The sequence below is a fragment of the Centroberyx affinis genome, unplaced genomic scaffold (assembly GCF_046629955.1).
Source record: "Centroberyx affinis isolate AG114_WGS23_722 - 3 ecotype Tasmania unplaced genomic scaffold, CSIRO-AGI_Caff_v1 ptg000773l_1, whole genome shotgun sequence".
Lineage (NCBI taxonomy): Eukaryota > Metazoa > Chordata > Actinopteri > Beryciformes > Berycidae > Centroberyx > Centroberyx affinis.
In genome coordinates, this window is record NW_027279381.1 from 144816 (window position 1) to 260452 (window position 115637).

The window sequence follows — 115637 nt, forward strand, 5'->3', positions numbered from 1 at the left end:
TCAGCTTATTCAGGCCTTCCCGGGCCCAGAAATGTGTGGCGCTGCCAATTTCACTGTTCCTCACTCAAATATTACTGTTCTCACTGTATTCAGTTAGTTTGTGAGCCAGCAGCAATTTCGGCTTATTCGGGCCTCACCGGGCCCAGAAATGTGTGGCGCTGCCAATTTCACTGTTCCTCACTCAAATCTCACTGTTCTCACTATATTCAGTTAGTTTGTGAGCCAGCAGCAATTTCGGCTTATTCGGGCCTTCCCAGGCCCAGAAATGTGTGGCGTTGCCAATTTCACTGTTCCTCACTCAAATATCACTTTTCTCACTGTATTCAGTTAGTTTGTGAGCCAGCAGCAATTTCGGCTTATTCGGGCCTCACCGGGCCCAGAAATGTGTGGCGCTGCCAATTTCACTGTTCCTCACTCAAATCTCACTGTTCTCACTATATTCAGTTAGTTTGTGAGCCAGCAGCAATTTCAGCTTATTCGGGCCTTCCCAGGCCCAGAAATGTGTGGCGCTGCCAATTTCACTGTTCCTCACTCAAATCTCACTGTTCTCACTGTATTCAGTTAGTTTGTGAGCCAGCAGCAATTTCAGCTTATTCGGGCCTTCCCGGGCCCAGAAATGTGTGACGCTGCCAATCTCACTGTTCTCACTGTATTCAGTTAGTTTGTGAGCCAGCAGCTAACTGAATACAGTGTGTGTTACACTGACAGTGTAACACACAGTAACACAGTGTAACACAGTGCAACACACACTGGCACAGTGTAACACACAGTAACACAGTGTAACACACTTTAACCCTCTAGACCCCATAGCGCCCGAGAGCGCCCGTTCTATATTTCACTATAGCGCCCAAGAGCGCCCGTCATTTTTAAATCGTTTAAAATGTACCAAAAACTGAAAATCAAGTTATCAGCTTTGTTTTATATATACTTCAAGTTGTCATCGACGAACCGGAACCGGAAAATTTATCTGGTGACACTGAGACGTTTGACTTTCCCCGGGTTTAGTCGTCCTCTACCGGTAGATCTAAAAATAGCTTCGCCGGCTAAGCATTACACTTTTAAAACCTTCTGGAAGCTGTCAGATTGTGCTGTGAGACAGAACCTGACCCGCCGTATGTAGTGGAAAGTTACGAAGACATTGTGAGTTGAAGTCTTTTGATCGAAATCGCTTGCTCTTGCTCGATAAAACAAGACACAAGATCACCTTCACTAAACAGCGGGACCTACCTGGCTCTCACCGCCGTAGACGGACGCTGTTTTCCGGGAGGCGGAGCGCCGAAGAGTCGGTAGGAGGACTGGCCGGGTTGCGGCGACTTTTATCCATATAAGTTTGGTGACTTTTATCCATATTTGTTTGGCGACTATTACTGTCTGATCTTATTACTGTGTGGGCTGAGGCGCTGGAGGTTTTGTATGTATTTTGAAAGCTTATCGTTAGCCAAGATAGGAAGGATCTGTTTTGTTGTCATACTGTGAATGTTGACACTTCAGTAAGGACACGCCCTGAATCGCCTTGCCATGTATTTGGTACCAAATTAAAGGGAAAGTTGTGTTTTTTTAAATGGAAAAACTTGTGATTGTCAATTTCTTTTTATTTTTGAGATATAGCTGTTTGTTTGGAATGAGCAAGAAAATGCTGATTTAAGTGAGAATTCCCAGTGAACTGCAGCAGCATTCTAGAATTCTACTGGGGTCTAGAGGGTTAACACTCAGTTTAACGCAGTGCAACACACACTGACACACTCTAAAACACAGTGTAACAAACTGCAACACAAACTTACAGTGTAACACACAGTAACGCAGTGTAACGCAGTGCGACTCACACTGACACAGTGTAACACAAAGTAATGCAGTGTAACGCAGATTAACGCATTGCAACACACACTGACAGGGTGAAACACACAGTAACACAGTGTAACACGCAATGTAATGCAGTGCAACACACACACAATGTAAAACACAGTAACACAGTGTAACGCAGTGCAACACACACTGACACAGTGTAACACACATTAACGCAGTGTAACACACTGTAACACTCAGTGTAACGCAGTGCAACACACACTGACAGTGTAACACACATTAACGCAGTGTAACACACTGTAACACACAGTGACACACTGTACACACAGTAACGCAGTGTAACAAACTGCAACACACCCTGACAGTGTAACACACAGTTAAGCAGTGTAACGCAGTGTAACACAGTGCAACACACACTGACACAGTGCAACACACAGTAACAAAGTGTAACGCAGTGTAACGCATTGCAACACACAGACACAGTGTAACACATTAACACAGTGTAACACACTGTAACACACACTGACACACTGTACACACAGTAATGCAGTGTAACAAACTGCAACACACACTGACACAGTGTAACACACAGTAACAGTGTAACGCAGTGTAAGGCATTGCAACAGAGACTGACAGTGTAACACACATTAACACAGTGTAACACACTAACACACACTGACACACTGTACACACAGTAACGCAGTGTAACAAACTGCAACACACACTTACAGTGTAACACACAGTAACGCAGTGTAACAAACTGCAACACACACTTACAGTGTAACACACAGTTAAGCAGTGTAACGCAGTGTAACAGTGCAACACACACTTACACACTAAAACACAGTAACGCAGTGTAACGCACTGCAACACACACTGACAGTGTAACACAGTATCGCAGTGTAACGCAGTGTAACACAGTGCAACACACACTGACACAGTGTAACACACAGGAACGCAGTGTAACACACTGTAACACGCAGTGTAACGCAGTGTAACAAACTGCAACACACACTTACAGTGTAACACACAGTTAAGCAGTGTAACGCAGTGTAACAGTGCAACACACACTTACACACTAAAACACAGTAACGCAGTGTAACGCACTGCAACACACACTGACAGTGTAACACAGTATCGCAGTGTAACACAGTGCAACACACACTGACACAGTGTAACACACAGGAACGCAGTGTAACACACTGTAACACGCAGTGTAACACACTGTAACACGCAGTGTAACGCAGTGCAACACACACTGACAGTGTAACACACATTAAAGCAGTGTAGCACACTGTAACACACACTGACACTGTACACACAGTAACGCAGTGTAACACACTGTAACACGCAGTGTAACGCAGTGCAACACACACTGACACACTGTAAAACAGTAACGCAGTGTAACAAACTGCAACACACACTTACAGTGTAACACAGTTAAGCAGTGTAACGCAGTGTAACAGTTCAACACACACTTACACACTAAAACACAGTAACGCAGTGTAACACACTGCAACACACACTGACAGTGTAACACACAGGAACGCAGTGTAACACACTGTAATACGCAGTGTAACGCAGTGCAACACACACTGACACACTGTAAAACAGTAACGCAGTGTAACAAACTGCAAAACACACTTACAGTGTAACACAGTTAAGCAGTGTAACGCAGTGTAACAGTTCAACACACACTTACACACTAAAACACAGTGACGCAGTGTAACACACTGCAACACCCACTGACAGTGTAACACACAGTAACGCAGTGCAACACACACTGACACAGTGTAACACACAGGAACGCAGTGTAACACACTGTAACACGCAGTGTAACACACACTGACACAGTGTAACACACATTAAAGCAGCGTAACACACTGTAACACACACTGACACTGTACATACAGTAACGCAGTGTAACACACTGTAACACGCAGTGTAACGCAGTGCAACACACTGACACACTGTAAAACACAGTAATGCAGTGTAACACACTGCAACACACACTGACAGTGTAACACACAGTAATGCAGTGTAACACACTGTAACACACACTGACACACTTTACACACAGTAACGCAGTGTAACACACAGTAAAGCAGTGTAAAACACAGTAATGCAGTGTAACACAGTAATGCAGTGTAACACACAGTAACGCAGTGTAACACACAGTAACACAGTGTAACGTATTTCAACACACACTGACAGTGTAACACAGTTAAGCAGTGTAACGCAGTGTAACAGTTCAACACACACTTACACACTAAAACACAGTGACGCAGTGTAACACACTGCAACACACACTGACAGTGTAACACACAGTAACGCAGTGCAACACACACTGACACAGTGTAACACACAGGAACGCAGTGTAACACACTGTAACACGCAGTGTAACGCAGTGCAACACACACTGACACAGTGTAACACACATTAAAGCAGCGTAACACACTGTAACACACACTGACACTGTACATACAGTAACGCAGTGTAACACACTGTAACACGCAGTGTAACGCAGTGCAACACACTGACACACTGTAAAACACAGTAACGCAGTGTAACACACTGCAACACACACTGACAGTGTAACACACAGTAATGCAGTGTAACACACTGTAACACACACTGACACACTATACACACAGTAACGCAGTGTAACACACTGTAACACGCAGTGTAACACAGTGCAACACACTGACACACTGTAAAACACAGTAACGCCGTGTAACACACTGCAACACACACTGACAGTGTAACACACAGTAATGCAGTGTAACACACTGTAACACACACTGACACACTGTACACACAGTAACGCAGTGTAACACACAGTAACGCAGTGTAACACACAGTAACGCAGTGTAACACACAGTAACGCAGTGTAACATACTCAGTGTAACGCAGTGTAACGTATGTCAACACATGCTGACACGGTGTAACACACAGTAACAGTGTAACACACAGTAACGCAGTGTAACACACTGTAACACGCAGTGTAACGCAGTGCAACACACACTGACACACTGTAAAACACAGTAACGCAGTGTAACAAACTGCAACACACACTTACAGTGTAACACAGTTAAGCAGTGTAACGCAGTGTAACAGTTCAACACACACTTACACACTAAAACACAGTGACGCAGTGTAACACACTGCAACACACACTGACAGTGTAACACACAGTAACGCAGTGCAACACACACTGACACAGTGTAACACACAGGAACGCAGTGTAACACACTGTAACACGCAGTGTAACGCAGTGCAACACACACTGACACAGTGTAACACACATTAAAGCAGCGTAACACACTGTAACACACACTGACACTGTACATACAGTAACGCAGTGTAACACACTGTAACACGCAGTGTAACGCAGTGCAACACACTGACACACTGTAAAACACAGTAACGCAGTGTAACACACTGCAACACACACTGACAGTGTAACACACAGTAATGCAGTGTAACACACTGTAACACACACTGACACACTGTACACACAGTAACGCAGTGTAACACACTGTAACACGCAGTGTAACGCAGTGCAACACACTGACACACTGTAAAACACAGTGACGCAGTGTAACACACTGCAACACACACTGACAGTGTAACACACAGTAACGCAGTGCAACACACACTGACACAGTGTAACACACAGGAACGCAGTGTAACACACTGTAACACGCAGTGCAACACACACTGACACAGTGTAACACACATTAAAGCAGCGTAACACACTGTAACACACACTGACACTGTACATACAGTAACGCAGTGTAACACACTGTAACACGCAGTGTAACGCAGTGCAACACACTGACTATGTAGTTCTGGCTGTCCACCGAAAACGAGACGTTCCTGATGTCATTGCTGTTGATATTTGTTAGTGTATAACCTAACATAACCTAAATATATAGCCTATTTAAGCATGTGTCCACAAACTACTATATTTTACCAAAATGTTTAGAAATGCTTAAAAGTTCTGTTTTGGCCACTGTCTTATACAAATTAACCATAACTTTCTGTTTTTATTTTATATTATGTTATATAGCCAAACAGTGACAGCCAGTGACACAAAGTAGGCTATGTTAGTGTGATTCAATGAGCAGACGTTCAAATTCAAGTGAACCAGTCATTCTTTAGTGTTTTGCTTTATAGTAGAAACTGTGGACTGTTCGTTATTTACTTTCAGACTCAATTGTAAAGCATCTTGACTGTAAAGCAGGGTGTGATAGCAAAGCCAGCTCACAAACCACTGCGTGTGTTGTGCTACTTGTGCTGTGCTAGAACCGCAGCCCATTAAAAACCGTGTGGATAAAACATTTGTGGCACTTTGACAATATGTTTTCCTTGTGTAAAAGAAAAGGGCTCAAGGATTTCAGAAAGCTTATCATGTTGGCAAAATTTCTGTCAGGAAACCTTGCCTACATGAAGTGAAAGATTTTACCTGAACGGTTTTTAATGGAACGCCTTGGGACTGGCAGTGCCACAACGGAGCTACTGCTGTGCTAGACCCAAACGAGACTAGTAAAACCGAGAGACTGTGTTACTGTCACTCTAGCAAGCTCGCTCGTTATGTTACCCAACAGCGATGTTTATAATTTTTATTACTGACCTGTAAGAAATTGCCTGCCGCAAAACCCGGTCATGAGTGGTTGCTGCCAGCCTGTCCCCAGCTCTGTAGCTGCAGACAGCCTGTAAACTATTATCTGTATCCACCGATTCCGTTAGGTTGCTTTAAAACGGAAAAGCCTAAACCTAATCCATTATGTACCAAGATATATTTGGCATTACAGCCCCAAACACAACCCGATTTCAGCATAATTGCTAATGTTTTGTTTAGTTGACTCATATTTACCGCTGCTTAAAACGAACGATTTCCACTGCTGACAGGTGCGAGTTATCCATCCGGAAATATAGCCAATCTGTTTGTTTACAAAAATTCTGATTTGGCCTATAGTAGTAATGGCACTTTAATACTTACTGCCTTATTCGCTTTTTCTTTGGGATGTCATCTTCGTCTTCTTCCTCTGCTGTTTGAAGATCAGTGTGGGTTTCCACTTGAGGAAGTTTTAGACGAGCAGTTTTGTAGTTTGCTGTAAAAACAAGAGAAATATCATTAGATTATGATTTTTCAAATCAGTGAATCCTAACGGTAAATATATATGATGTGCATACCAGCTGTATATAAAATTCGGACACTAAATGCATCCCACATGTGTCCAGGCTGCTCCTCATTTCGTATGGCCTTTACTAATTCGTCGGGTTTGTAGTGAGCTGGCCATTGACAGATTTCATCTGCAACCCACAGTGCTGGTACTACTTCAACCTCTTGGGTTTCCAGAAACTCAACAATGTGAAACATGGCCTAGAACAGAAAGAGACACAAAGTTACAAGTTTTAAGAGTATAAACACAGTAACCTTTACTTTTTTTTTAACTGCAAACAAATTCACATAATTAGAAGTCTGTTTTTATGATAACCCTAAGTGATTTAAAAGGGGAATGATGGCTTAAAGGCCCAATTTGTAACTTTTCCACATTAAAACGTCTAAAAACAACTAGACCTATGTTATATATTTTGTTGAGTTGTGTACATACATTATCCCAAATGTTTCCAACAATTTTCAAACCCAGACAAACCCGTAATTTTAATCAAGGCAACGGTCCGTTTCATTTGGTCGCCTGTCAATGGCGTCATATCCCCTTTACCCCCTTTACCCTATCCCCTTCCCCTCTACTACGCACAAGCTGATGATCATCTTGTGTGCATGCGTCGGCGTTGTGATTGTCCGGCAGAAGCTCTGTTATAAATTTACTTTTTACCTAGTTTTAAGCCACATTTTTACGATACACTTTCTAGTCGTTTTTAACTATATCTTTTAACTGGATGAAGGATTTTAGTCATCAGACGTCTGGATCTTAAGTTATCCTTAAGTTAAGAAACAAGCTGAGCAAACGTTAGCGGCAGCTCGACTCACAGCCTCTCCGGACGTCCTGTGTCCGCCAAACAGCGTCAGAGAAACACTGAAGGAATCCTAACCGGGAGAAACTGACTGCAGAGTACCATCTATCTGAGAGAAACCGTATGGCAATGGTGGTTGTGTAACAATAAAGACAACAACTCCCATGATCCCACGCTACTTCACAACGTCATCAAACTCAGTCTTTTGTTATTGTTTTGATTGAGAGACCCCTAGCGGCAGAAAATTACATATTGTGCGTTTAAGTGCCTGTAAAAGCGCCCATTAATACATGTTCCAAACCCAAGATATTAGTAGTATAAATATGGGATACTCACCTACAGAGATAAGCGACAGGAGGCTGGACACTGTCACCGCTGTCTACATTCGATGCTGATCTGCACATAAATTATCAATCATTTTCCTCAAGATAAAAAGCTTGGCATATCTAAAATTCAGCAGTCCCAATAACTGTTACCACACCAGATATGTTAAGACTGCAATTTAAGATGGGTCTGCATGAAGAAGTGGAAGAACAACAAAACCAACCTCCAAAGGTAACCGGACACACTTCTGCACATTGGTATCTAACTTGAAACACATCAGATTTGGTGACAGATCTAACACAAAACAAATTCCCAAATCTGTGGAGTCCATGGGATAGTCAAAAAACTTTGCAATGTGTCTATATTCTTTGCAGACAATGTACTGTATTCCTCACCCTCAAAGACAATTATATTCTGAACCAAGAGTATCTTATTGTTCATCTTGATACATCTGTCTCTCTCTGATGAGTTGATGACAAACTCATCTATTGCCAGTACTTTAAACTGGGAGACCGTTCCTGTAAAGCCTTGTGGAACAGGTCCATCTGAGTGCAGCATTTTCAATTTTTTGTGGGTTTTCAAAGTGTCCTCATCTTTTAAACTTGTTGAATGAAGTTCTGAAATTCTGCGTATAACTTGCTGCAGTGGTGAGCTAGGTTTTCTAACCATTCCTTTGATTTTTTTTTAAGTAGTTTTCAAAAGGAAATCCTGATATTAAATCTAAGTGGCCATGCACCTTCACGTCATCACTGAGATGAGTCAAACCATGTATGTTGTAAACTAAAAACCCCTGACCATAGAGTTCCCCAAAATGCTTAACAAATGATCTAAGTAGTGTGTTTGCAAAGTCATTTAACAGCAAACAATATGTTGGACTTGCCAAAATGTATATACTCACAGACAACAGCATAAAATTTTGATAAACCTCAGTAGTCAGCACATCCCTCAAAACTACTGGACCAGTGTAAAGTAAGAAATGCCAAAGTTCTGTTGCCTTCCATCGTAACCTTTCATCAAGGGCCCTTGGCCTTCTAGCAAATTCTGAGGGTATGTAACTTCTGAGAGCAAGCAATTTGCCTGAAATGAAAGAGACTTGCCTGGATGAAATACGGGAATGTAACTTGCCGCAAGTGCCCATCCACAAATCAAGCAGACGACACACCACACCTAAGCACACTAGATGCATATAGTCATGTGGAAATCCACTGACCATAGGAACAGATGTTTCACAAAATGGGGAACGTTTTACGTGGTGGTCTTCATCCTCTGCATTTGAAAAAGATACATCAGTTCTTGCTCTAGCATTAACTTCTGGGAATGTCATGCAATTATTAATGTAAATGCCTGACTGTAGACATTTATCACAGTCACTGTATCCATTGTGTGACTTACTACCCTTAATAAAGGCCCTCGCAGGAGCATCACAGATTACTGAGCACACAGTCAAGAAGAAGGTCTTACCATTAACAACAAATCCACTGCTCATGGATTTCAACTCACAGACCAGATCCTTAAGATATTCTGACAATGACTGAGGCTTTGAGTTCCCACAGAAAAGAGCAATCAGCACAGGTTTTCTACTATACCCCTGGAGCATTCCCAAAATTGGCCAGAACTGTACAGCTGAACTTTTAAAAATTGGAAGACCATCAATGTTTAATTGTAATTTGAAACTGTGATGACTCGGGACAACTGATGCAAGCTTCTGAAATATTCGGCTGAACATATTCTTTATACCAAAATAATGGAATGATCCACCCGCCAAGGAAGCAACACTATGGCAAGTCCGTGTTTTGAGTAATGTTCTTGCATCTTTTGGCAAAGAGGGGTGATGGGCTTTCAGTATAGACAAAAGGGCAGACAAAGCGATCAGTGAAACACCAAAACGTGTTGCCCAGTCTCTCAAACAACTCGCTAAATCATCTTTAGGAAAATCCCCCCTTTCATCAACATGGCTATCCTCGTCACTAGTAAATTCACTTTACCCATTACTCTCTGATCCACAGTTTGGTGGCAAATCAGAGCTTGAAGCGACTGCACCATGTTCAACACTATAGTCCTCTTCAGTATTATCCTCAACACTATTATCCTCATCATTCAAAGATTCAAACAACTGGTTGACTCTTTTAACAGCCCTTTTCCTTAAATTGCTGCGAGTGATATTCCACTTTTCCCTCTCCATGACACAGCAATTACACTAGTAATTACTCTTTGAGAATTAGCCAACCTGTATATGTTGTCAACAGCCAGATACTCTGAAAAAGAAAGAAGAACCAACATTTAACATTTATAGGCCTACTTCATATAGTATAGCAGCAAATGTATTACATGGAAGCAGCTTACCTTAATGGTGATAGTGCACTTGCCACTCTGTAGCCTATTTTATGCCCACCAGCAAATTTCTGTAACATTAGTATGCACACTGACTGTTAAGGTCTAAAACATCATGACACAAAACATTACATGGCAAAAACATTATGTAGGACAAGCAATTTTATAATTCCTAGGGGATAATAAAAATCCAATTTAAAATACACAGAGGAATAAGTCCTGAACCGGTAACAGGATATTTTTGCTATTATGCCGAGTTTCCCCTATATGCTTTCAACGGAGGTGCTAAATGATGACCACCACCCTGAATGATTTCACGTTGTAACCCGACATAGGTTATCGAGGCATGCAAACCACGTGCTCTTGCTCTGCTTCAAGCTAGCTAGCTTCAAGCTTCTTGATGCTAAAGGTAGCTAGCAAGTTTCATTCAGCCAAATTCTCTGCATTTATTTTTGAAACATTTTCCCTGAAATGCCAGGGATGGCAAGAATTCCCCTTAATATAATAATATAATTTCTCTTCAAATAATGTTAGCAAACGAATGTGTTCGCTAGCTAACGATTTGTTGACTCATCATTAGCTAACTCTAATATCACAGCATAACATGCAACGTAGGCTCCAACTGAGAATAGCTAAGTGTACCAATTGCCAGCAGAAAGACATATTTATCATTTCATTTAAAACTTACCGTGACTTTACGTTTGCAGTTTTCCACTGACAATCCCTCCACCTCTGATTTCAGTCTTTTGGGCGCATTTCTTGCACTTGCTTCAAGCAGGATATGCTGCGTTCAAAAGACCCCGGAAATGGGAGAACTCCAACTTGAATTTATGCTTACTCCCACAGATACATAACCGCAAGACAGCAAGAAGATCAAACTACAATCGAGCTAAAGACCCATCGCAGTATTGAAAATATTTGATTTGAACAAAAAAATAAAAGAAATCTGTATCGCTAACAAAGAAGTTGAAGCCTATTCATAAGGATTTTCTAGCTCAAAAGTGGGACTTCCTAATTCCCACTTGTTTGGAATGCCACACAGTGAAAAGATGGGATGAAAAAGTTAATATCAAAATAACATATTAATAACCGTTTTCCCATCGCAGCTAGTGTGCTGATCTGTCATTCATTTACTCACTCAGTCATCCATTCATTTATTATAATTTTTTTCTCATTTATCTTTAAGAAAGGTATTGTTATTCATTATTAATAAAGATGATAGTAGTTGTATAAATGTAAATGACAATATTTAACCAAACTGTAAGACAAATTAAAACTTTTTTTTAATTTATTGGTGTTAGAATGTCACCCTCAGGCATCACGTGGAGCAACCTAGAAGTTAGATCACACATGGCCTGGTAGCACCCAGTTTGGCTTGTTGATACCATATGGCACAGTTTATTGTCCCAAGAAGAAATTTGTCTTGCACTCAAGTTTTGCACATACCACAACTCAAAGTTATCTCAGCTACAGTACACATTCAAAGACCAAGACCATAAAAACAGTGTACTATACTTCACAAGTTTGAACCTAAATGCTTCTCACTCAGACACTTCACTTACACAATATAAAACATAGTAAGTCAACTGACTGTAGCATATGCCAGAGCTGTAGCTAGTGCGTCTGCGTTTGTGCTGTACAGCACACATATAAAAAGTTAGTTAGTTTAATACCTTATGGCTGATGGTTTCCCACTGACCTGGGGTCAAAGATTGCTAGAGTCACACCACACTTAGAATATCTCTGTGTAGTTGCTTACAATGCCAGGGCTCTGTCAGACAACAACTTGTGGCGGGGTGGCGATATAAGCAAACAGAATATAACTAACCCGACAACGCCACCTGGGGAGTTTCACCCCAGGAAGTATACTGAGGAACCTGGACTAATACCTCGGTCATACACAGGCTACACAAGTTCGATAACTAAAGTAAGACAGACGTGATTCCAAAAGAAATGCAAATTTATTGAATTATTAATGACTGGAAGGGTCTGTGGAGAGGATGGGTTAAACACAAATGAAAAAGGAATCAAACCTATGTGAAAGGAAGTAACAAAATATTTATTACAATAATTTAATTAATGTCTAACAAATGCAATTCTTTTACTAAAACATTTCCAGTACTTACGAAGGGGAGCGTGGGCTGAGGCCAGCAATGGAGAGGCAGACTAACTGAGGGCGTGTCCAGGGGTGCAACCACTTACCTACCACACGTGTATTCACTGCAAAACAGCAATCACAGCAAAAAGGTGAAAAACAGTGTCCCAGTGCTCTTTTACCAGTACAAACTTGTGAAGGGAACCGCACCAGGGTGTCGAGCCTCTCCAACCAGCCAGCACTCTGCTCCCCTATAAGGAGATAACAGATATACTAAATTACTCGAACAACATAAAAAGGTCATTAATAACAAACCAGTTGGCTCTCACTAAAAGTACCAGATACAACTGGCAACGAGATAAAACAACCAAGTCAACACACATACACAGTAAATACAAAACTATAGAGGCAAAACAGCAGCTGATAGAGACCTACAATACAAGAGGCACATTAGTAACCGGTCTATAACACTATAATAACCATTACCTCGGGTATTTATCGTACCCTACTTACCCCTAACTACAATGACCAGTACCTTGACGAAATGTGCGCTGGCTACGCAGACTCAGGGTGGTAAGAATCCACAGCACCCAAGGGCAGACAGGAACTATAGCAGATAAGATTGATCAGTTGCAGTACCACTTCACATGTGCTTGGTGCACAAACAGTTGGAAAACCTACCTTAATTCACAAATCTCAGCCAGCAGACACCAGTACGACCAGGTAGACAGGAGACTATTACAAACAAAATAAAACTCAGTCATTGAGTACATAGAAACACCCTTAAACAACCTCATGACTGCATCACCTACCTCAGAGTCACAAAGAGGGGCCAATATGGCAACCAACAGGCAGAGAAAAGGAAAGGCAGCCATGATGCCACAGCTGCCTTAAATACCCTGACAAGCTAATTGGAGGGCTGGACCAGGGAGGAGTCAATCTAGTGCTGTGGGGGGTGTGTCGAGAACTAAGAGGGAGTACTGCATTAATATTGAAACAAGTGTTCCTACTACAATCCACCCCTGCTTTTTGAATCGTCGACCCGACGATTGTTTGCTTATTGCCAAGGCCTAAAGATGGCAGCCATTCCCTCAGCTGCAGGTACCTGGGAGTTTGTAGCCCCTATCGCCCTGCTCCCTGCGGGAGGTGGTGCACATTCGTGTGCTTCCCAGCGGTGGAACGATTGGTTGTCCTTACTGCCCCTTCATTGGCACAAGGTTGGCTCTCACTCAGAAGAACTGGAGGTCTAACCAGGGACTGGCTCCCTGAGGCTGTAGTGGATATGGTAGGAGCCATTTGGGGTTGTGCTGGGGTTGAAGAGGAGTCAGTCTGTGGGCATACAACAGTCACCGGCACATGAGTCTGAGTGATTTCAGGCAATACCACACACAAGTCGCCATCCAATGAATCTCCCTCCCTGACAAGGGGTTCTGCATCTTCCTGGGGATGAGCCCCAGTGACTTCTTCATGGACCACACCTCCAGGATGGCCTTTCAATAGAGAGCGGTGAACATGCCTCACCTTACGGGGATCATCCACTGGAGCAATGGTGTATACAGATCCTCCCTCTTTGGGGGCTTTCAGAACCCTATACACCACCGAGCTCCAAACATCTTGAATTTTGTGGCGGCCCCTCACTCCTACATCCTTGAGATACACCAGCTGTCCTTCCTGCAGGGGAGCATCCTTCACCTTTTGGTCATGATGTGCTTTACGGCGGTTCGCAGCAGCTTGCAGATGCCTTGTGGCTCCTTCAAACGCAACCCGGAGTCTGGTCTGGTGCTCCACAATCCAGTCATGAGTACTGCCTGCTTCTGGGACCGGGATTCTTCCTAGGAGGAAGTCAACAGGTAAGAGAGGATCTTGACCAAACATCAGAAAGAAAGGGGACTCACCCGTAGATTGATGTGCTGTTGTGTTGTATGAAAAGACAACTTGTGGCAGGTAGGATGACCAATCCCTTTTCTTAGTTGTGGGTAATGTACGCAGAAGATTGTGCAGGGTACGATTAAACCGTTCGCATTGGCCATTCCCAGCAGGATGGTAGGGGGTAGTATGAGACTTCTCAACGCCGTACAAACTGCATAGCTGTTGAATCAGAGCACTCTCAAAATTCCTGCCCTGATCAGAGTGGATACGACTGGGCACGCCAAACCTGCAGAACCACTCGTTTACCAGTACTTTAGCCACAGTTGAAGCCCGTTGATCGTGGGTGGGAACTGCCTGGGTGTACTTCGAGAATACATCCGTCATCACAAGCACACTCTCCATACCATTCTTAGATGGCTCCAACAAGGTAAAGTCAACAGCCAGAATTTGGTTTGGGCGTGCAGCAAGAAGGTGGCCCATATAAGTACGGGTTGATGGCTGGGTGTCCTTGGCTACCTGACACCTTTCACACTCTTGACACCAGCGCTTAACATCTTGGCGCATACCAGGCCAGTAACATCTCTGCCACACCAAATTTACTGTCCGTTCCACACCCTGATGGCCATGCTCATGGTGCAGCTGGTGTAAGACCTGGTTCTTTAATGACAAGGGCAGGACCTCATCGCCGTCTGGGGAAAAGACTTTACGATAGAGCACACCATCTTGCTCCACTATGCGATCCCACTGCTTGACCAGCCCAAGAGCTTCCTTGGACATCTGACGCCGTTCGGCTGCATCTGGACCCTTCTTTGTGGTCCAGAACACCAAGAAGTCGTGTATGGTGGAATCTGCTTCCTGTAGGACACGGAGATCAGGGGAAGTGTGACAAGGGAAAGCAGAGATGGCATTTTGCGTTACCTCGAGTGCTGGGCTGACGATGACTTGCTGCACGGACTCAGGAACTGGCGTGCCAGGAACCAGATGATCAGCTGCACACGAGCTGGGTAAGTACTGCCGAGAAAGGGCATCTGCATTGCCATTACTCTTGCCGGGCCTATACTTGATGACATAATCAAAGTTAGCAAGTTCTGAAGCCCAGCGCTGTTCCACAGCACCCAACTTTGCTGTGGAGAGGTGACTGAGAGGGTTATTGTCAGTGTATACCACACATTTCTGCCCTAACAGGTATTCTCTGAACTTTTCTGTCATGGCCCACTTAAGGGCCAAGAACTCCAATTTCATGGAGCTGTAGTTGTTCATATTACGTTCTGATGGCTTAAGGCTCCGACTGGCATATGCTACAGGCCTGATCTTACCATCTTGCTCCTGAGAGAGAACGGCTCCCAGTTCACTGTGGCTGGCATCCACTTCGAGGATGAAGGGCAAGGAGAAGTTGGCATAGGCCAGCACTGGTGCTTCCACAAGCTTGCTCTTCAGGCCTTCAAAGCTCCGCTCACACTCCGTGGTCCATGCCGCCGTCAAATTCTGCTCCGACTTCTTCCGGGTCTTGGTGCCACTCAGTTCAGCAGCCAGCCGGTGCAGAGGGGCTGCCAGCCTAGCAAAGCCGTCCACAAAGCGCCGGTAATAGCTGGCAAAGCCGAGGAATGAGCGTAACTCAGCCACATGGTTAGGACGCTGCCACTTGGATACTGCGTCAATTTTGATGGGATCAGTAGCCACACCCTCTTTGGAGATGACATGCCCCAAGTAGCCAACCTCCTCTTTGAAGAAGAAATACTTCTCCAGCTTGGCCTTGAGGTTCTCCTGCTTCAGCCGCTCCAACACAGCATCCAGGCGCTCCATATGTTGGGCTACAGTGGAAGAAAAAACCACAACGTCATCCAGGTACAACAACAAAGACTGACAATGTTGGGCCCCAAATATCCTCTCCATTAATCTTTGGAAGGTACTTGGGCATTGCAAAGCCCAAAAGGCATCCTGTTCCATTCAAACAGGCCGAAGGGGGTGCAGAAAGCCGTCTTCATTTTGTCCTTCTCCGTGACTGGAACTTGATTGTACCCACTAGCCAGGTCCATAGTGGAAAACCAGTGGGCACCAGAGAGTGCGTCAAGGGACTCTTCAATTCGCGGCAGGGGGAAGGCATCCTTCCGTGTCTTGCCGTTTAGCAGCCTGTAGTCCACGCACAGCCGGAGACTACCGTCTTTCTTTTTGACCAGGACAATGGGCGATGCGAAGGGGCTACTACTTTCCCTGATCACCTGCGCCTCGAGAAGCTGGTGGATATGGGCTTTAACTGCATCATACTCTGAGGGAGGAATGCGTCTATACCTCTGTCGTACCGGTGTCTCATCAAGCAGAGGGATATCATGCGAGATCAGCTTGGTGCAGCCCAAGTCTCCCTCATGAGCTGAAAATACACCACTGTGTTTCTGTAGTAAGGACCTAACACGGCCCTGATCTTGCTTGGACAGGGCAGACAAATCAACTGCATTAATCTTCTCCTGCACTGAGCTAGTGACTGTCTGAGAAGACACTGGCTGAAATATGCTCCTCAACCTCTGTGACCCCTGTGGGTAGACTCACTACATGGGCATGGCTCAAGGTACCTATTACAGTGCGTGGATAGAGCACAACATCATTGACCCCCACATTGACTATAGGGATGTAGACTGTACCTCCTGTCAGTTGGACCAGAGCTGGAGATGCGAGTAGACCAGCAGGTAATCCAGCAGCCAGGGGTTCAAACAAGGCATCATTACCCGAGTGATGCTGGAAACAGGTCGCTGCCACAAGCTTCATGGTACCACCAGGAACTCTGAAAACCCTTCTACCCTTGACTCTTACTCTGCCTGAGCGGTCAGGGGGGGCATTGACCTGGGCCTGGTGACACTGTTGTAGTGCTTGTTGGAATTGGCTGGGGGCCTGTGACACCGAGGGCAAATCAAAAAGAGCAGGGCCATGGCGTACAAATAACTCCCTGTAACATGTTCTGATAATGTTCATACCTAGAATACCTGGGGCAGAAGATGAATGACCAGGGGGGTCTTTTACGACCAACACACCACGCTTTGTAATTACCTTATCGCAAAGCTCAACATCAAGCTCAAGGTAACCAACATAGGGTATGTCCAGTCCATTGGCGGCCTTAAGCCGTAGCCAATGACATGACCGGAGCTTCTCTGCACCCCAGGGTTCAAAGTTCTGGACAAAGAAACTTTCAGTTATGGTGGACACCATTGACCCTGTATCAACCAAACATGGAACCTCAATTCCTCCCATTAATAGGGTTATGTGTGGACAAGCTGACATCAACTCTGATATACAGTCTGGGTTCTCTGAACCTGACTCCGAGCCAACTAGGCCCCCACCTGAACTTTGACTCAGCAGTTCAGGGGGTGAAAGTTTCCCGATTGCTGATTCTGGGAAGGCGACCTATCACTACGAGTCGTAGGAGCAGCACGGGAAGCTGAGCTGAGCTTGTACATGAACTCTCTCACCATCACATTCCCTCGCAAAGTGGCCAGGTTTCTGGCACCTTCTACAAATGACAGACTGTTTCCCATTACTGAAAAGGGGCCTGGGGGCATTCTGGAGTGCAATAAGACTACTATTAAGTTGGTTTAGCTGTTCCTGTTGATGTTTTAACATTTCCTTTAACTCTGCCAACTCAGACCTTGAGTTTAGGTTACCTGACCCTGACTGAGGACCTCCCACCACTGCAAACTGGAAACCTGCAGCAGATGGGACAGAGTGGCTCCTTCCCCTGCTACCCCCTGGCATCCCCTCCCGCTCCCACCTAATAGCTTCGCTACGGACATCGAGCAAGGTGGCGGTGGGATGGCGTCGGACAAACTGCTTTAATTCCCTGCGGAGAGCACAGTCATACACGTGTTCAACAAATTGGTCACGCAGTAATACACTGGAGTTTGGCAGGCCATTAGGAGCATTAGTTACAACCCTGTCCATCAAACACATCAAAGCATGGGAAAATTCCTGCAGTGTTTCACCCTCCTGTTGCTTTCTCGAAAAGAAGTCTTCCTGCAAAGAAACATAGGATTTAGAACACCCATACAACTCCTGCAATACGTCAAGGATTTTGTCTGGATCCTCCCTTTCCTCTCTAGATCGATATTTTATCTCCTCTCTTGCCTCACCTTCCAAATGATCATAAATGAAAAGTGCTTGATCAGCCCAAGACAAGTGGCGGGCACGCATACAAGCTTGAACTTCCTCCACCCACTCTGCAATGCTTAGACCAGTCCTACCTCTAAACATTGGGCATTTTCTGTCTCTCGGGACATAAACCAGTCGCTCAATTACTGGAGCACTAGAGGAGAGGGGCTGAGGAGCAGAGTCACTTGTTGACGCCGCACTAGTACCAGGTGCTGCTTCCCGTTCCCGCAGCAGTCGGTTTTCAGCTTGCAATTGGGCAACCAAGTCTCTTAACTGGTTCGCGTCCTCCATGATGAAGAGGGAGACAGGAGAGGTTAACACAGGCCTGTTGCTTGGAGTTCTAGATGCTTGCAGGACCAGCTGCTGTTTTGCCTATGTCATACACACTAACCACTAAAATATACAAATGCATACACATTCATATACTTAACATAAAATGAACCAACTGGTAGACAAAAACAACAAAAAAAAAAGAACACACGTCTCTGCTTTTACAGTAGATCCTGCCGACAACGCCAGAATGTGGCGGGGTGGCGATATAAGCAAACAGAATATAACTAACCCAACAACGCCACCTGGGGAGTTTCACCCCAGGAAGTATACTGAGGAACCTGGACTAATACCTCGGTCATACACAGGCTACACAAGTTCGATAACTAAAGTAAGACAGAGACGTGATTCAAAAAGAAATGCAAATTTATTGAATAATTAATGACTGGAAGGGTCTGTGGAGAGGATGGGTTAAACACAAATGAAAAAGGAATCAAACCTATGTGAAAGGAAGTAACAAAATATTTATTACAATAATTTAATTAATGTCTAACAAATGCAATTCTTTTACTAAAACACTTCCAGTACTTACGAAGGGGAGCGTGGGCTGAGGCCAGCAATAGAGAGGCAGACTAACTGAGGGCGTGTCCAGGGGTGCAACCACTTACCTACCACACGTGTATTCACTGCAAAACAGCAATCACAGCAAAAAGGTGAAAAACAGTGTCCCAGTGCTCTTTTACCAGTACAAACTTGTGAAGGGAACCGCACCAGGGTGTCGAGCCTCTCCAACCAGCCAGCACTCTGCTCCCCTATAAGGAGATAACAGATATACTAAATTACTCGAACAACATAAAAAGGTCATTAATAACAAACCAGTTGGCTCTCACTAAAAGTACCAGATACAACTGGCAACGAGATAAAACAACCAAGTCAACACACATACACAGTAAATACAAAACTATAGAGGCAAAACAGCAGCTGATAGAGACCTACAATACAAGAGGCACATTAGTAACAGGTCTATAACACTATAATAACCATTACCTCGGGTATTTATCGTACCCTACTTACCCCTAACTACAGTGACCAGTACCTTGACGAAATGTGCGCTGGCTACGCAGACTCAGGGTGGTAAGAATCCACAGCACCCAAGGGCAGACAGGAACTATAGCAGATAAGATTGATCAGTTGCAGTACCACTTCACATGTGCTTGGTGCACAAACAGTTGGAAAACCTACCTTAATTCACAAATCTCAGCCAGCAGACACCAGTACGACCAGGTAGACAGGAGACTATTACAAACAAAATAAAACTCAGTCATTGAGTACATAGAAACACCCTTAAACAACCTCATGACTGCATCACCTACCTCAGAGTCACAAAGACGAGCCAATATGGCAACCAACAGGCAGAGAAAAGGAAAGGCAGCCATGATGCCACAGCTGCCTTAAATACCCTGACAAGCTAATTGGAGGGCTGGACCAGGGAGGAGTCAATCTAGTGCTGTGGGGGGTGTGTCGAGAACTAAGAGGGAGTACTGCATTAATATTGAAACAAGTGTTCCTACTACAAACTCATGACCAACCTGCCTAGGTCATTTTAGCATTAGAAAAAAAAATGAATATGGACACTCCTAGAACTTTGCCCATATCTAATGAATCTATGCATCACAAACTCCTTTTTTCAAAGCAAGATGACAGCACAAAGCATTGAGGACACACGCTTGCACAAGTTATTATCAGCTGGACCTGGTAGTCACATGTTCTGGTCTGAAAAGTATCCTTTTGATTGATTGATTGATTGATTGATTGATTGATTAAATTATTGATTGATTGATTGATTGATTGATTGATTGATTGATTTTATTTATGGATTAGCAGACAAAAAACAAAAAAATCCAAAGGATAACATGTTCAAGTGAAAACACTTATTTCCAACATGGTCCCAAGATGTTAAAAGACAAAGAAAATGCAAAGAAGCACAATACATTGAACATAAAAACTAAACAAACACAATCCTGAAAACCAATAACACATCACCACAATTTACGAGATAAAAAATAACTCCCACATCAGAAAAACAAGGACAGCTAAAGTAACAATGTCATTGCAGATTTCATTATAAATCTGTTACCCTGTTCCATAAAAAAGTCCTAACCTGACTTCTATAAGCCCCTCTCATATTTAAAGACTTGATGTGTAATGGAAGGCTGTTCCACAACATGGCACCAGTGTAAAAAAAAGAACTTCTGGCTACATTATTCACTCGAGGCACTTTACATGACCGCACACTGGCCCTGGTATTATAGTTATGCTGAATATGGACCATTGTTATCTGAGAACACAAGTATTGAGGAGCATACCCACTGATAATATTGTATATATGATGCAGCTTCTGTTGTTCTGTTGTTGTCTACTCTGAGCTGTACCAGCAGCAGTCCTACCCTTCTGAATTCATCACGACCAACATGAGTTCGTGCGGGGATGCATTTAATAAATACCGAATAGTATTATTTTGCATCGCCTGCAGTTTGTTCCTGAGTTTAGTTGTCAAACCACTGTACCAAGCAGAACATGCATAATCGAAATGACACTGTATCAATGATGACACGAGAAGTTACCTTAGTATACTAATTACTAGTATTTTAGGATTCCCAGCACAGCCTGTGATACAGATCATTCGCTTGTAGTTATCTTGGTCAAGCTCAAACCCAAAAGGATACACCATTCAAAACAAATACCTTGCTCTGACATTAGCCAGTATTACAATACATAAAGGCTATAAGGCGTCGAAACACCTTGGCAGATATGTCGGACCCTTTGCTGCATATGTCATCCTCTGCCCTGTATTTCCTGTCTCTCTCCACTGGGCCTGTCTAAAGAAGAAAATCCCAAAAGAATAATACAAAAAAAAAGAACACTGATTGTAACAATTCTCCTTTTAGCATCAGGAAACCTTCACAAGAATTTTCCTGAGTAGACTTCTGATCCCTACAAACCCTAAATAACCCTGTCCTGAATCGTAGGGCAGGCCAATCCACAATTGATGTAGGCTTCTTCAGGCTCACATCCAGATTAGCCAGTGCCAAAAGTGCTGCATCCTTGCCAAAAGTGGCCCAATACTGTTCAAGGATATTTGGGCCATGTTAACTATTTCAAACGTGAGCCTTTTCAGGCTCACATCCAGATTTACCAGTGTCAAAAGTGCTGCATCTATGCCAGAAGTGGCCCACGTCTGTTTTATGAAATATTTGTCATATTTGCCATATCATATGTGGGCCACTTTATGCTCACACCCTGATTAGCCAGTGCTGACTATGCCATATCTTTGCCAAAACTGGCCCAGATATGTTTTAAGATAACCGGGCCACATTTGCTGCATCATATGCAGGCCACTTCAGGCTCACATCCAGATTAGCTAGTACCAATTGTGCCGCATCTTTACCTTAAGTGGCCCAATACTGTTCAACAATATTTGGGCCATATTTATCATTTCAAATGTGGGCCACTTTAGGCTCACACCCTGATTAGCGAGTGCTGACTATGCCGTATATTTGCCAAAAGTGGCCCAAATTGTTGTCAAATATTTGGGCCATATTTGCCATATCATATGTGGGCCACTTTAGGTTCACACCCAGATTAGCCAGTACCAATTGTGCCGCATCTTTACCTTAAGTGGCCCAATACTGTTCAACAATATTTGGGCCATATTTATCATTTCAAATGTGGGCCACTTTAGGCTCACACCCTGATTAGCGAGTGCTGACTGTGCCGTATATTTGCCAAAACTGGCCCAAATATGTTTTAAGATAACCGGGCCACATTTGCTGCATCATATGCAGGCCACTTCAGGCTCACATCCAGATTAGCCAGTACCAATTGTGCCGCATCTTTACCTAAAGTGGCCCAATACTGTTCACCAATATTTGGCCCGTATTTGCCATGTCATATGTGGGCCACTTTAGGTTCACATGTGCCGTATCTTTGCCAAAACTGGCCTAGATATGTTTTAAGATAACCGGGCCACATTTGCTACATCATATGTGGCCCACTTTTGGTTTACACCCAGATTAGCCTTTGTCGATTGTGCCACATCTTTGCCAAAGGTGGCCCACATTTGTTTTGTGATATTTGGGCCATATTTACCATTTACCACATGGGCCACTTTAGGGTCACATCCAGATTACACATTGCCGAGAGCACCGCATCTTTGCCAAAAAAGGCCCACATTTGATTTGGGATATTTGGGCCATATTTGCTATTTTACATGTGGGCCACTTCAGGCTCACATCCATTTTGTCCGGGCCAGAAGAAGGCCAGCAGTGCTGCATCATTGCCTGAAGTGGCCCACATCCGGATGCTATCTGGGCATCAGAGAGGGAGAAATGTGTGGTGATTTTAACTGGATGTGAACTGTAACCCACTGAACAGTACACAACTAGATGAATAATACAAAGCAATGAACTGAAGGAAAATTGATGTAATGCTTTATTTTTCTTCACTCATTGAAAGTGGCTGGCAGGTTATTCTTATATCATCACAGTTACTGATAGATTACACAGCGGCTAGCCTGTGGACAGTCAGTCTGCACTCTGCATCCATCTGTATAGATTATGGTATTCCACATTGAAAATGGTCTCCAGTGAAACTGTAAGCAACTGTCTGTTGGTGAAGTTTCACCTCCACATAGCCATGATACTGTCCATCAGGAGAAGGGAATCCTTCACTAAGGCAGGAAGTACCAGGTGAGTTCCTTGCTCCAGTCTTTCACTGTGGAGGACTGTCCCAGGAAGAGTCTGTATGCAGCTGGTGTTGCCTATAACAACAGGTAAAACAGGAACAAATTAGGTGAACGTGTAATTTCATCATCTGTACACACTGTACATTTTCATGTCTCAGACCCAGACTGGCAAATGTGTACTAAATTAAGTAGTTGAATGCACAAATTTAAGGCCAGCTCTTACTCATTGATGTAGCTTTCTAGAAGCATGAAATGAAGTGATCAGGATGCTGGACAGCAGAATGTTGCTATACTATATGGGCAGTGAATCAAATGCATCGGCTAGCTTTGATGACCCAAAAAGTATGCCAAATGTTATATGATGCACGCTAGCTCAGAGTAATCAGGACGTCAGCGTCTCTCCCTCTCCTCTCACGCCGTGCGCACGCAGGCAGGAGTGAGTGAGTGAGAGTGAGTTACTATGGTTACGGGGACACTCTGTGTCTCTGTCGCTCTGAAACTTTCTCGCGGTTCCCAATAATAGGTTTTTAGGTTAGTATGCCTCTCCAAAATCATGAATGTAAGTACCTCAATGCTGAAATCTAGTAATATAACATAATATAAAAAGCTCATTGAGTCAGTGGAGCACCAGACTAAAAGGAAAGCACCACTTTCTTGTATTTCACGTCATTAAGCGTTTTTTCTTAAAAATTAACCGGTTATATGGGTGTTGGCCTATCGAAAGCAAAATTAACCGAAACTGATATCCCTAGTGGTGATGGTGATTTTTACAGCTGGCAGAGAGCAGCTACACACCATCTTCTAGCACAGCTTTGGGGATCCAGAAAAATGTCTCCAGAAGAGTTTGTATGGGGTTCAAAACCTTGTGATATGAGACACTCCTTTTCTTCACCTGCCATTGAAGACAGCAGAAACGGCATGGGTCCATTCATTACAGAGGATTTAATTATGTAGACAGGAACGTTCGACAGTCGATAGAATCGCTGAGCTTCAGTGGGCGTGGTTTCTGATTGACGTTTAGGTGTGAGGGCGGAAGTAACAATAATTACATACTTGGGGCGGAAGTAACAAATATTACTTGCGGAAAACGATAAATGGGCGGAAGTAACAAAAATGACTCAGGTAAATGATAAATCACTGAGCTATTTAATCCAATCTCCTCTGAATTTATCAAGTTACTTGACAATTTATCACTGTCTTTTTGAGTTCACATGCAAATTCATCACAGTAATTTTCAATTCACATTCATTTTTATCACCTCTAAATTTATTAGTTAATTTTTGTTACTTCAAAATGAATGGATATAATCCTCTAGGGATTGTCTCACCTACTGACCGATTTTGGTGGTAATTGGTCAACTGTGTAGGAGGAGATGTTAAAAATGTGTTTTTCAAAGAATTTAAATATCGCAAACATTTTCCAGGCAAACCTTAAGGGTCCTTATGGCAAATTTATAGAGTATGGTTAGGTGGACATGTGTACCAAATTTCATGTAAATCGGACAAACAGTGTGGGAGATACAGCACTTTAAACTTTTTATTTTTGACCTTTAATTATAGCGCCACCATCAGGCCGATGGGGGGGTCATATTTCTTGTGGGTCTAATTGAAGCCATACTAGACCATGTGCAAAATTTCATGGCTCTAGCATTCACCATCTCACAGGAAATTGAGCCCAAAGAGAAAAACAATAATAATAATAAAAAGTACCAGTACAAAAATGAATGAATGAATTTATTAATAATAATCACAGAAAGTGCAAACTTCATACAAATCTGCATAATTGCCTGAACAATTCTCTTGACAAATGTCAATACAATATAATGCACCATTGGTGAGATATGGGTCCAAATAGCATGGAAATTAATGTAATCAGTTAAATAATAATAGTTATAATAATCATAAACACATCAAAATCAACAGAGTTCTTCCTCTAGGGGTCATCAATGTCCATACCAAATTTGAAAAGATTCTTATAAAAACTGTTCAAGTTATCGCGTTCACACAAAGGATCTGCGGCGGACGCGGCGGCAGACGATATTATGGTGAATCCATAATATCCCCGAAACTCATTTCGGGGATATAAATAATTAAATAAAATAATGCCAATAGTACCTACTAAAATGCAGTACCACTGATGACCACATCTACTGGCATGGTTTTATTCATGAATGTCAATACCAAATTGAAAGCAAAAAATAAATGACTGCCAATACAATAGTTAAAGCTGCACTGGGCAACTTTGCACAGCGAGAGGTAATTTAAACTTAAATACCCAGAAATTCTGTAAGGTTATCACTATCCACAGTTGGTTAAAACCTTCATCTTTGCCTATATCCTTTTAGAAAGTTTTAATCAAGCACTTAGTTCACTCGGTGATTATGAAAATCATTCAGTTATAAGGGTTACAATATTTGAGAGCATGAAGGGACTGCTGATTTAAGGGGGGATGGTGAAAAACAAATTAAATATGCTGTTACTAAAGGGTTAATTATATGAGCCTCAATTCACGGTCAGTTGAAAGGTGAGAGCTTTGGTGAAAATACATAAAAACAGAGAGAAAGTTTGAGAAATTTGCTAAAATCATACCAATACTTGTTGATAAAGTACTCTTCTGTTGGTAACTCAACTACTGCATCATGGGAGACTGTTTTTGTTGTTTTTTGTGTTTCTGGGAAAGGGATATTTCTACTTGAAAAGGTGATGGTATGCACTTTCTTTCTAGCCATGGTTTATGGTTTTATATCTGTTACTGAGTGTTGAGAAAATGAATACAGTTACATATATGAAGGGAAAAATATAAATGGTTCTAATTATCTATTCTGTACTGCTATGTGTAGATTGTGCTGTTGTTGTTTGTTTTTGTTTGTTTTAGTGAATTGATTTAGTGTGGTCCAATCCCATGCTTTGATCTGATAGTGAGCTATCCTAGTGAGCAGCACTCCATAGAGGGAGCGTTTGGAAGCAGCTGTTTCAGATTACATCCTACAGAGTGACTGAACTGAACTATTTCACAGCAGAACTTCAGATAAGGAGCAGGAACAACACACATTTTGTATTTTGCTCCCCGGGTAGATACACACTTTCAAAGATGCACCTTAATGGGTGCTGTTTTATTTTATTTATGCAATGCATAGTGTAAATTATATGAAAAAAAATATTTTTCTACACTCCATGGTTGTATATTTCTATATTCCATGAAGATTGTGTGTGTTGTTTATTTGTCGTAATTAATTGAACTGTCAACTTGTTGAAGATTGGACCAGTAGAGTATATGTTATTTCCTGTGTCTGCATGGTTCATTCTGATGAAGGCTTTAATATGGGAACGCTAACATTTCACTGGCTATGTAAGTGTTAGTTTATTTAAACAAAGAGCCCTATTTTGGGGGGTATTTTCATATTGGACAAGATAACATTGGCTCAATGGTATTGCAAAGTTTGTGTAATAATCTTGCCAGCAGTTTTTGTTTTTGTTTTTTCTATCTCTGAAATTGGGTGAAACTGCAATGTATATGTTAACCATGTACTCATATTAGCGGTGGTACTGTACCATGGTACACGTGATAGTACAGTGGCATGGTTTTTTGGTCACTGCCATGATGGTACTGAGCCATGGTACAGGTATACCATGGTAATGCAGTGGTGTTTTTTTGGTCACTTCCGTATAGCATTGTTTTACCATGGCATTGTACAATCAAGGTAGTGACTAAAAAAACATGGTAATAGCATCATGTTTTTTTTTTATAGTATTACCATTGTACTTTTTTGTTAGGGACGCTGGTGTGTCCAGCTTTCTCTAGAGCAAGTGCTAGCTCACTGCTGTTTAGGAGACAGTTTGTATTTTGCTCTTAAATGATGGTATGTTTCTCTCTTGGAAGAGTAGTGTCCGGCATTTCATTTGGGTGAATAGGGCAAATCGGTCTCAATTAGGGGGAATGGGTCGCTCTTCTCTGCTGCAGCAGAGTTAAAATAGGGGTTCGCTACATAAAAAAAATATTGCCCAGTGCAGCTTTAACCTATTTTATGTTGTCCAGTTTTACATCTATTCATCGCATCTTACCATTAAGGTTCACAGTTAAATGACAGCATGCACTGATTTATCAATTTCCCCAAAATTTAAGCAGCCATTTTACAATAAAAACAAAAATTCACAATTTAAGCTGTCAAAATGGACCACAGGGTGTACACTGTCTCTCCCTAGAAGAGACCCTTCTCTTTCTTCAGATTTTGTTGCTTCCAGACTGGCATGGAGTAGAAGTGATGCCGAGAAACACCCAGAACCAGAGCAAACTCCTCATTAGATAGGTGCTCCTACAAACAGGAGAGAGAAACTAGGTCAACTTTCTGAGTCACAACTGAATACTCATCCTACATACTTCTGGCTCATTTATGAGCACAGAGAGTCCAAGGTAAGGCTGTAAACTATGTAAAATAGTGGAAAATAGGAAAAAACATGCACACTTGCTTTTTGTTACGGGCGCAGGAGGAGGGGGTGGGGTATGCATAATTGGAGTGAGTGAAACTATACTGATGCTAAAAACTCCACCCGTTAACACCAAAGTGCTGTGGTGGCACTCTCTTGTTGTAACCAAGAAAATCATTGAATAAAAGATTTAATTCATTTGTTGACTTGGTTGATGGTTGTTTGACTTCTACCATGTAGTCTGGTGTACGAGTGCACACTGTATTTCCCTTATCCCTTATATAAAGGTCTATATCCTCTCCAGCACGTCTTAAGGTATCTATCTCATACGCTATTCTGTTTGCATGTAATCAGCAACACTGTATGAAAAAACAAAACAAAAACAAAATAAACCTGTGTCACACTGGATGTGAGTAAAGCACATTAATTCCTGGGTCACCTCTTTCCTTGATGGGTCAACTCCATCTGGCAGGTCCTCAGGCAGGTGATTGACCAGCATCTTAGCAGGGAAGGTGGGTAGGGCTGAGGGGGAAAGCATTCCCATTTCTATAGTATTTTGTGCAGAATTCTTTGTCCTATCCTGTAGAAAGATACAGACAAGTAAGATTCAGGAAGTCAAAAGGGAATGGGAAACCTGGGGGTTTGATAACAGAGCATTTGACCCTCACCACAGTGATTTGGATGATATCAGTGGCATCTCCAAGTTCAGACTTCAACTCCTCATAGGATTTCCCTCTCTGGTGAAATAAAAGTCAGATTTACTTAAGTTAACAGCAAAGTCTTGCGGAGAAAATCATTACACTCAATCCCCGGCAATTAAATTGACACTTTTAACAGCAGAGTACATTGCTTAACTGTAGTTAAAAATGTTTTCCATGTATCTTCCAGCTACATACACTCCACTTTTGTTGATCCCAGGCATGGAACCAGCCGGTGAAGGTTGGGGGCTCAAAGCCCTGTTTAACTACCACAATGGGAGTGTCCACATCGCGTCCACCAGGGTGGCAGCGCAGGTACTCTTCTGCTGTTGTAACTGCTGCTTCTTTCTCCACTTGATTGCTACCATTGCCCATCCACAAGAACACCTGAAGGAGATTATGAGTGAGTTGAGTTTTTGAAGTAGCTCTTTTGGCTAGTCAAATGCAGGCTTTATGTAATTCCAGATGTAAATGTACAAACAGATATATTTAAGCCCAAATCCAGCAGTCGGTTTAGCTTCTCTAGGTGCTTTTTAAAGGCATGAAATTGTTGCAAATGGTTATACTGCAGTACATCTCACAAGTAAGTGTTGTACTTCTAAAAACGAATAGCCAAATGATTGTAGATTCAAGGAATTGTTCATCCCAAAATGAAACTTCTGTTATCTACTCACCCCATGTCAGTCAAAACTCCATTCAAGTTCGTAAGACCACCAACAACACAGCGAGTTAGCTCCTGCATAAATTGTCCACCAAATTTCTCCAAACACCTTGTGCAGAATAATCCATGTTTTGTAGCCAAACGATTGCAGTGTGGGTCCAAAAGTCCACTATATACCACATTATCTCAGATTTTTTTCCCTCACTGACAATGCTTTGTTCTAGAGTGCCTACAGTAGCAAGCAGAGTCTATCTCTAGAGCTCTGTAGAGTGCACATGCGACCAGAACATTGTCAGTGAGGAAGATTTAGGAGATAATGAGGTAAACATTGGAGCCACAGTGCAATCATTTGGCGAAACACTTTTATTATGCTGCACAAGCTACTTGAAGAAATTTTGCCTTTTTATGTTGTTTTTTGGAGCTGTAAATAGATGCCTTAGTTGCTAGTAGATACAATAGTTTGCGAGAAGGCTGAGGCTGAGAGTGGTTGGTAGTCCTGCAAACTTCAACTGAGTTGTGACTGACATGGGGATCAGTAGATAATGACTGAATTTTAATTCTGGGTTGAACTATTCCTTTAGATATAAAACAGGTCCTCCTGACCATATCCCAGATATCTAGCAGCATGATATCATCCTCGTCCAGGTCTTCCTGATCAAAGTTGGTGATCTCTGTGGCCAAGAAGCGTCCTGTCTGGTTGGAGCACTCAAACAAACGTGGGGTGATATTGTTATGTCCATCCTGAAGTCTAGAGAGGATTAGAGTGGGGCGGTTAATATGGTATATACCAAAGATTCAAACACTTGAGATTAAAGCTTCAACTTTGTCACAGAGGCACCTCTCTATGAGAAAACAAGATTCAGATATTGGGATGCCACAAATTTGGCCCTTAAGAGACATGAAAAATTAACAGGTCCCATATTATTACTTTTTGTAAAATAATATTCATTGCTTATATGAAAGTTTGTTGCCTCACATGTTGTAGTTATGCAAGTCAGTGATTCTTGCAAAAACACGCAGTCTAGTAGTTACACAACTTTTCCAGGGTCCCCCACTTAATTTGTGGTAGCAACAATCGATGTTAGCACAGTGGGTCCATCATAGTCGTTCAATTTTAATAATAAGGTTTAGGTTAAAGATTTATGTTTTTTTTTTTTAAGAAAAATGAAATGGAGCAAGAAAGTACAAAGTAGGGATGATCCCGAATTTGAATACCAGCAAAGCACATATAATACATTTAAAACAAACAGTTCTTCCTTCCGAATTTTTCAATATTTGTCAGATATTTTATTAACATGCCTATAGTCGTGGAGAAAATACGTCCAACTGAAAACAACTTCACTGGCTTTTCTCATTGCACTCAGAAAATAAGGGGGTGGGATTTTGTGTTCCCCAATCAGTCTGTTTGTGCCTGCGAGAGCGAGAGAGAGAGAGAGAAAGAGACATGCTTGTTCATACGCTCTTTGTTTACTCTATGAATAGTCTAATTATTTTGATTAATAATTTTGCATTAGTGAGGCAAATCTTTCACTTTTTGTTGTCCTGGTTCCTTGGTCTGCTGACAGACTGCGATTCGGAGTTTGTTTAACTGGGAGTGGATTAAGAATTGGGGCACAGTCGCCAAAAAGACATATTCCTAGGAAGCTTTTGATTTTTCCTCATCTTTATTTATACCAGAATATGCACAGTAAAAAAAATGTTTTAAAAAAAGATTGATACAAAAACATGCTATAAACACTCAAAACGTCATACTGCCCTGAAAATGTCCCCTCCTATGTGAAAAAGATCTGATGTTTTTTATGTTTTTGTATAGTGTGAAGAGAAAACGAGCACAGATGTTAAATTCAATTCAGTGCGATGCACTGAAACATCACGAAAGCGACACAGTTATTGGTTAAATTACCTAATTCCACTAATGTTACTTAAGTACCACAAGGTAATAACGTTACCTACTGTTAAGTAATTAAACCCCACCCAAATCTGTGGTGAAACCTGAAACCTAATGGTGAAAAGTAGGGTCTGCTATTGGCTGGTCTTTGACGCCAGGTGCCATGTCACCTTCTATAGAGTACAACAGGTGGTGATATCACATCATTATCACTTGTTATCAAATATGCTTTAAGGGCTGTTCAGAGTTTGAGATAAAAAAAACCCCAACACAAAACAAAACAGTAAGAACCAGGGATGGAATATGATTTTTTCAAATCTTGGAAGGAGCTAAGTCCATTCATATTGTAGATATAATCTAAGTTGAAGATACCACATGAAGACCACTGAGAAAAGTTGAAAGGTGTTGAGCCAGAAAGTTATCTACTTTCTTTGGTGTCATAATAATAATCTTATTGTTATTCCATATGGGGGAATGATTGTGCCAAACCGAAAGAGTGTTAGTGATGATGAATGGATGGATGTAGTCAAAGTATATGTTTTTATTAAGAACTGTAAAACTAATTAAATCTAACTAGTACTAATACTTTGCACAAATTGCATGGAAATCACTACAGAGCATCCTTAGATATGCAAAAATAAAACTATTCTGGGGTTTTTCATTTGATCAAAAATTGAGCCACAGTGGATCAAAATGTTTTACTGTGAATGGTACTGTACACAGCTACTGTATATATCTTTATTTATATACAGTATGTCTATAAAAAAAATCCTGTCTTCATAGATGAAACTTATAAAATTTCAGAATGATAAAAAATGAGAAAAATGGCTTTAAACATTCCACAACATTCCATTCCACCAGTGGCATTCCACCAAGTTAGTCTACAGGAGAGTGTAAGGAAAAACACACCAGCACTGAAAATAAATCCAATATGATTTGTTTTTCTCAACAACATAGTTGGTCATTTCCTTACAGAAATCTGAAATCATAGGATTGTCTTAAGTGTGTCTGTGGATGTCCTTTACACCTATTGTTTTTTTCCAGATAGATTTTTTATTTTCCAGATTTATAATACAACAAAAACAATATACAGAAACACTGACAGGGCAGGATATAACACATTAAAGCTTAAAGTTTACAATAAAACAAAAACATTTTCATATCTTGGGGGGTGGGAAGGAAACCATCAAGCCCCTAGTGTCTTGATCATTACCTCTCACCGCCTGAGTTCAAACTAGGGATATCAAAAAAAAAAACTCTATATAAACACAAATCTATTCAGGGTGCTATACACCAGCATAGGCCTACATAATTGCCATCATGGCCTTGTGGACCAGCAACATACACCATATGTATGCTCATTTGTAAGTACCGCATACATGCATAAGTGAAAGTAAAAACAACCAAAAAAAAAATTAAATAAATAAAAATAAGAGATGAAAACAAAACAGGGACTCCTTGTCTCCACTGGCTGTTATTATTAATGTGCATCCTAATTTATTTAGTCTTTGTTCAAAACTGACATGATTAGACTCAAAGAGCCTGTGTGGCCGCTTGTTCCATGGATACCAAATCCAAAAAATCTTTAAGCCAGCTGTCTATATTGAAACAATTTAATTTCCTCACCTTCCAATTAATAAGTATTGTCCGTTTCACTGAGAGAAAGGCTAATCCAATCAAGTGTTGTAATTCTTTTGAGGTTACTCCGTCTATCTTACTTCCCAGTAGACCCACTGTTGGACATAATGGGAAATTTATCCAGTATTTTGCACAAAAAATCTTTCACATTTACCCAAAATCTTCTTACCTCTGGGCAGTGCCACAGTTGATGCATAAGAGTGCCAGTCATCCCACAGCCATGCCAGCACATATCTGAAACATTACAGCTAATTTTCTTCAGTTTGTGTGGGGTGATATATGACCTAAACAAAATCTTCATTTGTATAACTTTATACCTCACACAATTCAAAAGATAGTTTGAACGACTCAGTATGGCTTCCCACTGATCTGTTGTGAGAGGTACACCCAGATCTTTCTCCCATTGTGCTTTTATGGATGCACTACAGTCAAAAAAGGTATGGCATAATAATCTATACAATTTGGAGACAGTTCCTCTGCCAGTGGCTGCATCTCTTAATTGAATATCAGTAGTTTCATTATTACCAAGAGTAATGTTTTTAAGTGTGTAATTGCGCAAAATAGATTTCAGCTGCAAATATTGGAAGAAGTTTGAAATATTTAAGCCGAAATTTATCTCAAGTTGATGAAAATTTATTATATCTCCATCCTTTAGTAACTGACCCAGCTCAGCAATATTTTTATTTTGCCATATATCATTAGAAAGAGGTTTACCACCAGCTGTGAATAATGGGTTCTTCCATGTGGGACAAGAAGGCATGGATAAACCACTAATTTTAAGACGTTTATGTAATGCTTTAGCCACTTCACACGAAAACAGAATTAAAGGGCTTTTGATGCGCTTATCATATTTAGGGTGATACCAGAAGGAAGCTAGGGAAACATGTTTGTTATTTTCAGACACAATCCTCTGCTCCAGCCATCTCCAGCTACCTGCATCTACAAGATTTGTCTTGTAGGCCCAGGATATTGGATATACACCATTGTAAGCCAAATAATATAAATACACATCTGGTATCCCTAACCCACCTTTGTTCCTAGGAACAGCTAATTTTGTTTTGGCTGATTTTAGGCTTTTTATCTTTCCATAGGAACACTGAAAATACTTTGCTGATCTTGCTGAACCATTTCTGAGGAGATTTTAGTGGGATTGCAGAAAAAAGAAAAGCTAATCTGGGAAGTACATTCATTTTAAGTACTTCTGCCCTTCCCCACAGTGATAACGGTAAATTTGTCCATCTCTTTAAGTCTTCTCTAACAGTTTTCAAAAGCTTGGGGCCGTTCAACTCAAAAATACTATCAATTGGAGATCTGATGTTAACTCAGAGATATTTCATGCCCTGTGACTTCCACACAATAGGGGTTGAGGTCAGGTGTCCAGGGCATGTAAGACGATTTAAAGAGATAGCCTTGCTCTTAGACCAATTGATTTTGTACCCAGAAAACAGGCCAAAATCACTGATAAGTTTAAGAAGATGTGGAACTGAATGATCTGGTCTGGACAATGTCAATAAGATATCATCTGCATAAAGGTTAGCTTTAAAATCATGATTGAAAAGTGTGATGCCGGTTATGTTCTGATTAGCCCTAATAGCACAGGCAAGGGGCTCAAGTGCTAACGTTAAGATAACTGGTGAGGCTGGGCATCCCTGTCTGGTGGATCTGAAAAGCTGGAAAGGAGGAGATATTAAACCATTAGTTTTGACACATGCAACTGGGTTATGGTAGAGGGCCTTAATCCATTGTATGCATATTGGACCAAAACCAAACTTTAGCAGTATGTGAAATAGATAAGACCACTCTATCCTGTCAAATGCTTTTTCAGCATAGAGTGAGATTGCAACAGCTGGGTGTTGGAGAGATGCAGCCTCTGACATTACATGAAAAAGTCTTCTCATATTATGAGCAACATGGCGTCCAGCAATAAAACCCACTTGATCTAAATGAATTAATGAAGAGATAACTTTCTCAAGACGCATCGCAAGAATCTTAGCGAACACTTTATAATCATTATTTAACAAGCTGAGGGGACGGAAATTGTCCATTTGTAAATGGTCTTTACCTGGTTTTGGTAACAGGGAGATAACAGCTGTGTTCATACTACTAGGCATGGACTGAGTGGCAATAATATCCTTGTATAATAAGGTCAGAATTGGAGACAGAACGTCCTGGAAACATTTATAGAATTCTATGCTATAACCATCCTGTCCTGGTGCTTTACCAGCAGTGAGAGCTTTAATGGCTGCCTTGACCTCCATTTCCTGGACATCTGTCTCCAAGTAAGCCTTTTCATTGTCTTTCAGCCGTGGGAGGGGTGCATTATTGAGAAAGTCATCTACCATATTTGGGTTGTGTTTACATTCTGATTCATACAACTTTGAATAGTATTCTTGAAATGCCAAATTTATTTGTTTCTGTTCACATATTAGAGATCCACTGAGATCATGTATGGCAGATATTGAAGAGTTACTCTCCATTTGTTTCAATCTAAGTGCTAGTATTTTGCCAGCTTTATCACCAGATTCAAAATACTTTTTCCTGAGTCTATATAGTGCAGATGAGGTTGTCAAGGTAAACTAAGTCAAGTATCTAGTTTTATCATTTATTCATTATGTTCTGATTTACCTTTCACCTATATTATGGACAAAGAGAGCCTAGTAGAGACATTTAAGTGAAACCAGATGTTGAGGTTCTGTTTTGAAGGTGTCCTGTGACATGACTGCATGTCTGATAAACACATGTGGTAGACGCATGATCAGGGGATGCCCTCTCTCATGGCTTTGTGCCAATTGGTTGAAAGTATTTAAGAAAATATGTATTGACCAACCACAGATCATTTCTTTGTCTCTTAGAAAACTATATAAGATCAAGTATTCTGTTTTTTAGTTGAGACATACTGATGTAAGCTTTGGGTGTGATCTTATGTCTCCTTATTATTGACTCAATAATAATCTCATTAATCTTCAAAATCAGTAAGTGGCTTGTGTCTTTACTTTGTGTATGAGTCCAGTGCTTTTGACAGATTTCCACGACATTTTGGAGGTTCCACCGAGATCCTGAAACCTGTTGGCTGTGTCTGTGGGAGGACGGATTGCCCTTAGCTAGGCGGTTTGTTAGACAGACTGAGGAAACCTCGACCCCAATTATACTGGGTTGTTTTCAGAGATGCCTGCAATCCCTCTCTTCCATAGATTCGGGACACAGTAAGTGGTTTTGATTCTTGGAGGATTTTAGAGTCTTGATTGGCATGCTAATTTTTGTGGAAATTGTAACTGGTCACTTTTCGTATTCTAAATTTGTATAAATATTGTTTATATACACGCACTGATTGGGTTTGAAGATTTTTGATTGTTAATTCTAAGCTTAGAACAGGGAATTCTACTGGGAGGAATTTTCTCCTAGGGAGAATTTGCCTGAAAAAGGGAGAGGAACTTCGGTTGGCTCTCGCCTTAAAGTGCACAAATGAGGGAGAAATGGTTTCTTGCCTCCGGATCCGTTCGGTGAGACCGATAAAGTGCACAATGAGGGAGAAATGGTTTCTTGCCTCCGGATCCGTTCGGTGTGACCGATAAAAGCGCTGGGTGAGAGAGACTCACTCAAATCAAGGCCTTTTTTTTTTCTGTGTGTGTGTGTGTGTGTGTACCGAGTTTGAAGAGCGAACAGACCTATTAGAAAAGGACAGAGGGGTCCTAAGAGAAAGGCCTTAAGAGAAGAAAAGAAAACTTGTAACAAGAAAAAAGAGAAAAAAAAAAAGAAAAATTGTTTGTGATATTCTGTGAGTGAATGGGGATGCCACTGTGATATCAGTGTCCTGTGGGTATTTATCCACACAAAGGGTACGTTGCTCTGAACGAAAGTGTCGTACAAACTACCTGGCTGATATCATGGTACATTCCATTGGCTTTGTGTGAATGCAGTTGTGAAGAGTGATTACTCCTTTAACATAGTCTGTGGGACTATTCTGCTTGTGATGTGTTTCTTTCCATGTCTTGAGTGGGACTGACCTTGCTGGACTTGAACAGTGAGTGTACTTTGGTGGGCGGAGCTATACCTCCCATTTCCCGAATGAGAGGAGTGACTAAAACTATAGTGCCTTCTGATATGTGGTTGTGAGAGGAGTAATGGAGTGAGTGAAGTAGTTGTTAAGGTACCAGAATCTATAGTGTGTATAATAATAATATATGATTATAATAGAGTGTATAGAAGAGACGTCATTTATACACTTATTGTGATATGAAGTGTAAAAGACTTTGATATAGTAATTTGTTATAGGAGATATTATTGTATGGTCCACTCATCAAGTGTGGTAAAAATAAATAAATAAATAAATAAATAAAAGGGCAACCACAACTGAGAGCGAGATGGTAAACACATTAGGAAAATTAGACCAAATTTCTGACCCACTTGCGGGTCCTGTAAAAGTAATGGCAGATAAATGGGGTAAAAGTGTGGTTGAGGATGTTCCACTTTGGCACTACATAACTGAAGGTATTTTCCCCATAAAAGGTATTTTGAGTGTAAACTGTTTAGTTAGATGTAAGATGGTTAGAGGAACGAGAAGAATAGGAGAAGAAAAATGGAAAAAGAAAGTGAATTGAGTGAATTGTTCCAAAAGTGGGAGCGAGAAGTTGAGGTTAAAGCAGCAAAGCTATTGTGATGTTTTCAAAAGGAAGAAAAGAAAAATAGGGACAGAGATAGGGACCTGTTTCTGCGTATGCTCTATCCTATACAACTCCATCCTCAGGAAATGGGTGTGATGTGACTGATGACGATGATGATGTGGCCCTGCAGGCAGTAGCCTCAGTCCCTCCTACATCTCAGGTTCCACCTCCATCAACCACTGGATTCTATCCATTTCTACAGAGAATGGGAGGGTCTGATCTCAAGAAGGAGGAAGACTCATCAGGGCTTTCACCACCTCCTTACTATGCAGACTCCACCTCCTTCCCTTTTGTTTTTCACTGCCCACAGATTCGCAGCATGTCAGCTAAGCAGGAAACAGACACGGTGACCCAGATACCTATGATGATGTTTCTGAATTAGTAACCAGAACCTGCAGATGGAAGTCAAGGCTTCTGGCAGCCGCATGTATTGGTCTACAGGCCATGACAACCTGATGAACTGAAGGAAGTTGCCAAAGAATTGCCAGACCCCCACAAAACTGGAGGTGAGAAGTGGGAGGTTGCAATGAAACAGTTGTTGACAATGTGTCACCCTACATTGGCAGAGGTAGAAGCAGTATACCGTAGGTGTTTTCTGTTAAGACGGCCGAACATCAAGCCAGCCAGCCGGCACACAAACTATGATCCAGATTACCAGGAATACAGAGACTAGATGGATAAGCTCTACTGCTGTGAAAACTGCTTTTTCCCTGCGTACCAGTTGGCCTGAAATCTACAGGACCATGTAGAATGATGGTGAGTCTGCCATTGATTATCGTGCTAGAATGGAATCTGTGTTTGCTGCCCATTCTGGTGTTGACCAGGATGATGATGCCTACGACAACCTGCTGAAGAATGCGTTGATACAAGGTCTCCATTCAACTCTGAAGAGCCAAACTGTGGCTACGTGCATCGTCTGGGAAACAAAACCCCTAAGTGAAGTCTGGGCTTATGTCCTCCACACTGAAAGGAACCAGAGTGACATTGAGTAGAAACACAGTAAGAAACTCCAATCTGCATAGTTAATGTTTTATCAACAGACTGGAAATCGAGGCAATGAAGAAGTAGAGGACGAGGACGTGGAGGTAGAGGCTATGGAAGACAACCACCCACACAGCCTCCTAACCAGCAATGCCTGGAGTGCTGCAATTGTAAAGGGTATGGCCATATGGCTCATGACTGTTCATCAAATCACAGGTCTGGCCTACGAAAACGTGAGAATGCACCTGATGGATCCTGGCCACATGCAATTCTTAGGACTGTCTGTGAATGCTCCAGGATTCCAGATAGATAACCCATAGGAGACAGAGGGAACAGGTCAGAGAGGTGAACAGTATAGCTCAGATGAACAGAAAGACACTGAACTTATAATTTATGGTCAATATATTAAAACACTACCCATAGAGACAGAAAGTAGCTAAATTAAGTTTGAGAGTAGGAAATGAAGTGGTGTTCTTTTTGGTTGATTCTGGTGTAGATGTTTCCGTTGTGCAGTCTAAGTTGCTCCCAAATGCACCCAATCAACAAAACATTTTTTTTTAAAAACAATTGGCTCATCAGGAGTCCTGGTGTTAAAACCGATTTCTGAACCACTTTCTGTCACTTAAGGTGATTACAAAGGAAATCATCCTTTTTTTTTGTTGACAGATTTTTGTCCAGATAATTTGTTGGGACGTGATCTTATGTGTGCTTCGGGAATAAATATGTACTGCAGTCCGGATGGTATTATTTTCTCCTCTAAAACACTAGGTATTTTTATTAAGATAACACATAATGGTTATTTTTGGGATTTCACAGAGCATGTAGATGAGGATGTTTTGTTTTTGTTTTTTTTTACCAAGAGTAAGACACCACTCTCTATTCTTTTCACATGCCTTTAGCAACTGTTATGGGCTACTAGCAAATTTGATTTTGGCTGTATGAAAACAGCAACACCTATAGTGGAAGAACCAAAATCTTTTTTCAGACAATGTAAGAGACAATATCCCCTCAGCCTAGAGGCTGTAGGGGGAATTGCTCCTGTTATTGAGTCACTGAAAAAAAAAAACAAGGTGCCATCGTGGAATGCCCACATTCTCCTTGCAATACCCCTCTTCTGCCTATTAGAAAGCCAAACGGTGGTTGAAGACATGTTCAAGATTTGAGAGCTGTAAATGACACTGTGCAACATCCAGCGTCCACAGTACCAAATGTGGTAACTCTAATGTCTTAGGTCTCATCTGATTCTTGTTGGTTTACTGTGATTGACCTGGCAAATGCTTTTTTCAGCATTTCTGTGCATCCTGACTCCCAGTTCTGGTTAGCCTTCACCTTAAATGGTAAGCGCTACATGTGGACTTGTATGCCTCAGGGTTTCTCAAGCAGCCCTACTTTGTTTGTTCTGGCTGTAGCTGAGAACCTCTCAGGTTGGGAGTCCCCTTGTGGTAGTACATTATGTGGATGATCTTTTGTTGTGTTCCCCTTCTGAGCAGGCCTGCAAAATAGACATTGTCTCCCTTCTCTGTTACTTAGCAGAGAATGGATACAAGGTCTCAAAAGATAAAATCCAGCTGGTTTTATAGTCCGTACGCTACCTAGGACATATTGTCACATCTGACGGTTGTAAACTCGATTCCGAACGCGGAATAGCAATTTTGGAGGTGCCAAAACCTGCAAGCAAATGATGTCGTTTTTGGGTCTTGTAGGCTACGGCCGCCCATGGATACGTGACTATGCAGAGATATCTCTACCACTGTATGACATCACGAACGGTGGTAAACATTTGGCCATGACTGACCCCCTGACTTGGACTATTGAGACTGACGAAGTATTTACTGACTTGAAATAGGCTCTTTCTAGTTCTTCCTATTTAGGACTCCCTGACTATAATAAACCCTTCAATCTGTTCGTCTCTGAACGAGATGGGTTTATGTCAGCTGTTTTGACTCTCATGTCTCATGGTGACAAACAGCGCCCTGTTGGCTATTTCTCTAAACACCTGTCTACGACTGAGAGAGCAATGGTCCTATGCTTTAGGTCTGTTGCTGCAGCTACTGAAGCTGTCTTTATAACTGCTGACAATGTTGTTATGTGTTCTTTAACCGTTTATGTTTCACATGCTGTCCATTTTTTTTCATTCTTCAGGCTAAGACTGCTCACCTAACTCCTATAAAGATGCTGCATTGGTAGAATGTTCTACTTACTAGGCCCTCATTTATCAATCTAGCGTAGAAACCAGCGCAGATTGGCGCGCAGAAATTATCTTACGACAGGGTTCACGCGTGATTCATGAAACGTTCGTAACTCGCCAATTATAGTGTAAGAATGATCGGGCGTTGATAAATGCCGCGACTGAAAACAATCTTCATTTAAATATCACGACTTTAAATATTCTTGGTTTAGGGGCCTCGTCCCTAGAGTTTACGAGATGGAGATGTGTAATACGTCCAAGAAGAGAAACTTCTCCGACCTCCATATAGAAACTCTAACGTCGCAAAGTCCAATTGAATTAATTAGTTCTATTTGGCAGCCTGGAAAGTTATCAAAGGAAGTCGGAAAAATGCAGTATGGAAAGAAATTACTGCTGCGATCAACTGCGTTGCCGTGGACAATTGAACTTCAGCTGACGTTTGAATATTTAATTTATACATCCGTGATATGTATACCATATATAATAATAGCCTAATATAAAGCTTGTATCGCAATTCTTTACATTTAGGTGAAGAAAAATGGTCAGACCTCAAACAAGTAGGCTATCTCAAAATGAAAGAGAAATTAATCTTACACCAGAAAACTGTTAACCCTGTTAACAATTTGAAAATACTTATTCATGTTAGAGATATGACACATAGTCGATGTAGGCCTTTACAAAATAGAATATTTTGCCATAGGTTACATATTTTTAAGTGATGGATATGTGGCTGCATATGCTTAGATGCCAGTCAGAATACTATATGGTCTAATAACAATTTTCCGACTCAGCTAGATTTACTATGCTGCACTGCAAGTCCACGTTGACTCGAAAACTTGCTACACGAGTTGAGACTTGACGTGAGATTTGATCGCAGCCTCCGTTTACGTCCAAATTGATAAATGCTGAGTTTTGCGTGGAAATGACTGTACGCCCAGTTTTCTGTCGTACGTTCATGTCGTAAATGAGGGCCTATGTCACATGTTATTCTGAAGTGCTGTATTGTTTTAACCCTTCCACACTTCTCCCTACAGTGGAAGATGGTGAACCCCACTGCTGCTTACAGGTTGTTGATATTGCTGCCAAACTTTGTGATGCCTTGTTTGATATATCACTGATTAACCCTGACTGTGTTTTCTTTGTAGATGGTGTTCCTTGTGTTGCTTATGCTGTTTGCACTGCATATGATGTTGTTGGGAGTGCTAAGCTTCCAGGACATTTTTCTGCGCAAGCAGCAGAACTCTTTGCCTTAACTCGTGCTTTTATTTTAGGTGCTGGTAAAGACCTTATCCTCTACATATACTATCAATATGCTTTCAATTTGTGTTATCATTTTCATGCTGTTTTTAAATGACAGGCTTACACAGGTGGTGTTGATCCAGTTTCATTGGGAACTGCTGTTGCTGATGCTGTAGCTAAAGCTGCTACGTTTTTTCCCGTTTCTTCCACTTTGCAAAATGCATTTGTCTTCTAGGATGATAGTGACAACGACGAAGCAGCTTTTGAAGAACAAGACGAAACCACTCTGCATCGGATGTGCTAGTAACCTCTCCAGTGTGGTGGCCTTCTACTGAGTGTAAAGCTCATGGGTTGAAGATAACATGCTTTATTGTGTTGTTGTTTTTTACCCTAATTTAATTTGAAGCTTGCTTGTAATTCTCAGAAGTAATGTGAAGTATACATAGGGTAGGATGTATCTAGCTTTCATTTTATTTTCATCTTAGTTGTCACTCTGTGACAAAAGGGAGGAATTAATGTAAGAAATAAAATGAATCAAATTACTATTATTTACCCAGGTATTAGTTAGGATGTTGTTATGCTCATCTAACAGTACCAGTACATTTAATTTGAACAACAAATCAGTGGCAAAATACTTCTTCAACTGAAACAAGTGGCTTGAATGACATTCGTGTTAGGAAGCTTAGACCTCTTATCATAGATCTCGTAGCTACAACAACTTTTGACCGTGATATCCCCTGGTATGAGAAGGTGGTACATTTTTTTAATCCACAGATAAGAGTATCTCATTTAGCTTTACAGCTAGATAACTTGTCTTATACTATGTATGGTTTTGCAAATGCAACTGTGAAAGGTTTTTCATTCATTAAGGAGACTTTGAAGTCCCATAGATTGACTTTGTTAAGACACCAGCAAGTCTTGGATTTTTATTAGCTAAAACTGGAGGTTTATGTGCAACATTCAATTTGACTGGTGGCTCCTGTATTTTACAGATAATTTGACGGATGTTATTTTTGTTTTGAACCGTTTTCGGTCTAGTTTCCAGCCCAGTTCTGCTGATCCTTTCTATAGCTGGTTGACAAATATTTTTGGTTCAGGTATACTGGAGACAATTTTGCCTGTTATAGGAACCATACTGTTGTTATTTTTGATAGTTATGTGTTTTCTGAGTTGTGCTAAAGCTATGATTCATAAGTTCAACACTATCTCACTAACTACCGTAGCAATACAATATGATGATAAATGTTAAGACTTTGATGATAAAAACAACTTTCAACAGCTGAAATTCTACCTGGATCCGGATATACAAAGCACAGGGGTTGATGACCTCTATGTGTAACAATGATAGAATGATTTGGTTGTTCATAATGGATGTTTTGCTCATGTCTCTGGCTTGTGCATATGTGAAGGTTGATGTGTTGGGGTCATGTTGATAAATGATAAAAAGGGGGGAATGTCAAGGTAAACTAAGTCAAGTATCTAGTTTTATCATTTATTCATTATGTTCTGATTTACCTTTCACCTATATTATGGACAAAGAGAGCCTAGTAGAGACATTTAAGTGAAACCAGATGTTGAGGTTCTGTTTTGAAGGTGTCCTGTGACATGACTGCATGTCTGATAAACACATGTGGTAGACGCATGATCAGGGGATGCCCTCTCTCATGGCTTTGTGCCAATTGGTTGAAAGTATTTAAGAAAATATGTATTGACCAACCACAGATCATTTCTTTGTCTCTTAGAAAACTATATAAGATCAAGTATTCTGTTTTTTAGTTGAGACATACTGATGTAAGCTTTGGGTGTGATCTTATGTCTCCTTATTATTGACTCAATAATAATCTCATTAATCTTCAAAATCAGTAAGTGGCTTGTGTCTTTACTTTGTGTATGAGTCCAGTGCTTTTGACAGATTTCCACGACAAGGTTTCTTCATGTAGAATTGCTTGTAACTCCGTTCTAGTGAGTAGCACCGAATCTTTTAATTTCTGATCGCTATGATGTCTCATATGTTGCATTTCTAGGTTTTTCAGTTCCAACATGAGCTTATTTTTCCTTTGGCTTCTTTCTTTTTGCTTTGCAGTGCCGTAACTAATACACCACCCCTCTACATGTGGCTTTGAAAGCCTCCCAGACGGTCTGTATTAATGAAACAGAATTCAAGTTTATCTAAAAAAATTCTGATGTTCTGTCCTTTATCAATGACACAAATTTCTCATCCCGTAGAAGCATGTTAAACTTCCACTGTTTTGTTTAATGTAAATTAAAACAGGGAGAGAATACTACAGATATGGGAGCATGGTCTGATATTAGGATATTATGAATCTCTGAATTGATCACATTCTCAATTAGTGAATTCGACAATAACAAATAATCTAACCTAGAATAGGAGTTATGCACTTTAGAGTAAAAAGTGTATTCACGAGAGAGTGAATTAACACATCGCCACACATCAGTTAATCCCAGCATCTTCTGGAGTTCTTCAAGGGCAGCGGAGAGAGCATTATCTGCTGGAAGGGGACGACTAGAGCGATCTAACAAAGGGTCATTTACCAGATTAAAATCCCGGCCAAGCAGAACAGGATCTCCCATAAACCTTGATAAAAGAACAGTTAAGTTTAATAAGAACTCAACGTGCCCATAGTTGGGGGCATAAATATTCATGAGTGTAAATTTTTTATGTTGAAGAAGTCCAGAGATGAAGATGTACCTTCCATCTTTATCAGCGATTAAGTCTGTAAGCTGAAAAGATATTTTTTTTGATACCAAGATGCTTGTGCCTCTTGATGCTCCATTTCCTGGCGCAGAAAATACCTGGCCAACCCATCTTTGCTTTAATTTTAATGATTCGATTTCATTTAGGTGGGTCTCCTGCAGCATAGCTATATCACATGCACGAGACTTTAAGTGTGAAATTATTTTATAACGTTTGACTTTATTTGAGACCCCATTTACATTCCAACTTATCACCTTTATAGTATTAGAACCCATCCAACTGCTTTGTATTGCCAATGTTTAAATGTACACATGCCATATTAATTTCCACAAGTATTCTGCACCTCAGGAGGAATGACAAAGGGTAAAAAAACAAACACATACACGAAACAAATAACAATGCCATTAGGCAAGACACGAAACAAAAAACAAGAGAAAGAACATCTATCCCTCCTCTATCCATGACCCAACGGGAGCAGGCGTAAAGTCACTCAGAACGTTTCACGGCCAGACGTAGAGCCCATTGTCCGCATTTTTAACTTAAACCTTAAATATCTTGAAGGAAAAACAGTCTAATGGCTGTCTGTTAGTGCGTTTTTCTCATACCTCTAGTTCTTTACCCAAATATAGACGGGAGGCGTGCAGTCAGATCCTTAGAAGCTTCATCAGGAGTTGTGTAAATATATTTCTGTCCATCCACTGTCACAATGAGTCTTGCAGGGAAGAGCAAACCGTAGTGGAGCTCGGCTCCGCGTAGCTTCTTCTATGTCTGCACACTCTGCGCGTCTATGTTGGATCTCAGCCGGGAGGTCTTGGAACACATGAAAGGTTTTACCTTTCCAGACCAGCTTTTTCTTCTTGGATGCAGCCCTCAAAATGAGTTGTCGGTCGCTCCATCTCAACAGCCGAGTAATGTACGGCCTCGGTGGTTCTGACGGGACCGGCCGGGGGCGAAGGGACCTGTGATGCCGGTCCACCTCTGGTGCCGGGTCCGACTCGCTCTGGTCAAGGATATAGCGCAAAATTGCTGCCAGCTCTTAGCCAGGATCACCGTTTTCCAATAAGCCTTCCTCCAGTCCCACGATAAGCAAGTTGTTTCTTCTGCTGTGTGATTCCAGATAGGAGACTTTGGCTTTTAAATTCATTATCTCCTTTGTGAAGTCTTGAATGGCTCCCTGGTGCGTGATATGTTTGTCCTCCAAGGTCCCGATGCGTTTCTCGGCATTCCCCACTCTGTTCACCATGGCCTGAGTATCTTTTTTAAGCTCTTTTATTGAATTGTTCAAGTCATTGAACCTTTGTTGGAAGGAGTCTTTTATGCTGGCAACTTGTGTCAAAAGTTCTTGTGCCCAGGCAGGTGGTTGCTCCTCGGCCATGCTTTGTTTAGTGGTGCGGAACGCAGCCTCTCGCTTTTTCGCCGTTTGTCTCGTTTCTCGAGAGCGTACTAGTCTTGACATACAACCGTCTTTGTGTGGAAAATGAGTTTCCTAGTTTTAATTTCAAAACATCGGGCTATTAGAGGTATTTCTCCGGCCTGTGGACGCCAAACGACTTAACCCGCCATACTCTCTTGTCACGTGATTGTCGCACCCCTTTACACCTATTGGACACTTATCTATATTTGCTTTAGGGTTGAGATGGTAAACAGGAAGAAGACAAAAATAGAATGGAGTAACAAGTGCGGCTATCTATATAGTCAAAGTGAATTTGATTAAATGAAAAGGGATCAGTTATCTCTGCCTTGTAGTAAAGATTTTTATTAGCTTTTGCAATAAGTTGTTAACATCAGTAACTGGGCAATAATGCGAGTGGATGTAGCGATTATCTTTCTGTGGACATGACTCTGTCCTACCGCTTGTTAGCCAACACTCCTAATGAGTAGGTTACTGTCATTTTACCATCTGTTTGGCAGCCTGTGTTTTTTCCTGGACATTAGCTGTAATGTTAAGTTAGTAACGTGAAGTCCCCTCCTCTCATGCATCGGTGTGGATGTGGTCAGCAGTCGGAAAGAACGAGGGACAGACAGTACCGGAACACCGGCTAACTTGTTTTTTTGCTAGCCAACTACCCTTTACAAAACCACAAAAATAAATACTTGCCCTTTTGTATTCCCTTTTGAAAATAATTATTCACCATGATGTAATACAGAGATAAAAGTAACAAAATCACTCACAATCTCAAAATGCCCATAAAACTTGTTTTCAATCTATTTTGGCTCATTGCCAACAATGTGTAAGGGCGACATCTGATGGGTTCTCCCAGACCACCATACATAACATATAAGTGGCACTTTGTACAATTTTAAGGGTTCCTGGCTGGGAAGTGCGTGTAAACAAACATTTTGATATTCAATTCAACTTTATTGTAACACTAACAGTGCAAACAACGCAATAGCACGTATTCCACCATAACTGTGTAGGTCTTCACGCGACTTTCAACAATGAGTAGTCGGTCAGTCAGTCAGTCAGTTAGCTTCTTTCACTCTTCTAGGCCGGTCGCAGAGGCCCGGCAAAAAATATTGAAATTCTGCTCTAATGGAAACCATTGTAGTCAATAGAAAATAGAGCATCTTTAAACATCAGTTTTTCGCTTATGGAGCATTCTAGATAATAGATAATAGATAGATAATAATTCTCATAATTTTATCTTGAAAATGAAATATTTGACACTATTTTGAAATCTGCCTTTGTATGGATGAACAGATCTTATCATGCACCCTGGTGGTTGCGCACATTTAACAACAGAAATTTGCAGATTTTCTGTCTCTTGTGAATGCACACATATAACTACCGCTGTCTTTGAGGAGTACAAATCAAAACACCATTGACTGTATACAAAACTGAGAATAAGCGGCTGCAGTTCTGTCAAGAGAATGTGACCTGCACCTGAACTCGAAAGAATGTATTTTTCCACTATATTTTGATACCAAAAATAAACGTGCAGCCCATATGGCTTGCAGCAACTGTGGTTTGTGCTGCGATTTACATGGATAAAAGACTGAGAAGACATTCAGGTTTCTCAGCTCTGCCATCGCACATGTTGGATCTTATGAGACATGCTTATGCCTAATCATGTATTTTGCTGTGTGATATAGAGACATATATTTTCAAAGATATTTCAATGATAATCTTATCGTAACAGTTTGGTGAAAAAGAATTTCCCCCCGGGGACAATAAACGAACTAACTTTCCTCTATCTGGCCAGCCCCGTCGTAACTGCTAGCAGTTACTAGTTTCTATTTGGAATACTACTTCTGTGTGTGGTTTGATCCTTTTATCACAAATTGCATGATTGTTCAGCTTAAATACCTCAGTACAAAGATGAGGCACAACTCATATATACATACATACATAACTTCAGTTTCATAATTTTTAGCATTTCAGGTTAGATTTAGGATTGATTTTAAATGGAGAGGAGACTTTCTCAGCATCCTCTCTCTGTGTGGTATGTTGGACAAATCCTTGAAGAGTCATGCTTGCTACCTTTTGCAATTGGCATACTGCGTCTTCCCACCCAGATTGACCCAGAAGTGAGCAGGTTCCTGGCCCTCAGCAATGACATGTTTCTCCCTTCTGGATATGATGTCTGCCAAGGATTTACCCATTTCTCGCTCATCGCCACTGCAGCCCTGCAAGGAATCCAGTTATACAGTTAAGATGTTAAAAATCTCCAAACCTGTGAAGATTTGAGGTTTGAACCTTGAACTTGAACAATGAGCATAATGTCTTAAAATGCAAATACATGCTTTGTGCATGAAAAGTGAAAGAAATATGTTTTCCCACCACTAAAGAATTAACATGAAGGAGGCACAACTAAAAACAGGCAGTAGTTTAACACTGAAATAGTTCAGTGGAAAGTAAAGGGCCTCAGATCACATCTCAGTGAGAGAACCAGGCTTTTACACTGTGCTTGCCACGTTGCAAAGCGCAATGTTGTAGCCTCCCCAGCACACAGGGCGGCGCTAAATGAAAATCAATGAAGAATTTGCTTCCACGCAACTATGCAAAGTACACCTCAAGGCACAGTAAGTGAATAACGTGATTGACACCTTTTCAGGTTGATTTTTGTAATATATCATGTAATGTAATTTTTCAGATTTTTTTCTTATAATATGGACTATTAAATTGAGGGAAAGGATTGATTGAGCTTTTCCCTCATTTTTGAAATCATAAAAGACTAAAAAGATGGTGTGACTACAACCACTGTAAAGCCATTGGCCGCACGTTGAAAGGTCACCCCTTTACATAAACCTTTACATAAGGGGAGGCCTTTATATAAACCTAAACCAGCCCTTTATGTCATCAAATAAATAATGATGTCAATAATGATGTCAAGTTTTCTGTAGTCAGACATTTTATGACATGACTTTAGTTCTCTGAGATGGGTCTAGAGGTGGTGAAAGCACCACCTGACAGGTGGTGTTTATTGTTAATGTTAATTCTGAGAACGGAAAGCAGATGGATTTTTGTGTTAAAAACTCTAATCCTAGCCTCACAAGCCAGACGAGTCTCGAGTTGATCACACTCTGTGATCTGGCCTCCCTCCCCAATAGGAGGCTAGGAATAATAATAATAATGATAATGATAATGATAATGATAATGATAATGATAATAATAACTTTATTTGTATAGCACTTTTCTAAAAACAATGTTTACAAAGTGCTTTACATACAATAAAACCCAAGGAGAGAGTGATGTAAAACTACCACAATTAAATAAATAATAGAGCTGAATAATAAAAAACAAGTACAGATCCTGTACAGGCCCATGGCACATGTGTTGAATTCCACCAGCTGCAGTCAAACTATCCGTCGGGAAAAAAACAGAATTATTGACAGACAGATTTCTGTCCATTGGGCTGTTTTGGAATGTCAGCAAGGTGGGAGAAGCAGAAATACAGTAGCCTAGCTTCGCGCATAACTATGGCAGTCCATAGAGGACATACATACATTTTTTTTGCTCTTTTGTTATGTCGAGATAACGACTTAATTATCTCGTTATCACAACAAAAATAATGTTTTCTCGTCATAACGACTTTTATCTTGTTATGACGAGAAAACGAAATCCGTTTTCTCGTCATATGTTATTTTTTCACGTGACTTAACCTGACGGCTGGAACTGCTGCACACTGCCTCCACATCCACACATAGCGTGGCGCCTTTCAGCAGCATGAAGCAGGCCGGTTCTAGACTGCTTTGATTAGGGGCAGTAACAGATGTTGGGGTTAGGGTTGTTAATATGAGTGTTCTTCAGGACTGTAAGCTATATATGCACTGTTTGTTTTTGAATATTCACAATTGAAACCAAAAGGAATATAGAAGATAAATTAATAATAATAAATTTAATACATTTTTCAGAAGGTGACCATGGAGAGATGAGATCACTCACAGCTTTTGTCTGGACTTCTCCAACCAAGTAAAGACGCAGATAGCTCACTATATACTGGAAAAACGCGAGTAAACAGGTTTATGTCACCAAATTGTACAGTAATGTGGAAATAATAATATCACACATATTGGATCATAAATTAGACCTACTCATGTGTGATCAATCAATAAGCTATTATGGCTCACAAGATATAGCTGTGCATAATGGCTGCGCGTAATGATGACTGCTGTGGTGCTGTTAGATTTTTCTGGCCCATGATGATGATTGGTGTTTATATCCAAACCAAGTTAAACAGGTGTGCATGCAATAAACATGGACAATGTCAGACTCGTTCTCTACTTACTATAGAAAACAGTGGAAAGACTGTTCTATCCATTTAAATTCTGTGGTGACAACTGGGTTGGAGGTGGGAGTGTAAGCTAATGGCTGACGAGGAATATAAATCAGGTTATTTACATTGGCAGCTGTTGGTTTTATCACACAGGGAGCTGCTCTGAGTCTATTTCATGTCATTGGTGCCCACATGGATGATGATGTTGTCAATGTTGTTGTAGTTGGACAGGATGTGCGGTAGCCTGCAGTGAATGTCCTGCACTCATGCACCAGGGAAACAGTGGACTTTGTAAGAGCCTGAGGAAGGGGGCAGCTGAACATCCCGGACCATGGAGCTGCCAATCACCAGAGTGGAGAACAGAATCTTGGTTTCTGAATGATGAAGTCAAGTCACATACAAATGGTAAATATTGCTCTAATGTGCTAGGCTGATGACTGTCGTAGCCATCATGAGAATAGATACATTGTAAAGTTTGCCGACGACTCTGTAATTCTTGTAACACCCTCCTTAGTGATGATGAAGTTTGTCATGGGCCTGAAGTTGACGATTTTGTTAGGGGTTGTATGGGCTTGCAGTGAAGACAGAAGTCTTAGCTTTCAGATGCAAAAAGCTAGCTAAGCTATGCTAGCTATTATGGTTTCGATTTTAGAGCCATCTAAACAGCATGATGCAAATGAGGCAGCTTCCGATGCGCCATGCGATGGCCGCACTGACAAGAGCTCCGTGTCAACTCAGCAAACTTGTGTGAATTTACTTTGTATTACTGGTTCTTTTTGCACATACGGTACTTTCACTCATTCAGTATGATCAGCAAACACTTTAGGAGTTACGATTGTCAGCCAGTTCAGACTTTAAGCCAAATTTTGACATCGCGGACCACGTACTCCCCTAGGTCTACCTGCGTACCGACGGAGGAAAACAAAGAGAGGGAAGCGCGCCGGGGCTCTGTGCAGAACCCGACAGAGAAACAACAAACCCCCTCTGCCCAGCATTCTGCTAGCTAATGTTCAGTCCTTGGACAACAAACTCGACGAGCTGCACGCACGGATAAAACACCAACGGAGGAGCTGCTGCTGCGTTCTGGTGTTCACTGAGACTGTGCCGTCATGCCTGAGGGTTTCTCCGTCTATCGGCAAGACAGAATGAAGGACTCAGGCAAGTCGAGGGGAGGGGTGTGTGCTTTATGGTTAACTCTTCGTTGGCCACGGATGTCTGTGTCTTAAATACGCACTGCTCCCCGGTTCTAGAGCTGCTGACCATCAAAGTTAGACCCTTCTACCTCCCCTGGGAGTTCAGCTCAGTTCTCCTCACAGCTGTTTACATCCCCCCTCAGGCTGATAAGTCATTAGCCCTGGACGAGCTGTACACAATTGTAAATGGACCGGAGAACTCACACCCAGAGGCTGCGTCCACTGTTTTGGGTGATTTTAACAAAGCTAACATGAAGAAGATTCTCCCAAAATACTACGAACACATCACTTTTCCCACTAGAGGTAAACAGACTCTAGATCACTGTTACACTGCATTCAGAGACTGCTACAAACCCCTCCCCCGCCTTACTTTTGGAAAGGCAGACCACTGCTCCATTCTACTCCTCCCTGCATATAGGCAGAAACTGAAACAGGAAAAAACGGTTTTCAGGGACATTTACGTATAAATGGAACAAAGAGGCTGAGGGGGTCTTACTTGCTTTGAGACAACTGACTGGGAGATGTTTGAGGATGCAGCTGATGGCAACATCAATGAATACACAGACTCTATCACAGGCTATATTAGTAAGTGCATCGATGACGCTGTTCAAAAAGCCACCGTCTGCATTTACCCCAACCAGAAACTGTGGGTCAGCCGGGAAATCCGCACTAAACTCAGAGCACGGACCACCGCCTTCAACTTAGGGGACCCTGATGCCTACAAAGCAGCCAGATATGACCTCCAGAAGTCCATCAGGGATGCCAAGAGGGACTACAGAGCCAAAGTGGAGTCTAATTATAGCTCTGACCCCAGATGGCATCCCAGGACGGGCTCTCAGGGCGTGCGCTGATCAAGTGGCAGAGATTTTCACTAACATCTTCAACCTCTCCCTGAGTCAGTCTGTGATCCCCACCTCCTTCAAAGCATCCACCATCATTCCTGTCCCCGAGAAGCCAGTGGCCTCCTGTTTAAATGACTACCGCCCTGTTGCACTGACATCACTCATCATGAAGTGCTTCGAGCAGCTAGTCAAAACCCACATCTGCTCCTCCCTTTCTGACACCTTGGACTCTCTTCAGTTTGCATATAGACCAAACAGGGCCACGGATGACGCCATTACCTTGGCAACTCACACTGCGCTCACTCACCTGGACACAGGGAATACATATGTGAGAATGTTTTTCATCGATTACAGCTCGGCATTCAATACCATCATTCCCTCAAAACTCATCACTAAGCTCGTCAATCTGGGACTGGTCACCTCCATCTGTAGCTGGATCTTTGACTTCCTGATGGGCAGGCCCCAGGTGGTGAGAATCGGCAGCCACACCTCCTTCTCGTTGACCCTCAACACAGGCGCACTGCAGGGCTGTGTGCTCAGCCCCCTCCTGTACGCCCTGTTCACCTACGACTGTCTTGTCCAGCACAGTTCAAATGTCATCATTAAGTTTGCTGATGACACGACCATCCTGGGCCTCATCACAGACAACAATGAGACGGCCTACAGAGAGGAAGTGAAGGCACTAACCAGCTGAGATGATTGTGGACTACAGGAGACAGCAGGGAGGTGGACACCTACCCATCCTCATTGGTGATGCCGTGGTTGAAAGCTTCAAGTTCTCGGAGTTCACATCTCTGAGGACCTCTCCTGGACCCTACACACAGACACTGTTGTCAAGAAAGCTCGTCAGCGGCTCTATTTCCTGAGGAGAATGAGGAAATCTGGTATGAACTAGGGGTGGATGGTATAAACGGCATAGAAAGTACACCGGTAGAATTTGCCCTACGGTATGGATTTTAACTATACCGTGCTGACCGGTAGAGCCCTTACAGATCTAAACGTCTAAGATCTAGATCTTAACTGGACGTAACACGTAACGTAATGACGTAACGGCTTCGTCATCTGATGCCTGCGCCAGCGAATCGTAGATACGTAATTGGTGAGGGGGGTCAGAAAAACATAGTCATTTGAAACAGATTTCCTGCATTTCTACTACACCAGCATGATTTTGCATAGGCATACTAACCTAAAAACCTATTATTGGGAATTGCGAGAAAGTTTCAGAGCGACAAAGACACAGAGCGTCCCCGTAACCATAGCAACTCACTCTCACTCCTGCCTGGTGCGCACGGCGCGAGAGGAGAGGGAGAGACGCAGAAGAGCCGCTGACTGAGATTAGTCTGAGCACCATGCATGGGAATAAATTACAATATAATAGATTTGTGTATATTTCTCGCTATTCAGATGGTCTGAATAACTCTCTGTTGCACGGTGCTGCTCTGTCTTCACGCCGCGACATTTATGAATTTGTTTTTCACTGCCTGAGAAAATAGACTTGTGGTGTGAGAGCGTGTGATAAATGTCAACTGCGTGAGTCTCACAGTCAATGCGTGAGAGTTGGCAGCCCTGTGAACTCGCTTGACATTATTATGTATGAAACTGCCAATCAGATTTATTTACTTATTAATCGAAGGTGCCGGAACGCCGTTCCGGATCGTTCTGGCCCACTTTAACCCTTGCCTATTCCTGCAATACTGTAACTGAAGAGCAGCTATTTATTTTGTAATTTTGTATTATGAGTGTTGCATTGTGTATGTTGGTTGGGAAAAAAGTTCCTGTCCTGCTGTACTTGAATTTACTTCTCAATTTGATTATATGCTACTAGATTTTATTGTATTTAAGGGTACAAGCAATGAGTAAACATGCACACTGAGATGCTGCAAAGGGAAGTTATTTTGGACTATGCAGAAGCAATCATGCCAATTCCTGCAATACTGTAACTGAAGAAGAGTTACTTACTTTGAACTAATTTTGCATTTTGAGAGTTTCATTGTGTTTGAGTTGGTTAGGGGAAAGAACTGCTGTACTTGAAGTCAGTTTTTATTTTCACTTTGTGCGGCTTGATTTTATTGTATTTCATGAAAAAGTGTTTTTCAGAGATGGAAGTTACTTGAGAAAAGGCTTTGTATTTTTGTATTATTTATTATTGCAGTTTTGCACAATAAATGTTCTTAAAATACCTCTGTACTATGTGAAATATGTCCTAGTAATACAGTTAACAGTACAGTAATAACTGCTATTCAGTTGCCATACCAGTGCTTTACCCCTTTAGAAGCATTTATATTGAAATTTTAAGAAAAACGAATATACCATGATATATACCGTTACCGTCCGTGCTTCAAATTATACCGTGATATAAATTTTAGGCCATACCGCCCAGCCCTAGTATGAACGCCAGCATCCTCACAAACTTCTACAAGATGCGCCATCGAGAACTTGCAGACCGGCTGCATCACAGTCTGGTACGGAAACAGTCGCAAATCACTACAGAGAGTAGTGAAAGCGGCACAGCACATCACTGGCAACGGACTCCCTGTCATTCAGGACATCTTCCGCCAGCGGTGCCTGCAGAAGGCACACAGTACCATCAAGGACCACAGCCACCCAGCACACAGACTGTTCTCCTTGCTACCATCTGGTAGACGATATAGGGGCATGGCTGCACACACCACCAGACTTAAAAACAGTTTTTACCACCAGGCCATCAGGCTTCTGAACTCATAAAATTAGGTATCCCTCATTGCATTTCTGCTCACCTGCTTGTCTGCACTATTTAGATAAAAAATTGCACTAATCCACGGACTGCTGCTATTCAACCAGGACTGAACCCTCTGTGCAATACACTTGTCACTTTTATGTACATAGATCTCACTTTACATATCTATACTGCTCTATATTCTATTTTATTTTTATTTTTATTTTATTGTTTCTCTTTCTTTTTTTTACTGCTGAGCTGACCTGACTTTTGTCCAGCACTTTTCATTGTATTGTTGACCCTGTGTTAACCTACATATGACTAATAAAACGAAACGAAAAAGGCAGCGGGCGGCCTATCCGAGTTTAAAGGGTTAAAGGGGTTCCATATCGTGTAAAACAGGATTTCCCTTGCCTCTTTGAATATACTATATACAGTATGAGCTGGATGTGCTATCTAAACATCCTGAAAGTATCAAAACGCACAGTAGCCAACTAAATCCACACAATCCATATTAGAAACCGAGCGTCTAAACGAGCCATTTGGACTTTCGTAACTTTGTGGCGTCACAAAGGTACGCTCATTATCATTTTTGTAAGAAATAATAGACTAACAAAGCATTTTTTAAGTAGTTGAGCGGTAGTCATTGTTTATTATGGGAGAGTTTTCCCTACCTCTGCCGTTTCTGTGGTGTCTCACGTTTCACTCTTGAAACGTGAGCCAATGAGAACAGAGGGGTCGTTAATATTAGTAAGCCTTAAAGACAGAGCAACAGAAACAGCCTGTTCTTGGCAAGGCTCAGAGAGATGCTGGAAAATGAACATGTAAAAATGGATTGAGAGTGTTTTTGGTACATGACACCACACAAACAGCTTTGAATGGACCTCAAGAAATAAAATAAAACACTGGAAAGTATAGAATATGGGACCTTTAAAGAGAAATATGCCCTTGCTAAGATTGTGAAAGTGGCCAGTAAGAAAGTAGGAGTACAGTTCAGTAGCCCAAATGACTTATTCAACAAGCAGGTGCTTAAGAAAGAAGGCTGTTCTTTCAGATAGTACTCATCCCTTACATTCTGAGTTTAAGGGGGCTTTCACACCTACCCTGTTTGGCCCGTTTTAATCGAACCATGGTGCGTTTACTCCGTAAGTCTGGTTCGTTTGGAAAGGTGAGAACACGCATTCAAACTCTGGTGTGGACCAAACAAGCGAACCATGGTCCTCCTGAAAAGTCGGGACTCGGTCCGTTTCCAAGTGAACCACGGTTCGGTTCGCTTTAGGTGAGAACATAATTGGACTTAATATAGGACCTAATATAGGAAGCAAACCAAAATACAGTGCATTGTGGGTTGGAAACGGATGTTGACATCCGTTGAAAACGGATGTCGACACGCTGGCCGTTTCCCATAGCAACAACAAATATGGAGAAAGTGAAAGTGCCGGTGGAGAAATAGGACGTTGTAATCAGTGAATTTACGTTACTGTAACAGCGATCATAAAGGCAGTATGGATTATACCGGACATGTATTGGAAATATCTGGTAAGCCTTTGCTTGTTCCACAACATTGTCTGCTAGAAGTGCTAACCAGCTGATTACTGAGCTAGCAGCTGCTCAGCTAACATCAGGTGACGTTATCATTTCTCCTCACAAAAAGCGCTCAATCAAAGCTACTATCGCAATCGCAATACGCTGCTTTTGCTCCATTGTTGTCCGTGACAATGTGATTGACAGGAAGTGATTTTCTCTCTGAAATGTTCTGTCCAATAGATGAACGGCATGTAGGACCGCGTGTCATTTGTTTACAAATGTTGGTTCGCTTAACACAGGACCATGTGAACACTAACCTAATGAAAAATGCAACAAAGTAGCAACTCATCCACTGATTCGGACCAAAGCAAACAGACTATAGGTGTGAAAGCGCCCTAAGTTGCTACCATCTGGCCTACGGTTTAGGTCCCCTGTTGCCATGAAAAATAGGTACAAGAACTCCTTTATCCCTTGCCATTTGAGTCTTAAATGCTGCTGGTAGGAGGAGGTAACTACTAATTATCATTATTATTATTATATATCTTTTACTTTTTATTGCTGTATGGTATGTTATATTGCTAGTAGCGATGTTGCTTGGTGAGGATGACAATGCTCTGGCAGTGAGGTTGATGATGATAATGCACTGATAACATACTCTTGTATGGTTATGTTGATATACTGTATATTATATGTCATATATATAATGTCATTTGATGATGTCACTGAGCTTACTTACTACTCCTGTGATGATGGTGATGATGTCGATGATGCTGTTGACGATGACCTGATTGAACAGTCTCAGACTGTTGTTGATGTATATGATTTTATTGTAAGCCACATGGGCCTGTATGGACACTTATGCCTAGAATGAACTTTGGTGCAGTGATGTGAGTCGCCTTTGTCACTTTTCTTTTAATGTTTCTATGTGATACTATATGTTTTATGTTGTGATATGTGTTTTATACTTGCTGCAGCACAAATCGCCCCTCTGGGCAATAACATTGACATGACTAACAAAAAATAACCATAAGATTACTCCATACAGCTTGTACAGGATAATCTAAGACCTCTGACGCCATATGATCGCTCTGAGTGGTATAGAAAATCCTAAATCCATTATTTACTGCAAATTTCTCCATTGTAATTAGCTTCTGCATCACCAAACCTAGTGAGGCCACCATGGCCATGCAAGGTTTGTGTATGTGACAGTGCACGACCACCATCTCATAAGGTTTTTCAGAAGACTTGGATTATGCTGCACAAGTTGTGTGGAGTAATTTTATGGTTATTTTTTGTTATTTTGGAATAAAGATTGGTCCTCAAAGACTTCAGTTGTTTTGGAGAAGGCTGCTAGGAAGTTGTGCTGGGAAGCTCCGTGAGTCTTATATGGACTAACACCCTTCATCCATGTTTCAACTGGCATGGGGGTGAATAGATAAAGACAGAATTTTCATTTTTGGGTGAACTATCCACTAAGTGTTTCATGTTGGTGAAACAGGTGAAAATGGCGTGTCCAGTTCATGCTATTGTCACATAAGCCAATTTGTGCTGTTGTTGCATAAACCTTTAGTGGTGGAGGAAAACATTATTCACATAATTGGTGTCCCCAACATCTAGTCTGAATTTCAGAGTTCATGCTCATTTCACAAAATTTTGTGTTGATTTTTACCTTTCCATACCACAGATAGCAGCATGTGTCAGTGCTGAGCACAAAAACATCATTGGAATTAAGGGATGAACAACGTGCAGAGACTTCGATGGCTCGGGTGTTGAACTCGTTGGTGCCACGAACATGGAAAAGACGCATAGAGGGATGGTTCTGTGTGGAGCTGGCTCTTGAGCTTCCTTCCTGTCAACGATTACATTTATGTAAAAGCTGAGAACTCATTTTGTTTGTTGAGGTAAGCTTTAGTGAAAACATGATAGATCTGTCTAATTCTCAGCCACATACTTTCAGCCAAATCTACCACAAGAAATCCACTAAAGTTATCTAAAGGAAGGCTCAAGTGGACTTACCTCATAAACAACCATCTTTCCTTTAAATATAGCCATTAGGTGGAGAGGTTCTTTGCCCATGGGTACACGGACCTGGACAAGCTCTCCATTGTACTGTTGATCCAGTTTGACAGCTTGGAAAGCAGAGGCAGTGAGCTCTGTTGTACTTGCATGGCGACCCTACACCAGAAAGGTCACACAAAATGATTTCCTTTAAGGGAATGTAACACTGCAAAACACATTAGTAAGAAAATATGCAACACATGAGTCTATGCTTCTGATTGGAAATACCATCTCTATTTGGATATTTTGGTTTTCCCAAGTCAGTGTCAAGATTTCCTACATCAAAATTACGACAAAAATCGTAGTGTAGTGATTTTGAAAACTACAGCTAGTGTATTATCAGGGTTGCCAACTCTCATGCATTTGGTGTGAGACACGCTTTCATACTCTGTCTCATGCTCTCAAGCTCCCCAAACAAATCTCATGCCACAGTTTAAATGCTAAGACAAAGAAGCCAGCCAAGTCCCATAATACCAAAAGCAGCTAAGGGGGAATGCCATCGGGCCCAGGGCACTTGGATTTTGGCATTGTGGCTAAGGCTTTTTTTGCGTTCTGATAGCGAGATTGCTGGGCCGTTTTTCATAGTATTTTTTACATCCTCTGAAATGTAGAAACTCAGTTTGAGAGGATGTTTGTTGATTATATTCAGATTTCAAGGCCCGTAATTGTTTTTATCTGTCATTGGGTAAAGCAGTTTTTCTGGGCTGATTCTAGCTGAGAGATTTTGGCTTCCAAAAGAGAGGACTGTCTTTATGTTCCTTGTTTAAGTGAGAAAAGAAAGAGATACATATTTCCCTAATACAACATTTCAGTGATTCCCATAGAATATGAGGGGTGATATGTGAGTGCATCTTATGATCCAGAAAATATTTCACACAGTAATTTTGGATATGAAGCCAGTACACTCAAGAAGGGAAATATTGAAACACCATCTTTTAAAACCCATGGAGCCAAGGATAGATTGAAGAGAGATTACAATAGGAGCATGATCAAATAAAAGCATTGGTAGAAAAACAGTGAAATACAAGCAGCTTGTTTTGGAGAGGTAAAAAAAATAATGTGAGAAAATGACTGATGTCGAAGAGTAGCACGTGTCTCGTAGGAGCCCCCCCCTATTTATTCCCATCCTGGGTGTCTACGGACTTCCCTCTGCTCTATCACTGAACCCTGAATACTTCCAACCGCTAAATGGCAACATTCAGTGAAAGATGACTTCACAGAATCACTCGGTCAGAGTAAAAACAAAAGTTACCCTGTGTTCACAATGCAAGCAACATGATGAAAAAGTTACCGGAAGTCCATTAATATCCTATGGAGCTCAACAGCCAGGGAATCTCTGTCGAAGCTCAACAAGCTTGTCAGTCGAGAAAAGTTGGCCACAGCTGTTTTTTGCAGTCATTGGCCATCAACTGCTGATTTGGATGCTTCCTTCTTTCCCTATCCTATGTGATTTTGTTCTGTGAATAATACCTCTGCCTGGCAAGTGCAAAATGAGAAGTTGATTACAGCCATTCAAAGCTTCCCACTTCTCTACAACTTTTATTTGAAAGACGACAGGAATAAAAATCTCAAAAACGATGCTTGGAGAATGGTTGTATCCATCTTTGGGGTCAATGGTAAGCTTCAAAGTATTACGTAATTTCAATCAGGAAGACTACCTAAATCCTTCATTCATTCATTTATTCCAATCAGAGTTGGCAAACACTCTCCCCCTTTTTTCCAGAGAACCAATCAGAGTTAGCTGTCATTTCCCTCTCTTTTTCAGAGAGACAATCTTCAAGTGACGGGAGTATAAACACATCACCTACTATGCTATTGTGCTACTCACAGAACTATGCTGTATGCTGCTATCATTCCAGTCACTGTGCTTTCTTTCATCCCTCCTCCACCCCATCACCACCAATGTCCAGGCTCCAGAGAGGAACTCCCCAGGGGGACATCCTAATTCCTACGTCCACCCTGGATGTACTCCTAACTTCACGAATGGGAGGAGTTTCTCCATGGAGGAACTCCTCCCATTGCTTACGCCATCGTTTCCATCATGTTTCATGTCATGAATAAAGTTTTTCATTTGAGCATTCATCCTAGTCTCTCTTGATTGAATTAGCACTTGCCAGCTAGCTATGTTGTTGACCTTGTGGAATACCTTGCTAGGAACCAGCTCATCACTGCAGGGCTGACAAATTTTGATGATAAAGTGGAGAACTACAGGGCCACTTCCTTTTTCATCCTTTACTAAAGCCATCAAAGGTTAGGACTGAACTGCAGCAGAAGAATCCTCAGAACATGCACGCAGAATCACAAATCTGCCCATATTAAGAACAGAGGCAGGTCTGAAAATGAAATGGAAAGGCTTCAACAATGCTATATATGGAACACCCAAAAGCTATCGAAAGTGCACTCCTTTTCGAGAACTTTCCATAAATATCCGATACCCCCAGAAGCTTGACAACTTGGCAGACTCGCTACTAGAGCTAGAGGTGGCCAAGACTACTTCCTGCCTGGACTTATCAGCCCGAAGAATCCATCCAGTTGTGGGAAAGCTGCCATATAATCTCCAGGACATTTAAAGAAGAGCATAAATGTAGCATTCCCCCCATTTGCTGTTCATTTGCTATTCATCTGCTGGGTTCATTCTCTCACAACCACACCACCTGGTGTACTCCAGTCTCCCCCCTGCCCCTTCCTCCTCTCTCACCTGGGATTAACCCCCAAACCCATCGGCCCGCTGCCAGCCGCCAAACTCATGAAGCATATGCTAGCAATGTTGATATATATTGTAATTTAATGAAATCAAGGCTGGAAAAAGTTGGAAAAAACTGAAAAACTAAAAAATTATCGAATGTGCTCCCTTTCAAGTACTTTGTGTCAAAGATTACATAACTTAAAAATATAAACAGTGCTACACTGTTCTGTTTGTTGCTTGCTTTTGTCTACAAGGTACAGAAGAATACAAATGAGGCCCCTTTTACAGAGAAATCGGCTTTTCTGCCCCTCTGCCGTGCTACATCTCTCGCTGTCAATTTCACGTGTATTTTTACATTGTTAAATTACTAGCCTTTGACATTGTTACATTATCTACTCTGTTTTGCTGCTTATACCATGGTCTGGGTGAATACTCGATTCTGATTGGCTGCAGGGTGTCCATTAATTCCTGATAATGGACACCTGCTAAGTAGTTCGAGTGAAACTGTCTGTTCACCGTTCTAAATTAATGCGCTGGCTACGTAGTATCAGCCTGTATCTAAAATGAGTAACCATAGCATAGTGTCTCATCCTCTGAACACCACAGGATGGCGACTGTAACACACAAGCTACAAGAAGTACACTGCCCCTCTGAACTTACTGATACTTTGTATCACACATGGTAAGCGATCATCTCACATCCCATTCGCTATTCAACTCGCTACTTCAGGCTGCGGCCGACAGTACACATGGCCTATCTCTTTTGTTCGTGAAAATCTTGATATTGATTTGGGGACAATGACATGGCTGGATAGCTAGCTAGTCTTGTTGTTAAACATACTGTCAAATTATATTTACTGTTTGTCAACCGTACGCAATGTTATTGACTTTGAATCATGCTAGCATAACATTAGCTTTCTGGCTCATACCTGAGCCAAAGGGTTCTATGAGCTGAGCGGACTAGAAATATCTCCCGTTGCCAAGTCGTATCTAAGGTTCGTCCTATTTACTGGAGCAGTGAACAATGTTTCCATTGCATAAGAACCTTATGGGATGGTAATGATTGTTCCAGGTATTAGTCAAACCCTCAGGTGTTACCAGGGAAACTGAGTTATGGCTTGTGAAAAACTTTAGATTTTGATTACAATACACATGACAATATAAATTAATGGTCTTAATTTTTTTTTCTTTGGCAATTGACCATGGTATAAGCGGGATAATGCCCTTCGAGGTGTCCATTATCAGGGACGCTGTGCGTCGGATGGTTCTGGCCTCCCCGTCGTCCATTAATTCCTGATAATGGACACCTCGTCGGGCATTATCTCTTAGCAGCTCCCTCTGGTCCAGAATGTTCCTGCTCCTCCTCAGGACAAGTCCTTTTCCCTCTTTGAAAATATTTTTCAGTATTAATCTGGATTGAGGGAGCAAACATTCAGAGTCAGAGTTAAAAAGTTAATATTAACGTTATCATTCCACTCAGTGGATACTGACTAGCAGCTATATACAGCTAATCTGCTAATCTGGGAAATCCATCTGTATTCCGAATAAAATTAATAACTGTTAAACTTAGTTTATTCCTGACACAGTCGCTAGGTCACAAGGTTCGCATGCCACAAATGATGCAGTCGCGAACCTGGCGACAGACCCAAGAGTGAGAGAGAGCGACAGAGAGTGGGCGAGAGACAGAAAAGAGAGCGAGAGAGAGAGAAAGAGAGAGAGCAACAAAGAAAGAGCCAGCGAGAGACAGAAAAGGGAGTGAGCGAGCTAGAGAGAGTGACAGAGGGAGAGCGAGAGAGAGAGAAGGGGAGCGAAAGAGAGAGCGCACGGAGCAAGTAGGAGCTGAGCGAATCATTGCACTACATGCAGCTCTATATAGTGAAAAGAAAATACTAATTTGTGGCGAATTTGTGGCGGGCAGTGCTGATATTGTGGTGGGCTGCCACAAAGTTGTCTATGGGAAACCCTGCTCCACCCAGCCTGGACAATAACTTGGACCCTGGACCCTAGCCCCCTTAGACCCCCCTTCCCATAACTGGCACTAATAAACTCTTGACTATGTTGCACAGAGATATTATGTGAATCTGGAATATATCCATGGACTTATCTGAATCTGCATTTATTATTTGCATTTATTTGTACTGTCTCTATAGTTTTATATTATGTACATTACCTTTATTTTCTTTTATTACCTCTTTTCTTTTATTACCTTCCTGTATTTGACTTCCTTGGCACTGTTCTGCCAGTTGCTGGCAGAACAGCAGCCATTGCTATTTTAACTTTAGCACCCAGATAATTTATTTTCATCTCTGACCTGCCAGATGTACAGCATGTAGTGCCTCCTGTTGCTGACTTCATATTTATAGAGGATGAGATAACAGTCACTGCCATAGAAATGCCCCAGCCACTTCTTGTCCACAGGGACCAGTTCATTGTCCTCTATCCGCCATACCTGTTCCGAGAAAAGAACAGATTCCATGGTAAAAGCATGGTGCATTTATTGTGGAATGTCATGGGTTGAGTCATTGTTCAAAGAATCAGAGATAGGGTCTATACATTGTTTAACATTGTTTTTTTGTTCCTGACCTCTGCTTCACCTGTTCCATCATCCACCATCTTCTGCTGAGCAGCCAGGTCAGGTCTTGCATGCATGGAGGTGGCATCAAACTTGATCTGCTCAACTTTAGCTGCATACAAGAAGATGACACAGGATATCTTGACAGTATTGTTTCAATTTCATTCATTTTGTTTTGATGGACATTTAAATTCATTATTCAGTGGTTAAAATTATTGTCAGATTTCTAATGTTCTCCAAATAGGTCTCACAGCCTCATAGGTTGTTAGACTTAAAGAGTAATTATGAGTTTCTGTCTGCCCACTGTGCAATAGAAGTGTTTGTGGGCATGTGCACACACTCATAGGCTGTGGTAAAAAAAACAGCTGCATCTCCAACAGAACTGCTGCTGCTAATTTTAACCACTGGAGGGTGAACTGACTCAGGCTTAGTGAGATAAATATGGCACCGGCACATGGGCTCAGAGATATGACTGGCAGTGTTGTATTTAACTACATATTACTAAATACCAGTTTTTACAACTCAAAAAAGTGTTTTAGTATAGAGTTAATCTTTAACATTCTGGTTGGAACTTAGGTCTAAAAGACCCTATAATGTTTACTTTGGAGTTAACAAGATCTGCATTAATATCAGTAGGAAATTTTTACTGCATTCCTTTCTGTTAGTTGGCACCAAAATATAGTTAATTCAGTGACCAGAGCTAAAGGAACCAAAAAATGGCTACACTTTATAAACCTTTATTTATCCAGGGAAAATCAATTGAGCTGCATGCTGTTCTCCAATAACGTATTGCTTCATGTTAATATAGTTCCAGTTGGATAATATCAAATCCAGTATAACCGCAGTCTTCTACTTTGAGCCACTGGTAGCTACCTAGTAAAATCACAGTTTTCTACTGTCAGCCACTGGGAGCTGCCCAGTACAGCAACAGTCTTCTACTGTTGACTCAGCAGCTCAATTGGAGCAGTTAGGGATTCAGTAGCTAGCTCAGGGGTACCTCAACAGTAGTTGCTGAGGGAGGGGATAGTGTTGCTCATTGACTTTCCCCACCCACATTTTCCCAGCCAGTGCTTGGATTTGAATTAACAATCTTCCAGTCACACACTGAAGAACAATCACTGGTTCCAAGTTGCATGTCATTTTCTGGGGTAATAAATAATGTAGCAATAAAGCCACAAACGCCAACTGCGGGGGGGGGGGGGGGGGGGGGGGGGGGGGGGGGGGGGGTCTAAGCACAATTTGAAAAGACAGACAGATAGACAAAACATTACAGAAGGTAGACAGACACACAAGTTGTAAAGATCAGACACGCAGTCTATTAGTTATGGCTAATTTTGTTTTAGCCTGTAACTTCTCTCAAGTTTATCATTTCATTGCAGCCACATTGCCCAAACTTTCTATTGGAGAATATGCTCCGTTATGACTTCGGAAGCCTGGATTTGAAACAACAATCTTCTACATGAGAGGCTGATGTATTGATGTATGAAGGCAAAAAAGGGCCATAAAAAATTGAATTTTAGCAGCCACTGAATATTTTGTATTGAAAATTAATCACAGCTGAATTCATAATATTGAAATATTTTACTTTGAAAACCATGTATCTGAATTTATTGGTTCTGAATTCACCTCTTTGAACTTAAAATATTACATTTCTTGATTTGCAATTTCAAAAGCTGAAATTGAAATATATTTTTTTCAATGTTCACAAATTCAGATCCAAAAATTCAAGTTCCAGAATTTCAAAAAGACATATTCAGGTTGCTCATATTTGATTGGTTCAGAAATTCAAGTCGAAAAAATTCAAATGGAACATCATTCAAATTCGACTGGTCAAATTCAGATCCGAAAATTTGAGTCAAAAAAATTCAGTTTGCAACATCCAGGCTATGGGTAAGCTAAAGCAATAGAGTCTGAATGCAATCAAACCGACTTCTGGCATATCAGAGCATGGTCCGTCAGCCACTTGATCCAGGAAAAAGGCTGTCTGCAGCAGCAGGTCCCTGTCACGTGATCCAGGGACCTGCTGCAAGAGGCGACATTGGATTTTGAAATCATATGAATGTGAAGAAAGTAGAAGGAAAGTAGAAATCGACAATATTTAAAATTAATTAATTAATTACCACCGACCAAAACTTCCAGAACACGATCCATGGGGGATATTATATAAGTCTTAATGGAAAAAATAACACAATAGCCCACAAACTGTAATCTGTTATGTTGTCTGTAATGTGGTAGGTTGCACTGTTGCCTGTCTTGGCCAGAATACTATTGAAAAAGAGATTTTAAATCTCAATGAGGCTTTTCCTGGTTAAATAAAGGTTAAATAAATAAATAAAATACACCATAGTCTCATTTCTTGAACTGTGACCAATTTGCGCCCAATTTGTGACCATGTATTCAGATACATGGTTTTCAAAGTAAAATATTTCAATGTTATGAATTCAGCTGTGATTAATTTTCAATATTAAGTATTCAGTGGCTGCTAAAATTCATTTTTTATGGCCCTTATTTGCCTTCATACTGATGCATTACCTACTGAGCTAATCTCCTGTTAAGACCCATGTAGAACACCTCTCTCGCAGGCCGAAAGTTAAAACTGTTTAGAAATAAAACATGCTTTTCAATGCCTAACAGGAAAATTATTGTACTACTATCTACAATCATGTCTGTCTTTGATTATGGAGACAATCTGTATTCACATGCTGCCCCTTCCACGTTAAAACCACTTGATGCAGTGTACCACAGCACCCTCCCCCCCAAAGTGTGATGGTCTTCTTTGACAAAAAGAAGGGACATACATTGTATTTTGTTCATTTATAAGGCTCTGCTAGGAAAATTACCCCATTACCTCTCTTCTCTAATCACAATTAAATCCAGTAATTATGGAACCAGGTCTCAGGATTACCTAATCCAAGATATTCCACATGTAAATACAGAGCTTGGCAAAAACAGTTTTCGATACTATGCGTCTTACAAATAGAATGATTTGCAAAGGTCTTTGAAATTAGAATCCCTTGTTTCTTTAGAAACCGTGATTTTCCTAACGTTGACTGTAACTGTTTCCACTGATTTGTCTTTGTTTGCTGATTGTTTGCTGTGTGGCAATGTATTAATGAACTTGTATGTTGTTGTTTTTTTTATATCTGTACAGTTGTTTGTTAGCAGGTCTCTCTTGAAAAAGATAAATCTCAATGAGACTTCCTGCTTAAATAAAGGAAAAAAAATATTATTAAAAAACAAAATCAATAGATAAGGTTACATTGTGTCCCAGGGCATTAATTATCATTGGAAACGTGAAAACGTTAAATAAATATGACACACAGTGGCTTTGAAATTATTACCGCTCTAATTGCAGTTATTAGTTTCTATCAGTTTCTATCTGATATGATTCAGTTTAAGATGATCATATGCACATCCCGTAAACCTTTTAGGTGCTGGAGTGTAGTAGAGCTAAAGTATTTAATAAAGGCCATATATTTATTTATTGTAAAACATTTTGATAGTCTTCATCAAGTCAGGATCACCACCTATGATCACCTCATCATTTGAGTGACAAGTGACATCATGGCCAATATTGACTGACAACAACATTTGACTTAAAATTGGATGCAAACAACATCAGGCGCAAGACTGCAGCCAAGGGACGGGGACAGGCCAAGGTCCAAACATAAGAAATGCATGGACAGGTGTGAACTCCAGCTGTCCCCTAGACCAAACATGCCGCATCAGACAAACAGCCAGTTCCAGACAATATACTGCTGGATCAATTATGAGGTGCTGAGAACAATGGTAGGAAGCAATCTAAATTATACATTCTTAGAGCACAATTTAGGCTTTCCTATTTGCTCAAGGACTATTGATAGTGTTATTGATAAAGTAATGAAGAAAACTAAAACAATTCTATTAACAAAATCTGTTTTGGATTCTGCAAATGTCCTGGGCTCCAGTATGCCATCCACATTACAGACTGTATTATGTGTTTTCATAAAGTGAATTATTTTTTATAAACTATTAACTTTAAACTTTAACTTCATCTAATTTCCTACTTAAACCCTGGCACAAAGCGCAACAACATTTGTGTGTATTGAAAAAAGAGAGTTCCCAAGCACTCTTTTGTTTTTACCTACAAATGTAAAATAATAGTATACTAATGAATATATAAAGTTGCTTAACTTTTAGTGACAGTTTAGTTTAAGATGAAATCTGTGCATACGCATGGTTCTTGTGTGAGGCCCATTGTCTTTACCGACTTATTCCTATTCAGAGTCACGGGGGGCCGGATAGAAAGACAAGCTGTTTGAACAAAGCTCACCTATTTTTCCCAGGCTGTTCATGGTTCCTAGTCCCACAGTCTGCCCTTTGATGGTCCAGCTCTGAAATAGCTGCTTGAACAGAGCTGACTCAGCCCCATCATTCACTGTCTGCACATACGTCGAGGGAGGATAGCCCTTGGCCTTTATGTATGCCTGCACAACAGACATGAATTAGTTATAGGTCAATATGGATGCCATTATTTTATTTCTTTAGTTCTTGCAATCAGTAACATCATATGTCATGTGTTGTGAGCTTGTTTAGAACGAGTAAGTGGAAACAACTATGGGAAACATGGATGCTGTTGACTTGCTAAGGCATATGATAATGTAGGGCTGGGCGATATTGACAAAATTCAATAACTTGATATTTTTCAGATATATCGCAGTATCACGATATTGCAGATACATTACTTAAAGGTCCCATATTTCCCTTGCCTCTTTGATTATAAAGGAGTTGGATGTGCTATCTAAACATTGTGAAAGTACCAAAACGCGTGGTCGCAAACTAAATCTACACAATCCATATTAGAACACACAACGGTATGCTCATTATCATTTTTGTAAGAAATAATAGGCTAACAAAGCAGTTGAGCGGTTGCCACTGTTAATTTACTGCAGAGTTTTCCCTATCTGTAGCTGCCGGTGCTGTGGTGTCTCACATTTCACTCTTGAAACAGTTACCCAATCAGAATAGAGGATTGTTAATATTAATGAGCCTTAAAGACACAGCAACAAAAACAGCCTGTTCTTGGTAAGCCTCACAGAGATTGAGAGTGTTTTTGATACATGACACCACACAAACAGCTTTTAATGGACCTCAAGACATAAATTAAAACAAGTGTAGAATATGGAACCTTTAACAATCATAAAGGCAATGAAATTGTGCTTCCTGATACTATATCCTGTAGATACTAAATAGAAGGTTATACCAGTTTAATTTGGATGGTTTAGACTGGATACAGTCAGGAACCAAAAAAAACGAAATGTAGGAAATGTATTTTTTTTTTTACTTGTTCCCACGGCGTAGCCGAGGGCATCATGAGGCAATTTCAGGTCAGGCAGTCAGGCAGTCAGTCACACAGGCAGTCAGTCAGTCAGTCAAGTCAGTTAGTCATCTGCACATCATGTCATGTTGGCGATGCACAGACCAGGAGACCAGCAGCATTTTACTCAGTCCAACAGAGCCTCCCGGTGTGAAAACTAAAGTGAAACTCGCCTGTGTTAGCAGCGGGATTTGTAAACAGTAACCTGATAATATCTTCTGCTGCCCTACAAACTTTAACTGTAACGTTTTTACCTTTTGGTATTTAAGTAATGTTGGTGGAATTATTTAACTGATAACTGTGTCGCAGCGCTTCAGTGCATAGAATTGAATTTAATTGAATTAATTTGAACTTAATTGAACTGAATATACATGCCATGGATCTGTACAGGATCTGTGCTTGTTTCAAATGTACTTAAAGTTTTTTACTGCACTCTTCATACTTCTTTGTAAGAGCCATTTTAGAAAAGTACTTATGACTGGGTGATTGGGCTCTGGATTAACTCCGGTGATTTGGATGTTGGATCTTGTTTTGAAGCTGCTACGGATCTTCTTTTAAGGCATTCTGTTCTTCAGATGTGTATAAAGGTTGGTGGTGTTACCACCTTTTGCTACCGCTTGCAGAGTTCAAAAATCAACTCATTTTGGTCTATGTCACTCTGTTTGAATACAAACCAAGACCATATGACCTATTTTGCATTTATTTTTTGTGCTAAAACTTCACAAGCGTTTTGTTCAGCGTTAGCTTCTTCATCCATAGCAGATGATAGATAACTGGGTTTGTTTTGTAGCTACTCTCTAGGTATGTGTGTCCGGTCAGGCCAGAACTTGAGTCACAGTTTATGCAATAATTTGTATTTCATTATTATAGATATAATTACCTACAAATATATACTGGTATAACTGTATGAATGGTTACCGCCCAGCCCTATGATGATGATCTGAGATGGATGCAAACACAAAATGAGCCCGAGAAATGTTTTTAAAAGGGTATTTTCAGTCAATCAGCCAGTAGATGACAGCAAAGTGACATATAGCATAAAAACAATGTTGAGTATGTAATTTTAGTCATGTCAAAGGACGAGGCTTACTTCTGCTTTATCCAGTGACTCGGAGCACTCATTCTTTGAAGCTTTCTTTCCTTTCCAGATGAAAATTTTCATTCCACCTTGGTCCAAAAGGTAGCAGTCCTGAAAAATCAATACGATGACATAATTGACTCAAATAAATAATGTTGATCTTCTAAATAGAGTAATTAAAAAGGAACCTCTGTATTATATGTAGCTGCAATCTGTATTTCATGCTATATTCATACCACAGGAAAGGGAACTGCACTGGGTTTGGTTCCAACTCAAGAGGAAAGGAACTATACAGCCAGGCTGAGGCAGGCACAGTGTAAATCTGATACTTATCAGTACTTACTTAACATTTATCCAGGTAGTTATATCAATTTCCCCTTCCAGAAAAAAAAACATCAGTCAAACTGATCAATGAGGAGTCTTCCACCTTTAAAAGTAAAGCCCTCTTTACTGCTTCTGAGAACTAACCTCATGACTGAGGAGCTCCTGTTTCAGGGGCTTCACTGCCACTTCTTGAACCACTAGGTTCCCCTGGGCATCTGAGATACTACCATCAGAGAACACACAAAGTTAGACAAGATTTAACAAGAAATGTTTGGGATCACACATTTCTGAGTTAGTTGACTGAGGTATAGTTTTAACTGTTAATCAGGAAAGAGAAAGATAAACTAGAGACTTTATAGTAACTTATTTTTTGTTTAACTAATAAGTGAAGAACCCAGAAGTGACTAACTGACTAAGGCACTAACTGGAAGAGTTTGACACTAGTCCTCAGCTTGTTGTCCACCACGTCGTCAGGGATGATAGAATCTCTGATATCCCCTCTATCTCCGAGATGCTGTTTCATCAGTTTCATGGCCTCTTCCGATGACTTCTCATTGTCACCCTCCACCACAGTAACCTGTGCCCTCCCACCCCTCTCTCTGTCACGGATGTCCTTGGCCAGGGCCATACCCTAAAGAGAAAACCAACAGAGTAAATGAAACCATTAGCTATTAGAGTCCAAACTGTAAAATTTAACCCAAATCTTGGGAAACTTACAGTTTTTAACAATTGCTTTGGCCCAGTTTTCACAACAGTTACAGTGGGCAAAACTCTTAATACAAACAGCCAAACTGAGTTGCCAAAATCTTAACTAAAGACCCCAAATGCTCTGCTTCGATACGAAGTGCACAACTCTAAATCACAAGTTCACTTCTCGGAATACACCCATCTTGTAGTAGTGGTAGAATGTTCCAATGCGTATTACTAGACGTACAGTTCACAAAAACAATTCAACATTTATTGTCAATCATGTCTCATTACTTTGAGTGACAGTGCCCTGGGGTGGCTTTCCTGATAATCATGTATCTTGAAAATAACATACTTCAAACACTAGTAAGAAATTTCTTGAAATTTCCATTTGCGTTTCCCAAAGGATATACAGTATATATATGATGACAAATTTTCAAGAACTACTACGAAGAAATACTTCCTAAAATTTCCATCACCGTAAGGCATCACAGCTTGATTAAAGGACTCATCAATTTTCTGAGCTGAAAGCATAACAAGTCAATTGAAGAATGATCAATTTCAAGCAGTGCCGCCCGGGTTCTCACCAAAACACAGAAATCACAGCACATCACCCCAGTCCTCCACCTTTCCGCTTGAGCTGGAAAGTTTTTGAGATATTTTGAATTATTTGAAAAACACATTTTTAACATCTCCTGCTACACCGTTTGACTGATTACCACCAAAATCGGTTAGTAGCATCTATGGTCCTCTTGCTCATAGATTGTTGATACCACTGTACTTTTGAAGATATTAACTCTTAAAGTCAAAATCTGAAGTTTGGTCGTCATTAGTGAAAGTGGGCGTTGCCTATGACATTTATATATATATATATATAACTCAAACAGAATTTCACCAATCGCTATGAAACTTGGCAATCATGTTCCAACCTTTATGAGGAACATGCACACCAATGATCTGATCCATACAGATCTGACCAGATTTTTTCCAATAGCAGCATTTTGAGTGTACAGCTAGACACAGTAAAGCTGTAAAGTTGGATATTGACACCTTCTAACTTGCTATTACATTGTTCAGTATTAGAACTTGATAGCTTGGGGCCTGATGGCTCAACAGCCTAATATGACAAAACTGACAGTAATCTTAATGCAATTTTACACGTTTGCAGCAGCCATCATTGCTAGCAGCTATATTTAATTAGTTAAGTTTATTATTGAGTGTTAACAAAAATAGTTACAGGTACATACCCTGTATTATTGGGGAGACAATCCCTAGAGGATTCATTTTGGAGTGTCTAGGAGTAATAATAATATAATTAATGGGTTAACTTTATTCATTTCTGATATAAAAATAGTTACGGTATGCAGGCTTTATTATTATTAAGATTAGCCCAGAAGGAGAAATTTTATTATTTGGTGAAATGAAAATAGTTGGGACATACAACCAATATAATTGGGAAGATTAACCCTGGAGTCTTAATGTGTGATTATTGAATGGCTTTTTATTACATTTGACTTAATGGGGCTTTCAAGGATTGGGGAATTTCTGGGATATACCCTTGCTGTTGGCCCCGACAGCATCCTAGTTGTTATTTGTCTTTACTGATATTTGTAATAATGTGCAATAAAAAAAAGAATGATAAAAAAAGAAAGTAAATCCAAATACTGAAACAATTGAATTGCATGTAGATTACATGACTCTTAATAATTTTGTTAAATATTGTTTGCTTATTTATTTGTTTGTTTATTTATCTTTTTTCCCATGTAATTAGTCTTTCAGCAGAAAAGCACTTTGAATATATATAGTCTAAATATATTCTCTATGGCTTTAGAACCATGGTATTGGACAATAAGACAGCATGACATGTCCATATTATTTAGTCCAAATAGGCTTACCTTGAGTCTCTCCAAGCGATTGCTCTTGGGCCCATTCCACTGGATAATGAGGTTACCTAGGTCTAACAAGAAGACATCTCCCTTGTTGAAGCTGCTCCAGCTCATGTCCACCTGCAGACAGGCCGAGTTGTTTGGCAATGGAAAGGCAATTACAAATGAATGATGAATACATTTGGTATCAGATGCAGTCTGTAATAAGTTGACACAGGTGCTTATTGCCTGCTATGTGATAGCAGGCAATAAGCACCTATCACTATCAACTATCACACTTTCTATTTCAGTGTCAGACTACTTCCTGTTTCTAGTGCCACCTTCATGTAACCCTTTTGTGGTAGGAACATGCATTTCTCTCACTTTTTGTATAATGAGCACATATTTGCAAATTTAAAAAAAAATTCAGATCAGGTTGAAATGGGAACAGGCAGATTTGGTGGTATAGTGCCTATTCCTAAAGAATTCTCAATTGAATGTCACTTTATACATACATACAAGTTGCTTTTCCTTCATGTGATCTGTGGTAGATGACAGGCAGAACTTCGACGGAGACATTTCATGTACACATATCGATCAAGTGAACACTGTTGTATTTGTTAACACTTGCTCCAAATGGCTGAAATTTGCATTAAGTCCACTTAAGCTCAGCTTTTGGTGCCACCCTCTCACAAGTATGTTTGGAATTTTTCAACGCTCACCTTCCCACAATCCTCCACAAAATGTCCATGCCTGCTCTCATTCAAATGAATAGGAAACATCACCATGCTTTGCAAGTGTTCTCTGTTTAGTGGACATTCTCTGTGAGTGCATATGTTTTGAAATTTTACCTCCAGATGTCTGTGACTGGCATGTGTGGACTGTGACTTGAGGGGTTTCTTTTGCTTATGCTATTGTTGCACTCATTGTAAGTCACCCTGGATAATACAGGGTTAGAGTACACATGTATGTGTTCATAAATCATGCAAAAGACAGTTTACACTTGTACTGTTGTGTTTAAGTTTTCACAAGGCATGAAGCTCGTAATTTAGGCAAATGGCAAAGATATATGAATATTAGCAGAGTGTCCGAGTCATTTTTATTGTTGTGACTCGCTTATGATGCAATCTTTTCATAGTGCATTTGATTTGCATTGTATTGTTTTTAATGCGCCTTGCACAATGAACCTAAATGTAAACAGCAATGTAGAAAATATTCATGCTTCTCAATTTAGGCTTTAGGTTTCTGTGTATTGGACATTAACCATAATGAACATGGCCTTCATATCACGTTTAAAGGCTTTATTAACTGTCAACTAATATTTCAAATTTCAAGTGTTACAATATTGCCCAATATAACCCTTCATTTTACAGGTCCCTAACAACGTATGAACTATTCCTAATTAGATGTTAACAAAAAAAAAAAAAATTACACAGTAACGTGGTTCCGTTATTCGATCTTACATGATGTCTAATGATGTCTTGTCTAACTGGACTATTTAGTTATTGCACTGTTAATTATTAGTAATGAACGCCAGCATTCCAACTCAACAATCAGATACCTTGATTCAAGGATAAGCAAATAAACTTCAGACATTGAACCCCTTAATAGAAGCCCCCATAAAAATTATATAGACAATCAGAAGTATTTGTCGTTGGACTGCCCAACATTTACTTCATAATGATAAGTTAAAGCAAAAAAGTTGTCTATAGGGTCTTTAACATTACTCAAAGATCATCAAGAACGTCGCCGAAGAGTCCACAGGTGGTGATTCAATATTATTTAACGTTAGCCTGACTTGAGTTTCAGAATTTGATGTTGGTGACGTTGTACATGTAATAGTAGATAAAAAGGTTTTGATTTGGGTTTTTGGCTTTGGGAAAGTGTAGATTAGTGGGCAGCATTTTTTTTTCATTTGATATTAATCTGGCGATGTTGAATACTATACTTGTGACACTCCCACTTCCGGTTTAAATACGAATACAGATACGAATACAGAAACAGATAGTGGCACTAAACAGATACACATACAGATACAGATAGTGCCGTTGCGTTACACCCCTATGCTCTGGTGCCTCCCAGAGCCCCTGATGCTAAAGGTGCCTGGTCCAGAAAGCCCTTCAACCCTGCTGCTGCACAGGCCAGTCAACAGGCCAAGGGAATGAAGTTGGATGTTACTGCCCTGACTATTGCTCATACTGTTCTGAGCGTTTGTTCTGAGGTGGAGCAGGCAGGGTGATCCAACACCTGAGTATTGGTGGTCAGTCTTTGAGATAAGCTTGTCTGGCAATACTCCATATCCCATAGTGAGACATCGAAACAAATGCTATTAAAGAGAACTTTAGGGTACTTGCGTAACCCCGGTTTTCTGAGTAGTATGAGTGAGATGTCTCACCAGACTGCCCTTCTTGCTACTGGGGTGAAGGGAGAAGAGGTGTGCCTTCTTGAATGATGAGTGATGCAGTGTCAGCCCTATACCTAGGTGGAGGTTCCTGACGCATGCATCACAACTGCCAGCCACTCAGGGCTGGCGTAGTGGAATAAATGCTTCTGAAGATATGCATAGGGGCGTATCCCATAGTGAGGCATCTCACTACTCAGAGAATCGTGGTTACACAAGTAACCTAACATTTTTGGACTTGGACTCAGACTCAAACCCTTATGTGACTTGGATTTCGACCTGAGCAATGTTTCCCCTTGGTGGTTGACACTGCTACATTTTACACACGAATGTACAACCAAAAAAGGGACAGATTAGTAAATTAGGCCAGTATGTGGAATTTAGCTGAGAATCTGAGATGCAGGTTATTTCCCCTCACCTCTCCTGCCGCTACATTCTTTCGTCCCTTGACATGGAGCAGTCGTTTTATGTTGTAGGTGTTGGTCTCTACATGCTTCATTCCAGAGGCGACACCACCCCTCTTGTAGCTGTGGAAAAATAGCATCAGATGATGACAATGATGACAGTTATAAACCATGGATACTTCATGTATGAGGCATGTATGTGTCAACATTTTGGGAGTGTAGAATTGTGAATTTTACGTTTTTTATGCCGTGGGTGGAATGTTAGATCCTCGTTAGTAATCAAAGGTATAATATAGGTATAATAATAAAGGTCGCGCTAACTTTTCCTGCGTTAATGAGGGGGTTACATAAATCTCATAGTTTGTTCTTTAGAAAATAAGGCTGGTGATAAGATATGCTCCTGTACATTTGAAACTTGCAATGAATGAATTGAATGTGTTAATGTGTTTACAATGCACTTACCAAGGTCTCCATTAGGTTGGTGTAGGAGGACATCCAGTTACTTAGCTTTGTAGGTTTGTTAGCTAGTATGCTCATTCCCTTTGTGCTAGGTTCAGTAGCAGTAGTCTAGTATTTTAATATGAATACAGTGAGTAAATGTAAATGTAGTTGATTAGATATGATTTAATGTGGTGGTTTAATGCAGCATACGTCCTGAGATATGAAGTGAAGTTATCCACTATACATATTGAGATATAAAGTGAAGTTATCCAGTATACATACTGAGGTATAAAGTAATGTTACCGAAAATATATATTGAGATATAAGATGGTTGATTCACTATACACTGGGAAACACTGACATGATGTAATCGGTGTAGAAAGTGAAGTGTGAATTGTGTACCTCATACTATATAATACCTCATACTACCACATACTACTATACAACTGCATACTACCACATACTAGAGGTCTTCACGGGTCCAAAATGACGGACCCGAACCCTAATGGACCCGGGAAATTCGTTCCAAGATCCGATTGGACCCGATAATTTTTAAAAATATATATATACCAACCCATTTTTGCCCGAGATATTACAGACCCGACCCAGTGCATGTCCGAGAGGAGAGAGACCCGAGACCCGTCTATTTTATGGACCCGACAAACCCAGTAATTAAAATTGCTACTAAAAATGCCGTTCAACTGCTAAAAACGTTTATCATGTCGGATACAGCACATTGTAGCCTAATAAAAGGAGATCAAAATAACAGAAAGATTTGCCAAGTTGTGCCGTTCTACAGTTTGTCCAGTAGATGACAGTGAGACTCCACAATGGAATCTAGCAGCTACTTGGCTACGTAGCCTACAATAGGCTAAGTGACAAGGAAATTAAATTGCATGTTAAATGGATGATTAAAACAATAGTTTATAGCTTATTTTTCACCTCAGTGAAGAAGGTATCCATCTTGCGCCTTTCCTCCGCTCCAACACGCTGGCGCTGCTCAATGTTTTTTTCATCGTATTTTTGCTCTTGTAATCTGATCCTAATGGTCAGCCTAATCATCACGCAAGTTACACAGCGCTTCCACGCATTTCTCGTCTCGTCACATGATCAGCGCTGATCACGGGTCTTCTCGGATCTACTCGGGTATTACACATAATAATAAACAGACCCGGGACCCACGGTAATAGAATGGGACCCGACCCGGACCTGATTGACCACAATACAATGTGGAACCGAACCCGTTGGGTTTATTTGGGTTTAAAATGTTTCGAAATGCCCAATTTCAGCTTTAACTTGACTTAAATACATTTCAACCTGGCCATGACTTTCATCTTTATTAGGCCTATATTTATCACTGGATGTAATTGTACATAACAAACCTCCTTAACACTAATCGCAATGTCTCAGAGGATCTGACACTGACTCTGATGTAAGATTCTGCAAGACCCAAAACAACCTCAAAGCATACCACAGACTACCCCAAATGACACTGAACAACCCCAAAACAAACTACAAATTAACTAATTCATGATACAATGTATCATGACAAAGTATCATGAATTTCTTTTTCCAAGATTTAAACGCAAGATGAAAGTTAAGTGACAATGAGTGAACAGCAGCAATGTTGCCGTTGAAACAAGCACGTTTCCAGTTTTCTCACTTAACTCTTGGAAAAAGAAATTCTTTCAAAAACAAACACTGGGTGGCAATCTAAGACCATGACTGATGTGTTGAGGTGTACAAACCAAGTGGCCAAAACCACAGGTGAAGCCAATAAGGAAGCTGCAGTTCCTCCAAATACAGTCAAACTCCATGGAAGTCAATGGGACCACAACCCAACTTCTCACTCAAAATATTAAGTCAATTAATTTTTTAGGTTATGGTCTCAGTAGCTAATTTCACTTCTTCTAATATTTGTCCATATGGCGATTTTCAAAATAATTGCGTCATTAACGGGATATAACGGGGTTGTTTTCCAAGTGATTGACTGGTCGCCGTTTACGGGCCAATAGTTCAGTTCAGTTCTGTTATGTTGGTGAGTGAGCACAGGAGACGGTGAACTCTTGAGTACTTTATTTACTTGTAGCAACCGCTAACACTGATAGCGTACATAACTTAATCTGCTCTCGCTCTACTCTCTTAGTTACACTCTTCTTCCCTGCCTATCATTCTGCAGTCTCCTTCTATTCCATTAGGGAAACACCTACTGGTAAGGGGGCATAGCGACAGTGACAGTGCACAGCATCAACATCCACATTAAGTGTCTATGTGTTTGTAAACACAACAACTCCCCTGTTACCCAAGGAAATTCTCCTTACTCAGTCAAAACTAACTTAGCACAAGCAGTAGTATACATGTCCTTATGCTAACATAACACTACCAGGTAACTTGTGTCTCAAAGCTCAAGAACTTAATCTTCACAGTATACTGGTACCTTCTTAAAACAGTACTAACAGTATTAATGTAACTGGAACCATATTACCCTTTAAGGAACCACACTTAGAAAGTAACAAATACTGTACTTCAGAATAAGGCAATAGGTAGTGCTTTTACTAAGTACTCTCTTATGCAGGACAATAACATTCCTGAGATTTCAAACTTAAATTACCCAACCTATTTAACATTGGTCTTACCAGATAAGTGCATCAGTAGGTGTAACAAAAGTTTCTCTTACCAAACACAAAACACAAACACTGTAGGAAATACTGTAGTAACTGAAATTCACATTTTTTTTGTTTTTTTGGGGGGTTTTTAGGGCAGTGATCCGCCTACACCCCTTACATGTCTTCTTATCTTGGACTCAGACCTACTTCATCACATAGTCTTTAGTCCAAGCTGGTGGTTGTCTCTCTCTTTGACGCACAGCTCCTGTTGAAGTCTCTGCATTCCACCTTTTTCCATCACTGAGGATGAAGGAGCTCAGCCCAGTCTGTCGTTGCACAGACAAGGGGTCACTGTATTGTGTCTCTCCCTTTACCACATGGAAAGGCTTGCGCACTCTGACTGTAGCACCAACAGTGACTTTGGGGGGTCTGGCCTCTCTCTTGGCGTCTGTGTATTGTTTACTCTTGGCCTGCTGTGACGCCCGGGCCACACCGCCTGCATGAGCGGTGCATGACGGCTACCTCGCTGAACTGCTGCGGCTCGCACGCCTGTGGTGTCCACACAGAGAGCGTTGCTGCTGCGGCGTTGCTGCTGCGGCGTTGCTGCTGCGGCGTTGCCTATCTTTCTACACTGAGTTTGCCTTTGATAATGGCCATAGAATGTTTAATTTCATGTCATTATAAATGTCATTTATATGTTGATGAGCGGTCTGAAAAGTCAGTTGTTCCAAGTTGTACCAAGGAAGCAGTCGCGTGGTTTTTGTTTATCCTCTTTCAGAGAGAGAGAGAGAGAGAGAGAGAGAGCGAGCGAGCGAGCACCGGAAAAATACTGCCTATAGCCTACGTGGGGTTTCTGCTATGACTACCGTATTTCCACAATTAAAAGCCGGTACTCCACTAATTTAGCCGTGCAAGTCACTGAATTTTCTACAACACGGTCCTGCAAATATTTATAGAATAGAATAGAAGCCTTGTGTTAACAAATAAAGGGATTCTGTCCACAGAAACGCTAGAAGGCTTTTAATTTGAAACGGAAACAGAACGTGTTGGGTAAAAAATATATATTTTTTTTCAGGTCTGTGACATTCTACAGATATAGACATTGAAACTGTATTGAAAGGTGTAATGTTGCTGGTATGATGTCAATATGACTACCAACAGATCATTTTCCCTGTCTATTTTTGCTGAGAACCGTGCGCGTCACGCTGAAAAAATAGGCGAGACGCCGAATCTCTGGATGAGCCGCAGCCGAGCCGCGCCTGAGCCGCGCTGCTCACGCGGGCTGTGTGGCTGCTCTAACCTGTTAACATGGGCACCGAAATTAAAAGCAACAGGTTCCGCGACGCACACGCGCCGCTCACGCAGGCGGTGTGGCCTGGGCGTAAGACAACTCTGGCTCTGACATGTTCATACTTCCCTCTGCCCTTGGGAGGCGGCAGGACATTCAGCTTTGTCCGCATCGGTCTCCCTCTCAGAAGCTGGAACGGAGATTCACCGGTTGTGGCATGGGCCGTTGCACGGTAGCTGTGAAGCATCGCAGTGACCGCAGGCTTCCAGGGTTGTTGGGTTGCTTGTGCTGCTTGAATACTGCCTTTTAGCACTCTGTTGAAGCGTTCAACACACCCGTTAGCCTGAGGGTGGTACACGCTCGTTCTGACATGCTTGATGCCTCTTTCTCTCAGAAAATCAGCGAAGGCAGAAGACGTGAACTGTGGCCCATTATCCGTTGTAATGGTACAGGGATTGCCTTCCCGTGCAAAGACAGAAGCTAGAAATGTCATGACCGTGGTAGTAGTTGCAGTGGGAGTGAAGGCTACTTCTGGCCATTTACTGAAGTAATCAGTGAGGGTGATGGCAAACCTGCAGTCGTAGGCTCCACATTCAAACGTACCCACAATGTCGACAGCCACGTGTTGCAACGGGCCCCCAGGAAACTCAACAGGTTGCAATGGGGCAGGAGATGTTTTGGCTGTCTTGTCACATGTAGGGATGGACCAACACCATTTTTTTCACTGCCGATCCGATACCAGAATTTTGAGTATCAACCGATACCGAGTACCGAACCGATATTGACCCGTTTTTTTTTTTTCTATAATTACACAGCTGCATACAACATGTAAATACCATGGGAACAATAATTTTATTGTTAAAAAAAGAAAAGCAGCAGGGCAAAATAACTGACCAAAATAGGAATGACAGTTCCTAGGATATATAAAAGACTACTGCAATATAGGGATACAGTGCAAAAAAACTCACAAAAGTGCAAAAGAGCAATAAACTGACCAGTGCATACTGCTACAAAACAATATTGAAACAACCATACAGCCGTTGCTTAAATTTTTTTTCTCTTCTTTAGTGTGAATAACTGACAGAAAAAATACTGCCACACATAGGCTTTTTCTGGTCATAACCTCCAGTGTGTGCCAAGTCTAATCTAGTTTTAATCACTTAAGGACAAGGGGCAGGTTTGTTTGACCAAACAAGCTTTTGTCGAAGTTGATCTGTCCTTAAGACACTGAAGGACGGGTTGCAGGTGCTTATCATGCATTTCCTTGGAGTCTCCGTAGACTATGATGTCATCCAAGTAGTTCTGTACTCTGGACAAATCCTTCAGGATTGTCTGCATCATTTTCTGGAAAGCAGATGCTGCTGAAGCCAGGCCAAAAGGAACTCGAGTGAATAGAAAGAGTCCCTTATGCATATGAGGGAGAGGATGACAGTCCATGATCACACTCTTATTGGGTTCACGGAGGTCAACACAAAGCCTAAGGCCTCCTCTGCGTTTTCGTGCCACCACGAGGGAACTCACCCATTCAGATGCATCCACTTGTTCTATGATGCCTGCTTGGAGTAAGCGGTTGAGCTCCGCTGATACCTCCTTGCATACACTCAGTGGTAGACATCTCAACTTTTGGCGTACAGGTTGCACTGTGGTGTTAACTTGCACCTTGTGAATGAACCCTTTCACACATCCAAGGTGATGAGCTGGAGCAGAACCAATGTTGAACACCATTTTTGGGTGAAGGCAGCAGGTGCGTTTGCATTAACCTCCTTGGTGTAGCTCACTTTGCCATCAATGATACGGATCTTGAGCGCTTTAATCAGATCCAGGCGCAGTAGAGGTGATCCATCTTTGACTATGTAGAAGAAGGCTGGCACTTTGTTGGCTTGATCTGCTAAGACAGCTGCTGCTGGTAGGCAGCTGACAACAGGCAAGTCACCTTTTGCATAAGTGACTAGTTTCACTTTAGGTTCTGTGAGAGGGCAATCTGCAAAATGCTGCCTGTAAATTGTCTCTGGTAGGATAGATACAGAAGCTCCAGTATCTACAATTAGCTCAAGGACCTGAGAATTTCCTTGTGGCGCTTCAACGTTGACATTACAGGTTATCTTATCAAAAGCTGCAGCCACAAGCTTGACATCATCAAAACAGAACACAGCTAACTCTGGGACAACAACTTCTCTCACTTCACTCATTGCTGATTTGCATACCTTGGTGAAATGTCCCATTTTTCCGCAGTTATTGCATTTCACTGTTGCAGCTGGACAGTTTTTATCATTAGCCAAGTGCCTTAGTTAGATCCACATCTGAAGCATTTATGTTGCTGCCGGTTACCATTTGCCTGTTTGCAACGGTCTGGTGGCGGTGCTTTAGCTGGTCGTGCTCCTCTTTTCCCCTGAAAATGTGCGTTTGAAGCACCGACAGTCTGTATTGGTGCGGTCGGGACCGCGCTGGCAGAGGAAAACAGCATGGTATTTTTAACCGCTGCCTCCACTTGGCATGCAATTGTCAGGGCTTTGTCCAGTGTGAGATCTTCTTCCAGTAGCAGCTTTTCCTTTACAGCACTGAGATAAGCATTAGCAATGAGCTGATCTCGTATCATCTCACCTTCCATTTGGCCAAAACCACATGGCGTAGCTAAGGCCCTCAAAGCTGCCACATACTGTCGCGGTTTCATCAGTCCTTTGATGGCACTGTCTGAACGTGTGCCTGCATGCTAACACATTAACTTTAGGGAAGTGCTTTTCAAGCGCAGCCATGGCCTCCGCAAACCTTGGTCCAGTAGAGTGTAGAATAGCTGTTGTCCCTCCGGGCCCAAGCAATGTAGTAAAACCGCACGTTGTCTTGCATCTGGCCATGCGTCTCCCTTAGCATGTATCACAAGCATGTAGTTGCCAAAAATGTTCTGCCATGTTTCAAACAGTAACTGCGGCTCACCAACACGAGGAAGGAAGGGCGGTGGACTCAGTACTGGAGCGCTCATCCTTGTCGCCAATTTGTTATGTTGGTGAGTGAGCACAGGAGACGCCGAACTCTTGAGTACTTTATTTACTCGTAGCAACCGCTAACACTGATAGCGTACATAACTTCATCTGCCTTGCTCTACTCTCTCAGTTACACTCTTCTGCCCTGCCTATCATTCTGCTGTCACCTTCTACTCTATTAGGGAGACACCTACTGGTAATAGAGTGTAGCGACAGTGACAGTGCACAGCATCAACATCCACATTAAGTGTCTATGTGTTTGTAAACACAACCAGTGTTGGGAATAACGCGTTACAAAGTAATTACTGTAATTACACTACTTTTGGCAGTAACTAGTAATGTAACAAATTACTTTTTCAAATTAATAACGCAATTACAATTACTGAAATTTAAATGGGCTCGTTACTCGTTACTGGATTATCCGGTTTATGATCATCCGAGTTTACGTGGCGCAAGTGAATCAAAAGACTACCAACCTCCCTGGAGACTTTATTTCTCAAAAGCGACTAGCGCCATATCTGGAGACTTTTTCTGACCATGGGAAGCAATGTTAATGTGTTGAATCCCAAAGCATTTGGCAATAAATTGGTATGGCTGATGCTGGTTTTCTCTACTTGCTTGTCTAATCCAGAGAGGTCTGATGATCACAGCGCTTCCCACAGCAGGGGCTGTAGGATAGGGTCCACTTGTAATTGTTGCCGGCGTACACCGAAACTGGCCCGGGTGGGCGGAGTCAGCACTTAAATTAAAACGGGCTACTCCGCGGCGTGCATAACAAGTGCAGCATTATATATTGATATGCAAATTATCGTATGACATCATCTGCCAACTTCTAGCGACTATCTGAGCAGCCAATAGCTACTTTCCTTGGAAAAGAGTTGGCAACACTGCTACCGGTCCGGTAACTGAGGCTACAATAAATACGCCTATCAAAACATATCTATTGTGTTTTATTGTTCCACTACTTACTTTTCATCATAGTGATAATGGGTACAATGATAGATAACATTTGACAGTTGTCTTGTCTCACACTGTGCCACAGCAACACTAAAATAATATAGCTATGTGTAATAAGAGAATTGAAGCAGAAATTTAAAAGTAACGCAAAAGTTACTTTCCTTAGTAACTAATTACTTTTATTATGCAGTAATTGGTAAAGTAATTCAATTACTTTTTGAGAGAAGTAACTAGTAACTGTAACTAATTACTAATTTTCAGTAACTTGCCCAACACTGAACACAACACACTGTATTTTGCTAATAGCTAGCAGTGCACTGGCTCAGTAGCTTGTGGTCAAGCGTCCGTGTCAGTCTGTGGGTTTATGTTTTGATATTAGAACTAACAATCGACTCTTAGACTGTTTTATCTATGTGCTATAATAAATTTGTTGCTTTTAACATATCCTCCTTTGGGTGCTTGAACATTGCTCTCCTCCTATAGAACCGTAAAAAGTAGAGAGAAAGTAAGAGCTCCGAGGGCTCTAAAAACTCCTAGGTGGCGTTGTCGTTTATAGAGCCTCGGCCATTGTGACACAAGTGTCTCTCTTAATCAAGAGAACCTAATTTAATGAAATTTGGTACACATGCTCTTGGCGTAAGCATTAGTCAAAATATAAAATTTGATTAGTGATGTAGGCGTGGCCAATGCAAATATGTTTTTAGTGGTACTATTATTGCTTATTTTTATATTCTAGTGGTGTGATCATATTCTAATTCCTTTCCCCTCTGAATCCTACTACTTTTGCTGCTGCAATTTCCCCATTGGGATCAATAAACTCTTATTTTATATCTTAATATGCTGCTTTGGCTCTGTCCATGTTTCATGCCATTGGCCATTTGTTACAAACCCTGCCCCTTTTATGGTGAACAAGCTCAAAGCTGAATTGAAAAATTCTGGGTTGACAGAACAAATTGATAACCATCTTTGTTAGACCACTTAGCCGGGATTGCCATTGTTTGGTTTTGTGAAGCCAGCAATTGCAAAGATACCCTGACTATGTTGAACTTGCTTCAAGAGACAGGTGCCTCATGAACATTATGAATTAGAGGCATGTGTGCATGTGTATTTGCTCACATAAGTCCCTTTTTGAAGTATCCGCGGAAGGTGTCACTCTCATAGCCCTGCACCTCACGGTGCTGGACAGTCATGCCCCCTAAGACTTCATCCATCGCAGTGGTGTAGATAGCTGCGGCCCCCTGTTCATCTTGAGAGGAGCCCCTCCCCAGCCAGTAGTGGATGTCATAGGTGAAAGAGCTGCGCACTTTATTTGTCTACATGACGGCACAATGAAGAGGCCACAGACACAGTCATGTTATGTGACAACAGAATCAGTAATTGTCAAAATTCCTTTTTTATTATTTCTTGCTTGTTAAACAGTTTTCTGTTACTCTAGTAGCAGAATTCTTGTTTGGGAAAAGTAGTATGTTATCTCATGTAATTTTGCCTTTATGCTGGTATGATAAATTCTCTCACAGAATTACATTTTTTTTGATGATGAGGAAAACCTTTGGTACTTACAGAAAGAATAACATAGCTGTCCTCTTCATAAAAATGTCCATATGCCTTAGGGGGAAAGGGCACCATTTCCATCTCCTGACCAAAATTAATCATATGTCAAATGCATTAAACGTTATTTGAACATAATTGTGTCCTATTCTTATATCACAAATGTAGGGTAAAGCAAACTTTGATCTGGCAAACTTGTTCTCACCTCAATTCTCCATATTTGCAGACCAGCCGTGGTTTTATTGAGGACTTCTAAAACTTCAGTTTTGATATGGGTCATGGTTCCAGTTCCAGTTGTGCTGAGATATCTAGGGCCAGAAGGAATGTTTAGAGGGTTGTAGTTAATACAGTCATGATTCAAAGCTTGTGAACCCCTTATGCAATTAGTGCGTTTTTAACCATGAAATCCTTATTTAATATATACTTGCCTTTTCTTAAAGGAACAATCAATAATAATTTACTGGTTCGTTGCACAAAATTACCATAATACATCAGCGGGGGTTTGCAAGTGTTTTTGATCAATGCCAGTCACTCCACTGTTACCTCAACGGATTCCAAGCTGTTTTGGTAGAAATTCTCCACTCCCGCCCCCCCCCCCCCCCCACCCCCCCCACCCCTTGCTTCAGAACTTCTTTTAGTTTCATTTGTTCAAGCATGGAAGAACGTACTGCAACCAAGCCTACAAAGCGCGCTCCAAAACCCGAGTGAACAGTGCTGCAGCATTTCAAAGATGGAGGTAGCTTAGGACTCCGAAAAAGACTGATGCAGAGTTGGCCTTACATTTTTAGCAGCTGCACCAATACTACTTTGTGTGATCCTGACCTAACTCTTGGTAGAGTTTTTGTTTTATTAAAAGCATTCATTAAAAACAGTGAAACCGTGCTCTGTTTCTGGAAACCCTCAACCAGTGACCATTACAATACTCAATAATTGCTTTCAGTGGTTCCACTGTGACACAAAACATTTGTCAAGTGCCTGGTAGAAGAGTGTATTCTGCAAAGCTCACACACCATGCAGGAAGTCCCTTAATAATCAGTGTAAGCTAACATAAACGAAAATGATGTGTTTGCTCTCTGTCTGTCTACCATAACTACACTTAATGTTGAGTATACAATAATAATAATGATAATTACAGTCACAAGTGGCCATTAGTAGGGTCCAACCCATGTGGCAAATGATCTGACAGTGGGCACAAAAAAATTGGTATCGCATATAATTAGTATTGGACAACTGGATTTGTGTGGAGGGGAAAAACATATTCCAGCTGTTACAGTTCAGGAGGTGCTGGCCAGAACTTAGATTTGCTTGTTATAGCACCACCATCTGGCCAATCTGTGTAATTTTTGTTGCCTGAGTAGCAAATTTGGTTTCTTTAGGAGTTTTGATTGTAGGCCTTACGGTTTAAGTGATATATGCCAAAACATAAAGTTGCATGGTATAGCACCACCATCTGGCTGATTGGGTTATTTTTTGTTCCCTTAGTACTGATGGAGATTTGAAACCTATTTACTAAATTTGATTACTCCAAGAAAGCATTCAGGAATTATGCCTTCCTTCCTCTTTGTACGTCTTCACTATCAACGTTATTCATGTGTCAAGGCCAAACATTTATGAATATCAAAAATCTGTGAAAGAGGTATGATGTAAGCAGCTCAATCATGCTGTGTGCAAAATTTGGAGATTGAATCAACTTTGTATTAGACAGTTACTATTGCAAGGTTGGCCTGAAGGTCTGACCAAATGTTTAATCCAGGAAGTCCATACATGCTGGGTGCAAAATTTCATTTAGATTCGATCAACTTTGTGATCCAATCTCCAAGCAAAAAATAGGTTTTGCCTAAAATTCAAAATGGCAAAACAACTGATACTAGACCTTACTGTTCAAGAGTTATTGGCCAAAATGTGAATTTGCTTGTTATAGCACCACCAACTGGCCGATCGGTGTATTTTTTTTTGTTACATGAGTACTGGAGGAGATTTTAAACCTACCCACCAAATTTGGTTGCTCTTTAGGACTTATGGCACAGATCATTTTAGGGCAGAAAAAGATGAAAGATCCTAACAAAAACAATATGGTTCCAGCCCCATGGGTTTGAGCCCCTAATAATAAGCAAATTTAGAGATTCTACAAAGATATTAAAAGATTCACACTCTGCCTCCAAAGGTCTAAGCTAGGACACTGCAATGGGTCTAATAAAAGCACAGAATGAAGTAGGATCAAGTACACAACGAAGGACCTAATGGAAACATAGAACAGAAAAGATTAGTTCACAACAATGGACTCGCATTTAAAGGCATTTATTTAGAAATAATCAAGGGTCAGGAAATCTGAGATTATGATGAGAAGGGTTTATAGCAATATAGCAATACATCCTAATACACAATATGTCATTAGGTATTGTAGTATCATACACCCTCCAATTCTGATGTTAACACAAGCAAACTTTGTATGAATACATTTCTGTTTCCCACTGTATCAGTGACTTCTCCATCGATTAATTGTTGCTCTGAGGTCCAGTGATGAAGTCATACCATTGCAAGTCATTAATAAACTCATCTTTTCCTTTCAATGATTGCATACCACCAAGGTTTGGCTGGGGCTAGCCCAAGTTACTGGTTAGTGAACAATGATAACCCATTGACTGTCCAGTCTGGTTGAGCCTGCCTTAAGTTGGAACTCATTTAATTGTGCAGTTGAGTTCAACAATTAGTCTTATAAGACTTGTCCATGGCCACGTGTTTCTGGTTCTGGTTCTGCCACAATTCAAACAGCAGAGATGATGAAATGGTGTCACAATGTCATAATATGCACAGCTGAGCAGGCATGCCATACTGCCGCATATATAACTATATATATATATATATATATATACATATCGTATATTATTAGTATTTCATACAACAATATAATCCAGAATGCTTTACAAACATGGTTAAAAACGCATAAAAAAGAAAGCCAATAACAGAAACAAGATTGCCAACGTCATAGAGACATAACAAGGAGAGGCACCGTTTAAAATACAGTGTATATTTTAGCCTGTCAAAGTATAAGCCTTTTTCAAAACTAGGTCTACATTTTTATATATATATTATTATTACTCACTGTATTATTACATATTTTTAATTTGTAGTATTAATAAATGCTTAAATGTAGTAATGTGTAATAGTATTCATACACATTATTATTCTTAATTATTATTATTATTATTGTTATTATATGTTTTATTTTATTATTATTATTACACTTACACCAAAGCAGCAGTGAAATAGTGTTTTGTTTTGTCTGTTTTTTCTATTTTCTCCACAATCCTGTCGCTACACTACTGTGGCCATCAAGACAAACTCAGGTCTGACATTTAGGATGAGACACTTAACTCCTGGAGTAGTTTTCAGCACTTAAACAAAATCATTTTCAACAACTTCTTTATGGAAGGAAGTGAGAATTGTATTATTGTGAAAATTTAGCTACACATTTTCACAAATCGTAAATTTGTGAACACAAAATCTAATTTACCTTTGTAAAAAATAAACTGTTTGCATTTAAGTTAAAAAGGTCAGTGTTTCAAACTTGGAAGTTCAATAGTGTTTTTTTCCAGTGTTTTTCACTGATTGTATGTTCCCTCAAAGTACAGTATTGTGCCCACTTATGTATTTCAAGTTTCTGCATCTACGGAGCCCGGGAGTGGCCATCAGGAGAAAACTAATTTATGTCGTGGCCACAATTTACTGTAACGTGTGCACAATATGCAATTCGAGCTCTCGTTTTCTTTTTTTGTGCACACAAGATACAATTCGTTCCCTCGATCTGGTTAAATGAGCCCTCATTTTGGTTTATTCGTGTGCACGAGATACAATTTGTTCCCTTGTTTTCCTCTTTACGTGTGCACGAATTGCCAAAACGCGCCCTCAAAATAGTGATATCATGCTCTCGATATATAACACATGCGCTTTTCACGAGCTTATAAAGAGTCAGTGCACATATTGGTGATTATGTTTAAATGTGCCGCTGTCCTGGGTGTGTTGCAGCCACCTGATTGTGTTTACATGGCCTGAAGGTTAAGTGGCTAAATATGTTGCAATATTTGGGGGATATGCCTATTCAGTGTAAACAGACAATGGATATTAACATACCAAATCCTTACATATCTGCAATACCTAAAAGGTTCCTTTTAAGCTGCATTTTTTCCTAAAATACACAGTTTAACGAAACCGAGGGAACGAATTGTCTCTTGTGCGCACGAATTAACTAAAACGTGCGCACGTTACAGTAAATCGTGGACTCGATATAACTTTTTTCTCTCCCAGTGGCCACTCCCGGGCTCCGTATGCATCAATACAGGCACCACAAAAAAATTTTGTAAAAGCTATTTGCCATTTATCTTTTAAATGTAAGGGACTGCAGAATGGAGCCCACTGAGCATAGTATTATTTTGCTGTATTTGTTGGGAATGAAGACCTGTGACCACACCCAAGTTCTCATAAATCTGCTTGATGGCAAACAGAATTTTCAAATCAGAACTGAATTCCACTTCCACAACACTGAAAATTAAACTACTGGAACAACCACAACAATGGAAATCTTGCTTTTTCACATACAGCATGCTGTATCACAATAGTAGCTCAGAAGTTATAGTAGCATACTGTATGTAACACAATATTGGCACTTAGAATAATAATAATAATTTCCTACCCATCCGATATCTGCTCAGACAATATATATACACACATATCTATATCTATATCTATCTAGCTATATATATATATATGTATATGTATGTATGTATGTATGTATATACAGTATATGCATATATGCAGATATAAGGCTTATAAGGAATTTATGTTTCACCTTTGATATATACCTCTTAGCTGCACTGAGCTTGTCCTTGTCAGCCCCCTTTCTGCTACCCCTGCTCTGTAGAGTGGATACCATAAACCAGCAACACAATATAGACTACACCAGCTGATTTCACTGATTAGCACGCCTTTAAGGAGAGAGGGAGCAAATAGTCAGTGAAATCACCTTGTGTAGTCTTCGGTTGGAGGGAAAACCTGCATACTCTCACATGATTGGACACCACTGCCATAAACTATTGGTTTTAAATATTGAATCAACAGCAATCTGGTGACAAATTTGATGACTTGTACATATCCAGTACATATCCCACCCATATACAATATGTTTTGTGAAGAAGGGTTTTCCATATCACACAGTACCTGTATATTTCCCTATTTGGAAAACATGACAGAAATGTTCACATAAATGAATAAATAAAAATAAAAGCTGTATTTCCCCCATATGCATGCCATTTGGGAGTGGAGTTAGAAAACTCACCTGATGTAACTGGACGAGGAAAAGGAGAGGGTGATGTGTCAGGATCAATGCGAGCCAAACTAGACAACAAGTAGAGCTCACTATCTGCTTTTATGGCACCTGGACTTTGCCTCTAATTCTCTGTCTATGTCTCACTCTCTCTTCCTCTCCCTCTGTCTGTCTCTCTCTCTGCATCCCTCTCTTATACACACACACACACACACACACACAAAAAGGTGCACAGTTTGAGTATCCATTACCTCACTGACCATATATGGAACACAGAGGTGATGATATGCATACAGGTGTGAGTCACCTGTCTAGAGAAGAGCCAGCCTCTCCTCTGTCCTCACTCCGTTGTCTCCACTGCCTGTTTGTCCACTCAGCTGTCTGCCATATACATTCACTGGTTTAGTGCTGTGTATATCCAGCTCTGTCTCTTTGGTAAATCACAGTATTCCTATCCCCTCAGACATCATCACACCTATGTATGTTTTGATGTTTACTATTACCTGGCCTTCATTAATTGTGGGGCATGTTGGTGCTATTGTGTTTCTTTTCTGTGTCAGAGATCAACTTTGTTTTGCTGACTGGTGTGTACTGTCATGTAAATCATCTGCAGTCTATTTTCTGGCAAATGGATGCAGTGGTCACTGACATGTTTGGCTTAACATCATGTCCTGCCTGAAAAGAACAGCCATACAGTACATGCACATACAAGTGGCATTTGCACAAAGTGCCAGTGTCACTGGCTACATTTTTTTTCTTAAATGACACACACAAGGTGCCTTTGATTTGCTGATCCATGTGGTCTATTTTCAAGGACTTCTTTATTGGAAGAAAAACAGTTGGCTTTTGTATCCAAGTGTAAATCCTCAGAGAGCTCTCTGGATAATGGCTGGCCTCAGAAGATTAAAATCTGACCGATTTTCAGATAAAGGAATTTCTCATAACACCCAGGGTCTCCCAACAACAGGCCAAAATCTGTACTGGAATGTTGACCTTTGAAAACATGCCTATAGACTTGGCTATTTGGATTTGGATATTTAAAATTTGGAGAAACCCATTTAGGCTACAAATACAGGTGAAATGACTGACTCAAAACAAAACGGCTCATGATACAAGTCCACTTTAAACCTTATAGTATTTAAAGACATTTAAACACCTTTAAACACATATAGGATAGTATCCTTTAAGTCCAGTGGAAAAACAATGCAAGAGTCATGGTAGAAATGGGAGAGATTTTTTAAAAAGTGGCTACTTAAACTGTCCACTGTCACTGCCTCCACACTGGCTCCTCTGTCTCCCAGATCAGACTCCCAATCTGATGAGCCCGTTTACACCAGAGTTCGCCAAGTTCCGAATGGGTCGGTGCTTCAAGGGAGTTAGGTGGACCGTGGACCATTAAATGTGTGTGTGTGTATGTGAGGAGGGAGGGAGGATCAGGACTTCTGCAAGCTGATTGGTCCTTAATGGGGCTCTGCCAGCGTTTGTTAAACTGAAGTCATGCAGTAACTCAACACGAGCCCCTTCTGAATTGTGTTGATTGCCATGAGATGAGAGCACCATGGGGAAATTCCCAGCAAGGCAGATTGCAGAGAGGTCTACTAACAATGTACAGTATACAGTATTCCTGGAGGAGACTTGTGTACGTACTGGCATACAGAGACATACTGTAGTCATGTCACATAATTCCACAGTGCACTGTAGAGTCCTTATCAGTCAGTGCACACCTGCTTCCAATGCTACTACAGGACAAGTTTGCAGTGGTTGCTAAACTGTAAATCATTGTTCTAAGGAGGGAAATAAGTCTCAGATGATGAGATTAACCACCTTATTATTTGCCTTATTCCAAAGCAGCACAGTGAAGTGCTTTTGACGTTGTTGTGTGGCTTTGGCATTTACTACAAAGGACAGCAGACAAGGACAAGCAGACCAGTACAAAAGGACTACAGCACTCAAAAATTAAATTGTTCTGCACTAAATAAATATTAGCACCTGTGCAGGTTAAATATTGCTTACCTGAGGTGGAGGTGGAATCAGTGCGTCTCCCTTGACAGGAAGGTGTTAGGCTCTATGAACACACACAAAGTGTCTGTCTTTCCACTGTGTCAACCACACCCCCTTCTCCTCAACTCATTAACCAAGCATGTAGAGCAGTGAGAGTGAGAGAGAGCCAGAGAGAGAGCAGGGTCTTTGAGTGGTGTGACTGCCACACCACTCAAAGACCCTGCTCTGGCCCCACTTCCCTTCCCATTCCTCCCTTACTGTACATAATCCAGAGGCTGTATGCTAGTACATTGAATTTGAGTTGATGGGAGTTGACACCATGAGATTTTTCCTGTTGTAAAAGCACTGAGTGACTAGTGTGACAGTCCACTAAAGGCCACAGTATTCTTGCTGTGCAAACAAATTTTGGCAGGTTCATACGGAAAAAGGACACATTTGCGGCAGGGTGGGAAATGAATACTGCCACATGACAAATGCAGGTGATTTTAAGCAGTGGCAGGTAAATTTGTTAGGTCCAACAGCCACTGTGGTGGGTGACCTTCGTTTGGAGGGACCCTTTATGGAGCATGCTCCAACCCGTTTTCATTCCCAACTCGTCCTGTGTTGACTCCTTGTCAAATCCCTTGGTGTCGCTATAACGATGCTAAAGATACCCCACCAGGTGTTCCATAGACTCCATGGTAAAGCCTCTCGCGGCATTATTGGACGCCTGCAACTTACTCTCCTGGACCACAGAACCCACAGTCTGGCGTACATTTTCTGCCCAAATAGGCATTCCGCTTTGATGCATTTCTTTGCTTTGCTCTTTGGTGCTAATATTTTTTTTTTTTTTAAAAGTTGTAGATTAATTTAGAGGCCAAATTAAAAAAATAAAATCGCTTGCATTTACTATTTGATGTCACCTGCTAGATAAATAAATACATTTGGCTCATAATACATTTGGCTCTTTTTTTGAACCGGGAAGCTCTGTCACAGCTCTGTTCGTCCGCCTGAAGCTCTGTCACAAATTGACATTTTTATCCAGTTTTAAGCAAAATTTTTATCAACTTTTTTAGATCCTGGTTGTTTTTACCTATATGTTTTAACACGGTAAAAGATTTTAGTCATCAGACGCCCGGATCGTAAGTTGTAAGTCTCCCGGTCGGGACAGCCTGCCGTGCAAATGGATTCGCTGCTAGCACCGGCTTGTTTTTAGCACAGGAGCTAGCTAGCCAACGGGGACTGCAGATAACATCACTGCTGTTTTTACGCTATCAACATGCCCTGTGAAAACTGTCTGCTGCTTACACGCAATAACAGAGATGTTACTAACCTCAAGGAAGATATCCGTAGGCTCTCTGCGGAGCTGCGAAAGGACTCCATGCTGTCCAGTTATATGGACATGGCAGCCGCTCAGGCTAGGAGGATTTCGGCTATGAACTCCGCCATCTCGGAAAACCTGCATACTCTCACAAAGCTGCGTCGCACACCTCCTCTGCTGTCACTGCCCCTGTGGCAATAACCATTCAGCCGCGCTCTCCGGATCATGGCCAGCAGTGTCCACCTTCGGGCAGTTCTGGAAGGTCCTCCAGTTGTGGTTCTGGTGGTTCTCGTGTCCATAGCTCCTCCCATCCTCCTGGTAGGCCGGGGCCATCCAGCCAGGCAGCACGACAGTCTCCCTCCAAACCCGAGGGGCGCGAAACATGGAAGGGGCCCAGACGTCGCCCTTGTTCCCGGGAGACTCACTATCAACCACCGGCTGCTCAGATCGGACCTCCATCCGTGCTCGTTGTTGGCTCATCCATGGTTCGACACATCACCCTGCCTGCAGCTAAAACCTTCTGCTACCCGGGTGCCCGAGTCCAGGATATAGACTCCAAAGTCCCACAGCTGCTGGATCAAATCCCATCTGCTTCAACCGTTGTCATCCATGTGGGAATTAACGACCTCAGGAATAAACAATCGGAGACACTTAAAGATGACTTCACAAGCCTTATTGACAGCCTGTTACAATCAGACTGCCGGTTCATCATCTCCAGCCCGCTGCCCTGTCCCAGCTTTGGAGACGTCAAATTCAGCCGTGTCCGTCAACTTCATACATGGCTCAAGGGATACTGCTGCTCGCTCAGCGTACCGTTTGTAGACAACTTTATTACCTTCTTGAACCGCCCATACCTCTTCAGACATGATGGAGTACATCCAAATTTTCACGGATCACGTCTTCTCGCCATGAACATGGAACTTGCATTAAACTCCTTTAACACACTACGAAACTGATGTTTGGTGAGTCCAATCCATTATACTAATGACTGTCACTCTGCTATACAAATTCCTGTAATTATAAGCCATAGACACAGACCCCGTAATCTCCCTGTAACATACAGGAATCTAAACAATTTATTACTGGTTTCGGACTCCAATTATCAGTCCCCCACAAAGCCATGCACCTCGAACAATAAAAATGGCTTTATTAAACATCAGGTCGCTAACGAATAAGTCATTTTTAGTTAATGATCTTATAAGTACACATAACCTAGACTTCACCCTACTGACCGAGACCTGGCTGGATAGAAATGGCACAGTAGCGCTCATTGAGACTCCACCTCCTAACTTCAAGTTCATCCATACCACTAGATCTGCTAAGAGAGGTGGTGGAATAGCTGCTGTCTTCTCTGATATCTATAGCTGCAAGGAAATCCCCCTCGGGGAATTCACATCTTTTGAATACCTTACTGTATCTATACACTGTAATGCTACGATTTTAATAATTACTGTCTATCGGCCACTAAAATCTAAATGTGGCTTTCTTTATGAATTCTCTGAGCTACTGTCCAAGGTCTCCACTGACTACGATTGTTTAATTATCTCAGGTGATTTTAATATTCATGTTGACAATCAAACAGACCCCGATGCTAGAAACTTAATTAGCCTACTGGAGGCATTTGACCTCACTCAGCATGTTTCTGGACCCACCCACAATAAGGGGCATACTCTGGACTTGGTCATATCAAAAGGACTTAATATTACACTACACTGTTATACACTGTTGCATATTTTTTGATGTGTCTGCTTTCCCTGTACAACAGAAGAGTACTTGAATAATCAAAAAATGTACCATTGATAATAATGCAATTGAAACCTTTAAGAAAACTGTAAATGAGTTATCGTTGTTCATGGCATCACCAACTGAGGATCTTGTGAACAACTTCAACTCAAAAATACTAAATATCATTGACAACATTGCACCTTTTAAAACTAAAAACATAAAAAAACAAAAAGCCCCCTGGAGAAATGGAGTGGTTGTTTGGCAGTTTAAGAGAAAGTGTCGCCAGGCAGAACGACAGCGGAGAAAGACAAAACTTCAGGTTCACTATGAAATCTACAAGGATAGACTGAATGACTACAACAAAGAAATTACATAGGCCAGACAGTCCTTCTTCTCTAAAATCATTAATGAAAATATCAACAATAGTAAAGTGCTCTTCTCTACTGTTGATCGACTTATTAATCCACCATCTCCAGCCCCATCAGAGATGCTATCCACTGAAAAATGTGAGCAATTTGCCACATTCTTCAATAACAAAATTATTGCCATCAAACAGAACATTAGTGCCTCAAGATAGATCTATAAATGAACCTACCCTCCAGTTCTCCAGGAATATTACTTGTGCCATGGCTCACTTTGACCCTCTAGACCTAAAAAAAACTAACACATTTTTTAAAACTGTTTTTAACTGCTTAGCACCTGAGGTAATAGAAATTATTAACTGCTCTCTTCAGTCAGGTATATTTCCTGCAGCACTTAAAACAGCTGTCATTAAACCACTTCTGAAGAAGAGCAACCTTGATGCAACAGTTATTGCTAACTATAGGCCCATCTCCAACTTACCATTCCTCAGCAAAATACTTGAAAAACAGTTTATTCTCAGCTTAATAACTACTATGGATCCAAGATGGCACCGCGGATGGCAGCCTCAGTACTGCGCTCTCTTGTACTTTTTCTGTTTTTGTTAAGCTTTTAGCCCTCCCTCTCTGATCGCATTCACCAGGGAGGCACTTTTAAACATCCGACAATCCACTGGTCAAACTTTTTCACTGCCTTTCACCCAACCGGAATGCTTTACTGAACTTCTAGTTGGAGGAGCAGCAGCTCTCTATGGGATCTACTGGAGACGCCAGAGGGGGAAGCGAGCCGGAGCACTCGTTAAACTGCGACAGCGGGGATTTCGAACTGCGCTCCCGTCTATACATCTGGCGAATGTCCACTCTCTGGCCAACAAGATGGACGAACTGCTGCTTCTCAACAGAATAAACAAGGACTTCTCCAGATCCGCCGCCCTCTGCTTCACTGAAACCTGGCTTGGTGAGCACATCCCGGACAACACACTCCATCTGCCGGGCTTCCAACTTCTCCGAGCGGACCGTGTAACGGAGCTATCGGGGAAAACGAGGGAAGGCGGCATCTGTTTCTACATAAACGAAGGTTGGTGTACAGATGTCACAGTGTTGAAGAAATCATCCAGCCCTCACCTAGAGACTATCTTCATAGACTGTATACCGTTTTATTCACCGCAGGAGTTCTCCTCCTTTATTCTGGCTGCTGTTTACATCCCACCTCAGGCCTGTGTTAGTGAGGCATTACAACAACTGGCTGACCAGATATCTAGCATGGAGCACAAACATCCAGAATCCCTGCTCATTGTTCTTGGGGACTTCAACAGAGCAAACCTCAGCCACGAACTGCCAAAATACAGACAGCACATTAAGTGTCCCACCAGGGACAAAAACACACTGGACCACTGCTATACTGTATTAAAGGACGCCTATCGCTCTGTCCCCTGTGCAGCTTTGGGACTCTCTGATCACTGTCTGGTTCATCTTCTCCCGACTTACAAGCAGAAATTAAAATCTGCTAAGCCTGTGGTCAAGACTGTGAGGAGATGGACCAACGAGGCAAAGCTGGAGTTACAGGCCTGCTTTGACTGCACTGATTGGAGTGTTTTTGAGGCTGCTGCTACAGAGCTGGACGATCTCACTGACACTGTGACATCTTACATCAGTTTTTGTGAGGACATGTGTGTGCCGACTAAAACCTTCTGCACATACAACAACAACAAACCCTGGTTTACTGCAAAACTCAGGCAGCTTCGCCAGGCCAAGGAGGAGGCCTACAGAAGTGGGGAGAGAATCCTGTACAACCAGGCCAGAAACACACTGACGAAAGAGACCAGAGTAGCAAAGAGGTGCTACACTGAAAAGCTGAAAAACAGGTTTTCAGCCAACGACCCGGCGTCAGTGTGGAGAGGCCTGCAGGAAATCACCAACTACAGGAGACCATCCCCCCACACTGGGGAGAACCTTCAACTGGCCAACGACCTGAATGTGTTTTACTGCAGGTTTGATAAGCCCACATTTACACCCCACACCCACTCCAACCACATCAAACCACCATCTGCACCCCCTGCCACCCCCTCACCCCTCCCCACTGACCCCCCACCTGCACTCAGGATCTGTGAAGAGGATGTGAGTAAGCTCTTTCAGAGACAGAAGACCAGGAAGGCACCAGGCCCAGATGGCGTGTCACCCTCCTGCCTGAAAGTCTGTGCTGACCAGCTAGCCCCCATCTTTACACAGATCTTCAACAGATCACTGGAGCTGTGTGAAGTCCCCTCCTGCTTCAAACGCTCAACAATCATCCCGGTCCCCAAGAAACCCTCCATCATAGGATTAAATGACTACAGGCCTGTCGTCCTGACATCTGTGGTCATGAAATCCTTCGAGAGACTGGTGTTGGCCCACCTGAAAGACATCTCAGGCTGCCTACTGGACCCCCTGCAGTTTGCCTACCGGGCAAACAGGTCAGTGGATGATGCAGTCAACATGGGACTGCACAACATCCTGCAACACCTCGACTCCCCAGGGACATACGCAAGGATCCTGTTTGTGGACTTCAGCTCGGCGTTCAACACCATCATCCCAGAAATCCTCCGCTCCAAACTCACCCAGCTCGCTGTGCCAGCCTCCACCTGTCAGTGGATCACAGACTTCCTGACAGACAGGAGGCAGCAGGTGAGGCTGGGGAAAACCACATCCAGCACCCGGACAATCAGCACTGGCACCCCCTAGGGATGTGTGCTCTCCCCTCTGCTCTTCTCCCTCTAAACAAATGACTGCACCTCAGGAGACCCATCTGTCAGGAACCGGGCAGGAAAGATCACTGCAGACCCATCACACCCTGGACACAACCTGTTCCAACTCCTCCCCTCTGGTAGGTGCTACAGAACACGCCAAAACAACCAGACACAAGAACAGTTTCTTGGCCATCACTCTGATGAACACTTAAATCACTTAAATGACAGAAACTATCCCCGTGCAATAAACCTGTAACACCTACCTCATGTATATAATCCCCCCCCCCCCCCCCCCCAAAAAAAAAAACCCAGGAGTGCTTCTCCTGCTCCTCCCCCATCATCATCATCTGTACAATAACTGATTTGTGTATGTAATATATAATATTTATTCCAGCATTTATTCCAGCATCTTTGCACTCTGCACCATTGCACTACTGTCCTAGTGTTGTTTACATAAGTGTATATATATACATATATATATACTTTCTATACTTTTTTATACTTTTTTAATACTTTTTTATATATATGCATATTTGTACATAGTAGTTAGATGTTTAGGTTTACCTCTGTCCATCTGATGATGTTGGAGGCCCTGCCCTGACATCGGGCCTGGTAGATGTCCTCGACTGCCGGCAGCTGTGTCCCAATGATGTTTTGGGCTGTCTTGATGACCCTCTGCAGAGCTATCTGGTCCTTCCTGGTGCAGCTGGCATACCACGCTGTGATACAGTACGTCAGGATACTCTCCACTGCGCTGTCTTCCTAAAGTCCACTACAGTCTCTTTGGTCTTCTTGTTGTTAAGAATGAGATTGTTGGCAGAGCACCAGGCTATCAGGTTTCGTACCTCGTCCCTGTATGCTGACTCATCGTTGTTAGAGATCAGGCTCATGACTGCTGTGTCGTCTGCAAACTTGATGATGGTGTTTGTTGCATGGACAGGTAGACAGTCATGGGTGAAGAGGGCATACAGCAGAGGGCTCAGCACACATCCCTGTGGAACACCAGTGTTCTGGGTGAGGGTGGAGGATGTATGCTTTCCTAACCTGACATTCTGGGGACGGTTGGTCAGAAAATCCAGAGTCCAGTTACAAATGGTTGTGTCCAGGCCCAGGCTAGTCCATTGGGAATGACAGTGTTGAAGGCTGAACTGAAGTCCAAGAAGAGCATCCTGACGTATGTGTTTGGTCTTTCCAGGTGATCCAGGGCGGTATGGAGGGCAAGTTTGATCGCATCCTCTGTTGATGTATTTGCCCGGTAGGCAAACTGGTGCTGGTCCAAGGTGGCAGGGATGGTACGTTTGATGTGGGCCAAAATCAGCCTCTCGAAGCATTTCACCGGGGTGAGTGCGATCGGGCGATAGTCGTTCAGGCAACTCACATTTTTTTGCTTGGTCATGGGCATGATGGTTGTAGATTTGAGGCACGTCGGAACAACAGCAAAGGTCAGGGAGAGGTTGAAAATGTTGGTGAAGACCTCTGCTAGCTGGTCGGCACATGCCCGAAGCACACGTCCTGGGACGCCATCAGGTCCAGCTGCTTTCCTTGCATTAATGCTGTGCAGTGCCCTTCTAACCTCATTAGTGTTCAGTGTCAGTCCATGGTGATCTGCTGGTAGTCTATCCATTTCCTTACTGTTGTTATCTCTGTTGAAGTGGGCAAAGAACATGTTAAGGTCCTCTGCCAGTGAGAGGTTGCTGCTTACAGGCAGGCTATCTTTCATTTTTTTGCCACATGCGTCGGAGATCATTATTGTTAAAATTGTCCTCGATCCTGAGTTTGTAGTTGTGTTTTGCTGCTTTAATTCCTCCTTTAAGATTAGCTTTTGCTAGACTATAGGCTGCAGTGTCATTAGCTCTGTAAGCAGCATCTCTAAGCCATAGCAGATTCCTGACCTTTTTGTTCATCCAGGGTTTCTAGTTAGGGACCTGGATTTCCTTAACAGTGGTGACATTTTCTGTGCAAAAGTTAATATAGGACAGTACTGATGAGGTGTACTGTTCTAGGTCTAAAACAGAGTTGTTTTCAGCAAAAAGACTCCAGTTGGTGCTCTCAAATCAGTCCTGTAGTTGTGATAATGCTGCCTCAGGCCAGACTCTAACCACACTGCTATTTGGCTTAACTCTGCTAATGAGTGGCTTGTAAGCTGACAACATTAACAAAGAAAGGTGGTCATACTGTCCTAAGTGGGGGCATGGCACAGCCTTGTATGCATTGTCTACATTGGTGTAAACATGGTCTAATGTGTTTTTCCCCCTGGTTGGGCATTTAACATTCTGATCAAATCTGGGGAGAACTGACCTGAGGTTTGTCTGATTGAAATCCCCTGCTACAATGAAGACTCCTTCAGGATGGGAGTTCTGTTGTTTGCTAATAGCTGAGTGTATTAGCTCTAGTGCTAACCCAGCATTAGCATGCGGTGGTATGTAAACCGCCATCACAAAAACAACAGAAAATTCCCTGGGTGTATGGAAGGGCCTGCACTTCACCATGACATGTTCCAGATCGGGTGTACAAAGTCTGTCCGTGACAGTTGTGTCTGTTGTAGTGGTGGTAGGTATTAATGGTGTCTGATATCAATATAATTTAGAGTTAGCTTCAATGAGAATTAAGAACAGGGCACCAGATAACAGACAGCATCAACAGGTCTCATCTGAAGGAGTGAATTCTCGGCATGTTTGAATTTAAACCCACACAATAAGCACATGAGGTGACTTTATGCAAGATAATATATTTATTACTAAACTAAAGCACACTCAGTAATCAGGTAAATACAAGTGAATATAGTACAGTATATACAAGAGGTATACCTATGAATTGAGGAATCAATGGCAATAGGAATAGATGATCATGTGAATATGCAATAATGATAATTAAACCAACATTTCAGCAGACACAATCATGGAAGATGAGCAGTGGAAGACATGAGTCAGCAACGCTATAACCGATAAAGGGCGACAGTATAACTATCTGGAAAACTGACTTAAAGGAATCCCTGGAAAACTGACTTAAAGGAATCCCTGAATAACTGAATGGTTACTATAACTATAGGGAGCCGTAATAAAGTGTGTGATATGTGTGAGATGTGTGAATGTAATGGAATAGCTATGTGTGATGTATGATATGATGCCCAGCGGACAATGATCAGTACATACGACACCAGCGGAGGTCCAGAGGGAGATGAAGCACGCTGAGGCCGGGAGTCTGTGAGGAGTCTCGGCTCAATGAGGTGCTGGAGGATGAAGATCCGACGTCTGTTCAGTTGATCTCAGCAGGCCGCAACAGAGTGAAGCACGCAGGCTGGAACACGCAGGCTGCTGGACAGGGCTGTGGGTCTCTCAAGGCTAACGCCGACCCACTCTGGAGGTTCCGATGATTCTTCAGAGTTAAACTCAGCAGGATAGCTGATAGCGAGGTTGTAGCAGGCAGGACACACAGACACACGTGCTGGTGTGTGTGTGTATTTGTCAGGCAGATAGGCAGGCAGCAAGGCTCTCTTCACTGTTTCGGATGAATCAGGCTTTCTACTTGGCTTGATGATGATGCAGTTGAGTCCGTCTTTAGAGACAAACTTTGGAACAAAGTTGTTGTCAGACTCCGTCAGCACACGTGTCGCGACCACGTAAAGTGAAATCCACATTGGAAATGTGTGTGTTTGGTTTTGTTGTGATCAGCTGAGGGGTGTGTGCGTGGGCTGGCATGTCTAGTGTTACGGCTCATTACATATGCATGAAACCCTACTTTTGGTTCCCAGATCTATCCAATATAATTGACCGTTGTAACATTAACATTATTAAACTCAGCACAAATTCCTGAACATGTTAATATCAAACATGGCTATCTAAGCCCCATGTAAAGATAACGAAATTGAATAATGTAAATAAGCATCCTAGCCTAGCCTAAGCTAACTAGCCTAATGCTAGCTGCATGTGCTTGAACAGACTGGCTTGCACTCATTAGCAGAGCTCAAGGCCTGCTTGCAGTAGCAGTGGTATTATATTAGCCAGTGTTCGCTTGAATAAATTGTGCTCACTAACATCCTGGTTAGCCTTTAGCACAGATATGAATGCCCTCTTCCACTAATTGCATTCACTCAATTGGAGCATCCAATTTAATTTTGAAATCTACTTTAAGTTGGGATCGACGACCCCCCACCTCAACCTTTCATTGCAGCCTTGCAACTATAGCACACTATTCTAACAGTGGCTTGCTGCATTCGCCATCTGTTTAACTGCATGCTTGTTGCCTGCCTGCGTATGCACATGTTCACTATTATTTCTAATTTGTGTTTTGATAAGCAATCTGAGCAGTTGTGACCCACTTAGTAGAGAGTTGAATCAACCAATAAGTGAAGTACACAATGGTACCAAAATTTCCTATCATAGAACAACTTGTGAGGGTTCCAACTGACACACTCAACCCTACGAACATGGAGAAAAGTAAAAATGATACCGACCTGGAGTCAGAACTATTAGAGAAGCAGAATGAAGCTCTAACGAAGGCCACCATGGCCATGACTGACCTCCTAGCCCAGGTTGAGACGAAAGACAAACAAATAGCAGAGCTGACCCATCATAGTGACGAAATCGCAATGCTTAAAGACCAGGTCACTCAACTCACTCGATATCTCAATCAGTTTCACCAGCGAGTCCAAGACAGAAGTGAGAGATGTGAAGTGCAAATATACTGCGGAGAAAGATTCATGCAATAAATACATGAATGAGCTTCAACAACAAAAGGAAGCCTTTCAAGAAACACAAGTCACAACTCAACTGGAGTGTGCCACCACACAAGGTAAGTATGAAGACCTCCTAAAGAAGCATGAGGCAGCTCAACTGGAGCTTGCCATCACTAAAAAGGAGAATGAGTTCATCTTATCTGAGAAGACGAAGCAGCAGGAGATCTTGAAAGATGCCCTCCCTGCTACAATCTTGATGAATGAAGGTCATGAGAGTGGAGCGCCTCCCCATGGCTCGAGTACAGTTGAAATAACGGTGGACAGAGTCACTTCCATCCCAGCTGTGGGAAGAACCTTCTCTCCTCCTCAGACTCCCCAAGTGGATCTTGAAGGTGCATATCAATATCATCAGCCTCCAGCTCCACTGGGCATGTATACAAGAGACCTAGACAAAATCGCTAGGAATATCTCTAAATTTAACCCTGTCCTGGGTGGCTCAAACGACACAGCGACGTAACTCAGACAGTTAGAGTACCACCTGCGAAGACATCCAGAAGCACAAATGGATGACAAGGTGTACCTCTTGAAAGTCACTTCCAGTCGAGAGGTCAACAGCTTCATTGAACATCAAGCCCCTGAAGTCCAAGCTAACTACAACTTGTTGGCTCAGGCCCTGACACGGGAATTTTCAAATGTCAATGATAATGAACCTGACTTAATAACTGCCATGACTGTTAAACAGTCCAAGAATGAATCACCTCATGCCTATTACCACCGCTTGCAAAAGGCATTCTTCGGTAATATGAATGAACGAGGAATGGAAGAAGAAAAGTCATTTAAACAACTCTTCATTCGCAATCAGCATCCAGCGACCAGCCTCCACCTAGGCGTCGCCGCAGATGAAAGCATAATGACTAGTCTCCAATTGTGCGAACTTGCCACTAGGGCGTTCAACAAATTGAAAGTGCTGCAAAGTAAGTCTGCTGAGCACCATGTTGTTGTTAACAATCTCAACTCAAAGGCCGTAGGCCTACAACTTGAAGGTGAAGGCCATGGGCACACTCCACCCATGGCCATTAAGCCATCGTGCTCAGCATACAATAAAGATTCTAAGTTTCGCTCCAAACAAACTGACTTCCAGTCAGGTAAGTCTAGAGCTGGAAACCATCCAATTGGCCAACACGAACGCCAGCCCGCATGTGACCGCCTGTCAACGCGAGACTACGGTAACCATAGGAATTATAAGAGACCAGATGATCACCATCATCGCTATGGATCCCAGAATGAGAGGCGGCACCAGAAGTCATGCCACCACCATCATGACAGATCCCAAGAAGATGATGCACCGCATGGAGAAAGCCAGGATTGTGGTAAGTCATTCAACATGTCAGCTGAGGAAATGAGATCCATGTGTAAAGAATTCATCTGCAAATATTTTGAGAAAATGCTCAGAGGAAAGAATGGTAAGCAGTTATGACTAGCGGCGGTGGACTATGATCCACCAAAGAATGAGTATAAACGCTCCAAGACCGGCTTGCCTACAACAACTGAAACCAAACAGAACACATGTGTAACTCAGTGATTCCTAACATTGGCAACAGCCAAACCCTGGATCCTGGAGAAACATATAATGATTTGTACTTGAGGCCAGACAATGTGCCAATGCCTGCCAAAGCTGAAGTTGCAACATTGAAGAGAAGACCGCCTTTCCGTGTCAAGCTCTGTGTACGACCAGCTGCAGACAGCCTCTTTTTCAAATGGCAGACACCCCGACATAGACCATTGTGATTTCAGTATCACAGGTTTCACGGAAAACGAAACCCACATCGATCGAGTGATGCTTGTTGAGCTGAAAATTGGACCCATGGTCCTCATGCATCCCGTCTACATGTCAGAGATGGACACTTTTCCTCTGATCCTTGGTATGGACCTCCTTGATCGGTTTGAAGCCTTGATCGACCTCAAACGCTTTAAAATCTACGCTCAGGTCAGAGAGCCACTGCCTATTCCTGACAAGTGGTTCCACGAAGACCAGTACGATGCTCTGTGCATGGATATTCTAGCTCAGAGAACCATCCTTGACGACAACCTTCTTGACTCAGCCACAGATGAAACCAGCCAGGCTCGAGAGCCATGGCCCCTTGCTGAGTTCTTCCACAACCAAGACACACTCTTGTGCTCTTTGGGCCCTTCACATTCCGAAGGCCGATGCCCCCTTGTGGTGAATGGCTTTGACTTGCAACACGCTCATGTTGAACATGTGACATTGAGTCTCGGGACAGAAAAGTCTTCCATCAGTCTTGAACGCCAAGTGGGGGACAAGGTCTGCGACACCTTCAGTCAATCAGTGGGGGTCTCCAAGACATTCCTACCCCATTGGTCAGACCCACAGAAGAGCACAGACGAACGCTTCGCAGTGACCTACCAAAGCAAAATCAGTGGGGGTCAGAAGGACCTCACCTTTAAATCGGTTCAAAGGAACCAGAATGAACTGTTCAAAAACCCCATGGGACGCGTAGGGGATTCTCCTGTTGTCAAATAAACAACACATAGGATTTCTTTTAAAGCACCCTGTGTGCTCATTTCCTCTTCTAACTCTTTAATTCATTAGTGCATTAATTAGTTGTGACTATTAGTGTCTGATACATTTAACTGTCCAGTTCACTCGTGATCATTTTAGGAAGAATATTCTTCCCTGACAGATATAACCGACTGGTAGAGTAAGTTGATACTGTGTGCCAGAGCACACCTGCTTCATTGGTGGCGATAGATGCCACAGCATAGTCTAATTGCAGCCCTCAATAATAACTGCTATGATCTACAGTCTACTATCTTCAACTGCACTAATTCCAATTGTTCAAAGCCTTGTTGTGTGCTGTGCTGTCTAACTACTGTGCCTCTTCTAACCATCGTGCATGCCCTCTGTGTCATCCTCACAATGAAGATTTTCTGGGTGCTCGTGTTCCTATTCAGCACTTATGTTGCTGATCAGAGCTGGATCAAAGATCAGTTTAGTGATGCTGAGATTGACATAACTCACAGGTTACACCAGTTTGAGAAGTTCAAGTTCACACAAGCTAAGCTGCATGGCTCACCACGCTCCGAACATTTTCTGGGTGTAGTTGTAACAACTGCCTCCGCTTGTGACGCCCTGTTTTCCATTGGGACCTCCACAGTGAAAGCAGTCAGGTTGTCCACTGTTAAGCAACAGGTTCATGATTTACAGGTAGAACTGCCCAAAATCCATCAACAGACAACAGATCAACCTACACAAACCCAAACAATTGGTAGAAAATTCCAAGGTACTGTTGTAGTTCTCAACACTTTTCACACTGTAAGTCACTTATTAGAAGTGATACAGTATGATTTGGCCCATACTCAAAAGGTTAACATGCTAATGACAAACATGCTCAGAGAAGTCAGTTCCTCCAATGACAGCCTGACCATGAGCCGCATCCTTCCATGTTTGAAGACTTTTAGCCTGGTGAATGACATCCTTTCAAGAACCATAGCTGGTAATGTCATTCCCTTGCAAATGCACCTAGTCTCCAACTTAGGTAATACTCCTCATCTATACATGAGCCCAGAGGCTCAAGAAGTGGCGCTCCTGCTCAGCCTCCCAAGTGTAGACCATAAGAATAGCTACAGGTTGAAGGATATGATGACATGGCATGTGGAAAAGTGACATCCAGGTGAAAATGAACGCTTCTTCTGTTATGGCAAACCATGACAGTAATTTAAAATTGTACGTAATACCTAACCTAATAATGTGCACATTAAGGAAAGACAATCAATTTTTGTGTCCAAGCAGAACCTTTGTGAGGAATGACACCGACCAATCGTGTGGCATTCACCCATTGAGCAACAGCTCGCATTGCAGAGTTACCTCCCGCTCTGTCACAGACACCAAAGAAATGGTTAGGAAATGTTGGCTAGTTAATTCTCTTGCGTCCGTTGCCACTCTCACGCATGGAAGACATGACACGGCTAACAGAATTACTCTACCCAACCACACTATGTGGATTCAATGTCCTAGCCTGGATCCTCTGCCAAAACAAGCCTATAACAGTGATCATTTTGATGGCCTTGGCACTGACTCTGGAGAGCTTCTGAGCCTGTGTGCCGTCCACTCCAGCACTGCCCCAGCTTGTCAATGATTCATGAAGTATGCCTTCAATGATGACCTTAGTTTAGCAATGATATATATGCTAATTTAGCTACCACAAGTTATGGTTAAGATATGAATGTAACAATTAGGTTACACTTAGACTTAGTGCATGTTGTTTGACAAGTTTATTTGTGAATTATTATAGGAGAGACCCTTAAAGCGCCCTATCACACTGAATCCACTTCAAACACACTTCTATTAATTCCACTGTTACATATACACACCTCACTGCCCATGTGTCTGACAATGATCATACTGTGTGCCAGTGATGCTTGTTTGTGTCCTGCAATGATGCTCCAGTTCTTTCCAGGAGACGCACCATCACCGGACAAGTGGGGGAATGTAGTAACTGCACCCATACCGTCATTGTCATCACACATCTGGAAGGGCCTTGCATCCTGTGTGAGCCTCTTCCCTGATAACGGATCAGGAAAGTGGATGGAAAGTGGTTGGATCGTAGAGGAGGCCACGGACCTCTTGGTAAATCACTCCATTTTCACCCTAAGAGCTGGTATCAAGGACCAGACCTGGTAAATAACCATAAAACTCCAACACTCAGCCCTGTCTTTGGTAATCCCCAAAGAGACAGAGAGTCTGAGATGACACCCATTGGAATGTTGCCAAAATCAAGAGAAATCTTTGATACAGACTCATGAAACCTTGGGTATCACATTGTGGTGGACTCTAATGTATATGTCTAATTTTATGTGTAACTGTGATGTTTTATATAATAGTTATTTACATTATTCAATTTTGTTATCTTTACATGGGGCTTAGATAGCCATGTTTGATATTAAAGTGTTCAGGAATTTGTGCTGAGTTTAATAATGTTAATGTTACAACGGTCAATTATATTGGATAGATCTGGGAACCAAAAGTAGGGTTTCGTGCATATGTAATGAGCCGTAACACTAGACATGCCAGCCTACGCACACACCCCTCAACTGATCACAACAAAACCAAACACACACACTTCCAATGCGGATTTCATGCACTTTACGTGGTCGCGACACGTGTGCTAACGGAGTCTGACAACAACTTTGTTCCAAAGTTTGTCTCCAAAGACAGACTCAACTGCATCATCATCACAAGCCAAGACAAGCAGAAAGCCTGTTTCATCCGAAATAGTGAAGATTGCCTTGCTGCCTGCCTGTCTGCCTGACAAATACACACACACACCAGCACGTGTGTCTGTGTGTCCTGCCTGCTACAACCTCGCTATCAGCTATCCTGCTGAGTTTAACTCTGAAGAATCATCGGAACCTCCAGAGTGGGTCGGCGTTAGCCTGGAGAGACCCACAGCCCTGTCCAGCAGCCTGCGTGTTCCAGCCTGCGTGCTTCACTCTGTTGCGGCCTGCTGAGATCAACTGAACAGACGTCGGATCTTCATCCTCCAGCACCTCATTGAGCCGAGACTCCTCACAGACTCCCGGCCTCAGCGTGCTTCATCTCCCTCCGGACCTCCGCTGGTGTCGTATGTACTGATCATTGTCCGCTGGGCATCATATCATACATCACACATAGCTGCTGCTTGTCTACCAGCCGCTGGAAGGTAGCAGGAGCATTACGCAGGCCAAAAGGCATGACTGTATACTGACAGAAACCATCAGGGGTAACAAAGGCAGAAATTTCACCAGCTCGCCGAGTAAGTGGAACTTGCCAATACCGTTTTAGAAGATCAAGCTGCCTTACAAAGGCAGGTGACCCTACATTGTCGACACAATCATCAATGCGTGGTAGAGGGTAGGAGTCAGGCTTAGTGTTACAACACAGCGTTCACCTTACTAAGATCACTACAAAAGTGAGGGGTTTTACTAAGATCAGTACAAAAGTGAGTGGTTTTATCAGGCTTAAGTATAAGCACGCAAGGAGAGCTCCAAGAACTTACTAGGCACAGCTAAACCATTCTCCAGTAGATAGGCAACAGGAGGTTGCTTAACTGGATTCACTGCTCTCTGCTGCATCCACAGAATGCTATTGGAACGTACAGGACAGATATGAAAGATGGGAGTCCAAGTCAAATTAGCAGCGACACACTGAAGCAGCAACCAATTGCAGATAGGGATTTGATTTTCTCTTGCTGTAACATCTCGCTATGTACTGAAGTTCATATCAGATATTTGTTCAATACTGACAAGGAGGAGAAACTGATTGTTGCTGCCTCTAGTCTGCTCTAGTCTACTACTAATCAGAGGCGTCCAATGTGACTCGCCGCCTCTCGAAACTTGTGTACAAACTTTTAAACTAACCGTTGTCAATCTAAAATGAAGACAAATTCAGCAGCTGCATGGCTTATTTCTCGCCTCAAATATTTTCAGAAACATTTCGGTGAACTATTCTCGGAATATAAGTTTCCAAACAAGCTGCCATGTTTTAACAGTTTGAAATCCGGGCGCAGATGACAAGGGCAGCCCAACGAGTGAAAGCGTTCGTCCAATCAGGTGCAGCCAGGATGTGTTTGCGCCGGTGTAGGGGGTGTAGCCTGTCTGTTTTTAACTGTTGGTCTGTAGTCATGGAGGAGAAACTTATGGCACGCCCATCCAGCGTCCAATACTGGGAAGCAGCCCCTGTGAGCCCCTGTGTGAACACACCTTGAGCACACAGTTATGGTGATGAGCCTCTGAATGTGGGCATGTAATATTCTGCTGTCAATCCAATTGTTTTGACCGACATGTACTTTGATACTCTGTGTTTTGCTCCTTACAGGTAGGTTAATGCTAAACTCATTAAATTAAACAAGTATAGCAGTTATAGAGTAATGATTGTTGAAAAAAAAAACTGAGACACCAAGAATTTCTGGCACCTTCCTCCCTATATGTTGGGAGAGAGGGATCATACAAAATAGGAAAACATGACACTGCAATAATCAAAATGTCTTAAATAGACATGTTGACGGCCAGGAGGACGACGGACAGAGAGAGGAAACAATACAAGAAAATCTATTGGTTCTCACCTCGCGAACACGCGCTCATTGCATTGATTGACTTGAGTTAAACTTTTGTTCCACCCCGTTCGCCCCCTTGCATGCTCACGCCACACCGCAAGCTATCCCAGAATGCCCTGTGCAGCGATCTGCTCGCACCCTATTGAAAATGAATGGAGGTGGAATTGACCGCCTGGTGAATCGCGTTCAGTGGATCATCAGTCAGACTTTGATGGCTTCTCATGCCCCCTATGGGCCAATCACTACTATTCTTTGTGTCCAGGTTATGAGTCACCAGGATGTGCCAAATTAGAAAAAAAGTTTCCAATGTATGACTGAGTTATTGGACTGAATACATAACAATAATAATAATAATCATCCCTAGAAACAGTGTTTTTGACTATTCTGAGCCCATCATTAATAGACAGGATATGTAACTGCTGGATATGTAAACACTCAACTGAACATGAAAGTTAAACTGAGGCGTGGTGTTTATGGTTTCTGTCTGCCTCTCTGTCTGTCTTCTGTCTCTCTGCTGTTGACTCAAAGACTCAAATGAACATCTGTCTCCAGTCATGACATGAACGCCCCTAAAACTCAGCTCCATCTCACCTGCTATTCCACATACGACACCGCCCCCCTGTGGCCAACAAGCACTGCTGTGTCCCACAACAAGCAGGGACAAAAAACACAAACCAAACAAAAAATTGAAATTCACTTTGCCCAGCAACAGCCCTGTGCAGACTATATAAAACACCACCAGTGACAGAACCTGGGAGGGAAAAAAGAGAAAGATTAGCTAAAAATTCTTGTCATGTGCCATAAAGCTGGTGATGGAGCTGACCTGAACCCAGCATCTCCCAGACTACAAGTGAGCATCTCAACAGACTGACTTCTACTTATCTGCCCCCGCTTGGAGACACGTTTTAATTTTAGAAGCACACAGCAGACTGGTGATAGGTTAATGCCTCCTGACAGCCACAGTCCAAATGAAGAAGAAAAAAAAATAGCTGTTAATTTCTGGGTTTCACAGCTTCGGTTTCAGTGATCTGAGGGAGACTGTTAGGAAAGTAAAGATCCTGAGAGGGAAAGGCTTCTCTCCAGATGTTAAGACTGCACTTCATCTGGCTGTCTGTCTGAGTGTGCATGTCCTTATAATGCTTTATTCTTAGAATTTTAATTGATAGAACAGTCACTCCTATTCAAATCTCCACTCTTGAAGATGGTCATTTCCCACATTTATGCCATCGCCCACCATCCAATAACTAAGAATTAAGAACCTTTTAATATCCCAATGAATCATATATAGTTCTTTGGGATATTAAAAGGTTCTTGAAAGGTTCTTTGTGGAACCAGAAATGGTTCTTCTATGGCATCATTCTGAAGAACCATTTTTGGTTCCAGTTTGCACCTTTATTTTTCTGTGTGGCTGGTTCACTTGCAGTGGCTCATAAAAATGTACATGAGCACACTGGTATTCTCGCTACTTCGCTTTATGTGGAAATAATTGACAACGTTTCAGACACAAGAACTTCATCAGGGCAGACGGCCGGGCCACAGTAAAACCAGTGTAACTGATACTTGATTTTTGAAGACTGAAACTTTGGCACTTATTTCCACATAAAGTGAAGTAGAAGGAATACCAGAATGCTCCAGTAAATTCTTTATGATTTAATGACGCACTTATACTCTGAGGACCTTCCTGAACGGACAAAGTGAACAGCCGGCGCGTGCTGAGGAGATGCCTGCATTCAGAAACACAGCAGCGGGACAAGGCTGAAGGCCCTCCTACCACACCAAGGTCCCTTCAAAAACCTGGCAGTTTGTATTTGCCTTGCTTATCGGCAAAAAACACACATCGGAAAATATTATTTGAGACTTTATTATTAATCTGTAGGGTGTTCTGGTGAATTCGGCATGTATATAATCCTCCAAACAGCTCAACTTTTGCCGCATAAATGGGACACGGGGGATACGTGTTACTTCACACACAAAATAGCGACTCCTTACCTTCGATATGTTCCAAAAACCCACAGACAGCAGGAATCGTGGTGATGTCAGGATCCTGACTACAGCAAGCGTCCATCGAATAAAAAAATGGGTAAACTGGGTAAAACATGATAGAACGTTCATTGTTGTTGTGAAACAGTCCAACCTGCCCACCATGATGGTGATGGTCTCGCTCTACGGAGGGCAGAGTGTCGTTGTCATGACAACTCTGAACGATAGAGGCCAGCATTTTGACCAGAAATTACACATAGACCCTTTAAATCCTTTATGTGGAGCTGAGTGTGCAGCTTTTCTGCTTTTCTACAGTGGAACATGTACCATGACCAAGCACCTCCTGTTATCTGGTGTGCGTTTACCTCAACACTGTATCTGATCCACGTTGGGTGGACCAAAGGAAATGACTATCCTTCTATCCATTCAGGTTCTGTGGTTTTATCTGATCAGTCATTCTCCCTCTCATGTCCTCTTCCTCATCCTCACTCTGAGTCATAGATGGCCCAGTCTCCAGTCTACACCAGTCTGAGTGTGAGTCAGTCTGCTACCTGAGGCCAGGAGTTTCTGGTTGTTGCATAAGCAGCAGCAGTAAATCTGTTATCAAGGCCTCAGCTGAGCCAATCAGAAGCCCTGCTGTTATGTTAATGTGTTAGAAAACACCAGAGCATCTTGAGTTTGATGTGACGTTTTTTATTTTACTTCTCTGCACCAGCACTTTGCAGTACAATTAGTTTCTTCAGATGTACTTGGCACTTTAATACGTTTCATTTTCACCTTTTATATTTTTATATTTTATTTTATTTTTTTCACCTTTTAAGTTTTAACTTTCAGGTTTTTTTATGCAATTTATGCACTTGAGTGTGTGCACTTTTCCTTTCTGTGTGGGATATCTAGGGAGGGGGATACTTTTTGTTTTATGTTACCTGTGATCGATGTCTTCTTTGAGTATCATTCTGTGAGAGACAAATTCCTGACAACTGCAAGTCGATGTGGACATAAAAGTATTGAACTTGAACTTCCGTCTGATGTTGTGGCACTTTCTGTTGTCATGGTTCTGGTTATCTGGCTACTTAACCCTGTTTATGCTTGAGGAATGTTCACTTATTTTACTGTTGCACTAACTGTTAAAACTGTTAAATGTCTAAATTGTAAGCGAGGCAGGCAAATTCTTCCTCCAAATGTTAAAAGAAAATGTAATAAAACCCACTAATGTAATAAATTCCCCAATAATGTAATAACATCACTTTATGACATTAACCAGCGATCATCACTTTGTAAAGGTTGTAACATATTTTTAACTGATGATGTAATAATGGTTAATAATGTAATAACTTGATGTTTTTTTTGGTAAAAGTTATTATATTTTAGTAAATTATATCATCAGTTAAAATATGCTACACTCATTTTGAAGTAATAATCACCCATGTAATAGGCTAATGCAATGATGTTATTACATTATCCAGGAATTGATTACATTCAACAGGTTTTCTTACAGAGGAATGATTTATTACATTCTGACAAATTATGGACATTATCTGGCAATTACTGCATTAGTCATACACAGAAGCCTCTACGAACCAGTAATCCCTTAAAATACCCTTACATTTACATGCAAAATCCCCTTAAAATGAGTTGAGGGAGTTATTAATGGAGGAGACCCCATCAAAACCACCTTAAACACCCTTAATGTTTGACTGCTTACTTCCTAATTTAATGTAAAATTCGGGGAACACAAACTTTCCGTTAATAACTCATTAATAACCTGTAAACCTGCACAAAAGTCATAAATGTATGAATCAACCCATGAATAAATCCCTTATAAACCAATGATACTAACCTTACTTTTTTAAAGCTATGTTATTTTTAATGGATAATTAATGTTTATGTAATGAGAAATTAAGGACATGCCATTTTGTGACTTTGTTCTGTTTCCTTGTGTTTTATTTTGCTGCAGACTGTATTGGGACCATTTTGTTGTGTGATTGATTGTTGATTAGTTGATTCTAGGTCGGCTCATTCTCTGTCAAGTCCTCAGGCTTTGTGATGAAGAGCTGTAGAAACAAACTTGACTTTTCTCCACCCCTCCTAAATCAAGTGAATATTTCCACTGGTCCGAGATGAACAAAATAGTGAGTAATGTGTTTGTAGGTGGAAAGTAGTCTAGACACCGCGCACAACCACTTAAAATCACGTGCTGGTTGGTCAAAGGAATAAAAAGTCCATATAAAGAAATTATCCAACCGCACACTGTTAGACTTTCAAATCAAATCAAATCACTGACAATATACTCACATCTTTAGTTTTCTTATAGCATTTGCAAAATAGGTGTATAAAAGGAGCAAATGGCGCGTTTTGCTTGTTGCTTCATCAGGTTCGCAAGCGAAAGAAAGAGCCATAGGTTCGCTTACGAACCTGATGAAGCAACAAGCGAAACGCGTTGTTCGCTCCTTTTACTCCTATTTTGCAAATGCTATAAGAACAATAAAGATGTGAGAACATTGTCAGCAAAGTCTAACAGTGTGTGGTGGGATCATTTCTTTATATGGACTAATGTGTTTATAAGCT

General features: G+C 41.6%; 1 protein-coding gene across 1 annotated transcript; it reads right to left on the reverse strand.

Annotated features, from left to right (window-relative positions):
* Positions 1-27753: 27753 nt before the first annotated feature.
* On the reverse strand, positions 27754-91227 carry vil1 (villin 1). The gene is made up of 20 exons (XM_071520148.1): positions 91204-91227; positions 86077-86179; positions 85884-85958; positions 85440-85636; positions 76068-76176; positions 73279-73389; positions 71122-71327; positions 70841-70919; positions 70385-70483; positions 68251-68404; positions 63950-64050; positions 63678-63815; positions 58640-58798; positions 58293-58472; positions 48131-48276; positions 29942-30086; positions 28876-29064; positions 28648-28716; positions 28419-28559; positions 27754-27867 (listed from the first exon to the last, which is right to left on the reverse strand). Exons 2-20 carry the CDS (start codon positions 86149-86151, stop codon positions 27754-27756), a joined length of 2487 nt encoding a protein of 828 aa, XP_071376249.1. The 5' UTR covers positions 86152-86179; positions 91204-91227.
* Positions 91228-115637: the final 24410 nt, after the last annotated feature.

Coding starts and splice junctions, on each gene's coding strand:
- vil1 (XM_071520148.1), bottom strand. CDS start 86,151: ATGACCCATATCAAAACTGAAGTTTTAGAAGTCCTCAATAAAACCACG. Junction 70,484..70,840: donor AGGAGCTCCTCAGTCATGAG/GTTAGTTCTCAG, acceptor TTGATTTTTCAG/GACTGCTACCTTTTGGACCA. Junction 48,277..58,292: donor GCTATCTGTGGTATGGAAAG/GTAAAAATCAAC, acceptor GATTCCTTGCAG/GGCTGCAGTGGCGATGAGCG.